Source organism: Pelobates fuscus, chromosome 1 (assembly GCF_036172605.1).
Source record: "Pelobates fuscus isolate aPelFus1 chromosome 1, aPelFus1.pri, whole genome shotgun sequence".
In the NCBI taxonomy this organism is placed as follows: Eukaryota; Metazoa; Chordata; class Amphibia; order Anura; family Pelobatidae; genus Pelobates; species Pelobates fuscus.
In genome coordinates this window covers 178,403,282-178,520,932 of record NC_086317.1, presented here as the reverse complement: position 1 = coordinate 178,520,932, position 117,651 = coordinate 178,403,282, and the positions used below count along the sequence as shown (strand labels likewise).

General features: G+C 41.5%; 1 protein-coding gene across 7 annotated transcripts; it reads left to right on the top strand.

Moving 5' to 3' along the window:
* Nucleotides 1-18,725: 18,725 nt before the first annotated feature.
* Nucleotides 18,726-117,349, top strand: ANKS1A (ankyrin repeat and sterile alpha motif domain containing 1A). 7 transcript variants are annotated; one of them, XM_063453057.1, is made up of 28 exons: nt 18,726-18,898; nt 34,974-35,054; nt 38,129-38,285; nt 57,338-57,391; nt 58,383-58,679; nt 70,213-70,288; nt 76,440-76,541; nt 76,757-76,846; nt 77,011-77,180; nt 77,252-77,335; nt 77,488-77,572; nt 77,781-77,821; nt 77,948-78,068; nt 78,491-78,855; nt 78,983-79,021; nt 79,410-79,476; nt 79,560-79,666; nt 88,019-88,117; nt 88,963-89,103; nt 92,576-92,683; nt 93,909-94,043; nt 95,456-95,572; nt 95,690-95,761; nt 95,929-96,015; nt 96,171-96,308; nt 110,349-110,504; nt 110,958-111,057; nt 111,439-117,349. In XM_063453057.1, the coding sequence occupies exons 1-27, from the start codon at nt 18,726-18,728 to the stop codon at nt 111,030-111,032; spliced, it is 3,237 nt and encodes a 1,078-aa protein (XP_063309127.1). In that variant the 3' UTR covers nt 111,033-111,057; nt 111,439-117,349. The 7 variants fall into 7 exon arrangements, with proteins under 7 accessions (XP_063309127.1, XP_063309124.1, XP_063309132.1 ...); XM_063453054.1 differs by having other exon boundaries at nt 77,249-77,335; XM_063453062.1 differs by lacking the exon at nt 57,338-57,391 and having other exon boundaries at nt 77,249-77,335.
* The last annotated feature ends 302 nt before the right edge of the window (nt 117,350-117,651 follow it).

The following is a 117,651-nucleotide window of genomic DNA, read 5'->3' as shown; positions in this document are numbered from 1 at the left end:
TGATGGCTCGTGAGAAGTGGCATTTTTTTGAGCAATGCACAATGCACTCTCACCATGCTCTCTAAGGGCAATTCCCTGCTGTCACCAAAAGTAGGACACCAGGTAACAAACCTGGAACAGGACCCCAAAATCAGTACTGCTGTCCTACCGTATTTGGTACAGTTTCCTGCTAACATTTTCCAGGCTGTACAGTAGGTGGAGTAACAAAACAAGTAGCTGTAACAAGAAAAGTTGGACATACAAACCCATCTGGTGCTGAGTGTCCTGCTTAACCCCTTAAGGACCAACCTTCTGGAATTATGACATGTCACACATGTCATGTGTCCTTTTAAACAAACTTACACATCTTTATTCCATGTTTTTCTTTAGGTGCCATTATCCACGTTGACTTGTTCTTCACCTATACAGTTGTAATAAAAAATAATCAACCCCCATTGCAAAGCATTTTTATTGTCAAAATTTACAGAGAGCAAAAAATGGGGCGCAAGAGAATACTGAGAACGGGCAGCAGCTGAAATAGCCTGCCCTTCGGTGGGTCCCAGGCTAGATCTCTAGCTGGTTTTAGCTCATCTTGTGCCATTACAGAGAGAACATCTCTGAAACATATCAGACTGGTCCCACCCATGCGAGCAGTCCAGATCCGAAAGGCCAGCAAGTTCCCTCTGCACGAGAGACATAGCAACCCCAGACGACCGTTTCAGCCTTGTTAGGCATCATAAGTGAGGCATAGCTGATATCTCTCTAGGCACCGTGAGCAAGGGGTCCACGTCTGGATTACCCTTTAAACTAATGGAGAGCAAAAAACGGGGCGCAAGAGAATACTGAGAATGGGCAGCAGCTGAAATAGCCTGCCCTTCGGTGGGTCAGTCTGATATGTTTCAGACATGTTTTTTTCTGTAATGGCACAAGATGAGCTAAAACCAGCTAGAGATTTGAGCGGGGACCCACCGAAGGGCAGGCTGTTTCAGCTGCTGCCCGTTCTCAGTATTCTCTTGCGCCCCGTTTTTTGCTCTTAGAATTTACAGACTTTCAGCAATTTGCAATGAACAAATAAAAAAAAGCAATTGAAATAGCTGAACACAACGAATGCTTCAAGTAGTTTCCCCAAATTCAACTGAAAATGCAACTTATAATGTATTAAAGATAAATTATCCAGTCTAAAAATGATTCGACCCCCTAGTGACTGTAATCTTAGTAGAGCACCCTTTTGCTGTTATGACCTGCTGCAAACGAGATGCATAGCCAGACAACAACTTCTGGCAGCGTCCCTGAGGAATCTTAGCCCATTGCTCATGAGCAATGGTCTTCAGTTCAGTAATATTGTTGGTTTGCGTGCTGCAACCACCTTCAAATCCCACTAGAGATTTTTTATGGGGTTCAAGTCAGGTGACTGTGATGGCCACTGTACAATTTTCAAGACTTCTTCTGTAATCAAGTCTTGGTGGAATTTGATGTATGCTTGGGATCATTGTCTTTTTGGAAGGTCCAATGACGCCCAAGAATCAGCTTCCTCAAGGACAGCATGATGTTTTCTACTAGGATTTCCTGATGCTTCAATTAATCCATCTTGCCTTTCACACGCTGCAAGTTTTCAGTGCCAGAGGATGCAAAGCAGCCCCAGAGCATCACTGAGCTACCACCAAGCTTAACTGTAGCCAGAGTGTTCGTTTCAGTGTATGCTTTATTATTCTTCCTCCAGACATACCGCTGATCCATTGGGCCGAAAAGTTCCAGTTTTGTTTCGTCGTTATACAGAACAGAATTCCAAAACGTCTGTGGCTTATTTATATGATTTTGAACCTATTGGAATGTAAACCTTCTGCGTTTAGTACACGCCTTACTGTGCTCACTAAAACCTCAGTGTCTGTTTGGGTATGCTGACCCATCCTCAGTTAGCACCCTGTGATTTTTATGATTGAGTGCAACCCTCTTTTCTCTTTTTGGTATCATATATGATGTGCACCCCTCAAAAATGACCTACCAAGCACTCAATAAACCCTTCTCTAACAAACTATTTAATTCCCCTACTTTAACCCGTTTGTGTCACTATACCCCACTCCCTCTAGCATGTAAGCTCATTGAGCAGGGCCCTCAACCCCCTCTGTTCCTGTACGTCCAGTGGTCTGATCTCAATTATGTGTCTGTTAGTCCACCCATTGTACAGCGCTACGGAATTTGTTGGCGCTATATAAATAATAAAATAATAATAATAATAATAATAATTAGTCTCCTTTATAATGTCAGCACATTTGTCGCTTTTTGATGATGTGTATAGACATCATGGTCCTCTGTGACCAATCACAACCCAGTATAAGGGTATATATACTTCCTTCTTGCTTTTATTTCTTTGCCCTGTCATGGTTTTTGTTACCTGAGAGTGTGTTTACACAGCGTATTGGATTTCCTGTTTTCTGACCTTGGCTTGTTTGACTATTCTTGCTCTCTGTTATCCTCATCTTAGCCTGGCTATCGATTCCGTGTATTTCTGTAATCCTGACTTCTGCTTGTCTCTCGTTTATTCTCTGTCTGCTTGTAGACATTTCATATATCCATCTCAGGCACTAACCCGGCCACTCTAAGGAACGGTATGTGTACCTTTGCTGTTACCTATAGGTTTGTGTGTTAGGGTAACTCTTTTCCTGACAGCAGGTCTTTTGCAGTCACTTGAAGGGTTTTTCAAAACCCGCCTTCTCAGAAATCTGGTTGCAGCCATTGATAGCTTCCTCTTTTCTGCCCTATCGAAGTAGTGTAACCACTGTTCCTTCAAGTTGAACTTGTGAACTATGCTTCCAACGGTATTTCTAGGAACCTTTGATGCCTCTGCTATCTTTTCGTATCCAGTTCCTTTTAACTTTGTGAGGGATCCTATTCAGGGGGTTAAATAATTTCGAGAAGCCATTATAAGTTGCATTTTTTGTTGAATTTGGGGAAACCACTTGAAGCATTTGTTGGGTTGAGCTACTTCAATTGTTTTAGTTTGATTTATTTATTGCAAACAGCTGAAAATCTATACATTTTGACACTAAAGTTTTTTTTTAAAAGTCTATACATTTTAGACGTTTTAAAGTCTATACATTTTCTTCCACCTCCTCAAAGCCACCTTCCTCCTCTGACTCCTCTTCTTCAGACTCCTCTCTCTGCGTTGCCTCTCTCTGCGTTATTATAAGGTGTGTTAAGTAGTACTATTCCTATCAGTTTAATCCCTGTTACGTCCCCTGTCAGGGGATGTGTATATGGCATCGATTTTAGGAACCGTGAGATGGAAAAAGATGCTTGGTCGGTCCTCCTACTTCAAATTTGGGGCACTGCGCCTGCAATCTAATGTGCCACCAGATAGGAGTGGTGTGTTAAGTAGTACTATTCTTATCAGTTTAATCCCTGTTACGTCCCCTATCAGGGGATGTGTATATGGCATAGATTTTAGGAACCGGGAGATGGAAAAAGACGCTTGGTTGGTCCTCCTACTTTAAATTTGGGGCACTGTGCATGTAATCTAATGTGCCACCAGATAGGAGTGGTGTGTTAAGTAGTACTATTCTTATCAGTTTAATCCCTGTTACGTCCCCCTCATCAAGCCTTTTTTAGTCGAATGTATTGCCCACTGTCAGTCCCTTTGGGATCCATCCCTCATTCATCTTAATAAAGGTGAGGTAATCTAGACTTTTTTGACCTAGGCGACTTTTCTTCTCAGTGACAATACCTCCTGCTGCACTGAAGGTCCTTTCTGACAGGACACTTGAAGCGGGGCAGGCCAGAAGTTCTATCGCAATTTGGGATAGCTCAGGCCACAGGTCAAGCCTGCACACCCAGTAGTCAAGGGGTTCATCGCTCCTCAGAGTGTCGATATCTGCAGTGAAGGCAAGGTAGTCTGCTACCTGTCGGTCGAGTCGTTCTCTGAGGGTGGACCCCAAAGGGCTGTGGCGATGCGTAGGACTTAAACCTCCATCAACAACACGTCTGTAAAGCGTCCTGTCCTTGCCGGCGTGGTCGTGGGAGGAGGAGGATTACTTTCACCTCTTCCCCTGTTAGATTCCCGTTGTGCTGTGACATCACCCTTATACGCTGTGTAAAGCATACTTTTTAATTTATTTTGGAACTGCTGCATCCTTTCCGACTTGCGGTAATTCGGTAACATTTCAGGCACTTTCTGCTTATACCGGGGGTCTAATAGCGTGGACACCCAGTACAGGTCGTTCTCCTTCAGCCGTTTTATACGAGGGTCCCTCAACAGGCATGACAGCATGAAAGACCCCATTTGCACAAGGTTGGATGCCGAACTACTCATGTCCCGTTCCTCGTCCTCAGCGATCTCACTGAAGGTATGTTCTTCCCCCCAGCCACATACAACACCACGGGTACCAGATAGGTGACAACGAGCACCCTGGGATGCCTGTTGTGGTTGGTCTTCCTCCTCCTCCTCAAAGCCACATTCCTCCTCTGACTCCTCTTCCTCACAATCCTCTTCCAGCGAGGTCCAGCAAGTGATGCTGATAAGGCTGTTTCTGGTGGTGATGGTGACCACAACTCTTCCTCTTCCTCTTCACGCTCATTTACGGCCTGATCCAGCACTCTTCGCAGGACACGCTCCAGGAAGAAAACAAATGGTATGATGTCGCTGATAGTGCCTTCGGTGCGACTGACTAGGTTTGTCACCTCCTCAAAAGGACGCATGAGCCATGAGCATGAGCGTCCAGTAACGTGGCAAAAAAATTCCCAGCTCCGCAGAGGCTGTCCTAGCACCCCGGTCATACAAATAGTCGTTAACGGCTTTTTCTTGTTGGAGCAGGCGGTCGAACATTAGGAGTGTTGAATTCCAACGTGTCGGACTGTTGCAAATCAAGCGCCTCACTGGCATGTTGTTTCGCCGCTGGATATCTGAAAAGTGCGCCATGGCCATGTAGGAACGCCTGAAATGGCCACACACCTTCCGGGCCTGCTTCAGGACGTCCTGTAAGCCTGAGTACTTATGCACAAAGCGTTGTACGGTCAGATTACACACATGTGCCATGCGCCATGTGTCAACTTGCCCAAATTCAATGCCGCCAACAAATTTCTTCCGTTGTCACAAACCACTTTGCCGATCTCCAGTTGGTGCGAAGTCAGCCACTGATCCACCTGTGCGTTCAGGGCGGACAGGAGTGCTGGTCCGGTGTGACTCTCTGCTTTCAGGCAAGTCAACCCCAAGACGGCGTGACACTGCCATATCCGGGATGTGGAATAGTACCTGGGGAGCTGGGGGGGGTGCCGTTGATGTGGAGCAAGACGCAGCAGCAGAAGAGGATTCAGCCGAGGAGGTTATGGAAGAGGATGGAGTAGGAGGAGTAGAGGAGGTGGCAGCAGGCCTGCCTGCAAGTCGTAGCGGTGTCACCAACTCCTCTGCAGAGCCACGCATTCCATGCTTGGCAGCCATCAGCAGGTTTACCCAATGCGCAGTGTAGGTGATATACCTGCCCGGACCATGCTTTGCAGACCAGGTATCAGTGGTCAGATGGACCCTTGCCCCAACACTGTGTGCCAGATATGACATTACTTCCTTTTGCACAATTGAGTACAGGTTGGGGATTGCCTTTTGTGCAAAGAAATCTCAGCCGGGTACCTTCCACTGCGGTGTCCCAATAGCGACAAATATTTGGAACGCCTCAGACTCCACCAGCTTGTATGGTGACTTTGTGACATTGGCTTCTTACGCTCAAACATGTCCTTGACAGACACCTGACTTTGGGCAGATGAGCAGGAACTGCTCAAGGCGAGAGACGGAGTGGCGGATGGTTGCGAGGGGGCAAGGAGGACAGCAGTGGTTGACGTGGCTGAAGATGCTGGACCAGGAGGAGGATGGCGGCTTTGAGTTTGTGTGCTGCTTGTACTCATGTGTTGATCCCATAGGTGTTTGTGATGTGCGATCATGTGCCTTCGCAAAGCAGTTTACCTAAGTGGGTGTTGGACTTCCCACGACTCAGTTTCTTTTGGCACAGGTTGCAAATGGCATCGCTGTTGTCAGAGGCAGACACACCAAAAAAATGCCACACTGCTGAGCTCTGCAATGACGGCATTCTGGTGGTGGCAACAGCATGCGTTGATTGGCGTGCTGTCTGGCTGACCCCGGGTGCCGATGCATGCTGTCTGACTGTGCCACTAGCTCCTTGCGACGACCTCCCCCTGCTTCCAACTCGTCTCCTCCTCCTCTCTGTCTCCCCATCTGAACTTTCCCCCTGTTCTTCTTCTCTTCTAGCAGGCACCCACGTGACATCCACGGATGCATCGTCATCATCAACCGCTTCACTTGTATCTGACAACTCAGCAAAGGAAGCAGCAGCAGGTACAACATCATCATCATCACACCGTACGTCCTTACAGCAGAGATCAGATGAGTCCTTCAGGACTGTAGTGGGCACTGAATACACTAGCCTAGCTATCGATTTCCCTATTAAATCAGCAGCAGCTACACTGTCCCTCCTCTCACTAAGAATGCAGCTTCCGGAGGGGGGGGGGGGGGGGCGGGGCCTGACCAGCATGGCGGACGGACGTGCATGAAGTGAGCTCCCTGCATACAGCCTGCAAAGTGAGACCCACAGAGGGAATAATACCTTTGGAGGTTGCTCACTGAACACTTACCTGTTCCTGAACACCAGGGAGCTTACCCGATCAAGTTTGTAGCAGCCTATGACTACGCACTGTACTGCGGCCTATCTGCTCTGGGGGTTCTGTGGCAGGGAGAAGCGGCCGATCTCCCAGCCTGGAGCTCTCATCGTGTCTGCACCTCATATCTACAGCCCCGTTTCCCCGCCCTCTGGACCGGTGGGGGTTATCCCGGTCCCCACCAGGGAAAGGCTAAAGTAACCCACAAGGCTAAATGGCCACTACTCACCCTGACAAAACGAGCCATCGTGTCACAGCAAAGATGGCCACCACTCCGACAGAGCAATCAAGCCCACACTGGGAAGCTAAGGTCCATGCAGCCTTTGATGCTCTCTGTGCAGCCTTCTGGAATCGGATTGAATCACGGCAGAGGGCTTTGCTACTCACCTCACCTAGGATGGAAGCATTGTGCTCTCGCAGCATTGTGCTCTCCTTCAGAACAGAGAGCCAGGGGGGATGGCACGCCAACCAGCCACCCACAACTGAACAGGACCGATCCCAGAACCTCACAGGTTACTTATACTGAAGCTGGAGGGCTGGGGGGCGACCAGGCATCTTCTTCCACAGTGGACTGGGCTCGGGGAGCAAGGGTGCTGATGCGCCGACCTGCTGACCCTCGTGGTCTGAGCGATCCTCTGGTGCACCCGGCAGGCGGTGGAAGCACTACTAAGCGGCACATGGATGTGAGTAGAGACGACCACTCTCTGAAGCATGTCAGAGGAATTGGCTAAAACATCTCTGCTGCTGAGAATCTAAAATGCCCTTGTTATTTGGTGTAGTCAGTTGTCTAGCATTTAACAGCACTCACTAAGAGGTTAGTCTACTTATTTCTAGTTATGATATTCTGATTCACACATGTTGATCTATAACTGGTGGTGTTATTCCCCTTACCCCTCTTCAGTTCAAGCATGTGTATTCAAACTTACGAACACTCTCAACATGTCTGACGATTTCCCTATGCCATGCTTTTCACTTATATCAAGACAAGTTTACCTAGCATGATTGTTTTATATTTTAAAAATGTGCAGTTCCTCTTGACATTTTGTTTCATAACTCTAAGTCTGTATTCCAACATTTTGCATTGCACCATATGTCATTGTCACTACGTGTATGTTCACTGCACTTCAAAAATAAAGAATTAAAAAAAAAAAAGAAGGCAGCTTCCGAATGAATCTAAAATGGATGCTATCCAGGAGGTGGGAGGGTCTGCTGCTGATTGGCTGGAATGTGTCTGCTGACTGTGAGGTACAGGGTCAAAGTTTACTCAATGATGACGAATAGGGGCGGACCGAACATCACATATGTTCGCCCGCTGTGGCGAACGCAAACAAGCTATGTTCGCCAGGAACTATTCGCCAGCGAACTATTCGGGACATCTCTATCTTTCAATCTTCATTGTAAACTTTTGTTATCTATAGGTACTGAGTAAACATAATACAATGGAACCTCGAGCTCGAACTTAATCCGTTCCAGAAGGCTGTTTGACAACCGATTTTTTTGAAAACCGAATAAAAATTTTCCATAAAAATTAACGTAAATTAGATTAATCCGTTCCAGACCGAAAAATTATAGCATTTTAACACAAATTTTACAGTTTAAAAATACCTTAAATGCATAAAATCATACATTAAACCAATAAACACAATGTAAATTAAATGAAAATGTAACTTCACTTTACCTGTCAGCTCTGTTTGCTGACAGAATGGAGTGCTGTTTGCAGACAGAATAGAGCTCTGTCTGGCCTTATACACATCCCCATCTGCTAGAGTGGTGGGTCAAGGATTCTGTTTAAATTGGTTGACCATTAAGAACGGCATGAGACAAGGATGCCTGTTAGCTCCAAACCTTTATATCATGTCTCTGGAACCACTTGCTAATACTATACGAAACAACAGAAATATTAATGGTATAAAATTAGGCACAATAGAATGTAAATTAACCATGTATGCAGACGACGTGCTGGTGACTCTTAGCTTCCCATAAATCTTTATCTTATTTGTTTAAAGAGATAGATGTATATAGCTCTCTGTCTAACTATAAAGTAAATAAAAATAAATCTGAAATTATGCCAATAGAATAGAAGAAGAAACTATACACAAAATTAAACGTCAATATGGGCTTCTGGTGAACAAATCAGGGATTATATACTTGTGGATAATCTTAACAGATAACATTGAAAATATTTGGTGAACTAACTATCTTGCTTTAATCAAGGAATATTGAAAGAACCTAACAGAGTGGAAACACCTGTATGTTTGGTGCAGGGCCAGATTAAGAGCCCAGTGGGCCTGGAGCTGACAATTATGATGGGCCTAATTACAGAATCTTATCGACCAAAATCACTGAAACAACCATACCTCTATGCTAATTTCTAATTTATGCTTTCATCTTTCAAGTAAATCCATACCCCCTAACAGCAGTGTCCAGTGAAGCAGGAAGTCAATGGGCAGGGTAAAAGGGTGTGCCACTGACGCGAATCACGTGACCAGACCTGCCAAAAGGGGTGAAAATGCCGAAAAAGGGGGCATGTTTGTCCAAAGAATTGGAAGGCCAGCCTGGCATGAATGCAGGCAGCACCCTGAACTTGACATAAATGCATTAAATGATGCTTCTACTCCACGCTTTCTAAGGACTGTCCCCTAACACTCACATGTCCACTTGTCTCCTTGTCGTCTTACTAGCAGGCAGAAGTTCCTGGTATCTAGTCTGGGACAGAGTAAAGGTGTATGTAGTGAGTGTAGTGTATGTAGTGAGTGTAGAAGAAAGGGGACATGCCACAGTGTTAGAGAAACCAAAGTCTGCATTACCTAAACTAATGTTATTGTCCAGTCCACACAAGGTTTGTTCACATACATCCCTCTTAAGCTTCCAAACTTAAAGGGACACTATAGTCACCAGAACAACTACAGCTTATTGTATTTGTTCTGGTAAGTAGAATCATTCCCTTCAGGCTTTTTGCAGAAAACAATGTCTTTTCAGAGAAAATAACTCCACTGTTCCTGGGGCAATACTACCTAGTGTGCAGCACTGCCATTAAGTATCTCCACCCTCTGCATGCAGACACTGAACTTTCCTCATAGAGATGCATTGATTAAATGTATCTTTATGAGGAGATGATGATTGGCCAGGGCTATGTTTGACTTGTGCTGGCTCTGCCCCTGATCTGCCTAGTTGACAGCCTCAGCCAATCTTATGGGGAAGCATTGTAGCTTGCTCAGACCACCACTTCTGATTATGTCAGCAGACAGAGTCAGTTGATAGGCAGAGCCATCAGTTGCAGACCTGAATACAAGTAAGATTTTACTATATTGATTGAGGCCAGAGAGGGTCAGGGGGTTAGAATGTGTTTTTTACATAATAGGGTCAGAAATACATGATTGTGTTCATTTAAGCAAGAATATGTGAAGAGTAGTTAGGGTTGCCAACTTTCTTGGAAACAAAATACCAGCCTTTGTATATTTAATTAGTTATGAGTGACATCACATGATATAAATCACAAGGAGTGACATAAGAGAAAATTCTGTAAAATCACCAACAAACTACTCACAGTTTGATTCTGCTGTATAGATGAATTGCTCCCAGTGTCTCAGTCTCACAAGTCTGCCCATTTCTCCCAGTTTCCCCATGTATCACAGTGTCAGTGTCCCCATGTCGCCCAGTCCCCTAGTCTCCCAGTGTCTCCATGTCACTAGGATACTAAGGGACACAGTGAGACATGGGGACACAGAGACCCGGGAACACTGGGAGACATGGGGGCACTGAGACGCTTGGGGACACTGGGAGATATAGGGGCAGTTGTGAATACAGACATAGGGACACTGGGAGACATGGAGACACTGGGAGACATGGGACACTGAGACACTAGGGACACGGAGACATGGGGACAAAGACACTGGGAGACATGGGGACACTGAAACATTTGGGGACACTAAGACACTAGGGTCACTAAGAGACATGGGAACACAGACACTGGGAGACATGGGGACACAGACACTAGGGACACTGGCTGGGAGACAGACACTTGGGGACACTAGGAGACATGGGGACACTTATGGACATAGACATGGGGACACTGGGAGACATGGGGACACAGACATTTGGGGACACTGGGAGACTTGGGGACACTGGGAGACATGGAGACACTGAGGACACTTGCTGGGAGACATGGGGACTCTGAGCCACTAGGGACACTGGCTGGGGGACATGGGGACACACGGAGACATGGGACAGTCTCCGTGTCCCAATGTCTCAGTATCTCCCAATGTACCTATGTCTCACAGCGTCCCCATGTGACTCAGCATCCCCATGTCTCACAGTGTCCCCTAGTGTCTGTGTTCCCATGTTTTCCAGTGTCCCCAAGTGTGTGTGTCCCCATGTGTCCCCTAGTGTCTCAGTGACCCATGTCTCCCTGCTGCCTTTCCCCCATCCCTCACTTACCTGAGCTGTAGAGCTGCTGTCTGGACTCTCTGTGCTGTGTAGCTGCCCCCCCCCCCCACGGATCAGTGAGTAGTAGAGAGAGGCAGGGATATGTTATATCTTCCTATCCCTGCCTCTCTCCACACACAGTGACCCCTACTGGCTGGTGTTGGTATTGCAGAGTAATCTCCGTTTATACTGAGAAAAATACCTGCATTTGTATTGCAGGTATTACTGCAATACCGGCAGGGCCAGGCAGCCTCAAATACCGGCTGTGCCAGTAAAATACCAGTCAGGTGGCAGAGTAGTGGAGTAGTGTGTAAAAAAAAAAAAAGTACAATTTTTTTTTTTTTTTTTAAATGGGCCTATTCCATGGGCCTGGGCCTGGAGCTACAGCTCCATCGGCCCCTATGTTAATCCGGCCCTGGTTTGGTGGATGGGCAGGATGAATATAATAAAATTCCCCAAGTGGTTATACCACTTATGTATGATCCCTCTTAAACTTCCTATAACATTTTGTAAATAAAATCACAGAAAAGTTTATATGGTTGGGAAAAAAAACTAGAATCTGAAGAAACATACTGCATTCTATGCCTCATCAAGGAGGGTTAAGCCTACGTAAATTGGAAAAGTGATGGTTACTCAAGCTCATAAATTTCAAGGAGGAGCCAGGGACTGGTCCCGAAAAGACGCACACTCTGCTAGCTCCCGCTGAAAACTAACTCTAACCGACAAAAAAGGCAAAATCACGCTAAAATACCAACTTGAAAACAACACCGATTGAACTAGGGCGCCGGGAGGAACAAGCTGATGCCCTTCTTCCAGCCCACGAGAACCGGTAAGGCCAAACGCAAAACTCAGGCCTACTGCCAGCCCACACTCCACACCCTGGAGACTTACCTCGACGGCTTCTGGGGACATAACGAGCCAAGAGAGGAAAGGGGGAACCCTGCGATATCCGCGGACACCCCAACAACAATGTCACGCCGCTCTCAGAAAGGCCGGCAGAACTCCCCAGCAGAACAACCCGGCATCGGGGAACTGCTGCAACGCAAGGCTCCACCTAAGATGGCGGCGGAGGAGCCCTCCACTGCACTAAAGCGGCCCACGCTGTCAGCCTCACCACAGACAACCTCTGAACCAACGACGCAGCCTCAACCCACTGACCGGTCACAGGCAGCACCAACACATAAGACGCAGCCTGCACCTTCACCCCAACCACAGGCGGCCACAACAGAAGGGACACAACGGGTTAAACTCCCAACCCTTCAAGAATCCGCCATGGAAACTGGGGAACACACCCTGGCCACGAAACAGGTTCTCCAACTATGGATGCAGGCACTCCAGGATTTCATAACCGCGGACATAAGCACCATAAAGACAGAGGTACGGCAAAACACAACCAGGGTAAATACACTGGAGGAGAACGTAGCACAAATCACAGGTGACATGTCCCACCTCCAAAAATCCTTGCATGATCTACAAACGACCCAACAGGCGCTGGCAGCGCAGTTATCCGCCCTGGGGGATCACCTGCACCGCACCCATATCAAACTCCGGGGGGTACCCGCTACAATCCCCCAAGCCGAAATACCTCACTACATCAGGAGGCTCCTGAACACGATATTATCACCCCAAGCTGCCCGAAAAATCACCTTACAGGGCACTTACCGCCTACCACCTGGGCCCAACTCGCCTCCCACGGGAGCAAGAGACGTCATCATCTGCTGCACCACGACGCAAGATAAAATAACCATACTAACGGCAGTAAAAGGCAAGACACCCGTGAGCTTTGAAAATGCCCAATTACTTTTTTTCCAGGACCTGACAAGGGCAACCCTGCAATGGAGGAGAACGATGCACACACTAACCAGCCGCCTGAGAGCAACATCGCTGGGGGGCACCCAGGGTCCTGACATTCACGCACAATGACAACACCTACAAGGCCACGTCGGAGGCGGACATACCTGCTATACTGGCAACGCTAGGACTCACAGAGACACACAGGAATACGGGAGGCCCATCTCAGATGGGGGACCCTGCCACGGCGTCCTCTTTTGTACCTCAACCCTCGGGGAGCTCACACACAACTCCCTGACGCAAACCTGTACTCCATAGCCAGATCAATGAGAACTCAGCCACCTACACCAAGGACATGGTCCACTAGGTCCTAACGGACTCTTGATTTACTGTTTTTTACGACTGTATTGTGTGCAATTTTTCCTTTGTATTTGATTTGTTTTCCCGTTCACACACTTGTTTATGTCGGTTTATATCTCTTAGAATGCAATCGGGCCCACCAGCCCACATTTAGCCTCAGAAGGGACACGCAGAGTACAACACTCACCCTTCCCCCCCCGCCACCCCCTTGGTTAGGGGTACCTACCAACGCGTAACACAACACCACAACGCACATCACATAGCAACCCGTGGTAACCAGACACGACCCACTATAGCGCCTACCCCGCTCGTCACAAACCTGCAATATGCCAGAATAACCAAGAGATGAGCTAGGGCACATAACAGAACTGAACCTAAACGCAGCTAGGCAAACGACATGGGTGCACAGTCCTACACTAGGGACCACACCAGTAACGCAACCTGTTTGAAAAAGTTGAAAATGTGTGCAGACTCAAATGATGAACCACTAACCCGTTTCTCTTTCTGTATGTAACACCATCGTAGTCACTGTAATGCAAGTAATCCTACCATGCACCTTTAAAATAAAGAATTAAAAAAAATAAAAAATACCTCTCTCCAAAAGTCTGGAATCTAACATTCAAAACTTAGTGGTAAAATCCCCACACGATAAACATAAAATCAAAATCAGAGACCTATTAATAGGGGACAAACTAAAGACTATTAAAACATTATGAAAATAATTAGATCTATCAAATTCTCAGTACTATCCTTGGATAAGAATTAATAACTATATTAGAGTGCACCTATATAGGGAGGATGAAAATGGAGTACATTATCAATTAAATATAATCTTTAATAATAAAGCCAAAGTAGGTATCATTAAGAAGATCCAAAGAATATTGGTTACTCTAAAGCAAGGGGCAAAAGGATTTGCAAGTAACCCTGGATAGTGAGGATTGGGTAAACAGCCTTTTGCACATTAGGAAAGTTACACATTGTTTATCATTACAAGAAACACACTTAAAATTGAATTATAGATAGTATTTAGTACCTACTATATTAGCAAAATTCAAGAGTACAGAGAATATATTAGGCTGGAGATGTGGGGATCAAAATGGCAGTTATCTACATATATGGTGGGGATTTATTCAAATAGCTGACGTTTGAAAAACTATTTTTGAAACGATTTCTGAGATACTGAAAATAAACATAATTCCATCTTCAAATAGTGCATTGTTACATATGGATTTGGGAGAATTTGAATTTAAAGATAGATATATGATCACACAATTTTTTTTAGCTATGAAAATTACTATAGCACAAAATTGGAAATCAAAAGATAAAATATGTTGGAACTTGGTTAGAAACCAAGTAAACTCCCAAGGAGAATTGGAAAAGGCCTTCTATTTGAATTACCAACCATTGGACAAATATAATACACTATGGAGCCCATGGTTTAATAAACAGTAATATAAATAAGAGGATAGTGTAGATTAAGAGAAGAGAAGGAAAGGCAAAGGGGAGAAAAGGAAAGGGAAAGGAGAAAGAAAGAAGGAAGGAAAGCAGAAATGAAAAGAAAGAGCAGAAAAAGAAAATGAAATGGAGGAGAGAAAAGAAAGGGAAAGAAAAAGAAAAGGGAAAGAGAAAGGGGAAGGAAAAGGAAAGGAAAAGGAAAGAGAAGAGAGGGAAGAGGGAAGGAGGAGAAAAGAGAAAAAAGAAAGGAGAAAAAGGGAAAGGAAAATAAATATGACAGGGATGTAAATGGGGCTCGTACCCCCCACTGTATGGAACAAAGGATAGGAAAAGGAGTAATAAAGCAATGTAAAGCAAGAAAGGGGTAAGCAAGAGGATAAAGGAGAAAACTGGAAAGAATAATTATGGAAATTAACAAATGATGAATATGGTATGGAAGAAAAATCTACAAGTTGAGTGATGGAGATATACATACCTAGCTTTGATGTTATAATAAAAAAATTGAGCTCTGTTTGCTTTGTCTAGTGCTAGAAGGCCAATGCGTTATACCAACAAGGTTTCAAAGTGGTACCAACGAGGTTAATGCTCTGTGATGTTGTTCTAATACCGAGTTTTGTTCTAATACCGAGACATTTTTGGCTCAAATATTTTGTTTGAATACCCAATTGTTTCAGTAAGGGAGCCTTCCAGAACTGAAGTTCCACTGTAGTTAAAGTTAGTTGTGAGAAGCATATCACCTGACTTTGGGAGCCATCAAAGTGGGACAGGAGTGGGCGAGCCTTAAAGACTCAATACCTCATTATGCCTGGATTCCACAAAATAATAATTCTGCTGCTTCTACACAAATAATCGCTTTGGGACATAGAGGCTACAGGATGTGTCTTACATTCAAGTGTGAAGGAGCCGCGGACGGTGTGTGTTCTGTGAAGTGACAGCTCGCAGAGCAGGTAGGAGGGAGGCTGCCGCGAGCGGAGCGCGGCCACCTCGGACCGCCACTCGCGTTACCCTGAAATTACCAACCTTAGAGTGACTGGAGTTAAAGGTAAAAAAGACAAGCTAAGTCAGAGAAGCATAAACTCATGGTAGTCAATAAACACACTAGGGGTTTGGTAGAGGCATCAGGTGGTGAATTGTTAAATTAACAAGCCTAGTCAGGCTTACAGAAGACAGGATAAATGAGAAAGATAACCAAAATAAACAATAAGTGGTGAACACACCACTGTGACAACGTAAGGATAGGTTTTTAAAGCCCTTGCACATTTGTGCCTAAATGACACCTGTATTCTTGCATTTAGCTAGTAGCCACATCACTAACATATTCTAAGTGCCACACCACATCATCAGGTCTTTTGTTGAAAAAAGACATAGCAGAATTCAACATCTAGCATTATTCAGTCTGCTAGGGCACATAGATGGCACCCATCAGTCGGCGTTCCTGACAATGTCCATTTTGCAAGCTTAGAGTTCTTGAAATGTGGAATATGGAATCATTCACACCATGCCTTCTAAAGTGTTTGCCTACAGGAAATGTTGCAATTTTATCATTAATGAATAACTTATGTTGTCTCTGATTTTCTAGCAAGTTTTATTTATTTATTTTTTAGCAATAAAAAGGAGATTTTAATGTAAAGGAACATAAATATGAGGTCAAAACATATTAAAGGACCACTCTAGGCACCCAGACCACTTCAGCTTAATGAAGTGGTCTGGGTGCCAGGTCCAGCTAGCTTTTACCCTTTTTTTTTTTATAAACATAGCAGTTTCAGAGAAACTGCTATGTTTATACTGAGGGTTAAGCCAGCCTCCAGAGCCTCTAGTGGCTGTCTCATTGACAGCCGCTAGAGGCGCTTGCGTGCTTCTCACTGTGAAAATCACAGTGAGAGCACGCAAGCGTCCATAGGAAAGCATTATGAATGCTTTCCTATGCGACCGGCTGAATGCGAGCGCGGCTCCTGACGCGCATGCGCATTCAGCCGATGATGTCGCGAGGAAGAAGAGGAGGAGGAGGAAAGCTCCCCGCCCGGCGCTGGAGAAAGAGGTAAGTTTAACCCCTTTCTTCCCCCCAGAGCCTGGCGGGAGTGGGTCCCTGAGGGTGGGGGCACCCTCAGGGCACTCTAGTGCCAGGAAAACGAGTATGTTTTCCTGGCACTAGAGTGGTCCTTTAAATGCACTTAAGCTGGGCTGGTGCCCCAAGCATTCTTTTAAATCATTTTATTGTCAGCACAAATGCAATATACCCCTGAAGGTGACATTTCCAAGTTAGGGTACAGTGAAAGGTAGTTTTACTTATCTGAAGCTGTCCCCTGTGGCTGCTGCTATCTTCTTCATGCAAACCTTCTGCTCTGCCTTTAGTCAACCTCAGGCTTGACCATTAGACAAATAAGTTCCTACTTTGTCTCCTTGGTATCTTTGTATTGTATTGTAATTTCAGTGGCATTTATGAAATAATCAAAAGTGACAGAGTTGCTTCAAACTCTAAAGTTGAACAAATTAAGGACAAATGTAAACTTTTTGTAAATTTCAATGAACTGGAGCTTATTTATTGGTTGAGAGTGGTCAGCTCAGATCAGCTCTGGATGTCAACCGGATGTCAAACTTTCTACTTTGGAGACCTGGTGCCCCAGTAAGAGGGAAAAACCGCTGTAAAACACTTTGCCCCATTACCAGAGAAAGGCACCAAAGTACTCCTACAATCATAATCTCTACAGTGGACTGTAAAATAAATAACCCTGTAGGACTCACTCTAACTCGCTGCTACTGCGAGTGAGAGGAAGGATTGAAACCTTTTGTATAAAGGTTACTTCTTAGTATAAAGGTTACTTCTTAGAAGAGGTATATTCAGTGATCATGGAGCATGATCTTTGTATAAAGGATACTTCTTAGAAGAGGTATATTCAGTGATCATGGAGCATGCCAAGTCAGACTCTAACTAAGAGCGAAATTATATATTATCATTAGGAAGGCTTTTAGACGGGTTTACCGAGACGGCTAATGTATGTTTTGTCTTTCATGTCTTTCTTTGGTGAAAGCTATCTTAAAAGCTATGCCAAGACTGTCGCCCCTTTCTATTATTATTATTATTGCCATTTATATAGCGCCAACAGATTCCGTAGCGCTCCTACATCCATTAACTCAGTGGCCATGCGTGTGTTATGGATAGAAATTAATGTAGGTAAAATGTCTATTTACTATGTATACCTTGTGGCAAACCTAGCCACTTCTGGACACTTAGGGTGAATATTTCATTAACTGTTGCTATGCTCGTTTTATATGCAGTGTGTAGCATTCGTCTGAATATTATATCAGTTATGTATTTTTATGTAAAACTGTATATTTTGCTGTGCGGAGAGATGGTGTGATTGGCAGTGCATTCTTACACAAGATGTACTTTCTATGTTATCTCATGTTTTGCATATGATGTATTTTGAGCTTTATAAGGGGCTTGCCGCCCCACTATGTAAAGATTCCGAAGTTTTTCATTTACCTGAAACCTGTGTCTTCAGCGTGCACGCACCTTATTTCAAACAATCTGAACAGGGGCAGATATTCAAGCAAACACTTGGTTGTGTCTAAAACAAGTGTATGTGAGAAGCTGAGGGATAGCATAATTCTTCCAACATAATCCTCATGTTCCCATACTCCTCCTATCCACCCTATTACAAACAAACACTTTATCAATGTATTACACTATATAAGCTATTTTCCATTGAAAACCAGTGTACTATATGAGAGTGTACATTTAAAAATAATGATTCTACAACCAAAATAACACATTTGTGTTTGAATAATGGCGAATTACAGCTATTGACTCGCTGCTACCATTCACTAAACCCGTGTTCTACTGTTCTAGGATTATAGTTTTGGAACAACTTTATTGATATAAAAAAAAAAAATGAACATTTTGTATAGATGTGACGCGAGGTGACGCACAACCCGGAAGTATGGCAGACAGTGAAACTGAGTTGAGGCTTGGGAGGGGAGGGGAGACTGTACGTGTGACGTGAATGCGCTTGTCTCGGAAGTGGCGGCGAAGGCGTGGTTGCCGGGGTGACGGCGGGATGGGGAAGGAGCAGGAGCTGCTGGAGGCCTCCCGTATCGGGAACCGGGCAGCTGTGGAAAGATTGCTTGGGGGGAAGCGGCTAAGTGGCGCAGGGCCAGGAGGGAATACCGGGGGAGGAGTGGGGGGCACAGGGGGAGCTACGACCAGTCACCCCCTCAGCAGCCTGCTCAGGTAATACCTGTGTTACTATGCACCCCGTGCTAATGCCGTATGTTTATCAATATGACAATCTACATATCCATTCAGTGAAGTGTACATGTTGTCTTTATGGCTGTGTCCTATTCTGCTAGCAGTCCTGTGGAGTTCTTTGGCATTGTTTACTGCTGTACTCCTCCTGTGTGTACATCTAGGTGAGAATACAGGAGCTGCTTATTGGATAGAGCCCTGGCTGTGTTGAGAAAGACTTGGGTGGATGTGAATTACACATTAAACTGGTTTAGTTAATTGCTCAGAGTTGTTGGAGTGGCATTATTATGTAGGGTACCACCAGTCAGCGCCTTTTATGCTCATGCTCATGCTCAGAATTGCTCAAAAAGTTTTTTTTGTTTGTTTCGAACATTTGTGAAATGATTTATTTGTAAGATCTCTTGTAACAAGCAGCACAACTGGGGCTGCTGACCGTGCATCATGTATCAAACTGACCTGCTATTAATACTTTGTTCTTGCCTCTTAAATATTATTTTGCCTGAAATACATTTGGAAGTCCTAACTGTTTGTCATTGTCCAACAATTTACCAATGCTGATTCCATAAGTAACAGCATAATCACATACATCTTTCAATGTAACTGCTTTTATTTTGATTGTTGACTATAAGTTGTCTTTCCCATTTCCTCCTCCTGAGCAAGTTTAGTTTCTCAGGATGGATCTAGTTTGCAATTTGAGGGGTCAGCTGTTCTATATATTGGAATGCACTTACAGGAAGCTGGGTCACAGACAGGCTGATATTTACGTAGTGAAAGTCCTCAAGGGTTGTATAAGATACTTTATATGAAAGGGAAAAGTGGTGCCAGTGAAAGGGTCATATGTGATTTAGTGCAGCAGAATCCTGCTTGCCTGTACAAATATTTTAGGTCTTCACTAAAAAAGGTAAACCTCCTCCTATGATTTTCCAGGCAAAGTGGGTAGGATTCTGTTGGCTGGGAGTCCTCTATTTTATTTTCAACACTCTTCAAATCAGATTGTTTAAAACTAGGACTGCATTCATATAGTTCTTTTACATCAACTGCTACATTAAATATTTTAAGCTGTAGCAGTTTTGATGCTTAGTTTTCCTTTACTGTTACCCCTCAGTTATTTGACCTCTTTCCATATTCCCTTTTCTTAGCTCCTCTCCTTATATTTAACTCTCCCTGTTTCTCAATCATAACTACTCCCTTTAAGCCAGTGATTTATTTGATTGTGGACATTTCTGCTGCTTTCAAAACTACTGCAATCAAGTTGACCAGTACCAGAAGAATAATTTTAGTAGCTCTGGGATTTATTCATGGTCTATGTAATGATATTTTCCAAACTACATTTGTCAAAATGTATTGGGATACAGAAAATAAAATCTTTCCAAACTTTTTTGGTAACAATAACAAAGTAGTGTGGCCGACACAACAAATGGAAGTGAAGGAAAATTAGAGGAAGGAGTATGGTAAAATGTGCTTATCACCTGCAAGTGTGGATAAAAGTAATGGTGCTATACTGTCACTGAGCAATATGAATAGTGGGAGGTCTTGGTTCCCCCATGTGATTTATCTAGGGAACTCAGGTGTTTGTATTTTAGAAAGGGTATATTATGATTTCATTGTGTGGAATTATTTTGCTGGTTCCCAAACTAGTCCTAATGGCCCACCATCAATTCAGGATTTAATAACTTTGCGTTTTTTTTCCTATGAAAATACAGAAAAAACCTGGACTGTGGATCTTGAGGACTGGTTTGGGAAACCCTGCTTAACGGAAACTTATGATCTGTTTGTATTTGTTCTTAAAGGACAACTATCACGTCAGAACAATTTTTTAAATATCCTTTCATTAAGTTTAGAAAGTAAATAGATATTTTTTAAAATAAAGTGTATGTAGAATAAAAAAATTAAAAAGTCACTCCCACTTTTAGCATATGACCGCATCCTTCAGCCATATAAATGCACTTTTGGTCAGACAGTGTTTGATGGACAGATACCTTTTGTGGACTTCACTGCTACTGTACATGGAGTGCAGCAAGGAAGACCACAGAGACTAACTTTCTGTTTTCAAAACCTAATTGATTTTTTTTTTCTCATTTTTTTTAAACTACGTTTATTTTATTTTCAAAACTTGATGAAAGGAGTAATTATACAATAGTTTTGAGGTGACCGTTGTCCTTTAACCCCTTAAGGACACATGACATGTCATGGTTCCCTTTTATTCCAGAAGTTTGGTCCTTAAGGGGTTAAAGTGACTCTTTCATGTTATGGATTATGGATACCTCGCATGATTGCTGAGGGATCTGTTCCTTTGTACAAACACCGTAACCATTTTTGGAACCTAGGCATAACTTGATGTTTTAGGCAGTGTGGGCCCCCTAGGTCTTCTTTCTCAATGTCATCTTCAGGTTTCTAAGATGGCAGTGTCTAGAAAGTTTCATCTACCCACAGCTGGGCGTGCTTGGTTCAAGCTTAGGTGATGTGATGCGGTGCTGGATGGAGGCAAACACAGTATTCACACAGAGGGCAAATGATAAGGTTGACAAAGACTGTTGAGCTTGACTACAGGTCCTCCCTTTGTAAACCTATGCCAACTTATTTGTTCTACAAAAGCAAAATGTAGTCCTTACTTTTCCTCTTATAAGTTAGCAAAAAAGTGTCTTAAAAATGGGGCAAACAAGGGTTTGATTTTGAATATCGCAATAAAAAATAAAAAAAAGTGACAGCGCCAGTCTAAACAATATTTTCACATTTATAGTCTGAAATGTTTATGCTCTTTGTTAATATTTATTTACATTTTCATTACAATTTATATTCTTAAACTATAAATAACTATTGTTTTTCATGAAGGCTGATTGTGTATAAGAAACTCCATAACAATCAACTTATAAGACCCAAGTCGAGAGTTTGTATGTCTAATTTTTTTAGTTTTTTTTACCAAATTTTGTTTGGAGGCTACTGTAAACACGTTTTTTTTCTGCTGGAAAATTAATTTTTATATCAAGTCATGATGTGCAGTAGATGTGTATTCAATCTCAGTGTGCATGCATAATAAAATCTGTGGAGGGTTAGTAAAATGTTACTTAAACCCATGTTTTTTTACTCACACATAACTACAATAACACCAGTGGTATTGCTTTACATGAGAGAGCCTGAAGATGATGGAACTAAACTAGAAAACTTTTTTTAGGTAATGATAAATCCATTCTACCTCTGCCCACAGCACTTATTATGCAAACAGACATGACACATTTTTTTTTTTTTAAATAAATATAAAGCTACTGTGTAAGTGGGGTGAGCCTGCATGTGTGCCTATTTAGGCTTGATAATTTATCCATGTGTCCTACATCCAATGCAGAAAGTTAGGTACCGTACATTTTTCAACGTATCATTTTTGCATGAAATTACTTGCAGGGCTCTGTAGTTGTAATGGCGCAGGCTACCATGTTGCCCCAGCAATGGGACCTTGCTAGGTTGATGATTTTATTACCTTTGCTTGTTGCCATAAGCTATAAAGGAGTGGGCTGTGTCTGCATGATTTGATAGCAGAGACATTTTAAGATTTTAAAAAGACACTCAAAGTACCAAAAAATTTAATTTTGATGACGTTTTGGTGCATAAGCCCTATCCCTTTCTTTCAGACAATATAAAACATAGCCTTTTCCAAGAAATGGCCATGTTTACATTTGTCCAAAACCAGGCTTATAGTGGCTGTCAAATTGATCTTAAAGAAACACAAGCAGCAAAACCAGTGCTTGGCAGTGTAGTTGTAATGTTGTCAGGAGTGGCCTTGGCCCCTCCCCTCCACCCCCATCCTTGGTAAGTAGTCAGAATTTTTTAACTGTGCACCGCTCCATGCTTCTGTTACTGCCTTCAGGGGACCACAAGCTCCTGGATATTCTGTTAGCAGGAATTGCAGGTCTAACTCATTGACTGAGATCTTCAGATGATTGCAGGGGGCTTGGGCTTTCTCAGACAAAGAGTTTCCTGCTTTCTGAAAGATGTTGTGGTGGGGAGGCAGCACCCTGAATAACCTAGGTAAGAAGTCAAACAATTCTAAAGTGCACTGTAGTGATTATGGTGCTTAAAATGACACTATAGTCACCAGAACAACTACAGCTTATTGAATTTGTTTTGGTGAGTAGAATCATTACCTTCAGGCTTTTTGCTGCAAACACTGTCTTTTCAGAGAAACTGCAGTGTTTGCATTACAGCCTAGTGTTAACTTCACTGGCCACTCCTCAGATAGCTGTTAGAGATCCTTCCTGGGTCATGGCTGCCTAAAATGCATCCAAACATTTAGTGTCTCCTCCCTCTGCATGCAGACACTGAACTTTCTTCATAGATATTCATTGATTAAATTCATCTCTATGAGGAGATGCTGATTGGCCAGGGCTGTGTTTGAATCATGCTGGCTCTGCCCCTGATCTGCCTCTTTGACAGTCTCAGCCAATCCTATGAGGAAGCATTGTGTTTGGATCAGGCTACCACTTCTGATTATGTCAGCAGGCAGTGGGCAGGTCTAAAGGAAACAGACACAAAACATGCAGCTGCAGACTTCAATAAAAGTAAGATTTACTATATTTAGGGAGGCATAAGGGGACCAGGGTGGCTCCATGGTGGTTTTAACTAGGAATTGACAGATATTGATTTTTTTTAGAGCCGTTACCGATAATCTGTGAACTTTCAGGCCGATAGCCGATAATTTGCAGATATTCTGTACATTTACCATTTTGAAAAAATAAACTATTTCTAAAGGTAAATGCACAAAATATACATGCCACATGTAGTGGATGCAGTGTGTTTAGACAGGGGAGCTGTGTGTTTGTGTAGTGTGTGTAGTGGATGCAGTGTTTGTGTAGTTTGTGTAGTGGATGCAGTGTGTGTGTAGTGGATGCAGTGTGTGTGTAGTGGATGCAGTGTGTGTGTAGTGGATGCAGTGTGTGTGTAGTGGATGCAGTGTGTGTGTAGTGGATGCAGTGTGTGTAGTGGATGCAGTGTGTGTAGTGGATGCAGTGTGTGTAGTGGATGTAGTGTGTGTAGTGGATGTAGTGTGTGTAGTGGATGTAGTGTGTGTAGTGGATGTAGTGGATGTAGTGTGTGTAGTGGATGTAGTGTGTGTAGTGGATGTAGTGTGTGTAGTGGATGTAGTGTGTGTAGTGGATGTAGTGTGTGTGTGTAGTGGATGTAGTGTGTGTAGTGGATGTAGTGTGTGTAGTGGATGTAGTGTGTGTGTGTAGTGGATGCTGTGTGTGTGTGTAGTGGATGCTGTGTGTGTGTGTAGTGGATGCTGTGTGTGTGTGTAGTGGATGCTGTGTGTGTGTGTAGTGGATGCTGTGTGTGTGTGTAGTGGATGCTGTGTGTGTGTGTAGTGGATGCTGTGTGTGTGTGTAGTGGATGCTGTGTGTGTGTGTAGTGGATGCTGTGTGTGTGTGTGTAGTGGATGTAGTGTGTGTGTGTAGTGGATGCTGTGTGTGTGTGTAGTGGATGCTGTGTGTGTGTGTAGTGGATGCTGTGTGTGTGTGTGTGTGTGTGTAGTGGATGCAGTGTGTGTAGTGGATGCAGTGTGTGTGTGTGTGTGTAGTGGATGCAGTGTGTGTGGTGGATGCAGTGTGTTTGTGTAGTGTAAGCTGTTACTTACCTTTCCAGCAGCTCCCTGTGTAAATCTCCTGGTCAGAGCGTTGCCACGGGTTACCATGGCAACGCTCTGCGCTGTACGCAGGCCGCAAGATTTACACAGGGTGCTGAAGGAGTTGCTGGAAAGGTAAGTAACAGCTTGCTGCGGGCCACCCTAGGACCGCCGGGCTTTTAATGGTGCTGGCGGTCCTGGTCTGCATTATCGGCAATATCGGTATCTCTATTGGCCGATACCGATATTGCCGAAAATACAGAATATCTGCCGATAATATCGGTAAAACAGATTATCGGTCGATCCCTAGTTTTACATGTTTGTGTTCCTGACCCTATAGTGCTCCTTTTAAAGTTTTCTGTGTGCATTGATTATTATCTAGATCCAATACGATGCTTCTCTGATCCCCCATAGCGATCTCATTAGAGATGATCCACCATACTCCTACGCCTTTGTTTTCTAATCCACCCATGGTGGTCCTCTGCTCTTCACTGATTTGCCCTGCTTGGAGACACTTAGTCAGCATGGCAGTTTTCCTACGTGATGCGGCATGCTGGCTTCTAAATGGAATGATGTCCTGTCACTCCGCTCCTATACTCACTAACTCTGCGGATCTGTTATTTCTATGGGGGGAGATATCTTCTGATTGATAAAGGAAAGCAGAAGAGATCTCCTGTGGTAGGTCTCTTCTACTTTCCTTTATCAATCAATTCCTTGGAAAGAGTCTGTGCCAAATAATTGAATTACAGGTGGGGGGAAAAATACATTTCTAAATAGGTTTTTCTCCCAATCTACACATTTGCTAGCAAAACTGATATATAGAAGCATTTTAATTTTCTTTTTTAAAAGCTAAATATATTTTGGCCTGTAGGTGTCCCTTATGGAGAATATACCCGTTGCTGAAACAGTACACATCCAGGCTCCTACCACCATGACCACTTCAAAAGGCAGAAGTGGTCATGGTGTTTGGAGTAACCCTTTAACATAGCAACTCTTATACTATACACTATAGGCACCCAGACCACTTCATCTCATTAAAGTGGTCTGGGTGCAGTGTTCCTTTCCCCCTTAGTCCTGCAATGTTTACATTGCAATACTAAGACTGAATCCAGTTGCTGTCTAACAGAGAGCCAATAAAGGTACTTCCAGGAGTTTACTGGACTCCAGGTTGCATCCAGCATCTGTAAAATCCCTCTAGGAAAGCAATGAAGCAATGGGGAGAGCCTAATGCTCATGTGGCCCTTGCTTGTGCATGCGCTTTAACTCCCCCTGTTGCATGACAGAGGAGGTGGAGCACCGACTCATTGCTGGGGGACCTCTACGCTTGAATCGGGTGTGTGAATAAAGGTTTTTTTTACCCTTTAGCTTCCAGAAGGGAGGGGAGGATCAGAGGGTTCTATAGTGTTGGGAATACAGATTTGTCCGATTCTGTGCCGTCCTTGGGGACCTGGCTCTAAACGCCGGGGGGCGGCATAGCACGTCCTCGTCGTCCTTTGTACTTACCCGGTCGACCTCAGGATCACATGGACAGTTTAAAATTTTTTAAATATATATATATATATATATACACATACATACACTGTCTAAGTGTATTTTAATATTAATATATCTAATTCTATATATAGGAAAAAATAAAGAGCTTCTGCACTCCTACCTCCAGCCAAGATGATACTGGGTGCCAAGCCACACTTTGATATAAAAGTAGATAAATACCGGCATTCCTGGATTTGTACAGCACATCGATTTATTGTCACAAGTCAGTCAACGTTTCACTTCCTAGCTTGGAACTTTCATTAGGACATACATATATACCACTATAGTGCCAGGAAAACATACCGTATATACTCGAGTATAAGCCGACCCGAATATAAGCCGAGGCCCCTAATTTTATCCCAAAAAACTGGGAAAACTTATTGACTCGAGTATAAGACTAGGGTGGGAAATGCAGCAGCTACTGGTAAATTTCTAAATAAAATTAGATCCTAAAAAAAATATATTAATTGAATATTTATTTACAGTGTGTGTATAATGAATGCAGTGTGTGCGTATGTGTGTGTGTATGAGTGCAGCGTGTGTGTATGAGTGCAGCGTGTGTGTATGAGTGCAGCGTGTGTGTATGAGTGCAGCGTGTGTGTATGAGTGCAGCGTGTGTGTATGAGTGCAGCGTGTGTGTATGAGTGCAGCGTGTGTGTATGAGTGCAGCGTGTGTGCATGAGTGCAGCGTGTGTGCATGAGTGCAGCGTGTGTGCATGAATGCAGTGTGTGCAGGGCCGGTGCAAGGATATTTGCCGCCGTAGGCAAAACATTTTTTGCGGCCCCCTCCCCCCCCATATGTCCTGACTTCCCCTCCTCCTCCCTCAGTGGTCCTTACCTCCCCACCCCCGTGTTCCTTCACCCCCCCCCCCCCAGTGGTCCTGACTCACCCCTCCCCTAGTGGTCCCTACCCTTCCCTCCCCTAGTGGTCCCCTACCTTTCCCCTCCCCTAGTGGTCCTTACTTTCCCCTCCCATAGTGGTCCTTACTTCCCCCTCCCCTCCCATAGTGGTCCTTATCCCACCCCCTCCCTCTCATAGTGGTCCTTATCCCCCTTCTCCCTCCCATAGTGTTCCTTATCCCCCCCCATCCCTCCCATAGTGGTCCATATACCCCCCCCTCCCTCCCATAGTGGTCCTTATACCCCCCCTCCCTCCCATAGTGGTCCTTATACCCCCCCTCCCTCCCATAGTGGTCCTTATACCCCCCCTCCCTCCCATAGTGGTCCTTATACCCCCCCCCCTCCCTCCCATAGTGGTCCTTATACCCCCCCTCCCTCCCATAGTGGTCCTTATACCCCCCCTCCCTCCCATAGTGGTCCTTATCCCACCCCCTCCCATAGTGGTCCTTATACCCCCCCTCCCTCCCATAGTGGTCCTTATACCCCCCCTCCCTCCCATAGTGGTCCTTATACCCCCCTCCCTCCAATAGTGGTCCTTATCCCCCCCCCTCCCTCCAATAGTGGTCCTTATCCCCCCCCCTCCCTCCCATAGTGGTCCTTATCCCCCCCCTCCCTCCCATAGTGGTCCTTATCCCCCCCCTCCCTCCCATAGTGGTCCTTATACCCCCCCTCCCTCCCATAGTGGTCCTTACCCCCCCCCTCCCTCCCATAGTGGTCCTTACCCCCCCCCCCTCCCTCCCATAGTGGTCCTTACCCCCCCCCCCTCCCTCCCATAGTGGTCCTTATACCCCCTCCCTCCCATAGTGGTCCTTAACCCACCCCCTCCCTCCCATAGTGGTCCTTATACCCCCCCCCTCCCATAGTGGTCCTTATACCCCCCCCCCCCTCCCATAGTGGTCCTTATACCCCTTTTTTTTTGTTATTATTATTATTTTTTTATTATTATTTTTTTATTATTATTTCTTATTTTATTTATATATTTTTTTTTCGTCCCCCCTCCCTGCTTGATATATGGCAGGGAGGGGGGCTCTCCTTCCCTGGTGGTCCAGTGGCAGTTCAGTGGGGGGGAGAGGGGGGCTGGCAGAGCTGTAACTTACCTGTTCTGCAGCTCCTGTCAGCTCTCTCCTCCTCTGCGCCGTCCGTTCTGCTCTTCTGTCAGCTTACACTGTAAGTCTCGCGAGAGCCGCGGCTCTCGCGAGATTTACACTGGGAGCTGACCGAGGTGCTGACCGGACGGCGCAGAGGAGGAGAGAGCTGACAGGAGCTGCAGAACAGGTAAGTTACAGCTCTGCCAGCCCCCCTCTCCCCCGGTCTGTATTATGGCAATGCAAATTGCCATAATACAGACCTTGACTCGAGTATAAGCCGAGTTGGGGTTTTTCAGCCCAAAAAATGGGCTGAAAAACTCGGCTTATACTCGAGTATATACGGTACTCGTTTTCCTGGCTCTATAGGGTCCTTGGGTCCCCCTCACCCTCTGGGCCCCCCTCCTGCTGGGCTCTAGGGTGAGGAAGGGGTTAATCTCTTACCTTTTTTCCTGACCCTATAGTGTTCCTGACCCTATAGTGTTAACACCACCATCTAGCCCCCCTGGGCCCCTCATGCCTTCATAAATATAGCAACATCTTACTGTATTCAAGCCAGAAGCTGTAGATCTGCATGCGGTTTGCCTAAAAAAAAACAAAAAACAAGCCGTCTGCTGACATCATCAGAAGTGGTAGCCTGATCCAATCACAGTGCTTCCCCATAGGATTGGCTGAGACTGACAGAGAGGCAGATCAGGGGCAGAGCCAGCACGATTCAAACACAGCCCCGGCCAATCAGCATCTCCTCAAAGAGATGAATTTAATCAATTAATCTCTATGATGAAAGTTATCACTAGGCTGTAATGTACACACTGCATTTTCTTTGAAAAGACAGTGCTTACAGCAAAAAGCCTGACGGTAATTATTCTACTCACCAGAACAAATTCAATAAGCTGTAGTTGTTCTGGTCACTATAGTGTCCCTTTAAGTTGAAGCAAAGAGGTGCACTCATAGGTCTTAATCGTGTACTTTATGCAATATTATTTATAAGTCGTCCCGGTCTATCATCGGGACAACTTATGAATAATATTGATTACCCCCTTAAGGACCAAACTTCTGGAATAAAAGGAAATCATGACATGTCACACATGTCATGTGTCCTTAAGGGGTTAAACTACATGTTTGGATTAAGACCTATGAGTGCAGCTCTTTGCTTCAATAAAAAATAAATAAATATATATATATATATATATATATATATATATATATATATATATATATATATATATATATTAGTATTTTTACATAATTAAGTGATTTTATTAATTACAATTAGGGGGGGACCTGTCATACAATCCAGGCAGTATTCCAAAGAATTTAATTTGCAGGCCCTTTATTTAACCCTGCAACTTTCCAAAACTTGTGTAAAAATTAAAAAAACAAATATGAATGTTAACTTTGGCCAGGGTGTGGCTACTTACAAAGACTGAACATACCCTATTTTGAATACCCTTGGTTGACTCCTTTTTCAAATGGTATGCCATGTTGGGGGTAATGGCAAATTTCAAAGTGTATAAACGGAAAAGGGAAACCTTTTCAAAACTCCATAAAACCTGTACTCTTTGTACTCGGGAGACATTGCTGAACACAAGTGTGTTTTATTGCAGTAAAAGCTAACCATATTATGACATCCATAAATAAAATTCCATGCCGAACTAAGAAAATAACATTCGATCATATACTTATTCATATTTTTTTATATAAATATTTGATATTAAATGAAAGCCCTGTTTTTTCTGAATAAAATATCTAATAAGTAGGGGTACACTTAATATGAAAGGGGTAAATTATGGTTGAACAGACATATAGTGCAAATTGCAGGTTTTATTTTGAATTTGTTGTGATAAAAACATGTACAATTGGCTCTGTCCTAAAGGGGTTAATCATAGGTATTATACTGGTGTCCTATCAGCAGCGAAACAAAACATGAGCTGTGACCTTGGTGTGTTAAGATTAGCGTGTTGTCCCGGCCAATCTGCACAAGCAACAGAAAACTCTCTGGTGAAGTAGCCACTCATTCACAAATTGTATAACCGTGCCCTTTCTCATTGCCTCCTTCCTGTGCTCACTCCCGATTAAAAAGGCGTGACAGGTCGCTGACATAGGATCCAGACCTGTCCCTCTGCATTGTCCTTTCCTTCTGGTGCCTGGCAGGTTTACAGGCAGGATTTGGTCCATCTGCCGCTCTGTCTACTCAAGCAGGAATAGAAGCTACTACCTGTTCACAACATCATCTTTATAAAGGTGCTTTTTGGCTCTGAGGAGTAGCTCTTTTACAGCTTTTGCCACCTCCTATAACCTCTGATCCAGTACCAGCACTTTATTTAGTCTTCCTCTATACAAAAAGAAAGCGTCTCGATCCTCCTTTTCCTACACAGCAAGGCAATTATGGAACGACCTCCCGCACACTTTCAAATCTTCCCCATGCCTTAAATACTTTAAAGGGACACTATAGTCACCCAGACCACTTCAGCTCAATGAAGTGGACTGGGTGCCAGGTCCCTCTAGGGTTAACCCTGCCTGCTGTAAACATAGCAGTTTCATTTGGGGTTAAGCCAGCCTCTAGTGGCTGTCTTCCGGACAGCCACTAGAGGCGCATCTGCAACGCTGGAGGCATTTAATGCCTCCATTACGCAGAGCGTCCATAGGAAAGCATTGAAAAATGCTTTCCTATGGACACTTAAAATGCGCGCGCGGCACTGCCGCGAATGCGCATTCTGCTCCACTGACTTCAGACCGGGGAGCTGACGTTGGTAGGGGTGGAATAAGGTGAGTAACTGAAGGGGTTTTAACCCCTTCAGCACCACGGGAGGGGGACCCTGAGGGTGGGGGCACCCTCAGGGTACTATAGTGTCAGGAAAACTGATTTTATTTTCCTGGCACTGTAGTGATCCTTTAAGAGATCCCTCTATACATATCTCAAAATAGAATGCACCTGTCATGGTTGATTATATATTTCTTATCTGTTCTATGTTAAATATTGTTATTGTATTTCATTGTACCCTGTTGTATCAACGCAATGTTTTATGGACCCAGGACATACTTGAAAACAAAAGAAATCTCAATGTATCCTTCCTGGTAACATATTTTATAAATAAATAGGACTTACAACTCTGTGGCAGTCCTCATAGACAGGCCTATCTCCTCACTTGACACTGTTCCAAAAGGAATTGGCTCTATTTTTTTTAATTTATTGATTTTTATTCTCCTCAGTTTTGAACTGGAATTACCTTTTAACAACTCTACATTTAAGTAATTGTGAAGGATTCAAAACCATGTATAAAACTAGAATACAACATATTGGCAACAGTAAAATACAGTTGTATATGACTGTCAAACAGGAGATAGAGGGAAACCTATAAAACCCAAATCCTGGAGCCGTCTACATGAATTTCACAAAGTATGCAAATATTTTTAAATAATTGTGGCATTGACATTATCCAGGCTTTATCCAACAGATGGTGAAACATCAAAGTCCATGTTCTTTGAAATCTGGGATTTTTAAATTGTCAGATTCAGTGTAATCTTTAGAATTATATATAAGGTTACAAGTAGGATGTAATGAGGTGGCATGGAACATCCTCTACAGCCCTTCCACCTGCTGTTCTCTTCAGGGAGGTATTTTCTCCTTCATCTGCTCCTGTGTCTTTATAAAGACATTTAGGATATTTGAGCTATAGTTATTACTTTCTGCCAGTAGGTCTCTGAAAGGACCAGGCTTTGATTGTTGTTCCACATGAAACTTTTTCTACTTATTTATTTTAAGCTAGGTCTAGCCTTTTACATTTCTGCACTTCTTGATCTGACTGGCTATAATTATGCCAACAATTTATGGATGGGAGACTAGCTCTCTAGCCCCTCCACAAACAATCTTCTCTTTGCAGCATGTGTGAGATGATGAGGAAGTTTGTTAGCTGTTCCTAATAACATAAAGGTGGCAGGAGAAGCTGATTTTGTGCCTGTATAATCCTGTCTTGGTGACAATAAAGTGTGTTATTCTCTACCAATATCACAATACATGCGAGTGTTGCGGTGTAATAGTGATCCTAATAATCGTGAAGAACAAGTTCGTGAAATGACAGAAAGATTTCGAGTTAGGGGTTATACCCGTGAAGATGGACATCTTGAAAAGCGTAGATCAAAAAACTTCGTTTGCACATGTAATTTGCATCACTAAATAAAATAATCTTTTTATCAAGACCTGTGAGTGCACTTTATACCCAATTTTTGTTACACACTCATGCAGGCGCACACACTCATGCACGCACACACACACACACTCATACAGAAGTGTTGAAAACATAGATGGTAATACAATCTCAACATAGTATAACAGGCACTAAAGGTAAGTGTATCTTTTTGTTTGACTGGTATATCCAGTTTATCAAGCTTTCACATTCTATGTTTCTATGTTTATTTCCTTCTTGTTTGTATCTCCTATTAAGTGCTATTTCATGATGTTTAAAGATACTGAAGATTGACATATATTGCAACTCGCCACTAGAGCATGCATTATATGACTATACTTAATGCTACCCAGACTTAATAGTGGTTATGATGCCAGGAGTACCCTGGCCCTGTCGCTGGTGATGGGGTAAGCGGTATAGTTATGGTTTGTCCTCTTACTTGAGCCCCTGCTGGAGCACTTCCAGTTTCTGCAGAGTTGCAGGGGCTTGAACCTGATTGCCCTTAGTCAATGAATGGCACACTGTGCAAAAAAAGATTAGTAGCCAGCCTGGAACTCTGGCTTGTATTATATTATTGGGAGGTGGAGTTACACCTCTGGCAGTTAAAGGGTTAAACTTAGCAAGTGCAGTGTTTCACAGCAAAATATGGTCATAATGCTTAACCCCTTAAGGACACAACTTCTGGAATAAAAGGGAATCATGACGGAATATATCCGTCATCTGTTTAAAGGAACCCTTTAAAAGAAAATTAATAAGCAGTGTGAAATGAGCAATTCCTGAAATACAATACATTTTTTATTCAATATTTTATTCCTCTGCATTTTGTGCATAAATTCCAATATATTACAGAATAACAAATTAACACATTTCATCTTGTTTCAATTGCAAAAATATATTGAAAAACACCTCTATAAAATCTGCAATGTTTTCTTTTTTTAGTGAGCCTAACTGATGCTAATGCAAAATGTATATATTTGAGATATTTATAAAAACAGACTTCCATGATATTAGATATTGCAAAAAACATTCTTCCTTTTTTTATTTTTGTGTGGTGGTTATTTTTAAATATTTAGAATTTTCTTTTGCAAACTGACTTTTGCTAAAAGTGCTTGTTCTGACAAAACAAAAAAATATCTTTAGTAAAGGCAATTTGCAGAATTTTTTTGCATGCAAATGCCCCAAAATGACTTTAGCACACCAATGTGAAATGGCCATGCAGTTAATAGATTAACCCCTTAATGATTGAGGCAACTGTACAAGTTCTGACTAAACAAACAACTGATAAAAGTTTGTAAGATTAAACTGAAATGTTGATTTTTGTTTTGTAAGCAATAAACATTTTTATTTTTTGGACCCTGGAGTTCTATCTATCTATCTATCTAATTATACGTGTGGCTTTATTATAACTTGAGGATATGTCTGATAAGCCAGGCAGTCCCCTTACAGGCAATGATGGTAACTGCTGATCCAGTCATGTGATTGCGATGTCATCATGATCACATGTAGCGGTTGATTGCATAAGTTGTCGAGCAGTCCCCCTGATCGGGTCCCCTACAGGTACCAGACCAGGAGATGCTTGTGCTCATCTGCATTGCATGCTGTGCCACCCGCATTGTTCAGCACAGAATAGCACGGACGCCGTCCTTAAGGTGGTTAAAGGAATTATCTTTTTAAAAACAATTTAGCAATTTAGTATTTGTCTACATGTTTACTTTAGGGGTGTTATCTATAAATAGCTTGCAAAACAGCAGGTCTCTTGTCTGCAGCCTTTGCAAGCAATCCCCTTTCCCCCTAGCTCAGACTTTCTGTCTATGCTGGAAAAACTCCAATCAGAGGCTTTCCTATTCTTCTCAATGAACTTTCATTAAGCTCTTTGTGAAGGGGGTGAGGCAGGCACAAGCTCTAGTATAGCATGCCTTTGAATGAAAACCTTTCTGACAGTCAGGGAAGTGTTTTTGCCCACAGCTATAAAAGTGACGATTTCTATTAAAGGATCACTATAGTGTCAGGAAAACAAAGCGGTTAAACCCCCTTCAGCATCTTACCTTATTCCAGCGCCGGGCTCCCTCGGCGGTTGAGACCTCTCCTCCCCCTCCAATGTCAGCTCCCCCGCCAGACGTCAGCGGAGCTGAATGCGCATTCAAAGTGTCCATAGGAAAGCATTTCTCAATGCTTTCCTATGGACACTCTGCGCGATGGAGGCATAATATGCCTCTAGTGGCTGTCCGCCACTAGAGGCTGGCTTAACCCCAATTGTAAACATAGCAGTTTCTCTGAAACTATGTTTGCATCTGAAGGGTTAATAGCTGAGGGACCTGGCACCCAGACCACTTTATTGAGATGAAGTGGTCTGGGTGACTATAGTGTCCCTTTAGTATTGGCACTTTTATAAATGTGACAGGCACCAGGTGCATAAAGCACTTCAGCAAGAAAAATATCTTCTGGTATTTTGCCTCCATATTTGAATACGTTCTCTAAATTGGATACGTTCTCACTGTATCCAGCCTCAGTCATGCACTCTTGTTCCAGTAAATCACCTTTTCACTTTCTTGCCATTATTTGCATATAATTACAATGAGTTCATATAATGCCATGTTCATGTGATTCTTCTTAAGAATAATATACCCATTTGTGAGCTTATAAATAGTTGGAAAGTGACCTGCTGGGTGTCTTACAATATTGCATAGACTTCTGTCTTTAACAAATTACATTTAATTTAACTGCAACTAATTTTCTTTTCTCAGCATTTGGCGTGGCCCCAACGTGAACTGTGTTGACAACTCAGGATATACACCTTTGCACCATGCCTCACTTAATGGACACAAGTAAGGAAATGTTTCAAATACTTACCCCAGGGAATCTACTTTTGTAAATGGTATTTTACCACTAATCACCCACCAATCTTTTGAATGTCTTTAGTAATGTTTGAATACAGCAACTTAATTTCCGATCCTGATAATGTGTCAGGTTTTGATGCATTTGCAAAGATTATGAGATGTAACCGGGTAACATTAATGGACCACTATAGTCACCCAGACCACTTCAGATCAATTAAGTGGTCTGGGTGCCAGGTCCCCAGGTTTTAACCCTGCAGAGAAACTGCTATGTTTACATTGCAGGATTAATCCAGCCTCTAGTGGCTGTCTTCCTGACAGCCGCTAGAGGTGCTTCCGCGACGCTCAACGCGAAAATCGCATTGAGCACGCAATGTTTCAAATACTTATACTGTGTTGAAATCTGGTCTATTTTAGTAGACAAATGTAATACTTCATATACTCTAGGGATCAACCAATTATCAGTCTGGATGATTTTCAGCAATATTAGTATCCGCCTTTAATGATACCGATTTTTCTGATAATTCTGGTGGCGGCGTAGGCCAGGCACATGCTGTTGTCGGCTCCTCTTACCATCTTTCATGAGTCCACAGACATCAAAGTGTTGGCGCGGGTTACCAGTATGTTGTTCCCTTTGGCACACCATATTTGCGATAGTTGCAGCGAGGACCTGTCTGAAAGAGAAGATAGAATGTGCTGGGCCCCAGCAGCCGCCAATTCAATATAAAACCACATCTTGCACAAAGCACACATTTTTATAAAGTCCCATAAGTACCCCAAAACATAACATAAAACTTACATCTCCTGATAGCCCTGATCTGGGTGAACAACATATTCAAAAATCACCCAGATCAGATCAGGGGTTCTGAAATTATATGGAAGTCAGTTTTGCCCAGGCGAACACAGGATTTCATAACCAAAACAGTTCCATAGAATCGCAGCTAAGTGCCGCTGGAGGACTGACTGGGAACTGTGAGGTTTTCATGCCGAAAATAATTCCAGGGCATTCGCACGAAAGTCCCCCTGAAGTCTATTTGCGGTTTTGGTCCATGCGCACAAGATGGTCGCCACCATGTTGTCGAATGGCGGCCACTTCGACTGTTCAGGAGTTCGAAGAACCAATGTTTAAAGTCCCAATAGGCACAATTAGGGTCTCTAAGCAAAAATAAATTTAAAGGGGCCATAGGCACAGGGTAAAAGACTGGCAAGTAGTCCTCTCCAAAGTCCAGTGACAAAGTGGCTTTAGTCACAATAGGTAAGCACTAGATGTTGGAAGAGGCAATCTGTAAAATGTATTATTACCAGATCTTCATTATGATTCACTCATCTGCTAATTAGTCAGCAGTGTCTACAGCTTTTTAACTTCTCTATGGTAAATGATTTATTACATATAGTCATCGTGAATAGGGGATTTTGAAACGGAGACCTGATGACTAGTCAGTTACATTTTGGGCAGTTAGGTGGCTAGGGTTAAAACCATAATGCAGTGATTTAGACACAAAATGCTGTTCACTCCCTTTTGAGTACGTGAGTAAAATTTAAGTTATTTCCTCCTCCCTGTTTTAAATACTTTAAAAATGCCAAAATCTTATACTGTAAACTCATGCAGGAATTTATGGAATAGCTACTCGACACATAGAATGACTGGTACTGTTTTGTCAGTACCATTTAACAGAAGGTTTAATCTCTACATTTGGTATTAAAGGGTTACTCCAAGTACCACTTTAATTTGATCTATCGTATATGCATTACTATTTTATGTGAACAGGTAGCTGACTTTCCAACAAGTTTGGATTTGCTTTTACAAACTATTAACCCCTTGAGGACCAAACTTCTGGAATAAAAGGGAATCATGACATGTCACACATGTCATGTGTCCTTAAGGGGTTAAAGGACCACTATAGGCACCCAGACCACTTTAGCTTAATGAAGTGGTCTGGGTGCCAGTTCCATCTAGGATTAACCCTTTCTGCTGTAAATATAGCAGTTTCAGAGAAACTGCTATGTTTACAAATGGGTTAATCCAGCCTCTAGTGGCTGTCTCACAGTGAGAAGACGCCAGCGTCCATAGGAAAGCATTGAGAATGCTTTCCTATGAGACTGGCTGAATCCGCGCGCGGCTCTTGCCGCGCATGCGCATTCAGCCGATGACGGGAAAGGGGGAGGAGAGTCCCCAGCGTTGAGGGAGCCCGGTGCTGGTGAAAAAAGTTCAGGGATTAACCCCTTCCTCACCCTTGAGCCCGGCATGAGGGGGACCCAAGGACCCTATAGAGCCAGGAAAACAAGTGTTTTCCTGGCACTATAGTGGTCCTTTAACCCCTTAAGGACCAAACTTCTGGAATAAATGGGAATTATGACATGTCACACACGTCATGTGTCCTTAAGGGGTTAATGAGGCAATTCCATGTTTCTAACTGTAACCAACTTAAAGTGAGTGTGTCTGCTCAACCGTACCTTTCTCCTATTGTTTCTTCTTCTCTTCCTATTATACTGTCCTTTGTTTCCCCCCTTCATTTCTCATCTATTTCTCTTTAATCTATAAGACAAAATAGGTACTACTTTATCTTATGGTTTTATTTCTACACTTGACAAATCTTGACAAAAGGCAGCGCTTAAAAGAAACTCAACAAATCTCTTTATTAGCTTGACAAAGGAACTGGAGCTTGCCGTAAGCCCCACCCTTTGTCAAGTGATTATCCCTACTTTGTCCTATGTTTTAAAGAGAAATAGATCAGAAAAGAACAACATTCTGAAAGATGAACAGAAGAGATAACAATAGGAGAAAGACAAGTTTGATTTGATAGAGCCACTTTTAAGAAGTTGAAAATATTTAAAGCTGCTAATTTATTTAATATATTGGACCTTGCAATCATATCTGTAATGAGTAAAAAGGATTGTATTATGTCATTGTTAATCAGTCATCACTCTATACATGTGATTGATGTTTTGGAAGAGATGTTTACATTGCAAGTTTATACATGTGGTTGATGTTTTGGAAGAGATGTTTATATTGCAAGTTTTAGAAGGTGTATGGATTTCAAGCTTAGACTTCTTTATACCTACAGGGATGTGGTTGAAATTCTCTTGAGGAATGAAGCTGTGACAAACATTGCAGACTGTAAGGGTTGCTTCCCCCTACACCTTGCAGCTTGGAAGGGAGATGCTCACATTGTTCGTCTACTTATTCACCATGGACCATCACATGCTAAGGTTAACGAGCAGGTAGTTTAAAAAATATATATATATTTTTTTATATATCTTCATGTACATGTTGTTTAAAATATGTAATTACAACTGTGAAAATGTGCTCCTCACTCATTTCAAATAACATGCTTTGTGCAGTGATTATATCTGCTAGGTGCATGTTTAGGAATTGTGACACACTGATTTACACATCATTCATAAAGAGTTTGCATTTTTCATTTTATTATTCACAAGTGGTTCACCTAACTGTGTGCAGTTTTTAAGCGTATGTATTTCCAGTGAATGTGTTTCAGAGAACGTGTATTGTTACTTTACAATTATATGCTTGAAAATTTAAGTGAAGAAAAAAATTAATAAATGCCCCCTCTGCTGACCGTTCTCATTTAGGGAGCATGAGACATGCTAGTAAAAATACAAGTCTTTTCAGAAACCTCTGTGCAGTGTTATGAGAACTGTGTTTCTAATACTAACTTATGGATGCATGTGTGCATAGTGCATGCATGCACATTGTCTAAGCTGATTTAAAATAATAAATTACTACTCCGTGATATAATTTTTTAGTTCAAACGGCTTTTATTTGTGTCACTGAAAATGTACAACAGTGCGATAGGATAGCAAAATGGGAGACACGCAGGTCTCGCAACATCGGGAGCAGCCATATGATTATAAAGAAATTAAAACCTAAACAAGATTAACAATTAGAAGGTAGTACAGCATCAGTATCGGTAACTTCGTTATGTTACATGTATTAAATATGCAAACATCTGCATCGATTCTCCCCCACCTAGGATACTCCAAGATGTTGGCGGCAGCCCACCTCCTATTTGAGGGTTATATGACAGCTGTATCATTGGGCTCGGTGTTGGAGTCAGCTGTGGAATTCTTCTGATGCTGTCCCACGTTTTTAGCGTTTGTGCCACAGTGGAGGTGCAGTCTTGGGGCGTCGTCGGAGGTCTCTTCGAGTTCCATACTGTAGTGAGAAGTGACGACACCATGTGGTTCTTATCTAGTTCAATCCATTGTTTGTGTGCTGGATGAGTATGCCATTCCAAGACCCGTTGTAGCACTGTAGCATGATGGTATTTGCGGAGATCCGGGAGTGCTATTCCGCCCCACGCTCGTGGCAGGCACAGGATTTCCTGTCTGAGTCTCGCCTGTCCCCCACTCCACACGAATCGTATCATAGCGTTCTGGAGTGATTGAAAGTACGCCGTCGGTAGGGCTAGAGGTGTCATTTGGTAGAGGTATAGGATCCGGCAGTATGTTCATTTTCAGGATAGCTATACGGGCGAACCACAAAATATATGGGTACGACCACGTCTGTAAATCTCGTATTTTTTTTTTTAATTCTTTATTTTTGTAGTGCGTAGGCAAATAACAGTTGCTTGTGAGGTACCCCAAAGGCAGTCCTCTAGCACAATACGAACAATTGAACATGGGTACATGGTAGATCGAGCACATTTTTTATATATATATAACAATAGAAATGGTATAGCTTTACGTGTTTAGGTATTTGGTAACACAACATAGTGATATCGTTTAACTTTCTAGGCATGTGATGATTATGCAGTGGCAAGAGCTAGTGAAGCTATGAGTAGTTCACCACCTGCGGTAAAGTAAGGTGAGTGATTCAGGTTTAGGTTTCACGTTTGGTTGGGTGGGCAACATGCATTGACATTCGATTACAGGAGCAATAGCTGCGGCACATGCAAAACTTCTGGCTTGTCTAACTGGCGTTGTGCAGGCTATGTGAAGTGTGTGTGGCTAAGTTAGACTACAGGCTAATTATGTTGCGAGTGACTTAGCTGCTAAAGCACCCACACCGGAGCGGGAAGACAGCTTGGCCGCACAGTACAAATGAGTCCAGCGTGTGGGTTGACCCGCCATCTTGCTGTGCTTTTTTGGGGGTATAAAGTCCCGGCCCAGCCCGTGCCTCATCTCGGGATTGGTGTGGGAAAGTGCGGGGCAGGGTATTGTCAAGTCCCCCCTATAGCCCCGGGCTTGCGTGAAGCCCTGCACCTCAGGTCCGCGAACCGGGTAACTCACGTGGGAGGCCGAGTTCTTCCCCTGTGGGGGGCTGCTGTGGGTGATTTCCAGGATAGGCGGTTGGTGCTCTGGGATTCCACCCTCTTCGGTCTTCAGCCCAGGTGGGCCCGTTATGTGTGTCAGCCTTGTTGCCTGGTAAAGAGTGCCCAGGGAGGTCCCGTCCTTCCCCCGCTCTTCCTCTATCTCCACACACTCCACCGTTTGTTGCACGGGTGTCGCCAGATGGGCGCAGGGCTTGGTGAGGGAGCCGCTGCTGTTCTCCGTCATGAGGTGACCACTAGACTCACTTGTGCGCTCTGCTCGGTGGTTGTGTCTTGTGGCTGTTGGTCGGCCATCTTGGTGCACTCCGTCTGTTCCTTAATGCTCGGTCGGAGTGGAGATGTTGCGGTTTGCGGTGGTGGTCGCCCGTGGGGACCGGGATGACCCCCCTGGCCCAGAGGGGGGGGGGGGGTGGCAGACCGCCGGTCAGAGAACTGGGTGAGCGGCCGTCCCACCCAAGCTCAAGCTGTAGGCCTCAGGCCTCGATCGGGTGGCTTTGGTGCCTTTGGGGGTCCTGTTGGGTATCCCCGGAATCGCCATCGCCTGGGAGATTTAATGATCGCGTTTTCAGGCTATGGTTTGCTCGTGGCCCGCGGTTGGCTCCGATTTTCCAATCTCCGAGGCAGGAGCTCAGACACAGCGTGTCTGATCCGGCGGCCAGGCCCCGCCACCCTCGTTGTATTTTTTTGTAGCAAGGGTAGGAAGTTTGTCCGATACATTTCTCCCAGATCCCTGTTAAGTGCGATGCGTAGGTATTGCATGTGGTTCAGGCGTGATATAATTTTTATTATAGCATTGCTGTCTATTTTGCAGAAGGGGAGCTTGCCTGAAATCTATAATTGCACCATTGTTATTAAAATAAAGAGCTATTAAATATTCTTATAGATGATGGTGGTGATGCATCACGGATTTGGTCGCAGTGGAACATAGATGATCATAATTGATTATTTCACCGTGGGTGACTTGGGTTGCAGACTTTTTTTTTTTTTTTTTTTTTTTTTTTTAAATTCTTTATTTTGGTGTGCATGGAAAATATAACAAGTGAGCTTGACATGCCCCAACGGCTTTGACAAGCTTATTACTAAACATATTTTAACATTTGGATAGCATGTGTTACAGTCTGCACATTTTTGTTAAATTAGTACCCTTACAGGATAACATCGTGTGTTCAGCAGTAAAAAGTTGTACATAATGGCATTTGCAATAGACGTGTGGATGAAAGAACTTAACGGCTGAAACTTTATCTTAATAAACAATAGGGTAACTTAGTCAGAGTATTGTTCAGTTGACAGTGCTTGGAGCGCTCGGTAGGCAGTGAGTAGGTAAGTAGAGCAGAAAATAAAATTAAAAAGGAGGGGTGGTTGGAAGGGCAGCTGAGATGGTCAAGTGGTAGATAAATGTAAATATAGGCTTGCTGCCCTAACGAGCTGCCTAATCGAGCTTTTAGTGAGTACCTACGGTCGTAACCTCGTGAGTGTAACCCTTGGGTCGCCCCTTGTTGGTGGTGCCTGAGGGTATGAAGGTGTAAGCCCGTGTCAAAGCGGTGAAGTCGTAAACGTCGTATGTACCCCGTGTGTGTTGTCTGGACATTATTATCCGGAGCATGTGCCTGATCTACGGTCAGGGGGGGGGTATTCAGTGGGGAAGAATTGCTACGTGGTCTGAGAAAGGTCTAGGTAAGCTGCAAGCTGTGTGTGGAGGGTATGGGGTTTTGTGCCCTGTGCGGGTAGGACTATTCTGTTGTATGAGTCCCACATCGGAAGAGGCAGTCCCTTGTAGTTTCAGGTTGTGGGTCTGGCTTTGGCGCCCACATCGGTCTGTCTGGGTACGAAGTCCGCCGTGGTTCCTGGGTCCCATCTGTGGGCTGGCTGGGTAGCCGGAGGTGGAGTGTCCATGTTAGGAGAGTGTTGGGGTAATCCCATGCGCTGCAGAATCGGTGCGGCTTCTTGGAGGTTGCGTATGGTGTAAGTAGAGGTTCCGTGGAGGATGGATAGGGACCTGGATGGGCGCCACCTGTAGTCGATTTTGTGTTGTTGTAACAGGCTAGTGAGCGGTTTTAGGTCTCGGCGCCATGCCAATGTGCTGCCACTGAGGTCTGCATAAAATGACAATGACATGTTCTCGAAGTTGTATGGTGTAATGCCCCTTAGTGCAGTCAGGAGCGCGGCTTTGTCCCTTCCATGTTGAAATTGAATAATTACGTCCCTTGATGCTGTGGGTGGTGCCTTAGCGGGTTTAGGCACCCGAAATATGCTTTCTATCACCATCGTTTTGGAGATTTTGGGTGTCAGTAGGACCGCTAGCAGTCTCCTTACTGCGTGTGGGAGTTCAGCTTCAGGCATGAGTTCAGGGATTCCCCTAACTTTCAGGTTGTTTTTGCGACGGGAATCTTCCAGTGCGGCAAAGCGGCATTCATAGGAGTAATTCTGTGTTTGCAGGTCTCTAACCTCTTGTTGGAGGGTCGTGAGCTGCTGCTTGCAGGAGAGGGAGGTGTTTTCCAGGGTTCCTATGCGGCCTGTCAGACCTTTCAGATCCTGGCGTAACGTTGCCATGTCTGCCTGCAGGGTTGTTTGTAATTCCCCCAGTAGCTCTTTTAGGAGTGTGGCTGTCACCGGGGCTGTGTCTGGCTTCGCAGATGGGATCGGCGGTGGTGGAAGCGCCGGTATCGGTGTGTAGCCCTCCTCCGTTCCACATGAGAAGTCGTCGGAGAGATCCGAGCAATCCCCTGTGATGGTCGCCATTTTGGGCCCATGTGCGCCTTGGGCCTGCCGCCATAAATCCCCTATGTTCATGCTCGACCGGGGAGCATCTTGCCGTAATTTCTTTGTTTTCTTCCCCATTTGGAAATAGGTATGCTAGGGGATGTTCAGGGTACGAGAAAGCTGGTCTGGGCGCCAGAAAATAGGTGAAAATTACCCTCGTTGGTCGGAGCTCCACACACATGCGACCGTCCGCTTAGGCTGTCAGACTCCGCCCCCCCGGGGTTGCAGACTTTTAAGAACTGAATTACAGGGAAGATGTATGTGTGTGTTAACTGTCTTTAATTCACACAATATAATTTTGTAATGTCAATGAAATGATGCAGTAATTAAAATGTTGCTTGCAAGTAACCGTTAAATGAACAGAACTTTAGCTTCCTGAGTTCAATAGAAATTGGCACTCTTATAAATTATCCTTGTTACAACCCCCTGGCAGTCAATTTAACAACTGGTCCTGTTACTTCCTGGTTGTTTAGCTCAGTGGAGCTAAACTCAGGAGGCAGCAATTGCTCAGAGCACCTTGTGACGAGACCAATCTCGCCACATTGCATTGGAGGAGCCTGGTTGCCCGCCTGTTGCCTCTGGACTATGGCCCCATGGTAAACCTTCCAGTTCGGGAGTTTGGAGTGCTATATTTTGTATGCAGTTCGGGAGTTTGGGAGTTTGGTGTTCTGCAGTAGCTGTGCCTGTATCTCTGTAGGGGGAAGATCTTCTAAACGGCGGTTTCACCCTTTTATGCCGCGGTGCCGTTACGCACCTCAGTTGTAATGACTTCTTATTGAGTCTCATTTAGAAATCTGTCTTTGGATAGCCACATAGGGTTTTGGCTGGGTAAGTTTTTGCAAACTGTTTTTAGATATACCCCTAATGAAAAATGCATAATTACATACATGCATGTTTTCGTTAGGGGTTTCTCTACTAAATAGTGATATTTTATTTATTTTTGGTATTTGAGCAGTTAAGTGTTTCTATAATGGTATTCTCACCTATTTCATTGTGCTATAGGTAATATTAAATTGAACCCTCTCACTATCCTCCTTATCATTTTTATCCTTATCATGTTTGTCTCTCAGAGCCCTAGTGCCCTTTTAAACAAGCCTAAGGCACTATAGTTTGCCTATCCTATTATTAGGAAAAGTTGGGGTTAATCAGTTTTTCAGATTGTTTTTGATTATTTTGCATTTTACTTGTATCAGACCTTTTTTTTTTTTTTTTTTACTGTACTGTTACAGAGGACCCATGCAGAAATTTCTAGTGAACAGTCACTTACTGACACTAATTCTTGATGCCCACTGTTACAAACGCTCCTTACCCCGGACGTTTGTCATGAACTCCTGGAGGAGCCTGCTAGCTAGCCTCCTGCCCAAAGACTATGGGCCACATACATAGACCCTGTTCGGGAGTTAAATCTCCCAAGTCTCCATTAGCAGCTTTCCCTGGGTGCCCCTGGTTCGGCACTTTCCCTTTATTCAAATGGAACTGAACACTAGCTCCCTGGTGGACATTCGCATGAAGAAACACACGAATTGTCCTCGGCGGTACTTAGCCGCGAATGTTAATGAATTGTTTTCGGCATTAGGTGAACGTGCGGCTCCTGGACAACTTTGTCCTGGGTTTTGAATGACTTTGAAATCTGCCAGGAGAGCCTTTTTTGGAGGGAAGGTGTCTGTGACTAAGGGGAACAAACGCTACCCGAGACCCATGTGGAGCGTCACGTATTGTGGCCACCGGAGCTCCCTAAAGTTGACCAGCCAAAGCACCAACACCCTGGAACTGTTTGGGGCATAGGACCATGTGTGCAGCCAGTCAGAACTTTGACACTGTAGCGTTTCCTCTACACTGCATGGATCTGAGCACTATTTGGAGAACTTGGGTGCTCAGATCAGGGCTATTTAAGGATGTAATTTGTGTAGGGTTAATATATATTTTTATGATGTTTTGGGGCATTTTTATGTTTTATGCTTAGTTATTCTGACTCAGAAATTCATGGGCATGTTGTGAGAGTATTCTGGGCGTGTTTTACTGTATCCTTGCTGTGTGTATATAAGTTGGCAATCTGGCCATAATACCCTTCATCAAGTCTAGGCTAACGTTTGGGTATGCCTGAGTTTTAATCACTGCTTCACTTGGGATTTGGGAGAACTACAGCAGATATACTCTGAGGGGATCCATTACACCCACCATCGCAGACTGATAAGTCTGGGGAGGGAGGAGCTTGGCTTGGTGTCCATTTATTGTATACCCTGGCTAACTTATATGTAATATATATATATATATATATTATACATACAGCTTTTATGCAAAGGAATATTGCTTTCAAGCTAAATTATATATATTTTTTTCACAGTGCATCTAACCACTTTTTTAAGTTTTTTATATCCTGCTCTGGAGAATATATTATAATTGAATTGCCACCTAGAAATTTTGTTATGGACATGCTTAAACAAACAATCTCATTTTATTTTTACAAATACATTTAGCTTGGCCACTAGAGTGACTGCCCAGGTATTCTTATAACACATTATGTTCTTAATATCATTATAGTAGTTTTTATTTATATAATGTTTATTTTTTATTTTTTTTAAACGTGCATAGCAATTACTGAACAAAAAAAAAAAGGTAGTGGATAGCTATCACATTTTGGATGAAAGTAACATCCTATGATGAGAGGGAAAAGCTATCAGCTGTGCAAAATATACCTGTAGCTTTACGTTAGCCCATGTTAATAAATGAGTGAAAACAAAAGTTCATGACAAGACAGGACACTTATGTTTTGAACTAGCACTTTATACCAGCTATTGTACTTTAAAATACATTATTTTTGTTTTTTGCTTTTGTTTGTTTTTTTATGAGATGGCACTACTCATTAGACTATGGCAAACCTGACTTATTTATGCATTTTCAATGCACCATATAATTCACAGGCTTTCTTTCAGATAGAAATATATTTGTTTACCCTGGTATCCGTTTCTACAGTAATTGTGAATAGCTTTAAGAGGATCTGTCACTTCTTTGGCAAACCATTTTATAAAACTTTGAAGCCCACCTATAAGTAGTTATACTGTCTGATGTGATGCCCAGTTTTCTTTTAAATGCATATTAAGGATATAGCAATTGCCATAATGGTCATGCTTTCCGGTTTGTTTTCCATCTGTCCTAACATTTCTCTGTCCATCAAAATTAAATTTGAGTTCATTTAGGATGTTAAAGGACCACTGTAGTGCCAGGAAAACACACTAGTTTTCCTGGCACTATAGTGCCCTGAGGGTGCCCCCACCTTCAGGGTCCCCCTCCCACCGGGCTCTAGGGTGTGGAAGGGGTTAAATTTACCTCTTTCTCAAGCGCCGGGCGGGGAGCTCTCCGCCTCCTTCTCCTCCTCCTCCTCGGCTGAATGCGCATGCGCAGCAAGAGCCGCCCGCACATTCAGCCAGTCTCATAGGAAAGAATTTACAATGCTTTCCCATGGATGCTGGCGTCTTCTCACTGTGATTTTCATTAAGCTGAAGTGGTCTGGGTGCCTATAGTGGTCCTTTAAGCTTCTCAAAATGTAGACTCTCTCCAGTGACTATCGCTTTGGCCATTACAAGTGTTGTGTATTTTGCCTACATGTGTTTTCATCCATGCAAGGTAGTACTGAGGCCATCTCCTTCTTTTATCCCAAATTTCTGGGATGATAGTACTTTTAATCAAGAGGCCATTCCCACGTTCTACAACAATCCCTGTACTCTTGACTAATAGATATTTCATAATGTAGATGTTAAACATTACTATCTGGAAAGAAGTAAACCTTCCATAATTTGAAACATCTCGTTTATTATTTTTAATCTGGGGAAAAACTAAAAAACATTTATATCTTCCCTATTATTGGAGCTTGAGCAATGGATACATCATGTGTGGCAGGAATAGAAGCATCATCTGAGCTGATATGCAGTGAATCCACTTAGACTTAAATTCATAATGTCATGAAATAGTTCTTACTTGACATCCAACCCTGTGAAGAAAGTTCATTTGGGCAAAAGCTGCTGTCAGCAGTAATGGATCCATGCAGAACCGATCCACCCTTGTTATAGTTGTCATTCTACATCCCAGTCATGAGAACTGACACTGCCCATATGAAATAACAAAATGTGTACTTTATGTAATTTTCATTGGGATCAGCACTAGTTGCTAACTAGTAACTAGATATCGCTGACCGATACTAGCTAGTAAAACAATGTAACTGGAACAATATCGCTAGTATGAAATCAAAGCGTGGTGGCTAATCTTAGAGAAATAAAGTATATACAAGTTGCAGCATCATCCCTTATCCAAAAATGCCACCCACTGCTCTAAGCTGTCCCGATGCGCGTTTCGCCGAAAACGGGCTCTTCCCTGCAAGATTAGCCACCACGCTTTGATTTCATACTAGCGATAGCGATCAAGTTACATTGTTTTACTAGCTAGTATCAGTCAGCGATATCTAGTTACTAGTTGGCAACAGCTAGCTATTTAGGCGAGGGGAAACGGGTCTGACTCTTTTATATTTTGTTATTGGGTGTTGGGGATTGGAGACTTTGGGAGTTTAGATTTTTAGTAAGGGTGCACATGTAGGCACTTCAGAGGATTTTACAGACTACTAGTGTTAGCATTTTATTGACTAGCATTTTCTAGTCAATACTCCTCCCTTCTCCTTATTTGTAGCACCGATAGCTATGATACTTTTAATATATTTGTTTTAACATTTGTTAATTTAAAGGTTATGTTTTAATTTATTCTATGATCTATTTATGGGTTGCACTTGTACATGGAAGGTATGAGTTATCTACCTCTGATCCTTTCTTTCCCTTCACTCTCTTATATATTTCAATAAGGGGTTACCTGACACACACTCCCTACCTACACTAAAATTTAAATTATTGTATCCATTTTTTATGATCTCAGCTAAGCCGATGTGAGGATTTTGTGCATGCGCAGCAAATGTGCCAATCCACATTTCCTCGAAGAGATGCATTAAATTAATGAATCTCTAAGAGGAACATTCAGTGCCTCCATGCAGAGCTTGGAGACACTGAACGTGGGTGCTGCATATGGTGCCGCAGTGACCCAGGACACTCTAGTGTTCGTCTGAGTGACTGTCACTAGAGGTGTTACTATGCAGCAATGTAAACAGAAAAGGCAGTGTTTACACTGAAAAGCCTGCATGGACAGGCTATAGACACCAAGCTGTAGTGGTTCTGGTGACTATAGTGTCCTTTTAAGAATTGCATTTCTTTTTAGCTGGCTCCTAGATTACAAACAAATTAGTTAAGCCCCAATGTAGATAATTGAGTTAACACGGTCAGTAACATGCGCAGAGGTATAGTATATAAATATACAGAATAACGATTGGCATATAGTGAATAACTGCACACTTTAATTAAAAAAAGATAAGGATAAACATGAAAGCAGAAACAATCGAGCAATGCCAATGACAGTATCACATGAAAAATCAGTTCACATTGCATGAAGTAATTGTAACGGCCTGCGGGTACTCCGACAGAGTACCTCCATTACTTATCTGCTTCCTAGGCTATTTTCAGGCCATCCGGTATCACCTTGCTGAGTTCAAGTACTTGGTGTCATTAGGAGAGCTCAGATGCCCATCTCTAAGTAATCTGGGCAGCATTCAGAAGTGAAATGTAGTGAGTGATTATTGCCTTAACCCCACACTGAGTCAATACTACACGTAGGGGTTAAACAGATTTGACTCTATTGCAGCTGTGCAGAGCTATGTATACCAGCAGAGAATTATTAGCATACAATACTGTAATTAACAATACATACAGTCAGGGCCAGATTACGAGCCCAGTGGGCCTGGTGCTGACAATTATGATGGGCCTATTTACAGAATCTTATCGACCAAAAACACTAAAACAATTATACCTCTCAAGCATCATGTATCTGATGGAGATGGTGCTGGAGGGAAACTCAAAGGATGCAGCTATACGAAAACACATACTCTATGCTAATCTCTCTCTAATTTATGCTTTCATCTTTCAAGTAAATCCATACCACCTAACAGCAGTATCCAGTAAAGCAGGAAGTCAATGGTCAGGGTAAAAAAATTGTGTGCAACTGGCGCGAATCACGTGACCAGACGTGCCAAAAGGGGTGAACATTCCCAAAAAGGGCGCATGTTTGTCCAATGAATTGGAAGGCCAGCCTGGCATGAATGCATGTCAGGCTGCCTGCCAATCATGCAGGCTGTCCAACTAAGGGTATATTGTGCAGACAGCACCCTGAACTTGACAAATGCATCAAATGATGTGCCTACTCCAAGTTTTCTAAGGACTGTCCGCTAGCACTCACATGTCCACTTGTCTCCTTACCTTCTTAATAGCAGGCCGAAGTTCCTGGTATATAGTCTGGGACAGAGAAAAGGGTGTATGTAGTGAGTGTAGAAGAAAGGGGACATGCCACAGTGTTAGAGAGACCAAAGTCACTTGGTGCATTATCTAAACTAATTTTGTCAGCCAGTCCACACAAGTTTTGTTCCCATGTATTCCTCTTAAGCTTCCAAACTTAAAGGGACACTATAGTCACCAGAACAACTACAGCTTACTGTATTTGTTCTGGTAAGTAGAATCATTCCCTCCAGGCTTTTTGCAGTAAACACTGTCTTTTCAGAGAAAATAACTCTGATGACCACTTCTTGGATGGCTGCTATAGGTGCTTCCTGGGGCAGTACTGCCTAGTGTGCAGCACAGCACACTGCACTCATACACCCACACACCCACTGCACTCATACACCCACACACCCACTGCACTCATACACACACACACACCCACTGCACTCATACACACACACACCCACTGCACTCATACACACACACACCCACTGCACTCATACACACACACACGCACTGTACTCATACACCCACACACACGCACTGCACTCATACACACACACACACCCACTGCACTCATAAACACACCCACTGCACTCATACACACACCCACTGCACTCATACACACACCCACTGCACTCATACACACACACACACACACTGCACTCATACACACACACACACACTGCACTCATACACACACACACCCACTGCACTCATACACACACACACCCACTGCACTCATACACACACACACCCACTGCACTCATACACACACACACGCACTGTACTCATACACCCACACACACGCACTGCACTCATACACACACACACCCACTGCACTCATACACACACCCACTGCACTCATACACACACCCACTGCACTCATACACACACCCACTGCACTCATACACACACCCACTGCACTCATACACACACCCACTGCACTCATACACACACCCACTGCACTCATACACACACACACACACACTGCACTCATACACACACACACACACACTGCACTCATACACACACACACACACTGCACTCATACACACACACACTGCACTCATACACACACACACCCACTGCACTCATACACACACACACCCACTGCACTCATACACACACACACCCACTGCACTCATACACCCACTGCACTCATACACCCACTGCACTCATACACCCACTGCACTCATACACCCACTGCACTCATACACCCACTGCACTCATACACCCACTGCACTCATACACCCACTGCACTCATACACCCACTGCACTCATACACCCACTGCACTCATACACCCACTGCACTCATACACCCACTGCACTCATACACCCACTGCACTCATACACCCACTGCACTCATACACCCACTGCACTCATACACCCACTGCACTCATACACCCACTGCACTCATACACACACACACCCACTGCACTCATACACACACACACACCCACTGCACTCATACACACACACACACACCCACTGCACTCATACACACACACACACACACACCCACTGCACTCATACACACACACACACACCCACCCACTGCACTCATACACACACACACACACCCACCCACTGCACTCATACACACACACACACACACCCACCCACTGCACTCATACACACACACACACACCCACCCACTGCACTCATACACACACACACACACACACACACACACCCACTGCACTCATACACACACACACACCCACTGCACTCATACACACACACACCCACTGCACTCATACACACACACACCCACTGCACTCATACACACACACACCCACTGCACTCATACACACACACACCCACTGCACTCATACACACACACACCCACTGCACTCACACACACACACACACCCACTGCACTCATACACACACACACACACACACACACACCCACTGCACTCATACACACACACACACACACACACACACCCACTGCACTCATACACACACACACACACACACACACACCCACTGCACTCATACACACACACACACACACCCACTGCACTCATACACACACACACACACCCACTGCACTCATACACACACACACACACACACACCCACTGCACTCATACACACACACCCACTGCCCTCATACACACACACACACACACCCACTGCACTCATACACACACACCCACTGCCCTCATACACACACACACACACACACACACCCACTGCACTCATACACACACACACACACCCACTGCACTCATACACACACACACACACCCACTACACTCATACACACACACACCCACTGCACTCATACACACACCCACCCACCGCACTCATACACACACACACACCCACCCACTGCACTCATACACACACACACACCCACCCACTGCACTCATACACACACACACACACCCACTGCACTCATACACACACACACACACACACCCACTGCACTCATACACACACACACACACACACCCACTGCACTCATACACACACACACACACCCACTGCACTCATACACACACACCCACTGCACTCATACACACACAAACAAACACACACCCACTGCACTCATACACACACACACACCCACTGCACTCATACACACACACACACACACCCACTGCACTCATACACTGTAACGGATCGCCTGGCACCCCGACTGAGTACCTCCGTTAATGGATGCTCCTAGTGCTTCCTGAGGACTCCAAGCACTCTGGCAGACACCACAATCACCGAATCCGAGAAACCTTTTAAATTCTCCCAAGCATATGAATGCTGTAGACCATTGAATAGGAACCATACGAATAGGCTTGTACTCCTAGCAGTCAACTGGAACAGCATGCAATAAATCCTTCCCCCCAATAATGAGACGACACATCACTTTGAGGGTAAAACAGGAACTCTGGACTGGCTCATCCAGCCTGGCTTTTATTTCCAACTCACACATACAGGCCACACCCAGGGGGAGGCATAAAAGAACCAATGACATAGATGTTACCTCCCACACATCCCCTCCCCTTAGTGTGACACATAATCCCATTATGCATACAGTGTAAAATATACTTTTACACAACTTTCATAACTTTAAAACCATACATCACATTCACATAAAAATACATATCCACAATCAATCCATTCAGGGGAACAACATATTAAAAAATGGCATGAATCCGACCAGGGGTTCAAAAGTTACTAAAAGTATATTTTGTTCCTTTCTGGCTGGCAGAAAAACATCCCCACAATGCACCCTGGTTTCCTCCCTTCTGCCCTGGAGTTAATTGGAGAAGTAATCCAATTACCCAGGACTAAAGGCAGACTCCATTAACCACATGGTTGCAAAACAACATAAAACACTTTAAAATACATAAAGTCACATTTACACATAACACACAGACATTTCACCTATCCCCAGATAGCTGGGATCTGCACGCACAAAACTACCGAATAGCGCGCAGATCCTACTCACACAGTACAATTGCCATGGAGCTAAAGTCTTTCCCATAGTCTTTCATTATATGAATAGGCTCCATGGTATGGCTATCTGGGGTATCACATTCCCATAAAGTCTGGTCCATAGTCCAAAGGCAAGAGGCGGGCAATCAGCCCCCTCCAAGGACACGTGGCGAGGTCGGTTTCGCCACACTTCTCCCCTTTACCCCCCAGACTAACAGGGTACTTGACCTCCTGCCGGTCAGTGCCCTTGTTAGTCCAGCAGCCCACCCACAAGACAGAAACAGCAGAGCAGCCCACCCACAATAAACAGTTACTACACCTGGGTGAGGGAAAATCTTGTCCAGGTTCAGGTGCCTCACCACGGCTGTGTGGGGGACTGGTAGGCTGCCTTGGTAGGTTGCTGAGGGGGCAGAGACCAGCGGTACTCTGTCCTGTTGCCAGCACTACCACGGGAGTAGTCTGGTTGGAGCCTGGTTGCTGGAGACCGACTGTCTCCCCTTTAAATACACCGCTCTGCTGCTGGAGACCGACTGTCTCCCCTTGAGTTACACCGCTCTGCTGCTGGAGACCGACTGTCTCCCCTTGAGTTACACAGCTCTGCTGCTGGAGACCGACTGTCTCCCCTTTAGTTACACAGCTCTGCTGCTGGAGACAGACTGTCTCCCCTTTAAATACACCGCTCTGCTGCTGGAGACCGACTGTCTCCCCTTGAGTTACACCGCTCTGCTGCTGGAGACCGACTGTCTCCCCTTGAGTTACACAACTCTGCTGCTGGAGACCGACTGTCTCCCCTTTAGTTACACAGCTCTGCTGCTGGAGACAGACTGTCTCCCCTTTGGCTAAACAGCCCTGTTGTGGGGGGGCAGGACCGACCGTCCCTACCCCCTGTGCTGGAAGTGCAGAGACCACGGTCCCATCTGCACAGGTGTGGGGCTTACAGTCTCCCCCTGGTACATTAAGCTGCCGCTGGGGAGAGGTGGTAACCAGCTCCTCTCCCATTAGAACACTCTGCCGCTGGGGAATGGAGACTGGGCTCTCTATTCCCTGTACATTAATGATCCGCCGCTGGGGAGAGGTGGTAACAATCTCCTCTCCCATGCATACTTCCCGTCTCTGCAGAGGGAGACCGACTGTCTCTCCTCCCAGCACAGAGTCCTGCTGTGGGGGAAAGGGGGATGGGCTCTCTATTCCCTGCTGGATACTCTGCCGCTGGGGAATGGAGACCGGGCTCCCAATTCCCAACAAATCACACTGCCGCTGGGGAGGGAGGACGGCTCCTTCAGCTCCCTGTAACTTGGGCGCAGAGACCACGGTCCCATCTGCGCTGGTGTGGGGCTTACGGTCTCCCCTTGGTGGGTTAGGCTGCCGCTGGAGATAGGGTGTAACAAGCTCCTCTCTCTGAACTGTAACCTGCCGCTGGGGATCTGGGCCGACTGCCCAGCATCCCTGTAGGGCCAGTAGAGAGACCTCGATCCCATCTCCACCTGCCATCTGTGGGTCTCTCCAGGACCAGTCTATGAGGTCTGGTTCTGCTTGTCGGGTAGGTTGGAGCTGCACGAAGCTGAGCAGGTGTTGGTAGTCCTGCTCCAGCTCCCACTCCCTTGTTACCAGGTGGGTCATGTCTTTGCTCACCTCGCATTCGTCAGCCCAGACATACATGCCCATCCGGTAGTCGTAGATGTCCCAAAACCTAGACCCCTCCGTGCTGCCAAGATCAATGTCGTCCTCCAAGGCATCCCATAATAAACCCGGGCCATCATAATCATCCCCCTCCGGTAAGTCGTGCTCGGCCGTCCAGGGGGTAAGTCGAATGGTATGCCACCAGAGGGCCTGGTATGCGTTGTCTAGCCAGATCTCTCGCCATACCAGGGTCTCTAGTCTTGTCACCCACTCATCCAGGGGCTGCTCTCCCAATAGATACATGCGCATCGCCACACGCTTCTGTAGCCGCTGCTCATCACTGGGGAGACTCTCACCTCGCCGCCACTGGGCGTCTTCCAGGGCATCATACCAGACTTCCTTTCTGTCTGCATCCCTGTAGTCCGCGGCCGCCTCCTCCTCCTCATCATGGAACGCTGTCCAAAAACTAGCTGATTCCATCCTGCTGTAGCCAGGGGCGCTGTACGGATACTAGCGTTGCCCTCAATTTGTAATTCCAAACGTTACCAGTGTCTCTGAGCTGCTTCTCCTCGCACTAGGATGCCATCCCACCGCTTGCCACCAATGTAACGGACCGTTTCACTTACAAGAGGATAAAACCCAGTTTAGGCGATAATCCCCTTTCCAGATGCACAGGCAGCTACTGCAAACACCATTCTCCCGACTGGAACCACACGAACACTGGAACAGCTGAACAAGAAAAGCAGACATCGGCTTACATTCTTGGCAGTCAGCTTACAATCCCATTCCCCCAAAGACCGAGACGACACATCGCTTTGAGGGTTAAGCAAGAACTCTGGACTGGCTCATCCAGCCTGGCTTTTATTTCCAACTCACACATACAGGCCACACCCAGGGGGAGGCATAAAAGAACCAATGACATAGATGTTACCTCCCACACATCCCCTCCCCTTAGTGTGACACATAATCCCATTATGCATACAGTGTAAAATATACTTTTACACAACTTTCATAACTTTAAAACCATACATCACATTCACATAAAAATACATATCCACAATCAATCCATTCAGGGGAACAACATATTAAAAAATGGCATGAATCCGACCAGGGGTTCAAAAGTTACTAAAAGTATATTTTGTTCCTTTCTGGCTGGCAGAAAAACATCCCCACAATGCACCCTGGTTTCCTCCCTTCTGCCCTGGAGTTAATTGGAGAAGTAATCCAATTACCCAGGACTAAAGGCAGACTCCATTAACCACATGGTTGCAAAACAACATAAAACACTTTAAAATACATAAAGTCACATTTACACATAACACACAGACATTTCACCTATCCCCAGATAGCTGGGATCTGCACGCACAAAACTACCGAATAGCGCGCAGATCCTACTCACACAGTACAATTGCCATGGAGCTAAAGTCTTTCCCATAGTCTTTCATTATATGAATAGGCTCCATGGTATGGCTATCTGGGGTATCACATTCCCATAAAGTCTGGTCCATAGTCCAAAGGCAAGAGGCGGGCAATCAGCCCCCTCCAAGGACACGTGGCGAGGTCGGTTTCGCCACATACACACACACCCCCACTGCACTCATACACACACACACACACACACCCACTGCACTCATACACACACACACACACACACACCCACCCACTGCACTCATACACACACACACACACACACACACACACCCACCCACTGCACTCATACACACACACACACACACACACACCCACCCACTGCACTCATACACACACACACACACACACCCACTGCACTCATACACACACACACCCACCCACTGCACTCATACACACACACCCACCCACTGCACTCATACACACACACCCACCCACTGCACTCATTATATATACACACTGTAAATAAATATTCAATTAATATAATTTTTATAGGATCTAATTTTATTTAGAAATTTACCAGTAGCTGCTGCATTTCCCACCCTAGTCTTATACTCGAGTCAATAAGTTTTCCCAGTTTTTTCGGGTAAAATTAGGGGCCTCGGTTTATATTCGGGCCGGCTTATACTCGAGTATATACGGCGTATGTATGTATATGTATGTATATATATATGTGTATATATATATATATATATATATATAATATATATATACCGTATATACTCGATCATAAGCCGACCCGCATATATATATATATATATATCCTCTACAATAATCCACACGAACCTTATTTGGGCAGAATGAAACTTTTTCGGACTTGTATCTAGAAGGGAAATCTCCAGGAAAACTTGAATATAGAGGGTGCATAAAAAAGTTGGTACTGTTTTGCTTTTTAAAGTGTTGCATAACTTAATTTATAAATATTTAAAATAAAGTTTTAAAGTTTCACATTTGCAAGAAACGTTAACGGTCTGTGGCTTCTGCAGTGAAGTCTGCATAGACCAGCAAATGTTCTTATGAACTTATTCAAATGACAACACAGTGCAATTTTATGCAGTTTAGACTTTAACCATAAGAAATTCTTCTAGTTCTTGGCTGGTTTTGTGATCTGCTTGAACAAACTGTATATTGCTGCACTGGCATAAGATGTTCTCTTATTAGGGCTTAATATCTGTAGTCCAATGCTCTACTAGCCAGGCCTTACAAGTTACTAATTTCCCTCCGCTACATCCATAACAATAGAGTAAATCACACTGCCTGCTTTATTTTTTTTTTTTTTTTTTTTTTTCGTTTTCAGTCCCCTTTCATCTTTTGCTTTCACTATTTTATCCCATTTTTTGTTTTTGTTTCCACTCCTGTTTTATAGAATTTACCAGAGGTGAAAAAGTACGGCCCCTTCCATCCTTATGTGAATGCTAAGGTGTGTACGTACCATCATCATCATCTGATATGTGTGATTAAAATGCCTCACCCATAATGTTTGAAATAGTTTTTCTTTTTAACACAATTGTTTTGCTTACTTCCATTTTAATACCTATTCAATCTTTGATCATGTTTAAATGGCACTCTTTTCATTCTGCTACCATACGTCCTGCTTCCTTTTGTACTGCTTATTCTCAATCCCATACGTTTAGTGTAATAATTTTATTTCCAATTTTCTCTTTATTTTGCCCATTCTTTAAACTTGAAATATGTTATTGCTAGTATCTTTTTGTTAAAACTTTTTTTTATATGGTATACGGCTTTAAATCTTTTTAATCTGCGCTTTTCAACATGTGCTTCTTATAGCAAATCACACCTCCAAACTAATTGTGTATTTGTCATAAAATCTACGTTGTCACCAGTGTGAATAATTTTCTGTCATAGTTTATTCATCCATTTGTTTTTTTTTGTTTTTTAATGCTGCCAATGGTGTTTTGTCAATACTATATGATATGCCATCTGCTGCTTTTTCAGACAGATTTGAAGCTTCCTCCTATATAATCTAATTTCCCACCTTCCATGTCTGATTAGTTTATCAGCTGTGTTTTATTTTAATTTTTTGTTAAACAAATCTAGTGGAATACTAATTATTTGTTGCATGTGTTTTTTTATTTATTTATTTATTTTTTTGCATGCAAGCTACATTTTTTTGTTGATTTTTTTTTTTAAAGTCTTGCTTTGCTTGTTTTGTTTCGGGGTGTCTGGTCCACTTTTTAACTATTTACATCTTTGTGGTTTGATGCATGTGAGAACATAGTTGGATTTGATTAAAAGTGTTAAATATTGTAATATTTGATATCATTGATTTTAGGATTTTAGCAAATACAGTCCTTGCTGGTTTAGATGATATTTCTAGAAAGCAAAATGTTTTTAAAATCTTGTGTGTTTTGTGATTTTTAAAAAAAATAAATTTTTAATTTCTCCCACAGAACAATGACAATGAAACTGCCCTGCATTGTGCGGCACAGTATGGGCATACAGAAGTTGTGCGTGTTCTACTTGAGGAGCTGACTGATCCTACCATGCGTAACCAAAAGATGGAGACCCCTTTAGATTTGGCTGCACTCTATGGGCGTTTGGAAGTGGTGAAACTCCTGCTCAATGCACATCCCAATCTGTTGAGCTGCCATACACGCAAACATACGCCATTACATCTTGCCGCACGTAATGGCCACAGAGCTGTTGTCAGGGTGTTGTTGGATGCTGCCATGGATATCAATTATCAGGTATAAATTAATGTTGCTACCTGTACTTTAGCAAGTTTTAGGGAGTGTCAAGGAACCATGTATTTCTAACAAGAAGAAGGAATTTGCATATCTGCTGTATATATGAAAGTTTTCTATCTATGTATTTAAGATCCATTAAGTGTGATTTAACCCCTTAAGGACACATGACGTGTGTGACACGTCATGATTCCCTTTTATTCCAGAAGTTTGGTCCTTAAGGGGTTAATAAAACAAAAAATTAATTCCCTGAAAGAACAAAGTTCATTGTCTGCCGTCACAAGCTCTATATCTCTTTCTAGCTCTGTTCAGTTATGGGTCATGCAAATTAAGCCAGTTCATTAAGCCAGTTTTTTTTATTTTTTCATTAATTAATCTGTATGGAAATTTCACTAGCACATTGTATTGGTTGTATCTAAAACTACATGAATTTTGTGAGTGACAGATTTACTTTAAAAGTTTAAATGAACACTCAATAAAATAATAAAAATAAGAAAGGGTGTACATTGCATTCTGATGATTGTAACATGAGTTATTCTATTTTAGTATAAAGACAGTAATGTCACAAGTACTAGAGGTGTGGGAATTGCAAAATGTAAAATACTGAACTTTTCAGAAATGGCATGGTTCAACAGCAAACATGTAGGGCAGGGGTTCCCAATTTAATTTTTCCCGTGGAACCCTTTGCCATAGTGTATCAAAATTGTGGAAGCCCCCCCACCCTCAAAGCCCAATTTTGCAACGTTGCATAAACTTTATTTTTTTATGTCCTGCTATGTGTCTGTGTATCTGTGTTTGTATGTGCCAGTGTGTATCTCTGTGTGTGTATGTATTTGACACACAGATACACACACACTGACACATAGTAGCACACAGATACACACAGTGTATTTGTGTGTGTGTATGCATGCATTTGTGTGTCACAGTGTGTATCTGTGTTTGTGTTGGTGTGGGTCTGTGTTTCAAGGTGTGTATGTATCTGACACACAGATATACATACACACACACAGGCACATAGTGGTGCACAGATTCTCAGACCTTGAGACAGTGTGTATCTTTGTGTCAAAATGGGTGTATATGTGTTTGTATGTGTGTGTGTGTCAAGGTGTGTATCTGTTTTTGTATGTGCCAGTGTGTGTATCTGTGTATCCGTGTTTGTATGTATCTGACACACAGATACAAACACAGATACACACATTGACAGATGCACACACCTTGACACACAAATACACACACAGGCAGTTAAACATACACACCTTGACGCACAGGTACACATATATATACCCACACACACACACACACACACATATACAAATATGTTTCTTACCTTTTTTCTTCCTTCAGTGCTGCTGGCTGAGAATAGTGCCAGGTCGGCAGATGCTCACTCCTCACTGCGCTCCCTCTCTCTCCAGCTTGCACGCTCTGTCTGGGAGGAAGTGCTGTCATTTCCTCCCAGCATCCCATACAACAGGGTTCCGGTCGCGGTCTTAGACCCCTGCGGCACCTCTGTTTAGCAATACCCATCAGGTGGCCCTAAATGCTTGGGCCACCCGACGGGCGAATCGCTGCAGAACCCCAATTTTGTTCTCGCTGAGCCCTAGGGTTCTGCGGAACACTAATTGTGAAACGCTGATGTAGGGGAAGCATCTATGCCTCTAAACTGCTTTATGACATTTTCTAATATTTTTTAACTTTAAGGTCTTTGACACTGTTGGCCATGATATTTTTATAACCACTTGCAAGCTTAGGTAAAGGACTTCTTAATTATCTGAGAAAAAACAATATCTCTCTGGCTCTGATGTTTATAATTCAGATAAAGCTGCATGGACTGTTCTCATTCTGGAATGCGTTCTTTATATATAGATATAGATATATAGATAGATCTATATATATATCTATATCTCTATCTCTATATATCAAAGCTTATTATGTTAATAATAATAATGACCAAGTATTTAACCAGTAAAGGTACATTCAGATACACTCTGGTTTCCAAGTACGTCCTGGGGATGTTCATTTTTCCCAACATCCAGTTAACCCCTTAACTATGGACAAGCCTTTATGTCCTAAAAAAATAGACTTTTAGGACTATTAGGACATGTTGGCATGTTCCGGTGTGAGCAGTGTTAAATTAGATACCTGGCGCTCCCCTCTGTCAGCGGGTACCATACATAGTGGTCCCAAAATGACAGATGAACTATATACTGTGCTTAAAGTGAGCAATGCATAGAGCCCCTGCCCCCCTCCCTCCATTTTAAAGTCTGGTGTGAGCAAGGTTACATTTGTAACTCCATACCTTAACTGATTGTGTTATCACTGTAACACCTGCTGCTTTAAAAATGCTCTTCATGATGTAATAATTTGGCCTCGAACTGCACAATCGTCCACAAATAGTAAAGATAACTCCATTAACAATTTTTTTCTCCAATTTCTATACAGTCTATTAATTTTCCAATATCCTTTTTCACTTTTTCACTGCTCACAGCCTCCAAAAATGTAGTCGTACTCCATAGGTACAAGTCCTCTCCAAACACAAAAATGTTTTAGAATTCCATGATTATAACCTATAACCTACAACCTACCCAGCAACTCATTTGCACATTTCCTCTTAAAGGATCACTATAGTGTCAGGAAAACAAACTCGTTTTCCTGACACTATATAACCCTTAGGTCCCCCTCACCCTCAAGGCCCCCCTCCTGCTAGGCTGAAGGGGATAAAATCCATTCAGCTACTTACTTTAATCTAATCCAGCACCGGGCTACCTCGGTGCTGGTGACCTCTCCTCCCACTCCGACATCAGCTCTCGAGTGGAGCATAATGCTCATGCGCGGCCAGAGCCGTGCGCATTAAAAACGCGCAAAGGAAAGCAGTTCTCAATGCTTTCCCAGGGACGTTCTGCACGCTGAATGCGATTTTCGCATTCATCCTCGCAGAAGCGCCTCTAGCGGATGTCAGGAAGACGGCCACTAGAGGCTGGATTAACACTGCTATGTTTACATCTGAAGGGTTAAAACCTGGGGGACCTGGCACCCAGACCGCTTAATTGAGCTGAAGTTCTCTGGGTGACTATAGTGGTCCGTTAACAATTCATATCTCTAAATGATACAAAAGTTGTCTGACATTGGCTTATTTGAAGACCTGGCTCACCACTTAAATCCAAAACTGTTAAAATTGTGCATAACTTACTTTATTCTTAATAGCTACTCTAATTTTCCACTCTTTACAATTAACCCCTTAACGCCGTTACGGCGTTCTATGCCGTCGTGGCTTTAAAGGGCTTTAAAGCCGTTGCGGCGGCATAGAACGCCGTAACGGCTTGCAGCCCCAGGAGCAGAGGTGTACTCACCTCTGCCGCGATCCTCTTCTGGGGGGCTGTCTGAGAGCCCAGGCAGCCCCCCTCCGGCAAATGAGGCCCCCGGGGGCCATGTGATCGCTCTCAAAGAGCGATCACATGGCCCCCTATAGCTGGCTATGGATCTGCCAGCAGGGGGACTGTCTAAAATATTAGACAGTCCCCCTGCTGGTAGGTAGTGTAAAAAAAAAAATATTAAAATGTTATAAAATAAATTAAATGCCTTTTTATATATATATATATATATATATATATATATATATATATATATATATATATATATATATATATATATATATATATATATATATATATATATATATATTATATATAATATATATACATATTATATATATATATATATGTAACGTCATACGTAATGTATTTTAATATTAATATTAGTATATATTAATATTAAAATACACTTAGAATGACGTTACATATATATAATATGAATATATATATTATATATAATAGATCTACATATATATATTATATATATACGCATAATTACAATAATAAATAAATAAAATAATTAAATAAATAAATAAAATATTGAAACAAAATATAAAATAAATTATATATTCATATGTAATTTCATTCTAACTGTATTTTGTTATTAATATATATATATATTGGAAACAGAATACACTTAGAATGACATTCTATATATATCTATCTATATATAAACTACAAATAACCGCAAATATATATATAGAGATAAATACATATAATTACATAAAAGATTACATTAGTATACACGTAGAATTTATATACCTATAAATGCATATATATTAAAATTCTACGTGTATATTTAAGTAATTTTTTAACATAATTATGTCATTTGATTAATTAAAATTTGATTGACATGCCTGACAACACAGGGAGAAAGTGCAGAGAATTTAATTCGCAAGCACTATATTAGACCCTGTAACTCTCCAAGACACCATAAAACCTGTACATAGGGGGTACTGTTTTACTCGGGAGACTTCGCTGAACTCAAATATTAGTGTTTAAAACTGGTAAATTGTATTACAACGATGATATTTTAAGTAAAAGTGAAGTTTTTTGCATTTTTTACAAACAAACTGCACTTTTATGGACTATATTATTGTTGTAATATGTTTTACTGTTTTAAAACACTAATATTTGTGTTTAGTGAAATCTCCCGAGAATAACAGTACCCCGCATGTACAGGTTTTATGGTGTTTTGGAAAGTTAGAGAGTCACATATAAGGCTTGCATTTCATTTTTTTGACATTGAAATTTGCCAGATTAGTTATGTTGCCTTTGAGACAGTATGGTAGCCCAGGAATAAGAATTACCCCCATGATGGCATACCATTTGCAAAAGTAGACAACCCAAGGTATTGCAAATGGGGTATGTCCAGTCATTTTTAGTAGCCACTTAGTCACAAACACTGGCCAAATATTAGTTTTTTGCTTTTTTCACACAAAAACAAATATGAACGCTAACTTTGGCCAGTGTTTGTGACTAAGTGGCTACTAAAAAAAACTAAACATACCCCACGTTCAATACCTTGGGTTGTCTACTTTTTCAAATGGTATGCCATTATGGGGGTAATTCTCATTCCTGGGCTACCACACCGTCTCAAAGGTAACATTACTAATCTGGCAAATTTCAATTTGAAAATGGAACATTCTATATTTGACCCTGTAACTTTCCAAAACACCATAAAACCTGTTAATGGGGGGGTACTGTTGTACTCGTGAGACATCGCTGATTACAAATATGTGCATTTTGTTGCCGTAAAACCTAACAGTATTATGACATTTACAGCTAAAATGTGAGGCGGAACTACAAATTTAAATTTTTTTTTTAAATTTCTCAGTTTTTTTTATTTTATTCATAATAAATTGTTTCATATACAAATATTTTATATGAAATGAAAGCCCTGTTTCTCCTGAACAAAATTATATATAATAAGTGTGGGTGCATTTAATATGAAAGAGGGGAACTACGGGTGAACAGACATATAGCGCAAATTCCAGTTTTTGTTTACGTTTTGTTTTGATCAGAACGTGTACTATTGACTCCGTCCTGAAGGGGTTAAACTAAAATGTTTTAGTCTATTTACTGAGGATCTTTGTGTTTCTTATACAACTCACAACTCTTCTGAACAAGCCCTCTCTTCGTCTCCCTCCCTTGCTCTCCAACTAACTTGTACATTTTATCCACTTCCTCCCTGCTTTAAAACTTACTGAAAAGGCTATAAAACAACTGCCTAGATCTCACTATCTTTTATCGAATTCCCTACTTGACCTCATGTAATATTGCTATCTTCAACAGTATACTGAAACAAACCATGTAATTTACACAAGGCCACATCTATTTGTCAAGTTCAATTGCTCCAACATATGTTTTTTTTATTGTTTAAATTCACTTCTTCATTAAGTGTGTAGATTTGGACAGCAATAATAGGCTGTTCTCTGAATGACATGTGTATTTTAATCTATGGGTCACATCTATTTGTCAAGTGGCAATTACTTTCTCATTTTTAAAATATTTTCTGATTTCAACTCATTACAAGGTCAATTTTGGATGACAATAATACACTGCAAGAGCTGGGCTAAGCTGTCTGTTATTCACTGAATATCTAAGTCCCTTCAAACCTCTTCTACAAAAACCAGTTTCACAAAAAGCAAGAGAACTGCAGCCAAAGTGTCCTTGCAACATTACTATTGCAGTAAGCTTTAGTGGACATTAGAGTGACAAAACAAATTGTCGGGATTTTCTCAAACTACAACACTTGTGCAGAGTTGGTAATGATGATAAAAGTACTACATGCATTGGTGAAGCGCTGATATTATAGTGGAAACTGCAACCAAAAACAAGGTGTATCAGCAATAATAACAAATGTACCTTAAACAGTTTACTATTCTGTTATATTTGTATCTGAACTACCTTTAAGAAAAACAAATACACATAATAGTGCAGACCATATGTAAAAAAAAAAGGGTTCAAAAGAGTTGTGCCAAGAAAACTCACATATTATTGAGCTAAGAACTTAGCTCAAGTGTTATCCACCTTATGGTCCATTTAGGCGACCTTTCCCTTTTTTGACACCAGTTTTCTTCCTTTTCTGTCCAGTGATTTTTATTTTATTTGTTCTTTTATTTTTACAAAAGAGACAGATATGGGGCAATATTGTACTTCAGTCAGTACTATTATAAATGTTATAGAATGAATGCTCACAAAACCAGAGCCATAAGTTAGGCTCTAGTCAAATAGCATATGTGGTTAAGGGACCACATTCCTTCTTTAGAATAGCAGGAAAAATAAATTGCCGTAAGTGCAATACATTTTTTTTTTAATTATAATATCAGTGCAGTTCCGTCTTATCCTCCAAAATTGTCCTCTTGGGACATTTTCTAGCCAAGGTTGAAAATGGCAGCTCCCCCTCTCTATAAAACTATTGGCATCTACAGTCTTGAAATGTTTTTTTTGGTTTTATTATGACCTTCCTCAATAAAAATATGTAAATCTAAAAATATAACTTCTTTAAGGCTCCAATTGCTCATTAATTTAATTCCCTCATGTGTTCTCATTAAGCACATTTAAAGAAATTGGTGATATCCTCTTCTTTTCCTTTCCATATGAAGAAAATATCATCTATAGAATGGCCATAGGCAACGAAGTTCTCCTCCCAGTTATGTTAGCCATAAATAAGTTTTTTTTCTAATTTGTCATAAACAAATTTGCATAGCTGGGGGCAAACCTGGTTCCCATGGTCGTTTCCTTTATTTGTAATTAAAAAAAATAAAAAAAATCTTCAAACCAAAAGAAATTGTGATTAGGGATATGGTCTATTCCTTTATGAAGGGCAAAAAACTAGAGAGGTCAAGAATGGAAGTAAAAGAAATAGGAAAAAAACCCTTCTGAAATATAAAGACAAAAAGGAAAATATGAATGGAGTACTATTTATATGTTATTCTTGTACAGATAACTACAATATTAGAAAAATTGTATCTAAATACTGGCCCATTCTACTCCAAGATCCAACCCTCAAAATATTCCTACCAGATAAACCCAATTTTATTTATAGAACCCCCAGTTTTAGAAAAGAAAAAGATAAACATACTACATTTTTAACTAAAGAAATGGGTTTTATGGCTGTGGCCAATGCTTAGCCTGCAAAAGAATGGAAAATAAAAAATAGATATTATCAGAATTTTAAAACCAAAGAGGGAGTAGAGTAACCTATTAAATAATTTTACAACATGATATATATATATATATATATATATATCTATATATATATATATATATATATATAATTATTTTTTTTTTCAATGTCCCTGTGGCTTTAATAACATTGGGAAAACCACTAGAGCCTTGCACATTAGAATAGAGGAACACACTAGAAACATTGTTAAAGGTTTCGAAAGACACATTGTGTCCTTTCATTTTCATTTCAACAATGTCACAAAAGTGAATTAAAAGGTACTATGTTTTTGGGATTTAAAGAGATTGGAGAGGAGGAAATTTTGATCTCAAACTTAGTAAAACAGAAATGGGATGGATTTTTACACTGATCCCATCTGGATTAAACACAGACTTTGAGATGTGCAATTTTTTAACATAAATCCTAACCCTTTTATCGTATTTTATTATTTTTTATTTTATATTTCAATACAACCTAGTGATAGCCTCACTGGCCACTCCTCAGATGGCTGTTGGAGATCCTTCCTGGGTCATGGCGGCCTTAAATGCATCCAAACATTCAGTGTCTCCTCCCTCTGCATGCAGACACTGAACTTTCCGCATTGATTCAATTAATCTCTATGAGAAGATGCTGATTGGCCAGGGCTCTTTTTGAATCATGCTGGCTCTGCCCCTGATCTGCCTCTTTGTCAGTCTCTGCCAATCCTATGGGGAAGCATTGTGATTGGATCAGGCTACTACTTCTGATGATGTCAGCAGGCAGTGGACAGGTCAAAAGGAAACGGTGACAATGCAAGCAGCTGCAGACTTGAATACAAGTTAGATTTTACTATATTTAGGGAGGCATGAGGGGACCAGGGTGGCTAGATGATGGTCTTAACCCATGTAGGGCCAGGAATACATGTTTGTGTTCCTGACCATATAGTGCTCCTTTAAGATGTTATGCTATTTAAATCTACTTATTAGTGTAGACTTCTCCCCATTTAACTTTTACATATTTAAGTATGAGATTTATAGTTATAAGTATGATCTTTAAGTTTTGAACGTTTCTCCTACTAAATAGATATGAAAGTAGTTTATACATAAAAATGATTCTGCCCTTTTATTTTGCTGGATATCCATATAGAAAGTATGATCAACTAATGTTAATCCGTTATTTTTATATTGTTGTGATACTTTTAAAGGACCACTATAGTGCCAGGAAAACAAACTCGTTAGGGTCATTAGTACCCCCCGACCCTCAGGGCCAACCTCCCGCTGGGCTGGGCTATCTCCAGCGCCGGGCTTCCTCTGTGCTGGGGATCTCTCCTCCTCCCGATGTCAGATCCGAATGCGCATGTGCAGCAAGAGCCACGCGCACATTCAAACCGACCATAGGAAATCATTACTCAATGCTTTCCTATGGACGTCCAGCGTCTTCTCACTGTGATTTTCACAGTGAGAATCGCAGAAGCGTCTCTAGCGGCTGTCAGTGAGACAGCCACTAGAGGCTGGATTAACCCGCAGCGAAACATAGTAGTTTCTCTGAAACTATGTTTTCAGCTGCAGGGTTAAAACTAGAGGGACCTGGCACCCAGACCATTGAGCTGAAGTAGACTGGGTGCCTACAGTGGTCCTTTAATTATGTAAAAGATACACTGTGGATGTATACAATGACAATACCCTTTTCTTTTTGTTTTATCTCCACACTTGCACAATATATGTAAACTGCTGTGCGAGGATTATATGTAAGGAAATCCGTTGAAATAAAAAAGATAAACGGACAGTGTAGACTAATGATGGCGGCTGAAACACAAAGTGACACACATTACAGAGAGAACTGAAATTACGTGACGGCCCTACACACGGAAGTCAACGTTACAAGAGTTGAACTGAAAATGAGGCTTGATACGCATCACGCCTCCAAATGAATGGAGATTTGTGCGCGTAAGTACAAGCCGGAAACTAACTATTCTCCTGTTAATGGGGCAATATATAGCAGGATGGGTCCATGCAAGAATGTCACAGACTTTTCACCCAGCTGAGGAAGCCGAAGGTTGTTTTGCGAAACGCGTCCTGGGGACAATGAGCATAAGACTTTCATGAAATATTGCTGAATAAGTGTTTTTTAGATTATATGTTTAATTTTACATCAATAAAGAAGGAATATGGTCCTTAACCACATGTGCTATTTTATTAGAGCCTAACATATGGCTCTGGGTTTGTTAGTATTCGTTCTATAACATATTTATAATAGTACAGAATGAAATACAATATTGCAACATATCTGTCTCTTTTGTAAAAAATAAAATAAAAATCACACAGGACAGAAAAGGAAGAAAACCGGTGTCAAAGGCGGATAACACTTAAGCTAAGTTCTTAGCTCAATAATATGTGAGAGTGTTTTTGGCTTTTTAACCTTTTTTTTTTTTTACATATGGTCTGCACTATTATGTGTATTTGGTTTTCTTAAAGGTACATTGTTCAGATACAAAGATAACCGAATAGTGAACTGTTTATGGTATATTTGTTATTATTGCTGATAAACCTTGTATTTGGCTGCAGTTTCCACTGTAACATCAGCGCTTCACCATTGCATGTATTATTTTTGAAAGTGTGTATAGAAAAGATACACACGGTGATATAGCTGCTTATGAGCATAATATTGAGTCGTATTACACGTGGGAATTTACACTAAATATTAGCGCTAGTACATTACCTTTAATAAGTACTCCTGTAGTAGCTGTGGAAACCGCAAAATGTTAACAGCACCATTTCTCAGGAACTGCATTATTTTCATTTGCATGTATACATGTGCAGATTATATGCCTCAATATCATTTCATTAAGGTGTAGTCTGCCTACTTAGTCTGCCTTACTTTGTCATGCCAAATTCACTTTAAAGGGACTATAGTCACCACAACCACTACAGGTTAATGTGGTGGTTCTGGTGTCTGTAACATGTCAGAGAAAAGGCAGTGTTTACATTCCTGCCTACAAACCTCTAGTGGCAGTCACTCGGATGGCCTCTAGAGGTACTTCCCAGTTTTCAGCACCCGCGTTCAGCATCTCCACACTCTGCATTGAGGAGCTGAATGTTACCATTGAGAGGAGATGCTGAATAATGCAGCATATTGCTGTGCATGCGTAATAGTCTCCCAATGCTTTCCTGTGAGAATGCATTGGATTAGCTGAGATCATCAAGTTTCCATATTCGTGGAATACTTTATCAAAATAAAGAATGGACATGCAATTCAACCAGATCTGTGGTTTTGGAGGCAATCACATCAGGACTTATAATGTTGAACTATCATTTCTTACAAGGTATGTTACTTAGAAAATTCAAAGCACCATAACCACGATTACCCCTATTGTAAGTAGTCAAACTGTTTTAGAATGGTTTTGCTTATTATCTGGTTTGCAGCTTGTGCTGCTCCCCACCTCCACCAAAGCCACAATACAGCCATAAACTCCTGCTTTAAAGCTTCTCTTATCTCTCCCAAGCTAAGCACTGCAGTGCAGGGGTAGCTTATTGGCTGAGAGCTAGCCGTTTGTCAGTGTTTACCGATGTTTTACCGATGGGCTTAGCTCAGATGGGAGGTTCCAATAAGCCATGGCTACTAGGAATTTTGTTGTGTTGTCTGGGCATTTTTCAGCCCGTTCCCTCCAAGAAGGCCTGCTGGCTGAGAGCAAGTGGAGGTGGGTATCTGGCTGAGCCAAATGTGTGTGCATGGGATACCTGAGAATTATGCTGTTTGAAAATTGTTCTTGTCCATAACCAATGCTGATTTATGTTCTTCAGTTATTTAAGTGCACAGGAGTAGTGACTGAGAGATCACTTTTGTGCATTTTCTTACAGAAGGAATGGGTCTGAGTACTGAGTATTTTTTTTTTTTTAATCTTTCATGCATCTTTCCCTGGAATACATTTAAATGGCTTTGTCAATTGTAGCTGGGATTTTTGTTGACCATGGGATGTTTTGCCATTCTCTCTTATGTAATTTCGTTTCTCCTTTTAAAGACAGAGAAAGGCAGTGCATTGCACGAAGCTGCATTGTATGGGAAGACAGATGTTGTACAGATGCTACTGGATGCAGGTGATACATTTTTGTTTTGTGCACACATCTTCTTTTCAACCATATCATGTTCTTTTTTTATATTAATGTTGTACTATGCCACTGTCTTTTATTGTTTGCTTCTCATGTGTATTCCTACTCTGCTGAAAAAAAATATTTTTAGCAAGAGATGTAAATGTTGTTCCTAAGAATCTCTTCTTTTTTTTCTTACATTAATTTAGCAGCATTAAAATGTATTACTCCAGGTTGAAAAAGGTATTTTCTTATTCATGCCTTTCCAGCTGTATAGTTGATACCTCCCTAATTTGGTATCATTAAGTCAGTGCTTGACAAATTTGCCAGCTCAAAAACTTAAAAGCCAGGTTTTAAACAATACAATTCTTAAAGGGACTCTATAGTCACCAGAACCACTACAGCCCCATGAGAGAGAGAGACATACACACACACACACACACACACACACACACACACACACACACACACTTGCTTGTTTTAATACCTGTGTGGTCCAGTGGGCTGCATGCTGGGGGATTATGTAGGCAGGCGTCTGGCTGCACGCATTGTTGCCGGCGGCGAGGGAGCTGTGACGTGCCTACTCTGCTCCCTCTCGCGACGCTTAGGAAGACTGGGGCTGGAATATGATGTAATATTCTGGCTCCGATCTCATCAAGCAGTGCGCAGTGGAGCAGAGCAGGGCAGGGACAGCTCCCTCGCCGCCCTCCTTCTATTCGCGCAGCTAGCTGCCCACCTCCATAATTCCCTAGCTTGCCGCCGTCCACCCGCCCGCCTTGGAGGTTAGGGGCTTGCATATCCCAGAAGCTAAAGCAAAATTCCTAAGCGCCATGGCGACCTTGCGCCTGGGATTTGTACAGCCCTGCCTTAAGTGGTATTGCCACAATTAAGGGTACCAGATTTGGGTGCTGTTTATCAGAATGCTCTATTTGATAATTGGTAGGTATCCTTAAGGCAAGAAGTATTGCAATTTTAAACGTTAACTGCGAATATGCTGAAAGAGCAAAATTAAGAAAATGGCATTTAAATTGCCCCCTAATTTGGTAACCTATGCTTCATATACACTATATAGACAAAATGTATTCAAACACAGCTCTTAATTATTTAAATTAGACCCATTGCCACAGGTGCATCAAATTATGGACCTAGCCATGTAGCCTTCATTTACAAACATTTGTGAAAAAAATTGAAGAGATCAGTGATTTCAGATGGTGAAATTTCATCCCTGCTCGATATTCCACGGTCAACTGTAAGTGATGTTATTGGAAGTGGAAGCTATTAGGAACAGCAGCAGCGTGTTCACCAAATGCTGAGGCATATGGTGCTTTAAAGTCGCCAAAACTCTGCTGATTCCGTAACCGAAGAGTTCCAAACTTTCACTGGCATTATCAGCGGGAGCTTCATGAAACTAGTTTCCATGGCTGAGTAGCTGCATGCAAGCCTCACATCATCAAGTCAATGCCAAGTCTCGGATCGAGTAGTGTAAAGCACGCACTACTGGACTCTGGATTACTGAAACTCTGGAGTGCCGAATCACACTTCTCTGTTTGGCAGTCTGATGGGAGAGTCTGGGTTTGGCAGATGCCAGGAGAGTGTTGCCTGACTGCATTGTGCCAACTGTAAAGTTTGGTGCAGGAAGAATTATTGTATGGGGCTGCTTTTCAATAGTTGGGCTAGTACCCTTACTACCAGTGAAGAAAATTCTTAATGCTTCAGCATACCAATACATTTTGCACAATTCTATGCTTCCAAGTTTTGGGAAGGCCCTTTTCTATTCCAGCATGACTGTGCCCCAATGCACAAAGCATAGTCCATAAAGACATAGTTGAATGAGTTTGGTGTGGAAGAACATAACTGGCCCACACAGAGCACTAACCTCAACTCCATCAAACACCTTTGGGATGAACTGGAACAGATATTGCAGCCAGGCCTTCTCTTCCAAAATCAGTGCCTGACCTGAATATATTATAGTTGCAAAGGGGGGACCTACTACATTTGATGTATTTAGAATGTGATGACATAAACGTTCCTGTTGGTGTAATGGTCAGATGTCCCAATACTTTTGTCCATATAGTGAACATTCTGTATGCATGCAGTACTTACATTGTTAGAGGTAAAAAAAAAAACATATTCTTCACCTTATATCCTGCAGCATGCTGATCTCGCCACTGCCATTTCTCCCCTTTGGATGAGATCATCAGTTTTTAAATTCTTTATTTTTATTGTACAGGTGGTTACAGGCTATCACATACGCCACAACTGCGTATTTCAAAGGTTCACAAGAGTTAGGTAGTGGCATGAGAGTTTGCACATTTTTATATTTATAACAAGTTTGCTTCAACGATATACTGTGTGTACGTACTTCTACGTGCTGACATGAAGGATATTAGGTGTAGTGAGGTTATGCGCACAAGTCTAAGTAGAAAGATTTAACAATGCTTTTTGTAAACATTTTTAAGCAGTATGCAATATAAGCCGCATAGCATTAACAGTACAGATAATGCAGTTTTTACTCGCTAGTAACGTCACTTGACTAATGCTTTTGTTCCAGGTAATTGTTTAACAGTTAGCTTGTGCGGGATAACCTGTTGGGGTAGGGACACTGATAGTTGGATTGGTTACGCTTATGGCAGTGAATGTGCAGCTTGTTTGTAATGCAACACATTTGCTGCTAAGGCATAGTGTTGGGGCTGTCCAGTTGATAAACTAGCAGAGATAACATTATGTGGGGGTCTGCAAACTAGTGTGTAGGTGCATGTCTATCTTGCATACTAAATAAACAGAAATGATGGCGAAGACATTACTCCTAGCCCTTTGCTAGCCAAATGTACATACAAGTGTCCAGGAGACAGCTGGGCAACGTATTGTGGTGCACCGAGAATCTGTGCGGTGGTGCTGGTACTTCCCCCGGTGCTTAATATGGGCGGTTAGGCCTCTGCCCATAATTATTCCCCGTCAGCCGACGCCTGTTCTGCTGGGCCGTTGGCGTTGCACGTGGGCCCCTTGGATCGAGGTTCTGTCCCCTGTGGGATGCTGGGGGGGGGAACTCTGCCCGTGTCTCTCGCCAGTATCTAGCCTCACTGCCCCCTGGTTAGCGGTGCGGCCAGTGCTGTGAGTATTCAAACGTGGGGCACCTCTTTGCCTGGTGGTGTCGGTTGGTGCCACTGGGGTGTAGGTAGATCGGGCTTGTTGGTGGGACCCCCTCCGGGGCTTGGGTGCGCAAGTGCTGGTGCCCCAGTCCCCTGGCGTTGCTTCTCCCAGTCCCGTCGGGGGGCCACCCTGGGTGTACGAGGAGGATTCCCGCCCATGTGGAGCCGGATTGCCGGGCGGAACCACGCCGCCACCTCTCTGATCGCCATCTTGTAGGGCTGTCTCTGGGCTCGGAGCCTAATCCACATGCTGGCGCAGATCTGGTTGAAGAACTCCTGTAAGTTCCTGGGAGGCTTAAGCAGTGTGCGTTTTTTAGTAGGCTGTTTTTTAGTAGGCTGTAGCAGTGCCGCCATCTTGTGTGGGCCTGGACAGACCCACTTTGCTTTGGACTTTGTCGCTTGGTCAGGTGCTGGTGTGGGGGTAATCGTCCCCAGCGAGGACCGGGATATCCCCCGCCGGTCCAGAGAGGGGGGTGAGCAGGGTTGTGCTGGGTTCATGCCTGTGAGCGGGTCCCGTGCCGGGAGTTCGTCCGTCACCCCCAGGCCTTAGGCTCCGCTCTGGTGTAGGCCGCATGGTTGTTTTCTGTCGTTCCGCCCCACATCGGTGCCGGACCGGTACCATTCTGTTTCTCACGAGTTCGCGAGTGGTTCCCTGGTCACCGTGAGTCGATTGCGTTACTGGGTCGAACAGTGGTGGCGTGTTTGTACTCTGTAGTGCACGAGCTCTTAGAGTGTGCGACCGACCATCTTGGCTGCCAGGTCCCGCCCCCCGAGATCATCAGTTTTGATTATCCTAGCCAATGCAATGCTTCTTATTTGGGAAGCATTTAGCGACTAATGTGCATGTGTGGCAAATTGCTAATCTGCACCAATCAAATGCTTTCTATGAGCATTTGGTTGAATAAGAGTCTGACTTGGTTATTCACCAGAAGCACCTCTAGTGGCTGCCAGGAACACAGCTACTAGAGGAATGTTAGCCCTGCAATGAGAACATTTGCTGTAAAATGATAATGTTAAACATTGCAGGCCTAGAAGGACTGGACCACTGCAATGATTCTCTATTGCAGAATCATAGACGCGTGGTGGCATGTGGCCTTGCATGTGCCTACGTTCCCCAATGCTTCTCTGAAGAGCATTGGATTGGCTCATTATGAATATTATTATTATGATGTAACACTAGGAAGAGGTTGCGGCAGCACTGAGGGAGGTGTGGCGCTAGAGAACAGGAGAGTAACCTGATGATCAGGACTGCAGTGTTAATACAGTTATGTATTTCCAACACTACAAAGAGTATACCTGTCATGACAGGTACAACTTAATGTTAAATGATAGAAAATCCAATTTCATCTCTACATTATGCTTGTAGAATTGCTGTCAAATGTCTAGATTTCTCTAAAAACAGAGGTTAAAAAACAACCCTTTCTCTCTCCTCTCAGTCAGTCCAGTCTGTGCCGGACAGCAGGGAGCTACAAAGGCTTTGCTTTGCATGTCTGTTATCAGGGAAACCCTCATCTGGGAATCTCTCCTGTTTAGATGCAGCCTAAGGGAAAGCAATGCCTGCAAGGAAAAGTAGGCAGGAGAAGGCAGGCTCTTTGTGAGAGAGGAGCCAGTTATTTTTTGCAGCAGATTTGGACATGCAATCTGATAATGGAGAGAGAGAACATAAGGTGTTGGGAACGTTAAACCTGTTAAACAAAGTATTCTTCGGCACTGCAGAATTGACCTGCGAAGATCTAAGTGATTCCACTAAACTCTTCCTGATTAAACTGGAGGCAATATTCATACGTTTCTGGTCTAGGCTGGTGGAGTGATTAGCAGCTTAATCTCTCCTGCCTTAGGGGATGGTGTTGGTTTGAGTTATTTGAGTTGGATGAAGCTGTAGTCTCCGATATCTGATGGCCTATCAACAGTTAGATGGGTTTATGTGATCTCTGAGGCCGCCATTTTGTTTTATTTCGTTTAATATGATCTGTTGTATTTTACCGTTATTTTTTTTTTTATTCTCGTCCTGCTTGGAGTGTTCTACTGAGATTGTGCACAGTCCCAGTGATAATTTTCAGTCTGCATAGGGTGTTTCATAAAGGCAGTTGTTGTTGTGGCATTGCAAGCTTGTCTATATTTCTAAGCACAGTAAAAAACTAAGTAATCATAAAAAATAGATTTAAGGCAAGAAACTCTTAATTGTATAAAATGAGTCAAGCCAGATGGTTACTGCAAACCTCTGTCTGTCATGGCAGGTTCACTTATCCTTGTATGATAAGAAGTTATATTATGTACATAACATTAGCATGGCGACCCGTCTTTAACTGAAAAATTAGTATGGTAACCCACTCTTCTGTTGCAATTTGAATACATTCTTCAAAACGACTTCATTAACTCCGTGTTCATATTTTAAAAAGGGCCAACATTGCACTTAGGAAGGCAATGACACCGCAGAAAGCAATATACTGAGGAAGTCGTCTGAGCCCTGAAATGTCACATTTTGGTTCAGACCTTGTGGTTAAGAACCACTGTTAAATGTTTATTGTGAATACTATGCAAATAAATTCAGTTACATTTTAATATATCCTTTCTGGCCACCTAAATGGTGAATTTTCACTATAGGGTCAGGAATACATGTTTTCCTTTAAATCAAGCAAATTTCTCCTTTGACTAAGCAAAGGAGGGGATATTCTCTCTCTCCTTCTTCCTTTTCTCCTTTCTGCCTTAGAGTATACAGTGTCATGGATTGGCTTATGTCTGATATGATGCATTGAAAGGATTTCCTGATCATTCAGAACATATTGACGCATGTGACTAATTTTGTATACTGATGTGTCAAACCACAAGGGAAATCTTTACAGACTGCATACAGTGCATTGGGTGCTAGTTTATGAACTGCATCTTCACAGTAGAAAAAAGAATAAATAAAAATGAATCACTTGTTGCTATATAAGGATTATTATACAAAAGACAATAGTGTATGTATAACTCTTTGTGCATTTGTCTTTTTAATCCCCCCATCATTTTAGGAATAGATGTCAGCATCACTGATAACAAAGGAATGACTGCACTGGACATTGTACAGGAGGTGCCTTCACAGAAGAGTCATCAGATAGTTGCCCTTATCCAGGGTGAGAGCCTTACTGCAGATACTCATGGAACGCATTAATTTATACAGAACGCATTAATTTATAATGACATATTCTATGTACACTTTTTACATGCTACTATGCCAGTCAACAGTTACTTAATAGTTTCAGGTTTTTACAATGTATCCAATCTATTTTTACTACTTATTTATGTTCTGATAATTTCATGCTCCATTATTTCCTTCTTCCTAATTTAGAGCACAGCTCAGCCAGAACAGCAGCCAAAGAAATAGAGCAGAACCCTCAACCTCTTCCCACCTCAACCATGAATACTGAAGCACAAGGAGGTAATGCGTAATGGATTAAATGTAATTGATATAGTATGCATTCTGTATATAATAATTATGTACACAATGTGTTGTTTACCTGTATTTTATTTGCCCAATCAATTTGACAGTCCTTTTACATATCTTTTTTTTCTTTTATTTTTAAATCATTATGCTGCATATAGGGACTATGCAGAGAGCACTTATTGACTTGCATTTGGATCTGGACACAATTTCACAGTCGGAATCTCCTTATGAAGCTCTTTATAATGCATCATCCTGTCACTCCCTCGACAGCATTTGCAGTGGGCGCTCTTCTGATTCTCTGAGCCGTGAAACCACAAGGATGCAACAGGTTAGGATAGTATTTTTGTTTATCCTTCCTCTAAATTGTATGGTCTTTATAACTGCTTTCATTTTCAGAAGGAGCGTCCTCCTCCACCTGCAAAACCCCCACCTGAAGACGAAGAGGAATTGGAAAGGAGGAGGAGTGTGGGCACTGCCAGAGAGGTTAGGTTCATGTAAATTGTGTGATTCCCAACTCATTATTTTAAAAAATAATGATGTTGTGATGTTTGTGCGTGGATTCATCAGACTAGATGATTTTCTTTAGCTTCTACATTTCACAAACAAAAACCACTTCATTGTTATTCCTTATCCAGGCCTTAGGTAACGTTCATGTTGGAATGGAGGAAAACCCATATGAGTTATTGGTAACTGCAGAGACCAAAAGACCCGGCTGCCGAGGTAAGAAAAAAGATTGCATTTGTGGAGGTGTACATGTGTGGAATGAGTCTTTCGAAAAGTAGCTATTTGAGCAGTCCAAATATGTCTAAAAAGAGAAACACAAGAACAATTTTGATTGAAAAGTTGATATGCAAACAGAAGTAAGAGTGTCCAACAAGCGAGCTTTGAACTGCATCATGTTTCATGTGTTTTACTCTTCTGTACGCAGGCGAACAGCTTCAAGGGACTGCTGGAAACTCTCAGCCTAAAGTGAGTTACTTACTTTGGATTCGATACTTTTTAATGTGGAGATGGTTTTTGCTTTCCTCATTTTTCCTTCCCTCCTATTTTTTGCACTGCATATTTCCATTTGTTCTACTCCTTTTATGTCTTTAGGGAAGGCCACGTCTCCCTGGGCCCTCTCATGAGTCATCCCGTCCACCAAATCGCCGTGGCTCCTCTGATCTTTCCAGTGGACACTCTGAAGGGGATTCCCATGGTTCAGAATGGCCTAATAGTAAGTGTTCTATTATTTACTTTATGATTTTGCTTCCTCATCTGCTAGTTAGCTTTCACATTTCAGTAAAGCATGTCCAGCTTGTACTCTTAACCCTCCCTCCCCAACATTCTTGTCTTGGTGCTCATAGGGCTTCTCTCTAAATGTCAGATATCAGTCAGACAATTGTTGTTGGTGTTCAGCTTCTGACCTCTGTCCTCTTGTAGTCTGTGCTTTCAGCAAAGGCACATTTTGTCTCAGCCTTGTATAAGTTTTTGTTTTACATTACCGCCTACTTAAGACTGGGATGCATTTTTGCTTTGTATCTACCAAGTGTTGGCTATTTCTTTTTGCTTTCTCTCTCAATCTCTCACTGAAGCAGACATATTTGTCTTCACCCTAACTCTTTCTTGTGAGCTGTAATACCTGCTTTCTCTATGTAGGTGGGCAGCGAAGAAGCAGTTCAGGAGGTTGGAGTTTAGCCTCAGCAGATAGCACAGACTCCCACATGCTTCAACATTTTTCTGGGCTATTGCATGGTTCTTCCCCGGTGTGTGAAGTTAGAGATCCACCCTTACCTGGTGACCCTGCAGGAATGGAGAGCTGTAGAAATGGTGCCACATCACGTATGGAGATGTCTCTTCGAAGGAGTTTGTCCAAATCAGATTCAGACCTTTTGACCTGCTCCCCTCCAGCTGGAAGTGAGGGAGAGGACTGGAGTCGCAGTGAGTCACTTACTAACTGTGCAACTGGTGGAGGAAAAAAGAGGCTGGAGAAATCTCCCTCATTCACTTCTGAGTGGGATGAGGTTAGTAAACATGCCTTCTGAGAAGACTGATTATGTTTGGGGTGAGGGTGGGATATTGAATTGTCGAGGGAACTAGTTTAAGTGTACATATGTTTAAACACCCCTGATCATGCTACTTTCCCAACAGTGTCTCCCCTTGGTCCCTGCATTACCCCAAAAACGCAAAGTAAGAAAGCGAACAGCAGCTTGGTGGCTGGCTAAAGTTGCAGCTTGCTCATTTATGTGTTGGTTGTGTGTAGATTATAGGTGTATGGTTCATTAGTATACTGGTGTTATTTGCAGTTGTGTTAGTGTGGTGAAGGGATTGTGCTTCTTTTGTCGGAAAACGAACCCATTTTCCCCCTCTGTAAAGTCAGAGTTTCAGAAATCCAACTACTTTGTTTACAGCGAGGGAAGAGAGAGGGTTTCTTCTGCATATATCTTGCTTGGGCATGATATGATGGGAAATATATTACCCAAAAAATGCAGCCAAAGTCTTAGCTGATTGTTTTTCAGTGTCTGCTTTTCTCTCTGCTATGCATATGTTACCTTCTATTTGTTTTTGTTTTATATAGATTGATAAAATAATGAGTTCTATTGGCCAGGGCATTGAGTTCTCCCAGGAGCAGCAGGTCATGGCAGGTAATACAATTTAAAAGAAGAATGGAATCAGATCTATTTTGAGACATCAAAATTAAATATTTTTTCTTTCATCTGTCTCTTAGGGTCCCATATCCCAGAGCTGAGTGTGGCTCAGTGGTTAGAGTCCTTAGGCCTCTTGCAGTATGAGAGCAAACTGGTATTAAATGGATTTGATGATGTTCATTTTCTGGTGAGTGAGAATAATTTAAATATTCAACCTTTACACAAAAAAAAAAAAAGCATATCGAGTTTTCTAATTGTTTTTATAGCCAAGTAATGCATCATTGTATTTTGTGTTAAATATTTTTATTGTCGTCTTAGTATATATGCGGCTGTCAAACATATTACTGGTAAAGCAAACGGTTGCCTACGCAGAGGCGCGCTTATCAGAATTGCAAATTACATGAGAGCTTGCATATTGCGAATTGATCAAATTGCGAATTGATCAAATGGTGCTGTGTTCCAATGTTTATAACAATATGAAAGGCAGTTAATGGCTTGTGTCTGGCTAATTACTCGGTCAAGATTGCTGATGCGGATTTTCATATTATGAACAGATAACGGATATCGGTCTGCGTGTGACAATAGTATAATTATTAGCTAAATCTTAACCAAAGTGAGTATGCCGTTGCATTGACAGGTCGAACTTAAGTATAACAGGTAGTAATTTAGGGCAATCCGCAAAGACCCTTTAAAGCAAGCAGTAGTGCAATAAAGAGGGTTACATAATAATGTAGAAGCAAGGCTTGTTATGTTGCTTACAGCTAGTCCGAGATAGGCATTGTGTGCACTAATTAACGACCTGGAGCTTTAGCCTCTATGGGCACAGCAGCCTACACAGCGTATTCATGGCTAAGGCAAGTTAGCAAGCATGCATCATGGGGCAGTGAGAAGTTATAGCTATCTTATAGCTGTGCCTAGTGAATCATGACACAGGCATGTGATAATAAGGAAATAAAAATTAATGATAAGTACTATAGAGAAGTATTTAACAGTGCAGCTTATGTACTGTGAATAACTTGCTATATTAATAACATCTTGAGGGTCATATATATACCAACTATATCAACTAGTATAACATGTTATATGCAAAATGGGTAAGGCTTAAAAATAAAATAGATGAAAAATAAATGTAGCTTGTAAAATGCAAATGTGGGCCCGTGATCCACAAGGCTGCTTTGTTAGGCCCCATGTCCATCTGGGGAGGCCTCCCATGGTGCTGCCTCCACACTGTCCCTGGGGTGCCAGGCCTCCTTCCCTCACCCCCACTCCGATCACCGCTCACCGGTCGGGTCCCCCACAGTTCCGTGGGCACTCAGGAGCCCACAAAAGCCCTCCGGCCGTCCGCTCCCTGCACCTCCCCTGCTCCGCGTGGGTCCCTTGAGGAGTGTCTCCCTGTGTCTCACCCGACGCCGGCCACATACTTGGAGCTGATGTCCACCCCCACGACCACCGGTCCGTCGAGGGGGTCGGTACAGTCCCGCCCCACCGGGCTCGCGGCGACAGGGACTAGGCTTTCCGGGCACCCCAGACCCCGATGCCCGGGCACCCACCTCTCCCGCGGTCGAGGTCATGGCCTGGTTGATCCGTCCGGGGCCTGGTCCTGCCAGGGCCAGTGTGAGCCACCCATGCCAGACCTTTTCGGTGCGTCTCCTTCAGGGGTAAGTATTCGGGCGGGCTGTATTCGTTGCCCATGCCCGGTTAGGCAGCCTGCTTGGACCTTGCGCAGCATCTGCCGCCCCGGGGTGTGCCGCCGCCATGTGGCCTGGATTACCCCCACCATCTCCCGGCGGGTGGCTAGAAAAAAGGGGGGGGGAGCGGGGCCAAGCCGCCCCTTGCCTCGGAGTATTCTTTCAGGCTGCTGTTTGTTGTGTCTCCCGTCCGCCTGTCCGGTCTCATCGGCGGGAGTCGCCGTCCTCCATATGCGCGATGTCGCCAAGGCCTGCCTGTTCGCCCGCAGCGCTCCCGGCCTAAAATCCGCCTCCGCTTGGGACCTCCAAGAAGCTCAAGCTCTGCTGGTTAATTGTAGATCAGGTAATTCCCAGTTCAGGGTATTATGGGCGCTTATTTTTGCATTTTTTTCCGGGCTCAGGCCGGGAGGCTCAGTGTTGTGCTGCCTCTCAGTTCGGCGGCCCGGCCCCGCCCCCCCCATCATTGTATTTTGTAAGTAATTATATCTGTCAAGGTCCTAACTAGAGTTATAAATGTAAAATACTAATATGGATGCTGAAAAGTCAATTGAATCTGAGTGCATTTTCTATATATTTGTTGTGTCTACTTTAGATTACACTACAGCACAATTCTTTTGTGCCTGTTTTTTTTTTTTTGTGTTTTTTTTTTTATTTTATACGGTTTCAACTACAAGCATAATTTACACTCCACATCCTTTGGTGCAACTCCTTATGATTTTTTTTGTTTGTTTTATTTGTGTCAATCTAAGTAATTTCTTTTCGTAAATAGATCTAGTTGGCTAAAAAGGTTCGACTTACCGTATATACTCGAGTATAAGCTGACCGGAATATAAGCAGAGGCCCCTAATTTTACCCCAAAAAACTGGGAAAACTTATTGACTTGAGTATAAGACTAGGGTGGGAAATGCAGCAGCTACTGGTAAATTTCGAAATAAAATTAGATCCTAAAAAAATTATATTAATTTAATATTTATTTACAGTGTGTGTGTGTATAATGAATGCAGTGTGTGTGTGTGATGCAGTCAGGGCCGCCACCAGAAATTTTGGGGCCCCTAACTCAGATCAGGGTCTGGGCCCCCAGGGGCCCGCCTCCAAATACTGCCCACTGGGTCCGCCTCCAAATACCGCCCACAGGAATACACACACAGACACAAACACACACACACACTGATACAAAAGGACACAGATACATACTAACAGACACACATACTGAAACAGACATACAGGCATACATACTGACACACATACGCATACATAGTAAAAGACACACATACTAACATACATACAGACACACATGCATGAGGACATAAAGACACATACATACATACATACATACATCCATACATACATACACCGACATCCATACACACACACATACATTCATAATGGCATACAGACATACATGCATAAATACAGACCTACTGACAGACATAAATGCATACAGACATCCATACACACAGACATACGTTCATAATGATATGCAGACATACATTCATACTGACATACGCATGCAGTCAGACAGACAGACAGACATAGACATACATACATGCATGCATCCAGACAGACATACATATACATACAGACAGACATACATGCATATATACAGACCTACTGACAGACATACATGCATACAGACTTCCATACACACACATACGTTCATAATGATATGCAGACATACATTCATACTGACATACAGACATATATATATACATCCATAGACATACATACATACAGATATACATACACACACACAGACATGCATGCAGTCAGACAGACAGACATACATATGCATACAGACATACAGACAGACAGACAGACATGCATGCACACAGAGATATAGACATACAGACATGCATGCAGACACACACATGCATACAGACATACATACATACATACATACATGTATACAGACAGACAGACATAGACATACATGACAGACAGACATACACATACACATACATACATACATACATACATACATACACAGACAGACATACATACATACATACACAGACAGACAGACATACATACATACATACATACATACACAGACAGACATACATACATACATACATACATACACAGACAGACATACATACATAGACAGACACACATGCATACATACATACACCGACACATACACAGACATACATAGACACAGACACGGACACGGAGGGGGAGGGGGAGGGGGAGACATGATGGGAGTCAGCGCGGCTCCCTCTTCACTTGCGCGCGCGCGCGCGCGCTGGGAGGAAGTAACCACTTCCTCCCAGCAGCACTTGCGGCTGCTTTTTTTCTTTTTTTTTTTTTAAAGGGGCCCGGTCGCGCTCTACCAGGGCCGCTGGGCCCGTGACAACAGTTATGGTTGTCACCCCCTGATGGCGGCCCTGGATGCAGTGTTTGTGTAATGTGTTGTAGAGCCTTGGTGGGGGGTGGGCATTTTTATTATTTTTTCATTATTATTATTTTAATAATTTTTTTTTATTATTATTATTTTTTAAGTATTATTTTATTATTATTTAATTTTTTTTCGTCCCTCCTCCCTGCTTGATACATGGCAGGGAGGGGGGCTCTCACTCCCTGGTGGTCCAGTGGCATTGGCAGTTCACTGGAGGGGGGCTGGCAGAGAGCTGTTACTTACCTTTCCTGCAGCTCCTGTCAGCTCCCTTCTCCTCCGCGCCGGTCCGGTCAGCTCCCTCTGCAAGTCCCAGTGTAAGTCTCGCGGCCGCACTATGACCCCGCGGCTCTCGCGAGACTTACACTGGGAGCTGACTGGGGAGCTGACTGGACCGGCGCGGAGGAGAAGGGAGCTGACAGGAGCTGCAGGAAAGGTAAGTAACAGCTCTCTGCCAGCCCCCCTCCTACACAGACCCCTGTCTGTATTATGGCAATGTAAGTTGCCATAATACAGACATTGACTCGAGTATAAGTAGAGTTAGGGGTTTTCAGCACAAAAAATGTGCTGAAAAACTCGACTTATACTCGAGTATATACGGTATTCTTTATTGCCACTTTTAAAACAAAAATACTTAATATGCAGCTTGAAAACCAGAAAGTAATAGATGAGAACACTTACATCATTAGTATTACAACATATGGGGCATTTATTTCATTGTTTCTATAGTGCTTTGCAATGTTGTGCATGCTAATGATCTATTTAAGTCCTTACTGTGCGAGCTTTTTATCATGTAACATCTGATAAACAAACTTTTTTAACTTACTGAGCTAGTATTTCTGTATTGTTGTACACTAGTAGTCCTACATTGTACTGTAAAATTACCACCTGGAGCTTCTCTCTTTCTCCTACTTTGAAGTTCTCGCTATCCATGGACTAATGAAAGTTTTTAGAAAATTGGGCAGACTAGATGGGCTGAATGGTTATCTGCTTTCACATTTTGTTTCTATCCACCTATTCAATCTCGCTCTTGTAGGAATTGCTGTCATTTAGCACCCTCTATTCATTCTATTTTTGTCTCCTAATTTACTTATCCTTTCTGGATTATTATATATATATATATATATATATATATATATATATATATATATATATATATATATATATAAAATATTCCTTTCTGACATGTCTTCACTCATCTTTGATGTCTTCATTATTCCCATTAACTCATGTCTATGACCCTTGTTATGTGCACTAAATCACTTAATAACAAAATTTATCTTATTTCTTCTGTCTGGTCCATCTCTTATCCCAAATACACCAGCTTTCCATTATCTGACCTCCATCTGTTAACCTACAATATTGAAGTATTTTTTTACCCAGCTAAAGAAAACCAAATCCTATCATACAGAAATCTTTTCTAACGTGACCTGTTGCCGCTCTTTACTAACATGTGGTTGCTCTTTTCCCTGTTTCAAGCACCTCCTGCACTTGCTCAGCAGCATTCCTATGTAACTTTATATTTCTATCAAAATTAGAAAGTATGGCACCTACCACATTTTGTTTTCTGAAACCGCACACAAAATTTATTGGGTACATCCTGAAATGTTCTAAAGAAAGCTGTGCTAAAGAAAGTGTAATTCCACACTTGACTACAAGACTATACTATTCATTTTTTTCTAAGCACTTACTACTTAGCACTCTCCTTTGTCAAGCAAAACTGTTTCCCTTTGCTCAAAAATCCCTTTCCCATTAACCCCACACTTCAAAATCTTATAGGCAACTTTGTGTCCTGCGTTAGTCATAGTGCTGTGCATTCTTCCCAAACAACTCAATCTGACTTCATCAGACCTCAAAACATTTTCTCAGTAGCGACATGGAGTGTTAAGCTAATCTTTGGTAAACGTCAGGCACACAGCAATGTTTTTTGAGAAGCAGCATATTTCTTCATGGTGACCTGTCATGGGCACCATGCCTGTTTAAAGTTTTCCATATAGTAGACTCCTGAACAGAGATGTTAGCAAGTTCCATTGTTTTGTTTTTTTTCTTTTCTTCAAAGTCTTTACCTTTCTCATGTTTGCTGGACGGACACTTTTAGGGAGTGTAAATTATCTCCGTTTGTAGACCGTTTATAGAACAGTGGACAGAGGAATATCTAAGCTCTCTGAGAACTTTTTAATCCTTTCGAGCTTTATGCAATGCAACAATTCTTGATCGCAGGACTTTTGAGATCTTATTTTGGTAGACATGGTTCACATTAACAGATACTTTTTGTGGATAGCTAACTCAAAATGTTTAAGTGTTTTTATTAGTCAAAGTAGCTCTAACCCACACCTCTAATCTCGTTTCATTAATTTGAAACCAGGTTTTCCAATTTCCAACTGTATTTGGCTTTTGTTGAAATCATTAGCCTAGGATTTCACATACTTTTTTTAAACCTATACTGTGAATATTTGAATGACCATTCAATATGTGAAAGAACAAGTCACAAATTAGTTATTAGTTAAAACATTGTTTTTGTTGATTACTGTAACTTAGATGAATATCAAACCAGAATTTAAGACAAATTTATACATAATTGCAGTAATTTCTTTTTTTTTTTTTTTATTCTTTATTTTTGTCGTGCAAATGAGATAACACGCCTGAGGTACCCCAAAGGCAATCCTCACGCTTTTTCTTAAACATTTGAAAACAGAAATGGGGTATGTTAATGCATGCACAATTTTATAATTAGTATTTAGCTTGATATGATTATTCACGCTCTGGTATCTCCTCACTGTTAAGCTGTAGTATAACGGATGCTGCTCAGGTAAGGTAGGAAGCGCTTGGACAGGGACGCTCGTGTCTAGATTGCTAGGTGTGACTGAGCTGGTTGCCCCTGCATTTATAAAGACATCATATATTTGCACATTTTTAGTAGTTTGGCGTTTCATAGTATTACTAACGAGTTTAATAATTGCACTAATTTCTAAAGTGCTATGTGTGTGTGCGCGTGTTCAGTTGGTAAATGCGTGCATACGTTCAGTTGGTAAATGCGTGTGTGCGTTCATTCTGTAAATTCCCTGACAACAGGACCTGTTCAAAAAAATGCAAGGTCACCGGTTCAAATCTCAGCTGGGTCAACTCAGCCTTTCATCCTTCCGAGGTCGATAAAATGAGTACCATCAATTAGGTAATAATATCTATTATTCAGCTGACGATTTGATTATTTCCAAATTAAATACTTTATATAATTCTTCGAGCCATTTATAACTTGAAAAGTATGAATAGTATCAACTAACTCATTTTCTTGCTGTAGGTGTCACAATCTGTTGTAAATACACATATATAAAAATACAATACTTAAAGGTAAACTGTAGTGCCAGGAAAACAAAGTTCACTATGGTGCCAGGAAAACAAAGTTCTCACTATGGTGCCCACCTCCCCTTCTGTCACTTACCTCAGTCCCGCTCCAATGTCCCACGACACTGGTTAGGGCTCACCCTGCTCCTCCCCCGTCGACATCAGCCAGCGTTGGAGATCTAATTCTCATGCACGGCAATAGCCGCACTCACAGTAGGATTTTTCCCTTGGGAAAGCATTATAAAAAGTATTTTCCTATGGGGATTCTGATGTCCTCATGCAAAGTGCGAGGACTTCCAGGGTCAGGCCACCAAAAGTTGCCTAACGACCTGGAAGTCCCTCTAGTGGCTGTCTGGTAGATAGCCACTAGAGCTGGAGTTAACCCTCAAAGGTAATTATTGCAGTTACTTAAAAACTGCAATAATTACCTTTGCAAGGTTAAGTGACCTGGGACACTGCACCAAGACTACTTTAAAGAGCTGATGTGGTCTGGGTGCCTATCGTGTCACTTTAAAAACATACATCACGTATATACAAAATAAGTTAATACCTATCCTCCTGTCCTCTCTGATTTAATATGCTCAGTTCTTCTTTTTCCTCTAAATGTGTTATAAAGTTCTTAAATCTTGCAACTAATTTTCACTGTACAATTCACCTTTTGTGTAATTACACAATACTCTCTTCAGACTGTAAAATTGTTTAATCCTGACCCATACCACCTTTTATTACTATATATTTAACTCGTCGTACCTATTTGTCAGTCCACCAATTGTGAAACACTGGCAAATTTGTTGAAGCTTTAAAATACTGCTGCCGATTCTGTGGTATGTAATTCATGCTGTCTATTTTCTTTTCTAGAAGACATATTTATGTAACATTTGTTATATAGAACTCCAATCCAGAGTACATTACACAGATTAGATAGGGTACAGTCATCAGAATTGTTATGATACAACAATGAGGCAACTTTGACACTTACCTTTGTATTGTTTGTAATATTAATAATTGTGCACATTTTTGACAGCTGCAGCCTGTCACATATATGATCCACATTTGCTGTACTTGTATTTCTTTACCTATCATTTTTTTGTGCTAACTTTATTTGTATTTGCAGACCGATACAATGTTGGAGGATCAGGACCTAATTGATATTGGGATCATAGATGTACAGCATCGCAGCAGAATTCTTCAGGCTGCTCGTTTACTGCCTAAGGTAACAAAGGGGGAATGCATGCATTTTAATAATTAATACAAAACATGAAGAAATCTGCTGTGAACAGAGTATAGATGTGTTAGTATATGGCACAAATTCCTGAATGTAATGGGAATGAGGTTTTGTAAGTAAGGCAAGATGAACCCCTTTGCTCACCTGGCACAGTACTCCATTCAAAAGATGCAGAGAGGCCATAATCCTGCCCCCTTCTTCCAGTCACGTTACACAGAATCCTTTGTTGGTCAAAATGTAGCGTCTGTATTCTACTAGGAGGGTCCTGAGCACACAACAGGGATTGTTTGCAGGTTGCAATAGTAGCTTGCATTACCAATTGTAGCTCAGGGTCTTGTTTTGCCAAACAACATTATGCATCTTTCGCCATATTTTTTGATGGTGGCTTTTTTGGAGAAGTTTTATTTTTATACATTCTATCAGGTAACACTCATAATATTTGTTGTGGCATTTGACTATTGTCGGTTTTTGTCAAAATAGTTTTAAAGGTCCACAGAAATGGTAGATAAGGAAAAAAGAAAGAAACCTAGAAAGGAGCTTTAGACATCTTCAGAAAGAACCACAGGCGTGAGGAGTTGGTAGTGTATAAAAAAGCAGAAGAATAGAAACCAAGAGTGTACCAGCTCACAGATGCCTAGAAATCGGGAGAATATTTGATGAAGTGAAGATTAGAACTTGTATGACTGCTGTTTGCAGATTGTTATGAATTGAAAAAACAAAACAAAACAGGAGACCGTTATAAGCAACTATTTAGTTATTTTAAACATTCATGAGCATTTCACGTTTTTGTGAGTAGGATCATCTTTTTTTGTTTGTTTTTTTTGTTGCTTTAGCCACTTCCCCTCTCAAGTGATCTCTCTGTGTCCTCCTGGCTACGTGCACTCTCACTCCAGCAATATGCTTCCAGCTTTCTCAGCAGTGGGTACACCTCCGTGGAGACTCTTCGGAATTTGTGGGAACTTGAGATTGTAAATGTAAGACCTGCAAGAAATGTAACATTTCACTTCTTTATTTTTGCATTCCCTTAATGTTTCCCATTTTTTATCTCCCATTTAACATTTAGTACCATTACATTTAAAAAAAAAACAAAAACTATATTTTGTGCATTTTATTGTCTATTGTCATGTATGTGATGTAAAAGGTAACTTTATTTCGGCAGTAGAACATGTGGGGTAAAATAGGCAATAATCATTTCCTTTATTATCACTCCACTTTTTAAAGAAATAAAATCAGGTCACTCCACAAGAGATGATCAACTTAATGTACAATTAATTATATTTTGTGGCAAGTAGCTAAATATTTTTTTAAGTTTACTTTTCCTACTAGCATAGAGATAAAACAATAATAATTGTAATAGTGTTTATTTAAGTTATTAAAAACACACACACGTACGCGCGCATACACTGCACCACTAATAATAGTGACTGCTAATTCCGACTGATTTGGCAATGTCTATTCATTGTTTACTCCATAGCAATTTGTTTCCTATATCCCCATTTCCATTTAATTGTTACCTTACCTCACTATCCATATGTCTATATCTGTGTCAGTGTCCTTATTCATTTTACTAGGGTAATGGAAGTCTAATGAAAGTATATAGCCTCTATCACTCCTTCATATATGTCACTAAAGGCTGTTATCTATATTGTACTAGTTAACTTTTATAGCAAATGAATAGACAATATTTTATTTGTAGTTTGTTTTAATCCTGCTACTACCATACAATCGGCATAGGGATTAGAAAAAAGGTCGAAGTGGAGGCCAAAATGCTTTTACCCATCACAAGCTGACAGCAGAAACCATCTTGGAAGAGGCAACTACAAACAAGTAAATATCTCTGTATTTCTACACCAACCACAGAGTATGTTAATAATTCCCACAGTATAGTTGCACTTCCTTTATAAGTGTTCCACACAGGACTCATCCATGCCTCTTGCGACTGCTTCGCACAATAAAAAGACAATATTAAATAGTGAAAACACTCATTAAAATAAGTTTCTCCTTAATTGGATAAAGCAAGCATGAGTCATCACATATGGGAAAAGCCATTTCCACCAAGAGGAAGCAAAAACACCCACAATGCAATGTTCCAGCACCTCCTCTATACATCCTGCATGGTTCACTGCTCGTTTTCTGGGGCTCCTATCTTATTACAGGGTGATTTCTCTGTTGTCCCCCAAGCCCTTTCGAGTCTCCAGTATCACAAGAAGTGCATACATCCTGCTAGGCACTCTGGTTTTCTGAAGCTCTATTTGTTTGTGCTTTTTGCCAGATGTTGGCTCCAACACATCAGATCTTTAGCCATTTTACAGCACCCTCCATCCTGGGATTTTGCTGTGCACATTGCTACTGCTGCTGTTCTCTTCCACAGTCAGCCAGCTGGAATGAGATCTTTGTTGATTTTTACCTGCTCTACAGTCTCTGTGCAGATGAGTAAACATTAGGGTTCCCAAATAAAACTATCTGTCTCTGGTCCGTTTTGTTCTTATTGTCACTCTTTGAGGGTTGATGCCTGTTCTCTTTTGTCAGGCACATTTTTTGTGTCTTACAAGAAGTATAAGTCTAAAATTAATGTCCAGGATTTTAATGTAAAATGAACACTGAGAGCCAAGTTGTTTTTCTGTTATGTAAAGTTAAGGTGAAATAAAGTTTACAAGTTTTAAACGAAGACTTTTAAAGTCTACCAATTTTCAAACTGTTTAAATGTGTGTGATATGGGAGCACTGATGATAGTGCCAGACACAAATATAAATTGGTTTGATGTCTCCATCTATATTAAGAACTTTCACAATATTTTTTTTTTTATATATATTTCTAAGTGAATGTTGTAATTGGTGTGATATAAACATATGACGGTTTTAAGAATTTTATAGCAAATTTTAAAAAAATCATGAGATTTATTCCTATTTTCAGTTGGACAATGTTTTAGTGGTTGCTTTTGTCAACTACCAATGAGGGGATGTGGAGTACCACCTTTATGAAGAATGTTTCCAAGATTCTCCAATGGGCAGAAGTCCAGCATGTGACTATTTACATCATGGTTGTGGACAGTTAGGAAGGAGTAGACCTCATTCAGGAATAATTTTTTCCCTGTGATTGTTATAGTGTGGCTGTACAGGATTTGGTAGTCTGTGCTGGTGTAGATGTTTTGCACAGTGCCATTCACACCCTCTTATTATGTATATAGAGATTGAATGAATGATCTTGCATTCCTGATAATTTTCCAACAGGGTTGTTCAGAATTTGCTTCTGACTTCTTGCCTGCTACCAGACACATGTACCACAAGGTATGGCAGTCATACCTGGCTTAGTTTTCTTCCTATGGTTAAGGTTACCTTAAATGGTTGAATTTCACCTTTGTCTGTGCACTAACTCCAAAGATTGACTTGCTCAGATATTAAAAGCTTTTGTGCTGCCTCTGGTACAAACCTATGCTGACTCATTGGAGTCAGACCCTGATGGCCAAGGTGCTACAATTTGCATATTTTTAGCCTATGCACACCTTGTACTTGCAGTTTCCTCCACTAACAATAATCAAAAGATTGTGGTTCCATCCTTTTGACCTTCAACTGCAAATGACAGTGAGCTGTTGCTTAATTTGGATGTTATATGTATACTTAAATATTATATTGATTAGTTGGGTCTTTCAAGAAGTGTTCTTCTTTGTTTGTTCAATTTTCTAGACCACATTTGTGTAAGAAGGTCGTAACGTTTGCGGTCGTAATTTTTGTCAGTTTTTATGAAATTATTTTGTCCTAGCTAACAGACGCCTCCTGGTCAGGGTAAAATAAACCCGCCAAGCAGAATGCAGGTCTTAGCACATTAAATGAGGGTTATCCACTGATTGTTCTCAGCCTTTGAGTTAAACTCTGTATTTCAAGGGTTAGCTCAGGATAGATAACATAAGTTCCTGCTAAGGAACTTCCAGCTCTGGCGGTGGTAGTGGAGCTAGGTAGCAGAGCCCGGTGGACCCCAGGTAAGATGTCAAACCAGTCGAAATGGTTTGACTTCTTAAAATGAGGGACTGGATTGGGGTAGCACCAAGGCACTCTTGGCACCATAACCACTACTGCACTCTGTAGTGATTATTGTGCTTGGGGTGTTCCTTTAATGTGCATTCTACTCTTGTGGCTTGTCTGAACCTGCTTCCTCAGGTTTGAATGGAATTATTGCACATGTGATGACTAATTCCTTGAAAGGGAAATTAATTTGTCAGGTAAGATTGCAAAGTTTTAGATTGCATTAATATTGTCCACCACAAACCCACGAACTGACATTATGATCCATAGCTATTATGAAATAGCCTCACTTTAATTATGTTCTTTCCTGCATCTGTTTTGTGCTTACATTTTATTATAACTTCTCAACTTATAAATTATTTTTAGACCATATGCCTACCCTTGTGTTTTAACAATGTTTAATTTTTCTAACTCAACTTTCTTTCAGGTTTTGAAGGTAAACTTGCTTGGCCACAGGAAACGGATTCTGATGTCTTTAGCAGAAAGACCATGTGAAGACCCTCCTCAGAAACCACCCCGTTTTTCACAGCTCAGGGTGAGGGTATTAGGTTTATTTATATGGCACACATTATATTGTTCATTCTTGCAACTTAAGTTTAAATTATCACTCAAATGTAATGCTATTGAATATTATTAAAAGGACACTGTAAGAATCATATCCACTATAGTGGTTATGGTGCCATGAGCCTGATGGTAAACTATCAAACAGTTTAAGAACAGTTTGCCGCTTACCTGTCTACGTTGGGTGACTGCAGTCCTTCCAATCTAAGCAGGTATAGTTCCTACTGTCACATTATTATGTCCTAGTGGTAGTAGTTAATATTAAAAGATCACTATAGGGTTAGGAACACAAACATGTATTCCTGACCCTATAGTGTTAAAACCACCATCTTGCCCCTTGGCCCCTCATGCCTCCATAAATATAGCAACATCTTACTGTATTCAAGCCAGAAGCTGTAGATCTGCATGCTGTTTGCCTAAAAAAAAAAACAGTCTGCTGATATCATCAGAAGTTGTAGCCTGATACTTCCCCATAGGATTTGCTAAGACCGACAAAGATGCACATCAGGGGCAGAGCCAGCATGATTCAAACACAGTCCTGGCCAATCAGCATCTCCCAATAGAGATAAATTGAATCAATGAATCTCTATGAGGAAAGTTCAGTGTTTGCATGCAGAGGGAGGAGATACTGAATGTTTGGATGCATTTTAGGCAGCCAAGACCCAGGAAGGATCTCTAGCAGCTATCCGAGGAGTGGCCAGTGAAGTTATCACTAGGCTGTAATGTAAACATTGCATTTTCTCTGAAGGTAATGATTCTACACACCAGAACAAATTCAATAAGCTGTAGTTGTTCTGGTGACTATAGTGTCCCTTTAAGTGGACACATTATCTTCCATACCAGTTCAGACTTGAATCAATGGAAGCACCCAGCAGAGACAGGTAAGTATCTAACAGTTCTTAAAGGGCTTCACTGTTTACTCTCAGTCTGCACCAGAAACCACCTTGCACCTCTATAGTGATGTATAGTGGTTATACTGCTTAATGTATACTTTTAAGATTGTTGTTTTTGTATAAACCTACAGTGACATTTTTCATGATTTTGATGGTTTCTTCTGACTTTTTCTTTCATGACATTTCCAATGCCTGTGTAATCCTTTTCATACAATTTGTTCTCTGTGAATCTGTTTTACTTCTGATGATTAAAATAATTTCAATGCCACTGCTATATCACAACTCACCTATTATCACATATTTTAGTGTCATGATGCCTTACCCCGTGCTCCACCCTCTTCATCATTTGAGCAGTTTCCTAGTTTGGAGCCTGGAAGAAATTGGATCCAAGGATCTGAGAGCAAAGGGGAACGCCAGAGAATTCTGGCACCTGGTGTAGAGGTATTTTGTTTTGTCTTTTCTCAGTTCTAAATATTAATATAGGAAAATATTGAATACTTTTAAACAGCCAGTATATATTTAATTTTTTACTTTATACACAAGTGTGGCTCCAGGATACTATAGTGCTAGGAATACAGAGTACCCCAAAATCTGTCAATCAAATTTCAACATGGAAGGAATATTTGCCCAGACTTAACCTTTAATAGTTTGATAAAAGTAAGAACAAAATAATCAAACGTCAATATAATAAAATGGGCATTCAGAAGGTTGCCCAGTATTCATAGAAGATAAAGATTTCTTGGTAGATTGAGAATAACAAAACTATACACACAAATTAATAATGGTATAAATGATAAAGAAATAATTTAAAAAGTATATATACACATCCTGCTAATTCCCAGAATAAATCTAGCTAGCCAGGCTGACTGAGTTAGAAGAAAAATGAATAGCTAGTTTGTGACAATTTTAGAACACTGTAGCTTAGCACTTTGCAACAATGTAATGATACAGTTGCAATGCCCTTTAAATTGGTTTCTGTAAAGTGTGGTAATCAGTGCTCAAAAAAGGCTCCAATATGAGAGCCAGTGGAGTACTATTAACTATTTGCACTGAACTAAAGAGGCAGCAGTTGCCCAGAGCCTTATCATTGAGCTGCATTGGGAGGTCTGTGATTGGACAGCCATAGAAAGTCTGGGCGGGTTAGAAGTGAAGGGCTTGCAAAGGCTGCAGATAAGAGATCTGCAGTTTTTGCAATTTGTTTTTGGATATAACCCCAGTGGAAAAAAAAAGAAATAATTAAATGCATCCAAGTTATAATTTGTTGTATATCTACTAAACAGTGTTTTTAAAAATTGCTATGAATTTTGTGCTTTTATTTTGTTAAAAATTTAGAATATTACTTTGTAGCGTGGCTGTCTTGACTTTGTCCTACAAGCAGTCAGTCTTATTAGCACATCTTACATATAACAGGACAGAGATTGTTTTTGTGTTTGTGTGTTAATTATTGAATATCCAATAAAAAAAAGTAAAATATGTTTAATAACTGTTTTGACCACTTGGTGGCACATGGCATTAGTTAAGTTTTAAACAGTGCTTTATTATTAACACTTTTTATAAGATAGCAACTATAGAACAGACATGTAAACGAACCATATCACAGATAGACCACTGGAAAAATAATTTAAAACAATTGAAATTCACCATTTTCAGGTTACTGTAGACCTTTTCTTTTAAGAGAGATGAAAGGAAAACAGAGAGGTAAATTTTGCAATATGTAATTAAAACGTAAGAAAATCAGGACCATTAATAGCAGCACGCTTATATAAATGATTATCTTTGATTTGCCTTAAGAGTCATGACTTCTTGCATTGTGATTTGATTTCTTTCCCCCCCACCCACCCCCTTTCATTCAGGAAGAATCCAGACTAACCCTACGACCCCCTAGTGCTTCCACTCCATATGCCCCTTTGCAGAACTGGCAGCATCAGCCTGAAAAGCTAATCTTTGAGTCTTGTGGTTACGAGTCAAGTGTAAGTGTGAAAAGCTAGTCGGCATTTGTAAGTCCACAATTACTTACATCTCTACCTTTTGCTATAATTGTTTTTCTTGTTTAATTGTATTTTTCTTTCTTTGCACACATTCATCAGTATCTGGGTTCGATGCAAATTAAAGATCTTCGGGGCACGGAATCCACTCAAGATGCATGTGCCAAGATGAGGGTGAGTTTGGATGTTGCCTTGTATAAGTGATTTAGGAAAATGCATATGTGTGTCCAGATCACATGGGTTTTCATTTGCAAAGTTAACTTTACTTGCAAAGAGAGACCTAATCTTGCACTGTATTTCTGGCTGTTTATTTTATTTGTTTAAAAATAATTCTCCTTTAGAAATCCACTCAACATATGAAAAAGACCCCACGGATTACCCTTTCCATCAGCTACAAGGGAGTGAAGTTTATAGATGCATCAAATCAGGTTAGGAAATATAATGTTAATTTCCATTTACGTCTTTCGTCCGCTATTTTTTTTACTGTGCATTCAAGTACATTTTCTCTTAATGCATTACCTTAGTACAAATCTCTTGCTTCAGGGTTTACCCTTTTTGTTCCTATGTTTCTTCTTCACTGCAGAATGTTATTGCAGAGCATGAGATTCGCAATATTTCCTGTGCAGCTCAAGATCCGGATGATCTATGTACATTTGCTTACATCACCAAGGATTTGCAGACCAGCCATCACTACTGCCATGTGTTCAGCACTGCCGATGTGGTGAGTTTTATGGTTTCCATATCTTTAATCATTGGTGGCATAAAAACATTGCATCATTTTATGTCATTCATTTATTTTTCAAATTTTAGCTCCCGGTTTAAACAATAGATACCTCTCTATTAGACTGACGTTTTCAGTTCTTTGCCAGCTAAAGAACACAACATTTTAAGGAACATGTTTAGCTTTGAATGAATTGTTTAATTAAAATTTGCCAAATATAAAAAAATAACTGCATTTATTTAAATTGCTTCATATACTTTTGCCAGTACTTTGTATGCTGCATGAAAGTATATCTAATTGCTGTTAGCCCTCTCCAAAATGAGCATTTCATATTGGATCTGTACGAAATACTCACATTAATTGTATTGCAATTTCATTGAAATTCCAACCAAATAAAAAGATGTACTGACCCTCCAGATCCTAGTGCCCCACACTTACTTGAGCAAGCTCCAGCAGATCTTTACACGGTTCGTGTGGGCAAACCGGAAAATTAGAGTAGCTATGGAAATATTATGTAGGACAATGGACAGAGGGGGATCGGGGATGCCTCACGTGAGGCTGTACTGTCCATGGCTGTCTTGGCACACAAAACAGATGAAAGGCCACAATGGGTGGAGATAGAATCGGCCCGGTAATGCCCCCAGGGTGTGAAATATCTTTTCTGGATACCTTATAAACTTCGCCACAAAATACTAGACATGACTGAGATCACGTCTCTGCTCCTTAAGACTTGGTACGATACAAATCTCCAATTGGGGCGCAACAATGGTCACTGTCTATAGCCTACACCCAGCTAACCCTTCACTAGATCACCGACCATGGGTGCAGGGCCGCCATCAGGGGGTGACAACCATAACAGTTGTCACGGGCCCGGCGGCCCTGGGGGGCCCGGCCGCCCGGGCCCCACGTGTGGGGCCCATCGGGTGGCCCACACACTTAGGGCCACCCGATGAGCCCCCTCCTTCAGGGGCCCGGTCAGCGCTGTGGCCGTTGTATAGCGCGACCGGGCCCCTTTAAAAAAAAAAAAAAAAAAAGCAGCCGCAAGTGCTGCTGGGAGGAAGTGGTCACTTCCTCCCAGCTCACTCCGCGCGGGAGGAGCGCGCGCGCCTAGCCGTGAAGAGGGAGCAGTGCCGACTCCCATCATCCCCAGCCACCCTCCTGCAAAGAAAAGGTAAGAGACAGGAGGGTGGCTGGAAAATGAGCTGTGTGTGTGCATGTATGTCTATGTATGTATGTCTGTCTGTATGTTTATGTCTGTCTGTCTGTGTATGTCTATGTATGTATGTCTGTCTGGATGCATGCATGTCTGTGTGTATGTCTATGTATGTATGTCAAAGAAACAGCAACCTCAAAACCTCACCCTACTGATGTGAATATTTCTACTTTAAACATCATATCATAATGTTCCTGGACATATTAAAAACCTAACTTGTTTGTTGCCACTCATATTATGTATGTATGTATGTATGTATGTATGTATGTCTGTGTGTCTGGATGCATGTATGTGTATGTATGTCTATGTATGTCTGTATGCATGCATGTCTGTGTGTATGTCTGTGTGTATGTCTATGTATGTCTGTCTGTATGTATGCATGTTTGTGTGTATGTCTATATATGTCTACGTATGTATGTCTGTCTATGTATGTTTGTGTATGTATGTCTGTCTGTATGTAATTATATATGTATATATGTATGTCTGTATGTCAGTATGAATGTATGTCTGCATATCATTATGAACGTAGGTCTGTGTGTATGGATGTCTGTATGCATGTATGTCTGTCAGTATGTCTGTATATATGCATGTATGTCAGTCTGTATGTATGTATGTCTCTATGCCATTATGAATGTATGTCTGTGTATGTATGTATGCCATTATGAATGTATGTGTGTATGGATGTCAGTGTCTGTATGTATGAATGTGTATGTATGTATGTATGTATGTCGGTGTCTGTATGTATGTATGTGTCTTTATGTCCTCTTGCATGTGTGTCTGTATGTATGTTAGTATGTGTCTGTCTGTCACTATGTATGCCTGTGTGTATGTCTCAGTATGTGTGTGTCAGTATGTATGCCTGTATGTCTGTTTCAGTATGTGTGTCTGTTAGTATGTATCTGTGTCCTTTTGTATCAGTGTGTGCGTTTGTGTCTGTGTGTAGACCCAGTGGGCGGTATTTGGAGGCGGGCCCCAGGGGGCCCAGACCCTGAGCTGAGTTAGGGGCCCCAAAATTTCTGGTGGCGGCCCTGCATGGGTGCACAAAAGTCAAACACCTATACCAATCTAACAAACGAATGCACTATCCCGAACTGCAAGCTACCCCACTACACGTTGTTTTCCTACCTGCAGTTAAAATCCATGTTAGAAACAAGACAAACAAGGCCGTCTTGAAGCCTCTGGACCACATTACAAATATTTGTGAATCAGGGATTACCAACAAATTACTCTCATGTATGTAAATAACAACCCCTTGACCGACGACAGAAAGCTTCAGGGCCGCATGGCAGGAGGACATAAATAAAACCTTCACTACAGAACAATGGCAAAAGGCATTTACAGCACATAAAGGCAGGTCAAAATGTGCCTCACACCTGGAGTTAATGAGAAAAATTCAATATAGGTGGTAAATGGTGCCCACTAGACTAGCAGGTGTGTACCCTCAGGTCTCGAAACACTGCTGGAGGTGCGGGGAAGGAGAGGGAACAATGTACCACATATGGTGGACATGCAGATTTATTAGGCCATACTGGGGAGAAGTGGAGGGAGGCATTACAAATCCAGATCGACCTCCAACCAGAGTGCGGGTTGTTATTTATGACACTCCCTGAGTACAAAAGACCCCAAGCGTTGCTGATGTACCACATACTGATTGCAGCAAACACATTGCTAGCGAGAGCCTGGAAGCAGGTAGCGATACCGATGAAACAGGCACTGATACGCCAATTCACACTGAATATTGACTGTGAAACTAAGCTTTACACACAAGGTGGCAAGACAGCTCCTAGGGTAGCAGCAAAAACGTGGTGGGACAAATATCTAGGTAGGGAGGTGGGTCCTGTAAATGGGGAAAGGCATGATCTATGAAGTATAAAAGAAAAAAAAAAGAAAGAAGAAAAAGTTATACGAGGAAGGAAATAGCGAGGGGAGCTCAAACACGGGCGATAAGTGGAGGCCATGACAAACGAAAGAGGTTTCAGAGCGGAAGAAAATCCCTTAAGGGCAGTAACGCACAATAAGAGGATACCCGTACATAGTTAAGACATATGACACTTGTTCGCTAACAGCCTAGTATAACAGAAATCACACTGGGTAAGATAACCTTCAAGGGGAGGACGTTAGAGGATAACTAGTTATACCCAATCAGTGGCGGATCCAGGGGGGGGAGGCGCAACGGGGCACACTTCTCCCCCACACACTGCACCCCCCATACACACCACTGACCCCATATATACACTGCACTCCCATGCACACACTACACCACTCACACAAATACACACTGCCCCTCCTACACACAGTGCTCCCACTGCACCTCCATACACACACTGTCTCACATACACACATACATACACACACACACACACACACCTACCTACCTACCTACCTAGAGGCCCTATCCCCATACTACAGCCCCTATCCTGACAGATCCAGGTAAATTGTCAGACTGTTCTTAAACGGTTTGACTATTTACTCTGGGAGGGCACCACGGCACTCCTTGCACCATAACCACTACAGAGAGCCATTGGAGTAACTAAATTACCTCTATTAGTTTAAATATACATAGGGATTAAGGAGAGGTAGCAGGTAACTTGTTTTTCTTAGTTTTTTGCTATATATTGGGGCTGATGTGTATTGTGGTCATTGCCGCCCAGGAATGATGGGAGTGAGCGCAGGACTTATCTTTATGTATTTATATCCCTCAAATTGCAATCAATAAATTTACTTAATTATGTAAAAATATTACATAAATATGCACGTAGAATTTAAATATATATACATATTTATGTATTTGAAGCCTACGTGTATATTTATGAAATTATGTATATGGACATATGTATATTTCGTATTTTTATTTATTTATACATAGATATATATATCATTTCATTCAAAGTGTATTTTTATATACATATATATATATATATATTATCAAAATACATTTGAAATAAAATTATATATATATATATATATATATATATATATATATATATATATATATATATATATATATATATATATATACACAAAACGCAAAAAAGCCTTGCACTCCTACCAAAAAAGATTATGACCCGGTGCTTGGTTGCACAATAAACATAAAGCCAAAAAAAGACCAGCACTCCCAGGATTTTCAAATAAACAAAAAGATATTACTTTACTCCGTAGTCAACGTTTCAGCACCTCTTGTGTGTCTTGTGTGCTTTCATCAGGACAGCATGTATATTTGGACATATGTATATTTCGTATTTTTATTTATTTATACATAGATATATATATCATTTCATTCAAAGTGTATTTTTATATACATATATATATATTATCAAAATACATTTGAAATAAAATTTTATATATATATATATATATATATATATATATATAATTTTGTTTAATAAAAAAATTCTACATTTTATTTATTTTATTTACATATTTATATTTTATAATATATACAATATATGTGAATAAACAGTTCTGGTATACCTAATGTAATGCCCAGGGGAGAGGGAGTCCGACTAGCAGTAGGTCGCTCAAAAACTGGAAAATAGGGATTCACCAAAACCTATACATAAATGAAACACTCTGCTATAATATGCAGAAACCAGGAGCTAACCTATGATGTTGGCTGACTATGGTAGAAGGTACAAGTATAGAGATTACATTCCTGAATTATATTTTTATATATTTTTATCTTTTTACCAATAAACTGGTTTGTTATTTACATCCAGTTTGTACCATTGCTTTCTATATCCAGTGATACATTTCTTGTACCACCCTAGCATCCAGTTCCTTATACTGTATTGCTACTATACTTTTAAACATTTGAATCGCATCTTTGAAATATACAAAGTATAATATTTGGAGCGGATATCAACTACCCTATTTTATATCAGGGATAGAGATATCTGCACTGCACATATCATCGGCTGCATTTTTTACTATTTACCTATTTCTATTTTTATATTTATTTTTATTTTTATCTCTATTTCTATTTTTATTTTTATTTTGTTTGTGTGTTTTTATTTATCATTATATATTCTTTTCATCTCTCTCTCTATTTTTTTCATCTCTCTCTCTCTGTTTTTTTCTGTGGCTTATTGGATTCATCCTTTGTTTTTACTATTATTCTCCTTTTTTTCCCTCCATTTTATTTTATTATTATTATTATTATTATATTTTTTGCTAATAGACCTGCCACGCATATTATGTTAGTTTTCTTAAAGGCACAGCACACATTTCTTATATCTTAAAGGCACAGCACGCATTCATATACCTGTAATCTCTATACTTGTACCTTCTACCATAGTCAGCCAACATCATAGCTTAGCTCCTGGTTTCTGCATATTATAGCAGAGTGTTTCATATACAATATATAGTTATATTTAAATTACACGTGTGTGTATTTATGTGTGTGTATATATATATATATATATATATATATTCAACTTTGTAGTAAGGTGCACTCACAGGACTTCATAAATAACTTGCTTTATTCTTAAATGTGAATTACATGTGTAGAAATATCATCAATCGACGTTTCGACCCATATAGGGTCTTTTTCAAGATCAATCTAACAGTGTACAAAAATACATACCGTATATTCTCGAGTATAAGCCGACCCGAATATAAGCCGAGGCCCCTAATTTTACCCCAAAAAACTGAGAAAACTTATTGACTCGAGTATAAGACTAGGGTGGGAAATGCAGCAGCTGCTGGTAAATTTCTAAATAAAATTAGATCCTAAAAAAATTATATTAATTGAATATTTATTTACAGTGTGTGTATATAATGAATGCTGTGTGTGTATGAATGCAGTGTGTGTATGAGTGCAGTGTGTGTATGAGTGCAGTGTGTGTATGAGTGCGCTGTGTGTATGAATGCAGTGTGTGTGTGTATGAATGCTGTGTGTGTGTGTATGAATGCTGTGTGTGTGTGTGTATGAATGCTGTGTGTATGAGTGCAGTGTGTGTGTATGAATGCTGTGTGTGTTTATGAGTGCAGTGTGTGTATGTGTGTGTGTAATGCAGAGTGTGATGCAGAGCCTTGGTGGGGGGTGGGCATTTTTATTTTTTAATTATTATTTTAATATTTTTTTTGTTTCATTAATTTTTTTTATTATTTTTTTATTTTTTATTTTATTATTTTTATTTTTTTATTATTATTAATATATATACATTTTTTTCCCCCTCCCTGCTTGCTAGCTGGCCAGGGAGGGGGGCTCTCCTTCCCTGGTGGTCCAGTGGATGGGCACTGTGTAGGAGGGGGCTGTGGGGGCTGCAGAGAGATGTTACTTACCTTTCCTGCAGCTCCTGTCAGCTCTCTCCTCCTCCGCTGGTCCGTTCAGCACCTCGGTCAGCTCCCAGTGTAAATCTCGCGAGAGCCGCGGCTCTCGCGAGATTTACACTGTGAGCTGACAGAAGAGCTGAACGGACCGGCGGAGGAGGAGAGAGCTGACAGGAGCTGCAGGAAAGGTAATTAACATCTCTCTGCAGCCCCCATTGTCTGTATTATGGCAATGCAAATTGCCATAATACAGACTCTTACTCGAGTATAAGCCGAGTTGGGGTTTTTCAGCACAAAAAATGTGCTGAAAAACTCTGCTTATACTCGAGTATATACGGTGTGTATGTGTGTGTGTATATATATATATATATATATATATATATATATATACGGTATATATGTAAATGGTGATAGTCACTTACCCAAACGGTGTGTGAAAGAGAGCTGCCACCCAACCATCCGAAACCACGTGATTAAGCGTGATGACGCGTGTACGTGCACGTGCGACGTTGCTAAGCAACGCTTCCAAACAGAACCTCCGATGGTATTTACATTCCACGAACTGAAGCCAGCTCTAGGGGGATCAAGCAGTGTCTATAAGTGCACCGTGAATGTGTAATAAATCAAAATATTATAATTGACGAAACTTGTCAATACTACCAAATGGAGGAATTGTAAAGATACTAATACAGCCTGCCAGAGTAGAAAAGATGGACTGTGAATATAAACATAACACACCATAGTGTCACACGTGAAAAAATTATTATAGTGAAAGTGCACTATTAAAAACAAATAAAAAAATATATTTCTTTATTTCTTTATATATATATATATATATATATATATATATATTTGTGTACGGGATTATGGAAGGGGCGCACATTAAACTGTGTGTAATTTTTAATATATGAAAGTCGGTTGAGGTGTGCCGAAACCGACGTGAGGTTAGGCCTGCAAAAGAGGGCCCACCCAAGTATGATGATATATGAAGAGGGTGTGGTGGGAGGGAATTTCCGAAATCGTCGCAGACAGGTGAGTAGGGGGATTTGCTGGGTTTAAATAGCCATAAAATCCCTCCCACAATTTCAGGCATACGCCTTCTATTTGTGTACGGGATTATGGAAGGGGCGCACATTAAACTGTGTGTAATTTTTAATATATGAAAGTCGGTTGAGGTGTGCCGAAACCGACGTGAGGTTAGGCCTGCAAAAGAGGGCCAAAAAGTGTGTGACATTTATTAAACATAACAAAACATTTAGACATATTATAGAAAGCGAGCCTGATTTCTTTCTGGATTTGGAATGAACCGGTTGTATGCCGAGGACTTCCAGCGACCCATCTTCTCTACAAGATGAGTTGGAACTGGATGACTTGAGGCTGCTGCGGCGGCCCTAACACGGAATGAATGTACCGAGAAGGAACTTCGTATTGAGGCCAAGACTAACAAACAAGGAGCGAATGTATAGCATGAACTGTTTGAGAGATGTGGCAAAAATTGTACGAGCGACCATTATAATCGGAAGGCCTTTAGCATCTTGAACCACATACAATACTTACACATATCGTAAGCCGTAGAGTACGTTTGCTTAGTATTAGTGGACAAATCTTACATAGACTCTAACTACAGGCATGATTGATACCTTTTTTGACCTGCAGAGGAAATCTGGACTGCGTGTTCTTTTATCTCAACCGTTACGTTTAAGCAAGGTCCGACTTCAGGACTTCGGAAGTGGCTAAAGCGGAGGAAACTGCAGGGGAACTTGAGACGTCAGGGTTAGCGTTTATTAAAGATAATACGATAGGAGCTAGTTCTTGTAGCATGCTGTGAGGAGGAAGGAAACGTAGGAAACGTAATAGGTTTAAATTATGCAAAACTCAGAAGCTCATTGAGCTTTCTCGTGTAGTAGAGCTGCTAGCTAATGGGAACCAATAGGTGAAGATAAGGACTATCCCGTAAGAGTTGAGGCCGTGCCAGTAGCCCTGTGTTTGAGAGAAGCCCTACCTACGATTTAGGCCATGTGGACTTGCACCATCTAAGCGCGGCAGGGTATTAACCTCTTGTGGAAAAGCGTTAACCTGACCGAACACGTGCGATTACCTGCATTAAACCATAGCGAAAAAGGACTGTAACAGGCGCCTGAAGAAACTGCCGTGACGCGAATCGAAGAATAGAATGCAAAGCCGTGACCCAACCGTAGGGAAATGTTTGCACGAGAGAGGAACCTGAAGAGGAGCTTTGACAAAACTTGAAGACGATATGTGTTCGTATAGCAAGTACCCTATAGCAGTTACTTGGTAGGCATGAGATTGTGAAAGATTGTACAACAGGATGCATAAGGTGTTACGCCTTAAATTAAAACATCCAGCATGACCGAAAGTAACTCCCGATGGACTACTTAAGCTTACATAAAGAGAAGCGTGAACCATGACAAATGCGTGACAAATGAATTGACTGCGCATGGAGGACCCTGTGAATGTCAGGCGTGCAGACAAGTCCCTAATTAGTAGATTAAGGATTCGAATGGTATTTGTTTGGCCAAAAATGGAGGCGGAGTGACGCCTCGATGTTCGATATGAAACAAGTGGGAATACTGTGCACCCGGTCCCATCAGATCGCTAAAGCTTATCCTGCATTGCTTGTATAAGCGACGCCGACGTGGAAATTGAGTGATAGTATGAATCGATAAACGGTAATTTAGAACTCAATGTACCAAAGTGCCCCCAAAACGTCGCGAAGAAATAAACTGTAAATCCGTAATACATGTCACGTCAGCGCCTGGAGGACCCGACGATGGTCCAATACGAGGCCAAATCTGAACGACGTGCAATGTGGAGGGCAACGTGAGACCCAACAAACCAATTCGACTGAATATAAGTAAGAAATGCCTGAAACAAGTTGTTGGAGGAACCGCTGGACTTGGAGTCTCCTAGCTTGGTTTGGGCACGTAGTGTACGCGGTACCTAAGGATCGCCAGTGAGCGACAGGTTGGGGTAACATATAAATGTATATGTCTATGTATAGGAATCCTCGAACTGCTAGCATTAAGCATCTAGCAGACCCATTGCCCATAAGAGATAACGTATTGAAAGCACCGGAGTAGCCGAGAACGATAGTCCTGAAATACCGTTTAGCATCGATGTAGGAGTATGTAACGCACGATCGAAACTAAGGCGGGAAATAAAGCGCTAGGATACCTGAAGCGGTTAAGGGATCTAAAACATAGTGACTATGCTTGACGGGTCTGGGGTGCGCCGCCCCCCCCCCCCCCAGCTTACTAGGAGCGCGAGCGTGTGCGTGCTGGCTGACTAGCTAGAGCCGCAATGCGGTGAAACGATTACACTAGGTTGGTGACGGGTGAGGCCCTGCTAGTTGCCAAGCGGCTTGAGAGGCTCTATCTATGCGTTGGCGTTAGGGGGTAGCGTGGCCACTGAATGAGGTGGCGGGGTGTCGGCCTCTCGGTGACAGTTAACATAAGATAGACTGGGAGTGACAGATGAGGCCCTCTCTATGCCACAATGCGAGGCGACTAGCTATGATTTGGCCCGAGGGGCGTAGTACCTCCGAGTGTGAGGATGGGAGTTGGCCTCGCGGGACCACTAACCTATGGCGAAGAAGCCGGGGAGAATAACTAGTGGACACCTAGGAACCTAACAGCCAGCAGTTGCTAACTAAGATGGAAGGGTAGTTAGTGAGAGAGGACGTACTACAGAACGAAACGTGGGTAGCACGTTAGAGTTAGGATCGTATGGTTTGACCGAAACCGGAGTGCCCGGTGAGCATGTGGGGTCCGGATGGTCGGGACGTGTGAACCAGGATGCGTGTATGAACGTATGAATGGCCCTCGGGGCCCGTGGTGCCAGACCGTGGCCTCGATTCGAAAAGCAATACGAATAGACGTGTATATCTGTCGTTTATTTATATGTATATATATGCAGATCTTGTTCGCAGTATTGTTAAACGCGTACTGCCGTAGCCGAGGCTCGCTCGCCAGAACTGCAATGTGAAAGTAGATGCATTTGTCCAGCAATGTGCGTGCTTGCCTGCGTAGGAGTACGCCGGGTTTTACACGTAATGCAAATTGCCGCACTGACTGAGGATGAATTAGGGCTGGTACAGACAACGCTCCGCGCGCCGCGTACCCACATCGCTTAAAAGACCCTCACGACGATGAGCAGGTTAAAGAAAGTCAGAATAGCCAATTATCCAAAAAATTCAGCCATAACCAAATGAGCAGGCAAATTTCCGTAACCGCCAATGCGTGTCTCCGTATATCAGCATGTCAGTGTGTATGTCTGCGTACGTGAACATCAGGGATAATGTATAATATAATCACAGAATCATTATAAATTTTTTTTTTTTTTTATATATATAGGTGCTATTCACTGTGAGACTTATTGTAAGTATACGTACAAATATATATATATCTATTTATTGTGCGGCGTTTTCCCATAACTATATGGAGGGACATTAGGACGAAAAAGAGGGACTTGGGCCCAAGATAGGGACTGTCCCACCTAAATAGGGAGACTTGGGATGTATGATACTGTAATAGGGGCCATGAGGCTGTAAAGGTCAACTTTTGGAACTGCAATAAGAAAAATCAAAGATTGAAGAAATGGGTAGTGCTGTCTTTTTGACTAACAAGCAGTATACATTCCTGTCAATGAATGACTCCCGAGCCATAATCATAATGCGCCCAGGAGAAACAAACGCGATGTCCGTGATTCATGCATGTACCGTGGATGAGATCTGCAAATGTTGGCTATCATTTTAATCTGAGCAGTATAGAGAGCGTTCAAATATGCGATTTGTGTAATGCAGCCCTGAACAGTGGGAAATAAAAGCAAAACTGTGGACGAAACGGTAAACTAGGGAAGAGGCAGAAGTGAGCCGTAGTGTAATGTTAATGGCTTTAGCGTCTACCCGGAATCATATCAGTAATGGAGAGATTAATAAGACATGGGGGTGTCGAGCTGCACGCACCAGATGCTATTGAATTTAAACCATAATACCCTGCCAGCGGTGGGTGTGCTGAGGTTCATAGGAGTTGAAGGAGAACAGCATCTGGTGTAACAACTCTGGTATAAGGAATTAGTTATAATAAAAGGTGAATACCTATGCATTGCCCAAACATCACGCAGTACACAGTCTTAAACGTGCCCATATATAATGGAAGACACAGCTAGCGGGCTGTATATATTTTCACGAGCACCCCAGGTCTTTTAAAAAGCTTGTATATCTGTGTGTGTGTGCTCGCAGTGAAGTCTACGATTCCATCAGAAGTAAATATTTTAAAGAGTTTGCAAAATGGAGGGATGTAAACGTTTGCCGGGGTACGTGCTCTTATGTTTCCCTACCTTAGCCATGCAATGCCAGTCGTTCTGTCCGTCTGGATTCCCATCGCACAGACGATGCCAGACAGCGTGCACTCAGTAGTCACTGAACTGCCGAACATTCAAGCTACCATCCAGCTCTGACGGACGCCGACAATCCCAGCAACCCCGCAACAAGCCCCAAATGGCATAACATGACAGCTTCCCGTCGGCAGAGCACGGCCTCTCTGCACTAGTCTAGACTAATTTCCAGCTTGCTAGCGGCACCCCTCGCAGTTCATCTCACCCATTATTAGCTTAAAAAAAAAAATTGCCTGTTTATTTATTTAGGGAGAGAGAGAGAGGAAAGGTTTAATATATATATATACTATATATATACACATTAGGCTAGCTAGAGAGAATGAAATGTGTGCGGGGAGCTATACGTGGAATGAAAAATGCGAACGGAGCGTATGTGTAAAAGGAAGAAAAATTCAAACGGACTCACGGTTTGAGCGAAACGCCGAACGGCCTCCATGCGGACGAAAGAGACTCACGAAAACCGGCGGGCTGTGTACAAGCGTCGCGGCAGATTGACGTCAGAGGTCTGAGAAAACGGAAATGAAAGCGAATTTCCGAAATCGTCGCAGACAGGTGAGTAGGGGGATTTGCTGGGTTTAAATAGCCATAAAATCCCTCCCACAATTTCAGGCATACGCCTTCTATATATAGTGTGTGTATTTTTATATTAATATATATACACTTCGTATATACACTTATATACATACATATATATATATATATATATATATATATACACACACATTATATATAGATATAATACATGAGTATTATATATCTTCTATATATATATATATATATATATATATATATATATATATATACACACACACACACATATAGATATGTTTTTTTACACTGATTGTTTTTTACTTTACTTCTGATTTTCCACTTGCATGGAGACTGCCTGTCAGCACAGACAGTCCCCCTGCAGCCAGATACACAGGCACCTATGGCGGCCATGTGATCAAGCGATCACGTGGCTACGGGGAGACTGTCTGGGCAGACAGGCAGTCCCCCCAGACCAGAAGAAACGCTGATCGCCGCCGGGGGAACGACGGCGATCAGGTAAGTACCCCCAGACCATTATGACTGTTCAGGACAGTCATCGGTCCTCAAGGGGATGTTTCCGATGACGGCCCTGAACCAGCATCGGTCCTCAAGGGGTTAAACAAACCCTGTGTTCAAACACAAAACTGCATTCATCAATACGACGCACAGATACACCTTTGCATTCCAAAAGCACACCCCTGCATTCAAACGCTCGCACTACACACAAACACACAACTGCATTCAAACACCAAAACTACACACACATACACATTTCTAAATTATTGTAAGAAAGTATTAAACTACATTTGTGATAGTATACGAAGTTATTTGTGCCTGCTTTTATTTCCTTCTTTGCATGTGTGTGCATATCTATAAATTGTATGCATTAAAGCCTCAATACCTGGTTTTTAGTGAGCAATTTTTTTCCCTCTAAAACAAAGAAAGCGAGTATGACACCCCTCAAATTAACGTGAAAGTTAACCTTGCAATAAGTTCATCTTTACCTATCTATGTATTTCTAATGGTATATAGTAAAATCATTAGATATACCTGTTAAACCAATTTGAAAATGTATTCTAAGTTCACCTGGTTGCAAATATTAAAGATTATAACAACCAAGAAAGAGTCTTTACTTACATTTTTTTTTTTTTTATATCATGATTTAATTAGTCATGATCCTTCTCAAGAGCATCCATCTCTACTGCGTTAAGCTCTGCAGTGCAGGGCTAGCTCATTATCTGAGTGTTGGCTGATTCCTTTCATCTCATGAGCCAAGCCCAGCACCACCAGGCTTAGCTCAGTGAAGAGTTTCAGCTTTTTAAATCACGCTAAGAGTAAGTGGCTTGAGGGTTCTGTCCTCTGTAGATAACCGTCTATAAGTTGCTTGTTTTACAGGTAAAATAAGGAAAATAAATTAATGAGGTAATAATTTGTTTTCTAATTGATCAGGAGATAAGCCTTTTCATTGAAGAAATAATCTTGGAGTGAGAATAAGCTTCCCATTGCAGGAAAACAGTAGAAGCACTATGCACTCTATTGTGCCTATTAAAGATAATTGGTAACTGGGTCATTACAAACTTACAGTTTTTTTTTTTTTTTTTCCATTTCAGAATCAGGCCTATGAAATTATTCTAACTTTAGGCCAGGCTTTTGAAGTTGCCTATCAACTGGCCATTCAAGGTCAGAAATCCCGGCATCCTGAAGCTTTAGTTTCTCGTCCAGCCAAACCTGTCCCAAAACCACGTGGTAGCATACGGAGACAGACTGTAAGTACTTAAGAGTGGTGTTTGAATCGCAATTGCTTGTTTATCTTGTGCTTTTTTTCAGCTATTTGAGTAGAAGTCATTTATATTTTTACACAAAAATGTAGAATAGTCGTATATTTACACAGCAACTTTATTCTAACTCCTTTTTACTTTTTTTCTTTTTACAGTTGTTTCATTTCTATATAAATAGATTGCTTTCCCAGCATTATTCTTAATTGACTTATATCCATTAATTTTTTTTTTTCTGTTTATTTTCCAAGATTCAGATTTCAGCTCTTTTTGTCTGTGTTATGGTTAAACACAGATTATTTGATTTTAGGTGGTTGCATTTCAAATGCAATGTACTAAACTTTGCGATAAACATGTATTCTCTAATATGTTTTGTGTTGGGAACTTTATTTTGTTGACCAATCGTAGACAAACTAACAGTGTATAATACATGTCACATGACAGATGGACTCATTGGACGGTGAACAACATGTGACCTCTCACGGGGGAGTGTCGTGGTCTGGGGATCCTAAGCAGTAGTTGAAACGAAGGCAATGAGAAGCAAGTGAGTAGAATTCATTCTCAAAGCTTAATCATAGAAAAACAAAAGCCAATGACAAGACTAAAACAAAATCAATAAGCAAGTGTGTGTGTATAAATAATTGTTTAATGCGGATACTTTACATATCTATCGAGTTAATTTGTTGAAGTGCTTTATGTGTGAAAAGTGTATTTCATTTAACAAAAAAGTACCCTTAATTGCCCTTAATTATTTATAATAGCAATGTCTTAGTAGCATTTTTTGTTGAATGAACATGACATTTGGGCCTTTGTGCTGATTCCTACATACATTGTTTTTGTTTAATTTGGTGCTAGATAGTATGCTAGAAATATACCTAATTTTAACTGTATTTCTATACTTGTTTTCTGTTTTTTCTCTTTCCAGTTATGGATCCTGTTTTTAAAAACCAACAGACCTCCACTGATCTTTACATTTCCCTCATATCTCACTATGCTGAGCAAGAGAGGACAAAAGGACAAACACCAAGCTGCTGCAGATAAAGGGAGCACAGTTGCCTCCTCCTTCATCGTTTCCAAACTCACTCATAATTTATGGGAGAAGACTGGCAGTTATAATTTCACTTTCTTTTTTGCCTCCGTTTCATATGTTTTTTTTGGAATTCAACTTTATAAGTTAGGTATATATGGGCAAAATGAAGATGTGGAGTTATTCTTTCTTCCATATAACTTTCATTCATGACATTGAGTTTTACGCTTTTATGTGCAACTGTTCTCCATATCCTTTTTTATTTTTTTTTTCCCCCAACTGCACACACCCTTTCTAACATATTTAATGTAGCACTTTTTGGGGGTGATGTTTGCAGTTTGGAACAACAAGGATTTATGTCTCCTTGAGTGGTTGAGCTTATTTAACTCACTGCAAGGAATATTTGTTATGTGAGTGTTTTGTCCCTTTAATTTGTGTCAGAAAGTGAAGGTTGCCTTATGAATTCCACAGCTCAACTGGTAAAGTCCCTTTGAAACTACACCCCTGTTCATAGTATAGGGCTAGTTAGGGATTTGCAAGACCGAAAAGGCCCTTTTGAAGACTCCATATGTTCTCTTAACTTAACAGGGCTTTCCCCCATCATGTGTCTGAAATATATTCTGCCAAACTATTAAAAAGTTAGCCAGAACATGGTACTGGAAGGTATGGAAAAGCAATTCCAGTTGCTGTTTTACCTTTGTGTTCTTGCTGCAAGAACTTTGGGCCTAAATGGTGGTAAAATTCCAAAGCAGGTCTGACTTGAGAGATTTCCACAAATGTCTCTATAAGCTATTATTAAAAGTTAAACATTTTTGTAATTGGAACCACATTGGGGGTATTTATACATGAACATTTTAAAGAGTAATAACGCAGAAGTTGGGGCAGATTACCAGATAAAGTGAGGTTTAACATTTTTGTATTTTATGCTTAATGAATTTGAAAGCATGCATAAGGCCCGTAGAAGCAAAATATACATGTTATTTAATTCCTTTTTTATGTATGTGAAACTGAGCCTATAATGTGTGTAGGTCTATTTTATTCTACATGGGACTTGTCATTTTTGACTTTCTGCATTTTTAGCTCAGTCATATATTGGGGAAGATGCTTTTAAAATCCTTTGATATATTTGCATTTACTATATCAAGTATTCTGCTTCATCACAGGCAGACAGTGCCCGCGTCAAGTCATCCGGACACTATGCAGTCATTTATTTTTAAAGCCTAGCTTTTTGCATTTTTTTTTTTTATTTGAACAACAGATTGGGGAAGGAAAATTGGGACATTCTTGTTACAATCAGTTTGTAAATTTGCCCATTGCTCATTCTTTTTCTATGCTCATTAGGCTGCGTGCAGGGAACCCAATGCCTACTTCAACTGCACATGAACAAAAATCTCAGCTCTTCCAGCCATGACGGCTTGCTCTCTAACTTTTGAAGTCAACTTCTGGAAGATTTTGTGGCCCTGCCCATATGGACTCTTGCACACCTAGCATTGCTGCTGTGCCACTTGAACATCACACTAACATTTTTAGTCAGTACTAGTTTAAAGCTGCTATATATAATCCAGTATTTATCTTCTAGTGAATGAATTTTTGATTTAAATCTGCTATAAGGGTACGCATTTAATTACGGTACATTTGACCCTCCCTGTCAAATAGGGATTGGTGGTACAGAAATCTCACAGATGTTAAATTGATGGGGTGCTCCTCAATATTATACCTGTGTTCTCATATAAAATAGTCAAAACCATCCTCTTTGAAAATAATTTGATATTCTTGAATAATAGTGTTAATTATATCAGCACACTGATAACGAAAGCCCCAATGATGGGCTTCTGTGGCTATTGAAGGTAAACACTGGTGTATAATGTTGATTTGTTTATTTACAACATTTAATCCAGGGCAAACTGGCCAAAAGTTAGATCTCTAGCATTTGAACTGCAACTCCCACTACTTTTGCCATTTTTATTGCTTACAAACCATGTAGGAAGTTGTAGCTCTACAACAATTGATGATTTGTTAGAGAAGAATATTATGTGCTGTTGGAAAACAGATCTGCACCCTCTGTCTGTACTCAAAAGAGTGTCCCTTGCATTTACCCACCTTTGCTCCAAAAGGTCCAGAATAGGATATGAAAATAGGTACATAGATGCCACCATGCACTGTATAATTCTGAGTACCTTTACAGTTACCAGAAGAGGGGCTTCATTAAAATCCTGGCCATGATTATTCTTGCTTATTTTTATTATTCTATGTTTTTTTTTTTTTTGGTTTGTTTTTATAACCCGCTTCTTTGAAATTGTTATACAGCACTATGGTACAATCATCATTTTCAAGGAGCTTATTACCAAATTACCTCCTTAAGATGATTAGTGGATACATTGCTCATTTTAAAAGTCTCAATGAAGAACTGCCCATTAATACTAAATGTCAAATGTTTGAGTCTCCATAACCAGCTAAATATGTCTGGTCGTCTTACTTTACAAAACCTAAAAATGAAAATACACTTTTTTAAATATTATTTTGTGTGATTGGTTTGTGTAAATGTCAAGTTATGTATGTATTTTTTTGTGGGAGAACGTTAAATTTTCTTCAGTTTCAAATTCACAAGCTCTGTCTTCTTTGGCAAAAGTTATCAGGCCCTGTTTTCAGGTAAGCATGTTATATATTCCAACAAATTGGCACACCTGACATCCAACTTAAAGAGATGGACTGTTCATTGAGCTTTAAGTGTTTGATATTAATTGGTTTGTATTAGTCTCTATATACATACACAGATTAGGCAGTATTTCTGTTACATACCCTGTTTATTTAAATTACAGATGTATCCTAATATAAGGATATAATCACCTCCCCCCACAACAGTAAGCTTTTATTTAAGAGATGAGGGCACTTGTAAAATGTGCAGTTTCCATCACTCTTTTAAACCAAACTATCTGTTTGTTTTTTTAAATTGCCACTGAATAAGGTGAGGGTAACGACAGTAACTGATAACAAAAGGGTTGTAATATTGACTATTTGTTGTATAAAGGTATATTTACTGAAGGCCTAAATACATTTTTTTTCATTCAAATTTATTTATATAATATTTTGTAATACAGACGGTTAACTGCCTCTGAAACACCAGTTTGGCAGAATGATTTTTTTTTTTTTTTTTTTTTTAAATATATTTTTTTGCCACTGTGTAGGTTGTGTGAAGCTAGCTGAACTGGAAAAAGGTTGCAAAAAGCATTATTAAAAAAGCAAAGTAGGAGGTGTGGGCCAAAGAAATTGAAAGCTAGAAGAGTGAAAATCAGTTTAATGGACATATTTAGAAAAAGAAAAAAAAATGATATATATAGATTTTTTAAATTTGATATCAGTGTGTGATGCTGCCTCCATGCTGATCAAAGCTGTAGAAAATGTAAAACACAACACTAATTTCCAATGATAGCATTTTTTTTTTAATCAGTTATTTTGAATCACACAATTATATCTTCTTAAAATCGCTACATCTTTTCAGCATTTCAATGAAAAAAAAAAAAAAAGGCAACTAAGTATCCCTGGTACACAACTCACAATTTCAAGTTCTACTGGCCTGATCTAAACTCTATATCACACATGCTTACAAGAGAATTATGTTTTTGATTAATGTGTTGTCTGCAGTATGGCATATCTACTTGTATGGAGGTTCCCAATTTGGGAATTCAGCACTTTATTTTTTTTTGTTGTTGACGGAATGTAAAAATGCATCTGTAAAAACGTGTAGAGCAACATTCTATGCTCTGACCGCCCAGATTTTGCAGAACTAAACCTTCTATGATGTTAATGGTAAATGATCATCTGTTGCATTCAAAGAATACTGGGGGTTGTAGTCCATCTATATCCGAGGGGCCAGAGTTGGTGTAGTTTCACTGTTGTATGAGTTTAGAGAGAGAGAGAGTGTGTGTGTGCGTGCATGTGTGTGAATTGGACATATATATTTTTTGTGATGACCGCATGTGTGTAAAAGCTTCAGTTTTTCGTAGATTTATGTCCACACCCATATCACTTATACTAACTCCTCTCTTTACATGTCCCCCTACTACACATAGTAAATTACCTAGGGTGGGAAGTGATGTTTTACATTTGCTTTCTTTCATTTTCTTTTCCTTTTTTTTTTTCTTTTTTCTTTAGTGTTTTGTTATGTAGTCCACTTTTCTTTCTTACATTTACTATTGACCTTACTACTGGTATCTAGTGGTGAATGCAGTTACACGTGACTTTCTACGGCTAGTGCAAACCAGCACAGGAAGCCAGGAGGTGACTTTGTGTAACTGCAGTTAGAACTTATGCATCGTACCAGGAATTTCCTCTGCAATGGTGACGTGTGTGTGTCATTTATTCATTAATGTTTTAGTAAGATGAAATTGTGCCAGTGTCCTAGTCTGGTTTATGTAATTTACTCCTGAAATTATATGCAATTGAATACTAACTGAATTTCCACTCTGTTTCCTGCCAAAATCTAAAATGTGGGAATGCGGTTCATGCTCTTTTTGTAATGTTGTGAGAACACACTTTAAGAGCTGTTGTGTATGTGATAGGTTTTTATTCTATTTTTGATATGTGGATGTTGCACAGCAATTTAAGAAATTACTTAATAATTGGAGTATTTCCACAATATCATGTCACTGTGATCTTTCTTTTTTTTCTTTTTAATATTGATGCTAATTTTGATGCTGCACTGATGCACCCAAAAGGGTATAAAACCTGTACACTACTAGCTTTCATTTATTTACTTCTTCACCGGTGCAAACTGTTGCTATATTAACAAGTGGAATGATATTCGGAAATATAACGACTGATCATGCTTTTTCATGCTCATTTGCATATTTTGTATTGTAATCTGGGAGTACATTTGAGGAAACAAAAAACACATCAAGCAACTGTGTTTGAGGGTCACATTTTGCCCCACATACAGCAGCCTTATTTTTTTTCTTCATATCTAGATGGTGCACACCATTATACTTTAGAATTTGAGTTAGCATGTTTATGTAGTATGCTGTTCTCCCACACTTATACCTGTGGAAAATGTCCATTTATTGTCAAGTTCTCACCATCTTTGTTTTACTTTCCTCTGCATTTTGTGCAGAGAGATTAGTAATGGGGACATTTGCCTTGTGCCTTCTGTTCACTTTTATTATATGCATATTAGAACTATGTAATTAATTTCAACTACTTGGCTTACATTAATAGTTAAAATACAGCTGGTACTATGTGCGCAAGATGTCTTTACCCTTAATATTTGTACAATATACATGTTTTGGCCAGTATGTATAAACCCATGTGATCAAATTAATGTTATTCATTTGTGTTTTTCAAGGAATCCTTCTTGGTTAGTCCATTGAATGGTACAAAATGCATTGTGTATCAGGTCTTTATTCTATATTCTAGAGAATATATTGTCAATATACTTTGAGTGTCTTGAATTGTAGTGACCATAACTTCCAGATTACTGTAACAGTGGGATTTTGTTAGGGGAGCACCCCTCGCCCAGCTTGCACGTCAGACTTCCCAGGAGCAGCCACTTACTTGGAATGATCCCAATATTTAACCTTTCTAATAAGAAACTTGAGCAGTTTGTGTGATGATGGATGATCAAAGTTTGAATTTGTTTTTCCTTTTTTATTTTGTCTTTATATTGAACAAACTTTGGTGGCCTCTAGCAAGGTTTATGCATCTTGCTGCTGGAAGAGCCACTGTAAATAATGCCAGCCTTACCCAAGGCCTTTTGGTATTTTCTTAAATGTACGACCTTAGAAAAATTAATAAATGAGATGATTTAGGACCAAAATTGACTTGTCTGATTTATTAAGTGTGGTTTTAGTTACAAATTTGATTCACTTTATTAGAACAACAAACTGATTAAAATAGCTTACACACTGATGAGATAGCATTGGCCACATGATAGAATTAACCACTTACACTGTTTTTAATCCCGGGCATCAACAAATACATGCATTCCACTTAGGAGCACATCTGTTAAGCCTCAAGTCTCATAATCAATGAATTTACCATCGCTCTACAACTGCCTTTTTTTTTTTATTATTCATTCCACCAAAAATTCTAGAAATCAATGAATGCAGCTCATAGCCA

Bases quoted from the DNA above. Each gene is read 5' to 3' on its own strand.
- ANKS1A (XM_063453054.1), top strand. From the start codon at position 18,726: ATGGGGAAGGAGCAGGAGCTGCTGGAGGCCTCCCGTATCGGGAACCGG. The intron at 77,181-77,248 runs GTTAGGATAGTA...TTTCATTTTCAG, and splicing joins AAACCACAAGGATGCAACAG to AAGGAGCGTCCTCCTCCACC. The intron at 78,856-78,982 runs GTTAGTAAACAT...CTTTCCCAACAG, and splicing joins TCACTTCTGAGTGGGATGAG to TGTCTCCCCTTGGTCCCTGC.